The sequence below is a fragment of the Saccoglossus kowalevskii genome, chromosome 14 (genome assembly GCF_978046115.1).
Source record: "Saccoglossus kowalevskii chromosome 14, keSacKowa6.1, whole genome shotgun sequence".
NCBI classification, from domain to species: domain Eukaryota; kingdom Metazoa; phylum Hemichordata; class Enteropneusta; family Harrimaniidae; genus Saccoglossus; species Saccoglossus kowalevskii.
In genome coordinates this window covers 10882047-10997776 of record NC_140654.1, presented here as the reverse complement: position 1 = coordinate 10997776, position 115730 = coordinate 10882047, and the positions used below count along the sequence as shown (strand labels likewise).

At 35.0% G+C, this 115730-nt stretch overlaps 2 protein-coding genes across 2 annotated transcripts; both read left to right on the top strand.

The window, feature by feature from the left end:
• The first annotated feature begins 49964 nt into the window (after positions 1-49964).
• On the top strand, positions 49965-65549 carry LOC100376729 (UDP-N-acetylglucosamine transporter SLC35D4 homolog). Its single transcript, XM_002736190.4, has 10 exons — positions 49965-50122; positions 52507-52631; positions 55480-55561; positions 56051-56154; positions 56818-56869; positions 58415-58512; positions 60045-60115; positions 62318-62387; positions 62786-62944; positions 64921-65549. Exons 1-10 carry the CDS (start codon positions 50057-50059, stop codon positions 65048-65050), a joined length of 957 nt encoding a protein of 318 aa, XP_002736236.1. The 5' UTR covers positions 49965-50056; the 3' UTR covers positions 65051-65549.
• Positions 65550-68797: 3248 nt separating this feature from the next.
• Positions 68798-113104, top strand: LOC100313639 (iodide transporter-like protein). The gene is given in 15 exon segments (NM_001168100.1): positions 68798-69301; positions 74632-74700; positions 74978-75029; positions 102011-102078; positions 102939-103093; positions 103938-104078; positions 104404-104533; positions 106120-106208; positions 106780-106892; positions 107052-107119; positions 107465-107551; positions 109807-110015; positions 110130-110230; positions 110877-111004; positions 112279-113104. Coding segments are annotated over 15 exon segments (1893 nt in total). The 5' UTR covers positions 68798-68950; the 3' UTR covers positions 112411-113104.
• The last annotated feature ends 2626 nt before the right edge of the window (positions 113105-115730 follow it).

The following is a 115730-nucleotide window of genomic DNA, read 5'->3' as shown; positions in this document are numbered from 1 at the left end:
ATCTTACCATATACCCTTATCCAATATGGCGCTGTGGGGATTATAATATATATCACCATGTGTGTTTACTCGTATCTTCTCAGTACTACATGTGGATTGGAAAATATTATAAAATTGACGAAAAACGCAGCTCATAATAGGTTTCATTCCCGAACGATTAATATTTTTTGAGAAGGAATTATGTTTTATACCAGGGTAAGTTCATTTGAAAAATGTTTTTGTAGTCTAAACACAGATTTTAATAATGGATAAATCAGTAAAATTCTATAAATTATGTAAAAAGTATTACCACACCATTGACTGATTCGTTTTTAATATTCATACTTTTTGCTTGGTTTTAGAACAACATCACTCAAAACAGTATTTTTTTTTTTTTTTTTTTTTGCTTTTGTATTCTCGGGAGCGAACATCCGGGCATTTTCACTGCTTGGCAATCACAGCCGGTGAAAACAACAGCGGAGAACTCTCAAAAATCTTTACTTTGGGATGGTGGTTGAGAGTCCCATGAACAGTGTAACAATATTATCCCTACATGTACAACATATATAAGTTTGGTTGTTCAGGGTTGTTTCATAGTTGAGATTGTGCCGTTTTCTCGATTTTAGCTATTTTCACCAGCTATTCGTCCGTCAGCTCGCACAGAGCCCATAGAAATACATAGTACAGTTGTGAGCGTCCTAGCAACGTAGAACGTTCTGTGACGTAGCTCCGCCGCGGCTCCCAGGAATAATTATTTACTTGACGAAAATTGATTCGACCCCTTGACGACATTGTGTATAAGACCCGTCACTAAATACATGCACGATGCAAGTGATGACGGAGACATCGACCATGACTAAATTATGACTATCTCCGCCCGTCACGCTATTCGTGCATGGGATGATCTGTCGAGCAAGTAAATAACACCGAATAAACGGCATGTCAAATCAAAGTAAACATGTCCTGTCGAGTCGGGTTTCGAGTAAGCACACGGGAAGGGAAACTTCTTAAAAATATAAAACTATTAGCAATACATTTGGAGTATTTAATTATTTATTATATATGGCCAGCACTTCATCGATAAGGTGAAACAGCGTGGATAGCAAGGTATTCTCGATCCTCCTCCAGATATGTTGCGGAATTTCAATGAAGCTTGGAAACTGTTTTTGTCGAACGGCGTGGTCAATAAATTGTTGTAATATAACCATAAAAGATATACCGATGCTGAGTGGCGTTTGATGATGAAGTCTTATCCCACCTCAGCGTACAGTGAAGCATGTGTTTGTTTTCTTTTAGCGATAAGGTAAAATTTATTATAAACTATTAGGTTTAGGTTAAGATAAGACCGCCGCTAACATATGTTATATGTGCCACGCACTTTTGATTCGGTCGTGTTCTGAATTGGGGGATCTTAAAATGCTTAGCAAATTCATGATATATGGAACGCGCATGTTCACGATATATCTGTACCTGCTAGTGTGATTTTTTAACTCGAAGTCAGCGAATGAGGAGCGATATTTGCCCAGCGTCTCGTCTGAGTCACAACATATGAACCGTCCTGGCGTTTGTATAGCGTCCCTCATAACAGATCTGGCCCAATTTAACCCCGATTGTATAAACATCTACAGCTTAGCGATTCGTCTTTAATATCTGTAAAACCATGGAACTGAAAAAACCTTAGAACCATGACAAAACTAAAATGAGTAGCTGTATTTTACGAGAAGGGGGTTCATGTAACACGTTGGCCGTTTCTCTGATAGGCAACCTTGCACAGGAGGGTTGAAGGTTGTGTAACGTTTGGTTGTCACACAAACGAACATTTTCCACCATGAGTAAGAGCGGAGATGGTAGACATGGTACTATATTTGCCACCCGCATACATTTCATGTCTCTGTTCCGACACCGGACTATGTGTCATTTGTGCATAATGGCTGAAACAAGTAAACACAATCGAGTACGCGTGGGGTGGGGGATTACCTGTGTTACTTGGTACGACTACAAAGTGCTGAACAGACAGTTTTAAGGAGCGACCTTTTAATCTTCAATCGAGTCGGGGATTTATAATGTTAGTTTACGTCAGTATGTGCCAGTACGGCAGGGTGTGACACAACTGTACAGTAATTTATATTTATTTGGACAATCATAATCATAACTATCAATACCCAACTATCTATGCACTCGAGAGAAAAAAATAACATGTTTATATCTTGTAAAAATTGCATGTTTTTGATAAAAAACCGACTTTCTTTGATAACCCTGTTTGCTGGGAAAAACAAACTTTTTTGACATAATGATCACGTGACTGATGTTTTTGACAACGAACTGTTGGTGGACAGCATGTCAAGAATTACTGACGTAAAACAGTTTAAGACTCAATAAAATGGGCCATAATTTACTCAATTTGATATTACGAAGACAGGTAATTATTGGAAAGTGACAGGGCGCGGCACGGGTGATTGACAGGTGACAGAATCGTTTGTAACCGGCGTTGTTATGCTCGTATTAGTGTTGACACAGTTCACCACACCTGGCGCGAGCCACATCAATCTTAAGATGGACAACTTACTTTTGCCTGGTGTTTAGTTTTGTTTCGTTTCCGCCACTCGTGGATACAAACACGAATATGTTCTACTAGTGTTTTCCCCGGCGTAGAAATTGTTGATTCGAGTCGGACTGAATCTAAACCCTCTCATGTCGAACGGAATCCGACGTTACGCCTTGACCTTTGACCTCCTTCAAACTGTTGCACTGAATTGTCATTTATTTTGAAACACCTTTTAATTTAAATTGATTTTTGAGCGCTCAATTTCAGATAAAAGACAAAAAAAAATCCATGGAACAACAACAACAACAACGATAGATTAAAGCCGCAAGCGGCGTCACCGGGGCCCAAGCTGATAAGATTCTGTTTCATAATTAATGAGGTCACATGTTAGACAATCAGGTAGCTCTTATTATCAGTAACATGAGGTCGAAATGAAGTTGGTACCATGTATTTACCTGCTTTGGTTATCGAAATATGGTTTTCAGGATATATAATGAGCCATGTTCTTATGCACAATAATGAGATTACATAATCATATATAGCCATTTCTAATGTCAGTTACAACTTTCATTCAATGTCTTCATAATGACACTAGTTACATGTCCTGCTCTGCGATAGTGTTTCAGATATGACTGCTATGCATATTAATGAGTTCACATGACCATATATGGTCATCTGTTATTTTAATCAAATCTCTTGTTCACTGTTGTCATAATAACACAGAATTCATCTTCCTAACTGCAACAGTGTTTAAGATATAATGGTTATGCATATTAATGAGTTCACATGACCATATATGGTAATCTGTTATTTTAATCAAATCTCTTGTTCACTGTTGTCATGATAACACAGGAATCATCTTCCTAACTACAACAGTGTTTGAGATATAATGGTTATGCATATTAATGAGTTCACATGACCATATATGGTAATCTGTTATTTTAATGAAATCAATTGTTTAATGTTGTCATAATAACACAGGTTTCATCTTCCTAACTCCAACAGTGCTTGAGATATATCAGTTATGCATATTAATGAGGTTAGAAGCCCCCACCCCTTAGGCGCCCAGCGACAAAACCCAGCCACGTGCCATTCGGTTGAAAAAATGCATCTGAAAAGTAGAATGCACATATACAATTTTAGCCAAATCGGACCAATACAACACATGTAATTGCACAAGATCTGTTTTCATAAAATCCAAGATGGCGGCCAAACCATGTGACTGATCAAAATAATATTATTTTTCTCATATGGAGCTAAGGCCAGGCATGGTAAATATAAAAACATCTACTAGATTGGTTGAATCACCTCTGAGAAACAAATGCCCAAACTTTTGGTTAATTTTGCTTAAAATCCAAGATGGCGGCCAAACCATGTGACTGATCTGAAATCTTTTTTAGGTTTCTGAAAGAGATTGATATAGAGATGCCATACAGCAATATTGAAAATAATCCCTCAAGTGTGGCATGAGTAAAAAAACTACTTCCTGTTTAGAAGAAATCCAAAATGGTGGCCAAACCATGTGACCAATCGTAATAATTTTTTTCAAACATAAACGGGCTTCATATATAGAAGCCAAATACTATATATGAGAGCATTCTGCTTGATGGTTCTGAAGAAGAAGATTTTTAAGTGTTTTTTGCCGTTATTAGGAAAAACAAAATGGCGGGAAAAGTCACATGACCGCTAAAGTTTTTATTGCTGATATTCATTACATATGAGTAGTACTATATACCATAAAAAAATCTAGAAGCCTAGACCCTCAGAAAGTGGTCAAACAGCCACTTCCGGTTTTATTTCAATCCAATATGGCTGCCAAACTAATTGGCCAATCAAAATTCTGAAAGCATGTTGCACTAGGTCACATTAGGGACTATAAGTATAGAGCTTTTTCAGACTATTCAGTTTAGCAGTTTTCTCAAACGGCTTGACGAAAGAAGTTGTGGAAGAAAGAAGAAGAAGAAGAAGAAGATTAAAGCCGCAAGCGGCGTCACCGGGGCCCAAGCTGACAAGATTCTGTTTCATAATTAATGTGGTCACATGTTAGACAATCAGGTAGCTTGAATTATCAGTAACATGAGGTCAAAATGAAGTTGGTACCATGTATTTACCTGGTTTGGTTATCGAAATATGGTTTTCAGGATATATAATGAGCCATGTTCTTAATAATGAGATTACATAATCATATATAGCCATTTCTAATGTCAGTTACATCTTTCATTCAATGTCTTCATAATGACACTTGTTACACGTCCTGCTCTGCGACAGTGTTTTAGATATGATTGCTTTGCATATTAATGAGTTCACATGACCATATATGGTCATCTGTTATTTTTAATCAAATCTCTTGTTCACTGTTGTCATAATAACACAGGATTCATCTTCCTAACTGCAACAGTGTTTAAGATATAATGGTTATGCATATTAATGAGTTCACATGACCATATATGGTCATCTGTTATTTTAATCAAATCTCTTGTTCACTGTTGTCATAATAACACAGGATTCATCTTCCTAACTGCGACAGTGTTTTAGATATGACTGCTATGCATATTAATGAGTTCACATGACCATATATGGTTATCTGTTATTTTAATCAAATCTCTTGTTCACTGTTGTTATAATGACACAGGATTTATCTTCCTAACTGCGACAGTGTTTAAGATATAATGGTTATGCATATTAATGAGTTCACATGACCATATATGGTTATCTGTTATTTTAATCAAATCTCTTGTTAACTGTTGTCATAATGACACAGGATTCATCTTCCTAACTGCAAAAGTGTTTGAGATATAACGATTACGCATATTAATGAGCTCACGTGACTATATATGGTCATCTGTTATTTTAATCAAATCTTTTGTTCAATGTTGTCATAATAACACAGGATTCCACTTCCTAACTGCAACAGTGTTTGAGATATGACAGTTATGCATATTAAAGAGCTCACATGACCATATATGGTCATTTGTTATTTTAATCGAATCTCTTGTTCAAGGTTGTCATAATAACACAGGATTCATCATCCTAACTACAACAGTGCTTGAGTTATAACAGTTATGCATATTAATTAGGTTAGAAGCCCCCACCCCATGGGTGCCCAGCCACGTGGCCTAACAGTGTGCTATTGGGGCAAAATGATGCATCTGATGACACAAATGCACATACAAAATTTGAAAGAAATCAGACTAATACAAAACATGTAGTTGCATAATTTCTATTTTCACAAAATCCAAGATGGCGGCCAAACCACGTGACTGATCAAAATAATATTATTTTTCTCGTATGCAGCTAAGGCCAGGCATGGTAAATATAAAAACATCTAGTAGATTGGTTGAATCGTCTCTGAGAAACAAATACCCAAACTTTTGGTCAATTTTGCTTAAAATCCAAAATGGCGGCCAAACCATGTGACTGATCTGAAACTTTTTTTAGGTTTCTGAAAGGGCTTGATACACAGATGCCATGAAGCAAAATTGAAAATATTCCCTCAAGTGTTGCCAGAGTAAAAAACTACTTCCTGTTTAGAAGAAATCCAAAATGGTGGCCAAACCACGTGACCAATCGTAAACATTTTTTCAAACATAAATGGGATTCATATATAGAAGCTAAATACTACATATGAGAGCATTCTCCTTGGTGGTTCTGAAGAAGAAGATTTTCAAGTGTTTTTTGCCGTTTTTAGGAAAAACAAAATGGCGGGAAAAGTCACATGACCGCTAAAGTTTTTATTGCTGATATTTATTACACATGAGTTGTACTATATACCATAAAAAAATCTAGACGCCTAGACCCTCAGAAAGTGGTCAAACAGCCACTTCCGGTTTTATTTCAATCCAATATGGCTGCCAAACTAATTGTCCAATCGAAATTCTGAAAGCATGTTGCACCAGTTCACATTATGGACTATCAGTATAGAGTATTATCAGACCATTCTGTTCAGCGGTTTTCTCAAACGGCTTGACGAAAAAAGTTACGGAAGAAAGAAGAAGATGATGAAGAAGAAAAAACCGGACAATAAGAATAGGGGCCTCGCCCTTCAGGCTTGGGCCCCTAAAGAAGAAGAAGAAAGAAGAAGAAAAAACCGGACAATAAGAATAGGGGCCTCGCCCTTTGGGCTTGGGCCCCTAAAAAAACTGAACGATAATAATAGGGGCCTCGCCCTTTGGGCTTGGGCCCCTAATTAAAGCCGCAAGCGGCGTCACCGGGGCCCAACCTGACAAGATTCTGTTTCATAATCAATGAGGTCACATGTTAGACAATCAGGGAGCTTGAATTATCAGTAACATGAGGTCAAATGAAGTTGGTACCATGTATTTACTTGGTTTGGTTATCGAAATATGGTTTTCAGGATATATAACGAGCCATGTTCTTATGCACAATAATAAGATTACATAATCATATATAGCCATTTCTAATGTCAGTTACATCTTTCATTCAATGTCTTCATAATGACACTAGTTACTTATCCTGCTCTGCGACAGTGTTTTAGATATGAGTGCTTTGCATATTAATGAGTTCACATGACCATATATGGTCATCTGTTATTTTAATCAAATCTCTTGTTCACTGTTGTCATAATAACACAGGATTCATCTTCCTAACTGCAACAGTGTTTAAGATATAATTGTTATGCATATTAATGAGTTCACATGACCATATATGGTCATCTGTTATTTTAATCAAATCTCTTGTTCACTGCTGTCATAATAACACAGGATTCATCTTCCTAACTGCAACAATGTTTAAGATATAATGGTTATGCATATTAATGAGTTCACATGACCATATATGGTCATCTGTTATTTTAATCAAATCTCAGGTTCACTGCTGTCATAATAACACAGGATTCATCTTCCTAATTACAACAGTGTTTGAGATATAATGGTTATGCATATTAACGAGTTCAAATGACCATATATGGTAATTTGTTATTTTAATGAAATCAATTGTTAAATGTTGTCATAATAACACAGGTTTCATCTTCCTAACTCCAACAGTGCTTGAGATATATCAGTTATGCATATTAATGAGGTTAGAAGCCCCCACCCCCATGGGTGCTCAGCCACGTGGCCTAGCAGTGTGCTATTGGGGCAAAATGATGCATCTGATGACACAAATGCACATACAAAATTTGAAAGAAATCAGACTAATACAAAACATGTAGTTGCATAATTTATATTTTCACAAAATCCAAGATGGCGGCCAAACCACGTGACTGATCAAAATAATATTATTTTTCTCGTATGCAGCTAAGGCCAGGCATGGTAAATATAAAAACATCTAGTAGATTGGTTGAATCACCTCAGAGAAACAAATGCCCAAACTTTTGGTCAATTTTGCCTAAAATCCAAGATGGCGGCCAAACCATGTGACTCATCTGAAATCTTTTTTAGGTTTCTGAAAGAGATTGATGTAGATATGCCATGCAGCAATATGGACGTAATCCCTCAAGTGTGGCATGAGTAAAAAACTACTTCCTGTTTAGAAGAAACCCAAAATGGCGGCCAAACCATGTGACCAATCATAACAATTTTTTCAAACCTAAATGAGCTTCATACATAGAAGCTAAATACTACATCTGAGAGCATTCTGCTTGGTGGTTCTGAAGAAGAAGATTTTAAAGTGTTTTTTGCCATTTTTAGGGAAAACAAAATGGCGGGAAAAGTCACGTGACCGCTAAAGTTTTTATTGCTGATATCTATTACACATGAGTTGTACTATATACCATAAAAAAATCTAGACGCCTAGACCCTTAGAAAGTGGTCAAACAGCCACTTCCGGTTTTATTTCAATCCAATATGGCTGCCAAACTAATTGACCAATCCAAATTCTGAAAGCATGTTGCACCAGTTCACATTAGGGACTATCAGTATAGAGCATTAACAGATCATTCTGTTCAGCGGTTTTCTCAAACGGCTTGACGAAAAAAGTTACGGAAGAAAGAAAGAAGAAAGAATTAAAGCCGCAAGCGGCGTCACCGGGGCCCAAGCTGACAAGATTCTGTTTCATAATTAATGTGGTCACATGTTAGACAATCAAGTAGCTTGAATTATCAGTAACATGAGGTCAAAATGAAGTTGGTACCATGTATTTACCTGATTTGGTTATCGAAATATGGTTTTCAGGATATATAATGAGCCATGTTCTTATGCACAATAATGAGATTACATAATCATATATAGCCATTTCTAATGTCAGTTACATCTTTCATTCAATGTCTTCATAATGACTCTTGTTACATGTCCTGCTCTGTGACAGTGTTTTAGATATGACTGCTTTGCATATTAATGAGTTCACATGACCATATATGGTCATCTGTTATTTTTAATCAAATCTCTTGTTCACTGTTGTCATAATAACACAGGATTCATCTTCCTAACTGCAACAGTGTTTAAGATATAATGGTTATGCATATTAATGAGTTCACATGACCATATATGGTCATCTGTTATTTTAATCAAATCTCTTGTTCACTGTTGTCATAATAACACAGGATTCATCTTCCTAACTGCAACAGTGTTTAAGATATAATGGTTATGCATATTAATGAGTTCACATGACCATATATGGTCATCTGTTATTTTAATCAAATCAATTGTTAAATGTTGTCATAATAACACAGGTTTCATCTTCCTAACTCCAACAGTGCTTGAGATATATCAGTTATGCATATTAATGAGGTTAGAAGCCCCACCCCTTAGGTGCCTAGCGACAAAACCCAGCCACGTGCCATTCGGTTGAAAGAATGCATCTCAAGAGTAGAATGCACATATACAATTTTAGCCAAATCGGACCAATACAACACATGTAAATGCACAAGATTTGTTTTCATAAAATCCAAGATGGCGGCCAAACCATGCGACTGATCAAAATAATATTATTTTTCTCATATGGAGCTAAGGCCCGGCATGGTAAATATAAAAACATCTAGTAGATTGGTTGAATCACCTCTGAGAAACAAATGCCAAAACGTTTGGTCAATTTTGCTTAAAATCCAAGATGGCGGCCAAACCATGTGACTGATCTGAAATCTTTTTTATGTTTCTGAAAGAGTTTGATATACGGATGCCATGTAGCAAAATTGAAAATATACCCTCAAGTGTTGCCAGAGTAAAAAACTACTTCCTGTTTAGAAGAAATCCAAAATGGTGGCCAAACCACGTGACCAATCGTAATAATTTTTTCAAACATAAATGGGCTTCATATATAGAAGCCAAATACTATATATGAGAGCATTCTGCTTGGTTGTTCTGAAGAAGAAGATTTTAAAGTGTTTTTTGCCGTTTTTCGGAAAAACAAAATGGCGGGAAAAGTCACATGACCGCTAAAGTTTTTAATGCTGATATCTATTACACATGAGTTGTACTATATACCATAAAAAAATCTAGTCGCCTAGACCCTCAGAAAGTGGTCAAACAGCCACTTCCGGTTTTATTTCAATCCAATATGGCTGCCAAACTAATTGACTAATCAAAATTCTGAAAGCATGTTGCACCAGTTCACATTAGGGACTATCAGTATAGAACATTATCAGACCATTCCGTTCAGCGGTTTTCTCAAACGGCTTGACGAAAAAAGTTACGGAAGAAAGAAAGAAAGAAGAAAGAAAAAACCGGACAATAAGAATAGGGGCCTCGCCCTTCAGGCTTGGGCCCCTAATTAAAGCCGCAAGCGGCGTCACCGGGGCCCAAGCTGATCTATCATGACAAGATTCTGTTTCATAATAAATGAGGTCACATGTTAGACAATCAGGTAGCTTGTATTATCAGTAACATGAGGTCGAAATGAAGTTGGTACCATGTATTTACCTGGTTTGGTTATCGAAATATGGTTTTCAGGATATATAATGAGCCATGTTCTTATGCACAATAATGAGATTACATAATCATATATAGCCATTTCTAATGTCAGTTACATCTTTCATTCAATGTCTTCATAATGACACTAGTTACATGTCCTGCTCTGCGACAGTGTTTTAGATATGACTGCTTTGCATATTAATGAGTTCAAATGACCATATATGGTCATCTGTTATTTTAATCAAATCTCATGTTCACTGTTGTCATAATAACACAGGATTCATCTTCCTAACTGCAACAGTGTTTAAGATATAATGGTTATCCATATTAATGAGTTCACATGACCATATATGGTCATCTGTTATTTTAATCAAATCTTTTGTTCACTGTTGTCATAATAACACAGGATTCATCTTCCTAACTGCAACAGTGTTTAAGATAAAATGGTTATGCATATTAATGAGTTCACATGACCATATATGGTCATCTGTTATTTTAATCAAATCTCTTGTTCAACGTTGTCATAATAACACAGGATTCATCACCCAAACTGCGACAGTGTTTGAGTTATAACAGTTATGCATATTAATCAGGTTAGAAGCCCCCACCCCATGGGTGCCCAGCCACGTGGCCTAGCAGTGTGCTGTTGGGGCAAAATGATGCATCTGATAACACAAATGCACATACAAAATTTGAAAGAAATCAGACTAATACAAAACATGTAGTTGCATAATGTCTATTTTCACAAAATCCAAGATGGCGGCCAAACCATGTGACTGACCAAAATAATATTATTTTTCTCATATGAAGCTAAGGGCAGGCATGGTAAATATAAAAACATCTAGTAGATTGGTTGAATCGCCTCTGAGAAACAAATACCCAAACTTTTGGTCAATTTTGCTTAAAATCCAAAATGGCGGCCAAACCATGTGACTGATCTGAATTATTTTTTAGATTTTTAAAAGGGTTTGATACACTGATGCCATGAAGCAAAATTGAAAATAATCCCTCAAGTGTTGCCAGAGTAAAAAACTACTTCCTGTTTAGAAGAAATCCAAAATGGTGGCCAAACCACGTGACCAATCGTAAAAAAATGTTCAAACATAAATGGGATTCATATATAGAAGCTAAATACTACATATGAGAGCATTCTACTTGGTGGTTCTGAAGAAGAAGATTTTTAAGTGTTTTTTGCCGTTTTTAGGAAAAACAAAATGGCGGGAAAAGTCACATGACCGCTAAAGTTTTTATTGCTGATATTTATTACACATGAGTTGTACTATATACCATAAAAAAATCTAGACGCCTAGACCCTCAGAAAGTGGTCAAACAGCCACTTCCGGTTTTATTTCAATCCACTATGGCTGCCAAACTAATTGACCAATCGAAATTCTGAAAGCATGTTGCACCAGTTCACATTAGGGACTATCAGTATAGAGCATTATCAGACCATTCCGTTCAGCGGTTTTCTCAAACGGCTTGACGAAAAAAGTTACGGAAGAAAGAAAGAAAGAAGAAAGAAGAAATTAAAGCCGCAAGCGGCGTCACCGGGGCCCAAGCTGACAAGATTCTGTTTCGTAATTAATGTGGTCACATGTTAGACAATCAGGTAGCTTGAATTATCAGTAACATGAGGTCAAAATGAAGTTGGTACCATGTATTTACTTGGTTTGGTTATCAAAATATGGTTTTCAGGATATATAATGAGCCATGTTCTTATGCACAATAATGAGATTACATAATCATATATTACATAATCATATATAGCCATTTCTAATGTCAGTTACATCTTTCATTCAATGTCTTCATAATGACACTAGTTACATGTCCTGCTCTGCGACAGTGTTTCAGATATGACTGCTATGCATATTAATGAGTTCACATGACCATATATGGTCATCTGTTATTTTAATCAAATCTCTTGTTCACTGTTGTCATAAGAACACAGGATTCATCTTCCTAACTGCAACAGTGTTTAAGATATAATGGTTATGCATATTAATGAGTTCACATGACCATATATGGTCATCTGTTAATCAAATCTCTTGTTCACTGTTGTCATAATAACACAGGATTCATCTTCCTAACTGCGACAGTGTTTTAGATATGACTGCTATGCATATTAATGAGTTCACATGACCATATATGGTTATCTATTATTTAATCAAATCTCTTGTTCACTGTTGTCATAATGACACAGGACACATCTTTCATTCAATGTCTTCATAATGACACTAGTTACATGTCCTACTCTGCGACAGTGTTTCAGATATGACTGCTATGCATATTAATGAGTTCACATGACCATATATGGTCATCTGTTATTTTAATCAAATCTCTTGTTCACTGTTGTCATAAGAACACAGGATTCATCTTCCTAACTGCAACAGTGTTTAAGATATAATGGTTATGCATATTAATGAGTTCACATGACCATATATGGTCATCTGTTATTTTAATCAAATCTCTTGTTCACTGTTGTCATAATAACACAGGATTCATCTTCCTAACTGCGACAGTGTTTTAGATATGACTGCTATGCATATTAATGAGTTCACATGACCATATATGGTTATCTGTTATTTTAATCAAATCTCTTGTTCACTGTTGTCATAATAACACAGGATTCCACTTCCTAACTGCAACAGTGTTTGAGATATGACAGTTATGCATATTAATGAGCTCACATGACCATATATGGTCATTTGTTATTTTAATCGAATCTCTTGTTCAAGGTTGTCATAATAACACAGGATTCATCATCCTAACTACAACAGTGCTTGAGTTATAACAGTTATGCATATTAATGAGGTTAGAAGCCCCCACCCCATGGGTGCCCAGCCACGTGGCCTAACATTGTGCTATTGGGGCAAAATGATGCATCTGATGACACAAATGCACATACAAAATTTGAAAGAAATCAGACTAATACAAAACATGTAGTTGCATAATTTCTATTTTCACATAATCCAAGATGGCGGCCAAACCACGTGACTGATCAAAATAATATTATTTTTCTCGTATGCAGCTAAGGCCAGGCATGGTAAATATAAAAACATATAGTAGATTGGTTGAATCGTCTCTGAGAAACAATTACCCAAACTTTTGGTCAATTTTGCTTAAAATCCAAAATGGCGGCCAAACCATGTGACTGATCTGAAATTTTGTTTAGGTTTCTGAAATAGTTTGATATACAGATGCCATGAAGCAAAATTGAAAATAATCCCTCAAGTGTTGCCAGAGTAAAAAACTACTTCCTGTTTAGAAGAAATCCAAAATGGTGGCCAAACCACGTGACCAATCGTAAACATTTTTTCAAACCTAAATCGGATTCATATATAGAAGCTAAATACAACACATGAGAGCATTCTACTTGGTGGTTCTGAAGAAGAAGATTTTTAAGTGTTTTTTGCCGTTTTTAGGAAAAACAAAATGGCGGGAAAAGTCACATGACCGCTAAAGTTTTTATTGCTGATATTTATTACACATGAGTTGTACTATATACCATAAAAAAAATCTAGACACCTAGACCCTCAGAAAGTGGTCAAACAGCCACTTCCGGTTTTATTTCAATCCAATATGGCTGCCAAACTAATTGGCCAATCAAAATTCTGAAAGCATGTTGCACCAGTTCATAGTAGAGCCTATCATTACAGAGCATTTTCAAACTATTTGGTTCAGCAGTTTTCTCAAACGGCTCGACGAAAAAAGTTACGGAAGAAAGAAAGAAAGAAAGAAAGAAAAAACTGAACGATAATAATAGGGGCCTCGCCCTTTGGGCTTGGGCCCCTAATTAAAGCCGCAAGCGGCGTCACCGGGGCCCAAGCTGACAAGATTCTGTTTCATAATTAATGTGGTCACATGTTAGACAATCAGGTAGCTTGTATTATCAGTAACAAGAGGTCGAAATGAAATTGGTACCATGTATTTACGTGGTTTGGTTATCGAAATAGGGTTTTCAGGATATATAATGAGCCATGTTCTTATGCACAATAATGAGATTACATAATCATATATAGCCATTTCTAATGTCAGTTACATCTTTCATTCAATGTCTTCATAATGACACTAGTTACATGTCCAGCTCTGCGACAGTGTTTCAGATATGACTGCTATTCATATTAATGAGTTCACATGACCATATATGGTCATCTGTTATTTTAATCAAATCTCTTGTTCACTGTTGTCATAATAACACAGGATTCATCTTCCCAACTCCAACAGTGTTTAAGATATAATGGTTATGCATATTAATGAGTTCACATGACCATATATGGTCATCTGTTATTTTAATCAAATCTCTTGTTCACTGTTGTCATAATAACACAGGATTCATCTTCCTAACTGCAACAGTGTTTAAGATATAATGGTTATGCATATTAATGAGGTTAGAAGCCCCCACCCCATGGGCGCGTAGCCACACGACCTAGCCATGTGATATTCAGGGAAAAGAATGCGACTTTTGAGTAGAATTGACATACACAATTTTAGCCAAATCTGACCAATACAACACATGTAATTGCACAAGTTTCATTTTCACAAAATCCAAGATGGCGGCCAAACCACGTGACTTATCGAAAATATATTATTTTTCTCACATGTAGCAATGTTCAGGCATGTTATATTCAAAACCAGCAGTTAATTGGTTGAATCACCTCTGAGAAACAAATGCCCAAACTTTTGGTCAATTTTGCCAAAAATCCAAGATGGCGGGCAAACCATGTGACTGATCTGAAATCTTTTTTAGATTTCTGAAAGAGTTTGATATACTGATGCCATGCAGCAATATTGAACGTAATCCCTCAAGTGTGGCATGAGTAAAAAACTACTTCCTGTTTAGAAGAAACCCAAAATGGCGGCCAAACCATGTGACCAATCATAACATTTTTTTCAAACGTAAATGGGCTTCATATATAGAAGCTTAATACTACATATGATAGCATTCTGCTTGGTGGTTCTGAAGAAGAAGATTTTTTAGTGTTTTTTGCCGTTTTTAGGAAAAACAGAATGGCGGGAAAAGTCACATGACCGCTAAAGTTTTTATTGCTGATATCTATTACACATGAGTTGTACTATATACCATAAAAAAATCTAGACGCCTAGACCCTCAGAAAGTGGTCAAACAGCCACTTCCGGTTTTATTTCATTTCAACATGGCTGCCAAACTAATTGACCAATCGAAATTCTGAAAGCATGTTGCACCAGTTCACATTAGGGACTATCAGTAGAGAGCATTTTCAGACTATTCAGTTCAGCAGTTTTCTCAAACGGCTTGACGAAAGAAGTTGTGGAAGAAAGAAGAAGAAAGAAGAAAAAACCGAACAATAAGAATAGGGGCCTCGCCCTTTGGGCTTGGGCCCCTAAGAAGAAGAATTAAAGCCGCAAGCGGCGTCACCGGGGCCCAAGCTGACAAGATTCTGTTTCATAATTAATGAGGTCACATGTTAGACAATCAGGTAGCTTGAATTATCAGTAACATGAGGTCAAAATGAAGTTGGTACCATGTATTTACCTGGTTTCGTTATCAAAATATGGTTTTCAGGATATATAATGAGCGATGTTCTTATGCACAATAATGAGATTACATAATCATATATAGCCATTTCTAATGTCAGTTACATCTTTCATTCAATGTCTTCATAATGACACTAGTTACATGTTCGGCTCTGCGACAGTGTTTTAGATATGACTGCTATGCATATTAATCAGTTCACATGACCATATATGGTCATCTGTTATTTTAATCAAATCTCTTGTTAACTGTTGGCATAATAACACAGGATTCATCTTCCTAACTGCAAAAAAGTTTAAGATATAATGGTTATGCATATTAATGAGTTCATATGACCATATATGGTCATCTGTTATTTTAATCAAATCTCTTGTTCAACGTTGTCATAATAACACAGGATTCATCACTCTAACTGCAACAGTGTTTGAGATATAACGATTACGCATATTAATGAGCTCACATGACTATATATGGCCATCCGTTATTTTAATCAAATCTCTTGTTCAATGTTGTCATAATAACACAGGATTCATCTTCCTAAATGCAACAGTGTTTAAGATATAATGGTTATGCATATTAATGAGCTCACATGACCATATATGGTCATTTGTTATTTTAATCGAATCTCTTGTTCAACGTTGTCATAATAACACAGGATTCATCATCCTAACTACAACAGTGCTTGAGTTATAACAGTTATGCATATTAATGAGGTTAGAAGCCCCCACCCCATGGGTGCCCAGCCACGTGGCCTAGCAGTGTGCTATTGGGGCAAAATGATGCATCTGATGACACAAATGCACATACAAAATTTGAAAGAAATCAGACTAATACAAAACATGTAGTTGCATAATTTCTATTTTCACAAAATCCAAGATGGTGGCCAAACCACGTGACCGATCAAAATAATATTATTTTTCTCAAATGGAGCTAAGGCCAGGCATGGTAAGTATAAAAACATCTAGTAGATTGGTTGAATCACCTCTGAGAAACAAATGCCCAAACTTTTGGTCAATTTTGCTTAAAATCCAAGATGGCGGCCAAACCATGTGACTGATCTGAAATCTTTCTTAGGTTTCTGAAAGCGTTTGATATACAGATGCCATGAAGCAAAATTGAAAATAATCCCTCAAGTGTTGCCAGAGTAAAATACTACTTCCTGTTTAGAAGAAATCCAAAATGGTGGCCAAACCACTTGACCAATCGTAATAATTTTTTCAAACATAAATGGGATTCATATATAGAAGCTTAATACTACATATGATAGCATTCTGCTTGGTGGTTCTGAAGAAGAAGATTTTTTAGTGTTTTTTGCCGTTTTTAGGAAAAACAAAATGGCGGGAAAAGTCACATGACCGCTAAAGTTTTTATTGCTGATATCTATTACACATGAGTTGTACTATATACCATAAAAAAATCTAGACGCCTAGACCCTCAGAAAGTGGTCAAACAGCCACTTCCGGTTTTATTTCATTTCAACATGGCTGCCAAACTAATTGACCAATCGAAATTCTGAAAGAATGTTGCACCAGTTCACATTAGGGACTATCAGTAGAGAGCATTTTCAGACTATTCAGTTCAGCAGTTTTCTCAAACGGCTTGACGAAAGAAGTTGTGGAAGAAAGAAGAAGAAAGAAGAAAAAACCGGACAATAAGAATAGGGGCCTCGCCCTTTGGGCTTGGGCCCCTAATTAAAGCCGCAAGCGGCATCACCGGGGCCCAAGCTGATCTATCATGACAAGATTCTGTTTCATAATAAATGAGGTCACATGTTAGACAATCAGGTAGCTTGTATTATCAGTAACATGAGGTCAAAATGAAGTTGGTACCATGTATTTACCTGGTTTGGTTATCGAAATATGGTTTTCAGGATATATAATGAGCCATGTTCTTATGCACAATAATGAGATTACATAATCATATATAGCCATTTCTAATGTCAGTTACATCTTTCATTCAATGTCTTCATAATGACACTAGTTACATGTCCTGCTCTGCGACAGTGTTTCAGATATGACTGCTATGCATATTAATGAGTTTACATGACCATATATGGTCATCTGTTATTTTAATCAAATCTCTTGTTCATTGTTGTCATAATAACACAGGATTCATCTTCCTAACTGCAACAGTGTTTAAGATATAATGGTTATGCATATTAATGAGTTCACATGACCATATATGGTCATCTGTTATTTTAATCAAATCTCTTGTTCACTGTTGTCATAATAACACAGGATTCATCTTCCTAACTGCAACAGTGTTTAAGATATAATGGTTATGCATATTAATGAGTTCACGTGACCATATATGGTCATCTGTTATTTTAATCAAATCTCTTGTTCAACGTTGTCATGATAACACAGGAATCATCTTCCTAACTCCAACAGTGCTTGAGATATATCAGTTATGCATATTAATGAGGTTAGAAGCCCCCACCCCATGGGTGCCCAGCCACGTGGCCTAACAGTGTGCTATTGAGGCAAAATGATGCATCTGATGACACAAATGCACATACAAAATTTGAAAGAAATCAGACAAAACATGTAGTTGCATAATTTCTATTTTCACAAAATCCAAGATGGCGGCCAAACCACGTGACTGATAAAAATAATATTATTTTTCTCGTATGCAGCTAAGGCCAGGCATGGTAAATATGAAAACATCTAGTAGATTGGTTGAATCATCTCTGAGAAACAAATACCCAAACTTTTGGTAAATTTTGCTTAAAATCCAAAATGGCGGCCAAATCATGTGACTGATCTGAAATTTTTTTTAGGTTTCTGAAAGGGCTTGAAACACAGATGCCATGAAGCAAAATTGAAAATATTCCCTCAAGTGTTGCCAGAGTAAAAAACTACTTCCTGTTTAGAAGAAATCCAAAATGGTGGCCAAACCACGTGACCAATCGTAATATTTTTTTCAAACGTAAATGGGATTCATATATAGAAGCTAAATACAACATATGAGAGCATTCTGCTAGGTGGTTCTGAAGAAGAAGATTTTCAAGTGTTTTTTGCCGTTTTTAGGAAAAACAAAATGGCGGGAAAAGTCACGTGACCGCTAAAGTTTTTATTGCTGATATCTATTACACATGAGTTGTACTATATACCATAAAAAAATCTAGACGCCTAGACCCTCAGAAAGTGGTCAAACAGCCACTTCCGGTTTTATTTCAATCCAATATGGCTGCCAAACTAATTGACCAATCGAAATTCTGAAAGCATGTTGCACCAGTTCACATTAGGGACTATCAGTATAGAGCATTATCAGACCATTCCGTTCAGTGGTTTTCTCAAACGGCTTGACGAAAAAAGTTACGGAAGAAAGAAAGAAAGAAAGAAAGAAAAAACTGAACGATAATAATAGGGGCCTCGCCCTTTGGGCTTGGGCCCCTAATTAAAGCCGCAAGCGGCGTCACCGGGGCCCAAGCTGACAAGATTCTGTTTCATAATTAATGTGGTCACATGTTAGACAATCAGGTAGCTTGAATTATCAGTAACATGAGGTCAAAATGAAGTTGGTACCATGTATTTACCTGGTTTTGGTTATCGAAATATGGTTTTCAGGATATACAATGAGCCATGTTCTTATGCACAATAATGAGATTACATAATCATATATAGCCATTTCTAATGTCAGTTACATCTTTCATTCAATGTCTTCATAATGACACTAGTTACATGTCCTGCTCCACGGCAGTGTTTCAGATATGACTGCTATGCATATTAATGAGTTCACATGACCATATATAGTCATCTGTTATTTTAATCAAATCTCTTGTTCACTGTTGTCATAATAACACAGGATTCATCTTCCTAACTGCAACAGTGTTTAAGATATAATGGTTATGCATATTAATAAGTTCGCATGACCATATATGGTCATCTGTTATTTTAATCAAATCTCTTGTTCACTGTTGTCATAATAACACAGAATTCATCTTCCTAATTACAACAGTGTTTGAGATATAACAGTTATGCATATTAATGAGGTTAGAAGCCCCCACCCCATGGGTGCCCAGCCACATGGCCTAGCAGTGTGCTATTGGGGCAAAATGATGCATCTGATGACACAAATGCACATACAGAATTTGAAAGAAATCAGACTAATACAAAACATGTAGTTGCATAATTTCTATTTTCACAAAATCCAAGATGGCGGCCAAACCATGTGACTGATCAAAATAATATTATTTTTCTCATATGGAGCTAAGGGCAGTCATAGTAAATATAAAAACATCTAGTAGATTGGTTGAATCGTCTCTGAGAAACAAATACCCAAACTTTTTGTCAATTTTGCTTAAAATCCAAAATGGCGGCCAAACCATGTGACTGATCTGAATTTTTTTTTAGATTTTTGAAAGGGTTTGATACGCTGATGCCATGAAGCAAAATTGAAAATAATCCCTCAAGTGTTGCCGGAGTAAAAAACTACTTCCTGTTTAGAAGAAATCCAAAATGGTGGCCAAACCACGTGACCAATCGTAATAATTTTATCAAACCTAAATGGGATTCGTATATAGAAGGTAAATACAACACATGAGAGGATTCTGCTTGGTTGTTCTGAAGAAGAAGATTTTTAAGTGTTTTTTGCCGTTTTTAGGAAAAACAAAATGGCGGGAAAAGTCACATGACCGCTAAAGTTTTTATTGCTGATATTTATTACACATGAGTTGTACTATATACCATAAAAAAATCTAGACGCCTAGACCCTCAGAAAGTGGTCAAACAGCCACTTCCGGTTTTATTTCAATCCAACATGGCTGCCAAACTAATTGACCAATCGAAATTCTGAAAGCAGGTTGCACCAGCTCACTATAGGGACTATCAGTATAGAACATTATCAGACCATTCCGTTCAGCGGTTTTCTCAAACGGCTTGACGAAAAAAGTTACGGAAGAAAGAAAGAAAGAAGAAAGAAGAAATTAAAGCCGCAAGCGGCGTCACCGGGGCCCAAGCTGACAAGATTCTGTTTCATAATTAATGAGGTCACATGTTAGACAATCAGGTAGCTTGAATTATCAGTAACATGAGGTCAAAATAAAGTTGGTACCATGTATTTACCTGGTTTGGTTATCAAAATATGGTTTTCAAGATATATAATGAGCCATGTTCTTATGCACAATAATTAGATTACATAATCATATATAGCCATTTCTAATGTCAGTTACATCTTTCATTCAATGTCTTCATAATGACACTAGTTGCATGTCCTGCTCTGCGACAGTGTTTCAGATATGACTGCTATGCATATTAATAAGTTCACATGACCATATATGGTCATCTGTTATTTTAATCAAATCTCTTGTTCACTGTTGTCATAATAACACAGGATTCATCTTCCTAACTGCAACAGTGTTTGAGATATAATGGTTATGCATATTAATGAGTTCACATGGCCATATATGGTCATGTGTTATTTTAATCAAATCTCTTGTTCACTGTTGTCATAATAACACAGCTTCATTTTCCTAACTGCAACAGAGTTTAAGATATAATGGTTATGCATATTAATGAGTTCACATGACCATATATGGTCATCTGTTATTTTAATCAAATCTCTTGTTCACTGTTGTCATAATAACACAGGATTCATCTTCCTAACTGCAACAGTGTTTGAGATATAATGGTTATGCATATTAATGAGTTCACATGACCATATATGGTCATGTGTTATTTTAATCAAATCTCTTGTTCACTGTTGTCATAATAACACAGGATTCATTTTCCTAACTGCAACAGTTTTTAAGATATAATGGTTATGCATATTAATGAGTTCACATGACCATATATGGTCATGTGTTATTTTAATCAAATCTCTTGTTCACTGTTGTCATAATAACACAGGATTCATTTTTCTAATTGCAACAGTGTTTAAGATATAATGGTTATGCATATTAATGAGTTCACATGACCATATATGGTCTTCTGTTATTTTAATCAAATCTCTTGTTCACTGTTGTCATAATAACACAGGATTCATCTTCCTAACTGCAACAGTGTTTGAGATATAATGGTTATGCATATTAATGAGTTCACATGACCATATATGGTCATCTGTTATTTTAATCAAATCTCTTGTTCACTGTTGTCATAATAACACAGGATTCATCTTCCTAACTGCAACAGTGTTTGAGATATAATGGTTATGCATATTAATGAGTTCACATGACCATATATGGTCATCTGTTATTTTAATCAAATCTCTTGTTCACTGTTGTCATAAGAACACAGGATTCATCTTCCTAACTGCAACAGTGTTTAAGATATAATGGTTATGCATATTAATGAGGTTAGAAGCCCCCACCCCTTAGGCGCCCAGCGACAAAACCCAGCCACGTGCTATTCAGTTGAAAGAATGCATCTCATGAGTAGAATGCACATATACAATTTTAGCAAAATCGGACCAATACAACACATGTAAATGCACAAGATTTGTTTTCATAAAATCCAAGATGGCGGCCAAACCATGTGACTGATCAAAATAATATTATTTTTCTCATATGAAGCTAAGGCTAGGCATGGTAAATATAAAAACATCTAGTACATTGGTTGAATCACCTCTGAGAAACAAATGTCCAAACTTTTAGTCAATTTTGCTTAAAATCCAAGATGGCGGCCAAACCATGTGACTGATCTGAAATCTTTTTTAGGTTTCTGAAAGAGATTGATATAGAGATGCCATACAGCAATATGGAAAATAATCTCTCAAGTGTGGCATGAGTAAAAAAACTACTTCCTGTTTAGAAGAAACCCGATATGGCGGCCAAACCACGTGACCAATCACAATAATTTTTGCAAACATAAATGGGATTCATATATAGAAGATGAATACTACATATGAGAGCATTCTGCTTGGTGGTTCTGAAGAAGAAGATTTTTAAGTGTTTTTTGCCGTTTTTAGGGAAAACAAAATGGCGGGAAAAGTCACATGACCGCTAAAGTTTTTATTGCTGATATCTATTACACATGAGTTGTACTATATGCCATAAAAAAATCGAGACGCCTAGACCCTCAGAAAGTGGTCAAACAGCCACTTCCGGTTTTATTTCAATCCAATATGGCTGCCAAACTAATTGACCAATCGAAATTCTGAAAGCATGTTGCACCAGTTCACATTAGGGACTATCAGTATAGAGCAATATCAGACCACTCCGTTCAGCGGTTTTCTCAAACGGCTTGACGAAAAAAGTTACGGAAGAAAGAAAGAAAGAAAGAAAGAAAAAACTGAACGATAATAATAGGGGCCTCGCCCTTTGGGCTTGGGCCCCTAAAAACCGGACAATAAGAATAGGGGCCTCGCCCTTCAGGCTTGGGCCCCTAAAAAACCGGACAATAAGAATAGGGGCCACGCCTTACAGGCTTGGGCCCCTAAAAAGAACCGCTATGAGCCGACCATGAGACTCAGTGGCGGTGGCACGGGTGGCACAGGGTCGCCCAATCAAAAACAATGTTGGTGTCACCAAATGTTGCCCCTCAAAATGCAGGAAATAGCGTTTCAAAGAGTCTATATTTCAAAATTGTTAAGATGGAGCATGACCCCCTTAGTAAGGTCGCGTCTTCGGCGCAAGGTTGGTGAGCAGACCCCCCCCCCCATGCAAAACTTCGTGCCGCCGTCTCTGAAATTAAAAAACCGGGTGTTCGTCGGACCATCGGTCTATTGACAGGAGCACAGACCAATGGAATTAACTTCTATCGCTCCTGTGCCAGGCGAATATATTCTGTGCAGTCAAAATACACCGGTTTAAGACGAGTGTCTTGTCGGCAACTTGGAGATACATTTTGGGTGTGAATTAACTTTTTTTTATTATTATTATTACATATATTTTTAACAATCGACACAACGAGCCCATTCCCTTAATCTTCGTCAAGAATATTTATCAATTTCACAATTCAACCTTAAAACGAGATGGAATAATTTCGGAACATTCTTAAATGACGTCACTGTTAGTTCACGCTGCGCTCGTCGATTGGCTGGTTTGATTCAACTACCATTCTTCCTAACTTGGCTCGATAGTCGATAATTTTATCAGATACTGTCCAGTTTCTGTCAAAATCATCGACATGCACACGTTTCGGATTAGTATACGTTGTTTGAAGTGTGTGTATTCGTGTCCGCCGCACTACATAAGCTTGATTTCACCGTCACGGTCAAATCTTGCACGCGCAACCCAATTCAGCAAATACCAAAAAACTAAATCAATTCCGCTATGACTTTCAGCCGATGCTGTATCAATATATTAGTATCTGAGTGTGACAAATAGAATGCTAATAACATTCAAGGAGTGACACGTACACGTATTTTTACATACACATATTGATTTAAAACAAACCAATTAATTAATTAATTGATTTAATATTGAACGGCCAACTCGGAATAATGTGCGTCACCTGTGTAGTGGTGTTAATTATTCGATGTATAAAGTTGAATAGCGTTTGGTCGTTCATCTGTGCTGCCCAGTTTAGTACCCCCGACCTTTGATATGCCTCAATTTGAGACAATGTAACCATTAATCACCGTATTATGCGCATCGCCCAGATTTTGACCGGATGTTACACCTGAGTTGAGCTAACGCGGGTTCAACTATTGTTTACTATCGAACAACTTGATTTGTTATTGCGTCATAAAACACAATCATAACGAGAATTTAAATGACAGCTTGGATTATTTTGTCGGGGTTTATTATCTCAAGCAAGAAACCAAATCATACATATGCATATAAACCAATGGATGGCACTTATTTCACTTTGGGCTAAAAATACACGCCTTCCAACAAAAAAATTAATTCACATTTATTATGATAAATAATATTTAATCAATATCGGCTGAGCAAAAAACTTTAAGTTGTCACTTGGTGAACCATGGCATCATCCATGAACTCGTCTTCAAGCTGATGACGTCATCAAAATGATTGTGACGCAAGCGGTATACCTGAGTCGCACGTCTAATACTATTTATCGCTAAACTTTATAATATTGTTCTTACTATGAAAACTAAAGATATATCTATTCCAATATCATTTAGGGATAATCATGTAGCATGGTTTAAGAATCCGGGGTGGCCGATCGCAACCCTTGATTGTCAACAGATCCAATTTCTCAGTATTTGTCTTCTATGTTGGATTTTCTTGAGTATCCTACCCCATATTGCTTGAACGACCATCGATATAGTGGTACCCCACTGATTAAAAAGCGCGCGTTCGAATTGTACGTAATTGCAATGTATTTTACACGCGTTGTATCGAGCACGACGCGGCGCTACGAATGTAGCACTGTGATCGCCAAGCAACGAATGTTACCACAGGTAATACACCAATAGACGGTTCGCTGGTTTAAAGTACATTTGTCGGCTTTTTATTCTTAATTTAGAAAAAAAAAATATGTTGTTGTTGTTTTTTCGAAGTGTGGCAACATTTAGTAATAAAAATGTTGATTATTTAACCTGATGTTATCAATATTGTTCTCGTTAGACTTCAAGTTGAAATTTGTGTATCATTTATAACAAGAATGAGAGCTCGTTGCGAACTTAAAACATCAGTCATTTTGTAGTCAACTTGTGTTTCAATATCACACACAAACCGCGTGGCTGAACACTATCCGAGAATATAAAACATCATTCTCAGTATATAAGCGTCAATTTTCACATCAAAACGAAGTCGAATTTATTCAGAGGTCGGGATTCCCTCGGGATATATTTCAATTTTGCTTAATAGATTCTGATTCTTAACTGACGGGGGGTAGTTGGCAGGGGTTGGATTGACTCCGACGTACAGCGAAGTTTACCCCGGGGCAGCTTATAATTTTCTGGCGTTTCGTATATCGCAGGCTCTGGTGCTGGCGACAGATTCCCGCTGCGGTTACAGAGCTTAGTGATTTTAATTGCAATTTAGCCTGATTAGATCATTTTCGTCCTTAAGTTTTAACAACATCTTTCTAACTGTAAGTACAGGAGGCGCCCGTCATCACCGCTGGCCAAAATAACTTGCTAACAACACTTGTATATTTCGCCACACTGTCTCTAATTTCCCCTGTGCGATTTAAATTCTGCAATTAAGCTCCGATTCTTCAACGTTTGCAGGACAGAAAATTAGCGAAAACATACATATTTTGACGGTTAACATAAACGCCTTGAGCCATTGTAATGCGTAAATGGCCATGCGCCACTTAACATGCCTCCATCGCGTTCTGTTTTGTCAAAATCTCCTTCCGAGTAAATTCTGGGGGTTATTAACTTCGTATAGATCAATTTTGACAATGCCACCCTGCTACTATATCGTTTGGCTTTCTAGGTAACAGTATGGCGTCTCTACTGACTCTATAAATCGCTCCAGGAATCGCCATAGCGCATACATGATACGGTAATATTACACTGTTTATGTCTTTTGATATTCGAAATATGAACAAACAAGAGGCGAACAATTAATTTTAAATTCAAAATCTGCGAAACATCCAACATAACGTCAAAGTGGGCATAAACATAAATGAGCGATTTTGCAATTATGTTAATTTTTTTTAATGATTTTCACAATTATTGTATTTTAGTTTGTGGGGATTCTGTCATGTGTATACACAAAAAACGACGTGGAATGCACATCGCACAAGCCAGACTATACTTATGCAGCGATGTACGTAAACCTCTAATACTTAAAAAAATAAAGGTTGTCTACTTGAGCCGATTGCTTAGTACAGAGGAGGTATGTTGCCTTCAACTTGGGGCGTTTTTATTCACACTTCGAGCACTTCACGGTATGCATGTCGATACCTGCCGGTCTACGTTTAAAATAAAAAATACTTTCTAGTATTTCAGGCTACTCCAAAATAATTCGACTTAATTTTGTGCCTGTGTATTTAGATGGTCGATGTGTTCAACGCTTCGAGATTCAAGGACTGATAGTTTATAAGTTCCGCCAGGGCTAGCTCTCGGAGACATACTCGTTAGCTAGGATGAGTACCCAGAGCCCCCGCTAGTTTTTGCCCGGGGTATTCGTTATCATGACAGTTTAAATGCGCAATAATTCCGGAATCGAAGTCCACGAATCTCAAGAAAATATAGTAGGTTTGAAATTGGAAAACAAAAACACACAGCATATAAAGTCTTCAATGAAATTCTTGTGGAATATACATAACACGTCGTATGCGATAATAACGATCGAGTAACTTGATTAGATTACGCAAATATCTGTGAAGTTTGCGTCGTTCTAGTTGTAATTGTGGATTGGGTGTCCGGGGAAATAGTCACACAACGGCTATTGCACTACTTATTGATTTAAGTACACACACGTCTCTTCGACCATCTCATTTTGTCGTAAACTGCTTTCTTTTCGATGCAGTAGTGTTGATCTAGTGAAGCTAATTGTTCTTCACTCTCATTCAGCCCACTGACAAGGAACAGACGAAGCCCTACTTATTGTGAAATTAATCGCCGGGAAATGGACTAAACTTGTTTCTGTTTGTTTGAGCGGGAAGTGAGGGTCGCTACTCCACGCCTTACTTGCCATGTAGAATCCCCCGACTTGTTCTACAACTACAATTAATATTACGCGAACACGTCCTAAGTAACATAACGGTTATCTAAACTGTCAAAGTAGCTTTAGTCTCTCTCGAGACGTTGCGACGGAGTCATCGTGATTGTGCCTTATCAGGGAAATCCATTCTCATGGCGTTTTAGGAGGGCCGATTGACGTAATAAACGAATGATACGCACCTTTTGGACAGCCATACAGAGCACGAGACTTCGTACGCCAACCTATAACTGTATGTATTGGGCAACATAAATAACGATACATCAGCGGAGTTAAGATCGAGGCTACCAATCACGGATCTCGTAGCAACCGGAGTGTTTCAGGACCACGTGGTCAGGGTCTATGAGTGTTGGTCTAATTTACTGGACACTGTTAGCGTGGTAGACAACGTCCCCTTAACACGCTAGGTTAGCAACCGTCCACATGGCGCCTCGTAAGTTAAATTCTAACTAAAAATTCCTCAACAGTTATTGTTGCGATCGAGAACAACTTTTTTCATAATTTAAGTTGGAACTGTATTTCAGAAAAACAAACCCACGTCGAAGTTCGATTAAAATAATCCTTACGAATAAAGGGTTAAACTATCTAGATTTGTTTCCGTGAAAATTTAATGATACTGACTCCTGCTATTAGAGCGATTCGGAGGCGGTCCATTTTACCAGAGCGCCTATATGATGGGAAGAGATACTAGCAGAGCACAGTTAGTTTTAAGGGTGATGCTGTTGTAAAATATATAATTTCATTATAAATATAAATATAAATATTATAAATGGTTTTTCCTATAGAAATTGTTTGTCAAAATTTAACATCCCCGATAACACTCCAAGCGACGATGAATGCTTTCTTTTCATGCATTATTTTAAAACGTTATTTTCAGCCACTTTGAAATATACAATTTACTGGAGTAGATCACGTTAACATTGGGACATGTCAGATGATTTATAAAAAAAATTAAATATTTGTATTGTTTTATGATATAGATTTTTATGGTCTGAAATAAACATATAACAATAATAAATAAGCTGTAATGTTTGTCAGATGTTTTACTACTGATTGAAATGTATCTTTGCGGTAGGGTGAAATGTTCATCATATATAATTTACAAAAAACACCTGGATAATTTCTAGCTAGTTGCATGCAAATATCCTAACTACATGTCATGCTGTATGGCATACCAGCATGTGCTTACTCATTTGGTGTCACAAAAACAATTTGGACCCAGTATTACAGGGGTATATTTAAAACAATGGTGAAAAATATAACCGAGTCTACCTTTTCGCTACATCATCATTTTGCCCTCATTTAGAAGTGAGTGTTTTTTTTCTCTTTCAAATCCTCATATTCAGTTATTCTTCAACTGTTTTCAGCAACGTGTTTTGTCACTGGAGAAGGGTGCAATATTGTTATAGTCATCATGATATCACTAAAGTTTATAATTCTGTTCATTTAAAATGCGACACGGACACCAATTGATTGGAGGAAAACAAGCATTCAGTGCGGATTTGACTGTACTGGTGCTGTTCTATTTTTATCGAGATGTAATATCGAATAAAAAGTATATTCACCTTGCTTCTTTAATTAAGTGTGGGGTCATTTAGAATTACGGAGAAGACTAGAATAGAAGTTTTCAAACTTTCCTGAGAGAAGAATCAAATCATTATTGATTACTATGGTTGGAAATGTAGAACAAAATAATCTAATATATATTTATCCCATCAATAAATTCCAATGGTGCAGCCCTAACTACCAGGCAGCCATGCATTCTCCTCATGCTTCTACGCTCTTATCGTGTACTCATTGTTTAAACAATAAAGGATGAACTTTGGAAGTAGACAATGGTTGGAAAACATCACAAAATCGATATTAATTAATTAACCTCTCTGTGCACACATATGTGTGTCTGCATGTTGTACTTTGACATCTATTCTATTGACACAACAACCTGTATTTTTTTCAGCTTTAAAATTGGTAAATTTTACATTCCAACACAACGAATCCAGTTTTCCTCCAAGCAACTATCAAAGGGATATAAAGTAACGAGTGCTCCGAGTCGCGCAACCATGGTTGAATATTAAATGACGTCCCATACTTCTCGGACATCACGAGATCTCGGTGTGCGCGTTACGTCATACAATTTTTAATTTACACCGAGTCAATGAAAATAGAGATAAGAAGCTGTCAATAGCTCGATAAGTTAGTAAAAGGTGAAGCCCTCGAAGTACTCGTAAAGCCAGACAAGTCTCACTTATCAAGCTGGCCAGATATCGACTGTCAATAACTACCCAGCTACCGATATCTTAGAATTTATAAATAAAACAAAAAATAATGTTTATATTTGTCATATTTATTACCAGTGCCTGTTAATTATGAACATAAGTCTTAGTATCGTGCCTGCGCATTGAATAATTAATTGAATTGAGAATTGAATTGGCAACTTAACCGCTATTTGGGTATTTATGGTGATTTATCTGACGTTAACGGGCTACTTAAAAGTGTTCTCCGTATCTAAATTGATAACACCAGGTATGTTTATCTATATACCCTAGGATGTATCAATAGTGTTGTTGTAAGATAAGACGACAAGCAGTCCGACCCTTTAACTCTATGGTACATCCACTGAAGCCCCTTAACTTGACGTCCAACCAATGTCCTGGTATATAACACAGCCTTGATGAGTTCAGCACCTTTATATGTGCTATCTCGATAATTCTTAATTTGCATTTTATGGTGTTATTTGGGGGTAAATTTAGATTGTCCAACCCATTATCTTTATAATTACAGCCAGTCAGCGTGATATAGATCACAATGGCTGAAACATCTTTTGAAGTCTTTGCACGATATCCAAATTATCAGAACGTTAATAATACATTACTCGGCAGCCAATTCAAAGAGGCGTAGGCTTAGGTTTTTGTGACTTTTTTCATGTGACAGTGAGCCAAAATTACCTTAATGATAGTATACACACACACGTGCGGTAACATGTTAGTATGTTCAAACACCTAGACAGCAGACATTCGTCACGCATTGCCATAAAAGCATGTCGTACAGAGCGCCACAGTCATCGCGCCAGAGTCGCCACGCTGCCCTCTACATTCGGCACACAGCGCTTCACATGCGTCACGACGCGCGCCACAGTCGTCACAAAGCGCGCCACGGTCGCCACGAAGCGCGCCAAATTCGCCAGTCGTCAAGCTGTGCCATAGTCACACTGGAAGCGATAGTCGTCACGTCGCGCGCATTCGAATTTCGTGAAAACAAGTTGATTACGTCGAATGGGACCAATATTAGAAGATGCAGCTTTAAAGAGCGGTGGTCGTTGCGCAGCGCGTGTTCGAATTTCATGTAAAATAAACAATGTATTTTACACGCGTTGTATACGTCGCCATGAGTTTCATATCGAACAGGACGCGGCACGACGACTGCCGCCCTTTAAGTTTCTGAAATAAACTTTGAGAATGTGTTAGATAGATTATTGTTTGGTCGATTAGAGGGAAAACATTGGTTCATAGACCATTCACGTAGAATCTACCATTTGTTTTATTAATTATCTATTACAACGGGCGATATCACTGTCATTTTATCTCTAACCGGGCCTCACATCGCTCTGCGACAATCGTACTTTATACAAAGGTACTAGTGCATTGATATCCCAAATGTAAAATGTGAACGTGATTTATTTTATTATAAGAAAGATAAAACAAGACTATAACTGGAAACTTGTCTAGTCCCTACTTTAATACGTCCATCACTTCGGCGATAAGTGTGATATAGATTTCTAGATATAATCCCGTTATAACATTTTCGCTCCCATTTATTGTGTGTTTTGGTTAAATTAAAACAATGCTATGATTGCCGCTACAAGATTGAACAAAAATCACAAAATTTACAACATAATCGGCATTGAGTAGTTAGGAATGGATTATCACCGTCCTACTGGACTCTTATTGCCCCAAGTTTGTATAAACTGTGTGTAAAGTTTATTCAGTTGTTTTGAGAGAAAAATTGTATGGTTTTTTTTTCGATAAATCACACTGGGACGTTTGCTATACCAGTCGGTACCATGCATGAGCTGTCATCATTAGCCGAATCCAATTGATATTATATGATGTATTATTACTAGGTCAGTTGTAGAAGTAGCGGCAATAAGTACTGTCACAGCGACTCATTAGGGGTTAAAGGGTAACAGGAGCCTTCGCTCCCACCGTTAGTTTACTTGGTCAGCTGAGTACCGCGGTATATCGACAGTCCAATACCCGGGGTCCGTGGCAGTCGGCATTCCATCGAAAATGCACGCCTCGTATTGTCGACAAAAAACACACAATTTACCATATACTTGTTAGTATACATGTATGTACCTTGATATACAAGATCATCCGGTTGGTAAATCCGTAGAACACAGGGCTTAGTCGGGCTACAATGGCCAGTTTATTCGACCTGGGGCCTCTATACTACAAGGCTCATAAATATATATGAAATAAATACATCAAATAGTTTATATGGTCTTTTTAATATGAATGGCATCACCAAAAGTCGCCGTAATTTTTTTTACAGGTATCAAAGCGAGTCGTTAACTATACCAGTAAGCACTCGACGGTTTACGGTCGATAAAAGTCACCGAGTTCAAATGTACAGCAAGTTTCAAACAAAGATTTCGTGTCGCAATAACAGGTTCCCCAGTTTAGTGAATGTGTGTGATATTGTACACTCTAGATAAATTATATTTAATTTTTAAAAAGTGGACGAATATTTGTGTTTATATTGTTTATGATATATATACACTGTGTATTGTTTCGCTGTTCATTACACATGTCAATGGGATAAAACTTGGTAGCGTGTCAGCACCGCGGAAATCGCTGCGGCGGGCTTTGTCTCTTGTATAAGCAGGAATATTCTGTTCAATTTCCAGTCACGCGGCATTTCTAGCAGGAAATATAGGAACTAATACAAGTCCGCGTGCTGTCCATCTAGCTGCCGCTTTCTGACCGACTACGCAATTAGCAGGTGGTTTTAGGTGTTCTCACAAGTTTTCGGATAAAACGCTTTACATGTGTGTAAAAACAGACACCCCTGGTGTATCTGACCTGAAATTATTATAGTGTCTAACGATTACTGCCCTGGGCATGACATCATCTAGGTACCCTTTGGTAATTGTCCTTCCCCGCTGAGCGACTGCGCTTTTTTTGCAAGCATCTGAATTCGGAGGCATATTCGTCATACAGTGTTCAAAAAGTGATCTTGGCGAGTAGGCCAGGTGATTTTAATTCAATTCATGAGTATCAATCAGCTAATTTGCATATCAATCTACTATTTGGTATATTTTACTTGTTTATTTAAAACAAATGACTCAAATGACCACAAATGTTAAAATTCGATGTTTTTGGATGGAATCTTGTAATGTAGATCGTGCTCATTCACTCAATATCCACCTCCCGATTAAAACACTAACTAAAAATATTGTGAATTAATTATAAATATATGGGGTAAAAAATCTTTTCAAAAAATAGAAATACTGTAAAAGGGTTAATTATACACTGGGTCTTACTTTTGCTTATTTCACTGACTGGAAAATATGGTAAATTAAAACCCAGTGAATATATAAAATTTAGCATAGAACACATTATCTAAATGATATAACCGTGAATTTAAAACCAACCGAACATGTCTGAAATACGAAATCAGTGAAATTTAAACCCAGTGAAAATTAATCATTTTATACAGTAAATCTTATATTAAAGTTGGCCACATTATCCTGGAATGAATTCCGACAACATGACAATATAGTAGCTGGCATTAATTTTCGCTGAAAAGACGTTTTGGATGTTTTGTATGGAATTTATTTTCACTGATTTTTGACAAGTTGAATGTAAAATATAGGGAAAGAGGTATATTCGCTGGAATTTATTTTCACTGATTTTTGACGAGTTGAATGTAAAATATAGGAAAAGGGGTATATTAGCTAGATTTTATTTTCACTGAATCATTTCTTCAGCGAAAAGTATTTTACAGTATATATATATATATTCATTTACATGTATTTATTTAGTATTTATCGGATTAAAGATGCATATTCCATACTCATATCATTTCTGTCAATAGACTCGGGCACATACAAACACGTACTGTGAGAGGAATACGTCACTTGTCACCTGTTGACTTCAGCCGACCATGAGAGTTGAACCCAATACTTTCCTGGCGCGGGTATAACGATAGTTTATATTTATATCGATTTTACAACCAATCGTCTGTGAGCGTGTTAACTTAGGTTTTTCACAAGTTGTATTTGCCCACAAGGAACATCTTACTGTAACTATATCTACAGATGCCAAAATGATATAAAATATATTTTGTTCGACTTCATTGCGTTTTTAAGAACATTTCGTAACCCTTTGAAGAGTACAGAATCAACATGTTCGGCTCAAAACTGAAGCTAGTATAGTAAAATATCTGCCTAATACTGCATATTTTTGCTGACTAGAAATGAATCAACACCGACCACCCCTACTTTTGTCGTGCGAAATTCTGCTATTGCTCCGTTAAAGCGCGGTGGTCGTCGCGCAGCGCAGAGCGTGTTCGAATTTCATGTAAATAAACAATGTATTTTACACGCGTTGTATACGTCGCTATGAGTCCCATATCGAACAGGACGCGACACGACGACTGCCGCCCCTTAAATTAATAGTACGCACAGAAAATGCTTACGCATGCGCGTTTGCCTGGATCCGAATTCCGCCGACCGAACGCTGTTTTGTGTATAACAATAAAGCTTTTAATAAATGGTAAACCATAATCATGTATTCACATGAATTAATTAATAATAATATATTATTAATATGCAAAATTAATTTTAAAAAACGTTAAAAATCGCACCACTTGAGATAAAGCTGTATATATTATGGGTCACTAACATTGAACGTGAATTACTACTACTTAGCCAGTTTATGTTCTCCTTAATTCCCCTCGTATATGGTGGTGCCATGTTTCGCTGAAGTAGATATGGCTAATACACAATGTGATTTTAACCAAGTCCAAGGGTGGTCACCATGGCAATCTCAGTGGGAGTCCAATGACCGAACTTCTTTCTTGGTTACCAATAATCCCCAATAAATTATTGTAACCAACTTTAGATTTAGGTAAGTAAACACTGTGTGGTTGTAAACAGGATATTTCAACTTGACATCTGAACCAAGTGGACAGGTTAGACACTTCGAAGTATGTGCGGTTTGTCCGTTTTTATTGCGAAAAGGAAAGAATATTATTATTCGACTGTTTTCGTTTCAGGCGCTATCGACTGAATATACATTCTACTTATTGGACACTCACAGAAGCAAGCTATACAACGATGGAACGAAATTTAACACGTGACGTAATATGAATGACAAACCAATTCCATACATTTAAGTAATCAACATTCAACACTAGGTTTGCAAAAGTGAACGCGAAGTCAGCTTGTAAAAGTCAAAGATATTTTCTGTATATTACGTATGAACTCACACTGAGCAAAACTAATACTTTCATAAAGCCACCACAAAAATGCTATTGTCAGTAACTACATCGTTTGGTACACTCTAGTCAGTAACTAGTACACCGTTTGGTACACTTTGGTCAGTAACTACACCGTTTGGTACACTTTGGTCAGTAACTACACTGTCTGGTACACTTTGGTCAGTTTGGTACACTCTGATCGATAACTACACCGTTTGGTACACTCTGATCAGTAATTATACCACCTGGTACACTCTGGTCAGTAACTACACCGTTTGGTACACTTTGGTCAGTAACTACACTGTCTGGTACACTTTGGTCAGTAACTACACCGTTTGGTACACTTTGGTCAGTAACTACACCGTTTGGTACACTCTGGTCAGTAACTACACCGTTTGGTACACTCTGGTCAGTAACTACACCGTTTGGTACACTCTGGTCAGTAACTACACCGTTTGGTACACACTGGTCAGTAACTACACAGCATGGTACACTCTGGTTAGTAACTGCATCGCGTGGTACACTATATCCAGTAACTACACTGTTTGGTACACTCTGGTCGTAACTACACCGTTTGGTACACTCTGGTCAGTAACTACACCGTTTGGTACACTCTGGTTAGTAACTACATCGTTTGGTACACTCTGGTCAGTAACTACACCATTTGGTACACTCTGATCGATAACTACACCGTCTGGTACACTCTGGTCAGTAAGTGCACCGGTTGGAACACTCTGGTCAGTAACTACACCGTTTGGTACACTCTGGTCAGTAACTACACTGTTTGGTACACTCTGGTTAGTAACTACATCGTTTGGTACACTCTGGTCAGTAACTACACCGTTTGGTACACTCTGATCGATAACTACACCGTCTGGTACACTCTGGTCAGTAACTACACCGTTTGGTACACTCTGGTCAGTAACTACACAGTTTGGTACACTCTGGTTAGTAACTACATCGTTTGGTACACTCTGGTCAGTAACTACACCGTTTGGTACACTCTGATCGATAACTACACCGTCTGGTACACTCTGGTTAGTGACTATATCATTTGGTACACTCTGGTTAGTAACTACATCGTTTGGTACACTCTGGTCAGTAACTACACCATTTGGTACACTCTGATCGATAACTACACCGTCTGGTACACTCTGGTCAGTAAGTGCACCGGTTGGAACACTCTGATCAGTAACTACACCGTTTGGTACACTCTGGTCAGTAACTACACTGTTTGGTACACTCTGGTTAGTAACTACATCGTTTGGTACACTCTGGCCAGTAACTACACCGTTTGGTACACTCTGATCGATAACTACACCGTCTGGTACACTCTGGTCAGTAACTATATCGTTTGGTACACTCTGGTCAGTAACTACACCGTTTGGTACACTCTGATCGATAACTACACCGTCTGGTACACTCTGGTCAGTAAGTACACCGTTTGGTACACTCTGGTCAATAACTACACCGTTTGGTACACTCTGGTCAGTAACTACACCGTTTGGTACACTCTGGTTAATAACTATACCGTCTGGTACACTCTGGTCAGTAACTACGCCGTCTGGTACACTCTGGTCAGTAACTATACCGTCTGGTACACTCTGGTCAGTAACTACGCCGTCTGGTACACTCTGGTCAGTAACTACACCGTCTGGTACACTCTGGTCAATAACTACGCCGTCTGGTACACTCTGGTCAATAACTACGCCGTCTGGTACACTCTGGTCAATAACTACGCCGTCTGGTACACTCTGGTCAATAACTACGCCGTCTGGTACACTCTGGTACAAATTCCACATGCAATCTGTGCCATCCCTAATGACGCGTTGTACGTCGTCACGGCTAAAGCCTAATTCTGTTCAATGGCTCCTTGTTAGTTCTGATAGGCTGTAATAAATCGAACTTTTATTTCGAGAAAACGAAATGCATCTTTGAGGACGCTATGATGTTTTATTTATTCTTATTTTGTTGAATGTGCCTTTATCGTAAAACACTATAAGATGGCCACGTTATCTACCCAGCAAAACATGTAAACATATTGTTACATTGCCAACTTGGATGGCCCTACCGGAATCGCCGTGCGGTGGAATTTTCGCAGCTCACCGTCTTGTGTAGGTTATTTACCCAGTCACTCGGTACTATAGGTATTTTATTTGGTCCGTTGCCATGTTTAGTAGCTGTTTAAAAACAGGTGAAAAGCTAACGACTACGGCAAACAAATGAGTGACAGGCAGTGAACAAAAGCAACGTTATGATTTATGTGAGATAGGTCAAGTTCGGGAGCAAATACCACGGTAGGCAATTGCATATATGAAATGGCGGTGTAATCTATAAACTGATCATGTATTCAAGTCACGATCACCTGGCAATGAGACATCCCCCTAAAATTGCAATTTTGACGATAATTTTACCGGTAATATGGCGAGAAAGAAACGGGGGATTCGGGAATTTGATATTTTGTTTTTCAACCGTGTTAAGTCCGCTCAATAATATATACATACTCAATTGTGTGTCTATGTATTTGTCCGTTGTCGTTGTCCAGAAGATTCGGTACATATTAAAAGTATATAGCGACTACGCCCGCAAAGATCTGTGTTGTCCATTTCACTAAAGTGGTCTGTAACTGCATCTGGGACAAGATTTTTGTAAGTTACATTGTACATTGTATGACGTGAAAATGATTACATATGCGACCACGCAGACCCATAACTCATGCGATAAATGCATTAATTTAACAGTTTGCATCTGTAGAGAATTCGAAAAGGACAAGAAGAACACAAGAAACGGATGCTTTTCAATTATTATGGGAGAACATATAAATGTGGGAGGGGGTCGACCGTTTGAAATCATGGGGTGGCTGGAAGTTTAGACACAGAGAGAAATGTTGTTTTACAAAGTGTTGCAGAGAAAAAATATTGGCAGTTTCAAGAAAAAATACTGTTTAGGCAAGACACCGAGAAAAATTGACACTCTCCCAGCCACCTCCATGATTTCAAATGTTTGACCTCCAATATAAGGTGAATTTGTTAGTATAAGAGTGCTCTGGTGCATGTGAGTCAATCAAAGCATCGACACAACAAGTATCCCGAGCGGCCCTTTATCTGTAGTATTTTCATGACACTAAAGAAGCTCCATGACTTCAACTCAGTGTATATACACATACTTCCGATTGTCCAGTAACATCAGAATTAACAACATTTTGTCACATACATCACAGATTATTATGTGCATTGATGTCCGTCAATCAGTTGTGGATATCTTACCATCCACGTCGTTATAAACAACGCCCTCTATTGCTGAAATGGAGAAGGATTTGTTGTGTTATGGTACCATAGTCTCTTGAAACGTAAAAATAAGACTGCCATAAAACGGAAATGCTAATTAGATACTTGGTCCGTGTACAGACCCAATGTACATGGTGTCGGAATAGAGTTTTATAAAAGTCTTATTTTGCGCTACAAACGATCTTTGACTGGGTGGGGTGATTGTGCTCAAAACCTCAGACTAGTAAGTGTATTACTAGTCTGAGTCAAAACGGAATCACTTGAATCATTCTCAACACACCCTTCTCGCTATTTGTTTGAGGTTTTCACCCCAAAACAAATAAAACATTCGACAACCGTGCTAGTAACAGCGGGAACACATAAAAGGAGCCATGATAGTAAACAGACAGTTAAAGAGCAAATGATAGCATGAAATCTAACCAACGTTAACAAACATCAATGACAATTACTAGTAACAGTAACAGGGAATACAAATTTCTGTATCAAAATATTTATAAAAATTAAAAACGGATACATCCAAAGAAATCAACATTGACGGAACTGATTTAAAGAATAAAGATTTCCACATTGAAAAATACTTAATTGATTTAAAAATGATTCCTCTAGAGAATCGCTTATCAGATTAAGTATTACCACCTACGGATATACACAAATTGCATGTGATCGCTATGATATTGTACCGGTCAATGAATGGACCTGTGAACACTGTAAAGCGTAATTACATTGAAGATGAGCAATATTTTGTAATGGTTTCTACACTGTACCAAACTCAAAGAAACGAATGGTTTTAGATGCTGAAAAAATCAATGATTAATGGAGCCAGGTAACGTCATCTGAAACACCGCCATGTCGGGGTTTTTCGGAAACTGCGAATACAGTGTATTCGTTAATGTCGCCGATGTGCCCCATGCGTTGTTTTGTACGCTGCCTCACGAATTGCCTCGTGTAAACACCCGGAGCCGCGGTTTATGACACGCCAATACGACAGTTTAATGTATTCAAGTATGCAACGTGAACACAAACATACACCTTACTTTGTTTTGTCCTAATCAGTGTTATCTTTCGTTGAGCTTTATTTGTTTTTAAATTGTACTAGTATCTTTTTTCATCCTTCTCGTGGGATGTTATCATGTATAGAAGGGCAGTGGTCGTCGCGCCGCCGGGTCGTGTTCAATATATGACTTCTAGCGACGTGCACAGCGCCTTTAAAATACCATGGTCGTTTACGCGAAATTCGAACACGCGCTGCGCAACGACCTTTAATAACATTCCTATTAGTGCCACATGTATGAGTGAAAATTATTGACTTGTTATGTGAAGCTCGTATTAGAACAAAACATATGCAATGAAATGAACACAGTGTCACGATTTACCGAGGTAATATCATATTCGAGGGAGGGGGTAAGGGAAATTGCCTTGAACAATTATGAACAGCGTGCCCCGAGATTAGGTGTACATACACTAGGACAGCCCATTTTGATAATGATTACAAGCATATCTGTTATACCTCTGTGATATGGATTTAATACGCAATAAAGATATGACATGGCTCGAATCGAATCGAATCGTACGGGCATGACGCTCTCGATGGGCGTATATGCCCTTTGCAATTAGCGTGTTGATTGGTTGGAATTAGATTAAAATCGCGTAATGGACCAATCCGGCACACTTTCACTTGGTGATAGGTGACTCAGTCAGTTACATCGAAATGATTGTCAAACAAGTCGCAGTACAAATAACAAGAATTGCAGAATTGGGGTCTCGGGATTGGTATGTGAAATATATAGTACCCTCACCTTGGTTCAGAATTACCACAGATAGCAATTATTCTGCACGGGGGCAAAGATTTAAGAATCCACTCGCGTCGAAACACATGTATGAAATAAACAAAGTACCAGACTCAAATACTTCACGAAAGTCCTTAGTACCACTCGATTAAGTGGATGGAACATTTCGTCTGCATTTGATATTCATATTTCTACGACTTTTTTAAAATATTAATTCCCATGAAATCAATGCTGTCAAATACAATATTTCATTAGATGATGTAACCTCATTTTTTTTATTTATTCGTCGCATTGACCGTGTGGTCATGTGTAAGTCAGGCACGTATTAATATAGAAAAAGTCTTTGAAAAACATAGGTTACGGTTTAATAAGTAATTTATTTGATTTCACCGATACTCTCTTCGATTTTAAAAACGAAGTATTCAACTCTAATATTTTGCTAGTTTTTTTTTTTTAGATTATGTTATGACTTAGTGTTATTTTGTTTGTGTAGTAATTTTATTCGTCATGCATTATTCAGCTGTCTCAGTTAGTCCTTTGATAGTTTTGAATTAAATAAAAGTAATAACAAATTTAAGTTAATCCTTCTTTTAAAAGTGTACAAATGTTTATTATAATTATTAATGTGTGTGGATCTTATTTTTAGCCAATTGCAAATTGAAAAGTTTGATTTTCGACACTTCTTAAAATCATGTCAAACTTTATAAACAAAAATACAATTATGATCTGACATTTCAATACAAGAAATTACATTCTTTCTACTATGCTATGTGGTATCGATATTGATTATATCGTGAATTCGTGGATCGACGGCACTGGATTCGTGGATTTTCGGCACTGTATTCTTGGAATTTCTGCACTAGATTCGTGGATCATCCGTATTGTATTCGTGGGTTGTTATCATTGAAATCATGTGTTCGTGAAATGTCGGATTTGTGGATTGTCGGCTCTGGATTCGTGGATTGTCGACGCGGGATTCAGGGGCCGTCAGTACTGTATGCAACGGATAATACATGAGTTTCGGGTTCTCCCGGACAAGGACTCGCGACCGACAACTCGAAACTCGTCTAATTCTACTGTGTTCGAAACCAACAGCCAATAATCATGATTATTTCAGTGTTTATCTTTGTTGATAAACCAAGAACCTTTATTGACCTTCACGTACTTAAAACTACATTTAATATATTAGACGTGTCATGACTTGGGCGATTGTCAAGTGTTGTGACAGTTTGTGTCAGCGGAATTTCTCTATAAATATCTAACTAAATCCTGGTTCTGCAAACACTTGTAGTCAACCTTTAGTGTCTTATCTCACCTGATCTAACATTGCAAACTATTCTTCTCACCTCTATATACCAAGAAAGCACAACCAAGAGAGAGGACCAATATGTCGGGAGAGAGGGGACTGTCAACACTTATATCCAGGAGTGGTGGTTCATAAGCTCATCAGCCTCCACCCATGCAGGAAAGGGACCCACAAGCTTATATCATAAGACGGTCCATATATTTGGGGATGGGTCCACCAACTTATATCTTAGGCAGGGTTCCATCATCTTATATGACTGGGAAGGAGTCCACCAGCTCATATCCTATATGGGTGAGGGATTCTATCAGTTTATATGACTGGGAAGGAGTCCACCAGCTCATGTCATGTATGGATGAGGGATTCCATCACCATTATATGACTGGGAAGGAGTCCACCAGCTCATATCATGTATGGGCGAGGGATTCCATCAGCTTTTATGACTGGGAAGGAGTCCACCAGCTCATATCATGTATGGGTGAGGGATTCCATCAGCTTATATGATTGGGAAGGAGTCCACCAGCTCATATCATGTATGGGTTGAGGATTCCATCAACTTATATGACTGGGAAGAGTCCGCTAGTTCATATCATGTATGGGTGAGGGATTCCATCAACTTATATGGCTGGGAAGGACTCCACAAGCTCATATCATGTATGGGTGAGGGATTCCATCAGCTTATATGACTGGGAAGGAGTCCACCAGCTCATATCATGTATGGGTGAGGGATTCCATCAGCTTATATGACTGGGAAGGAGTTCACCAGCTCATATCATGTATGGGTGAGGGATTCCATCAGCTTATATGACTGGGAAGGAGTTCACCAGCTCATATCATGTATGGGTGAGGGATTCCATCAGCTTATATGACTGGGAAGGAGTCCACCAGCTCATATCATGTATGGGTGAGGAATAACATCAGCTTACATGACTGGGAAGGAGTCCACCAGCTCATGTCATGTATGGGTGAAGGATTCCATCACCTTATATGACTGGGAAAGCGTCCACCAGGTCATATCATGTATGGGTGAGGGATTCTATCAGTTTATATGATTGGGAAGGAGTTCACCAGCTCATATCATGTATGGGTGAGGGATTCCATCAGCTTATATGACTGGGAAGGAGTCCACCAGCTCATATCATGTATGGGTAAGGGATAACATCAGCTTACATGACTGGGAAGGAGTCCACCAGCTCATATCATGTATGGGTGAGGGATTCCATCACCTTATATGACTGGGAAGGAGTCCACCAGCTCATATCATGTACGGGTGAGGGATTCCATAACCTTATATGACTGGGAAGGAGTCCACCAGCTCATATCATGTATGGGTGAGGGATTCCATCAGCTTATATGACTGGGAAGGAGTCCACCAGCTCATGTCATGTATGGATGAGGGATTCCATAACCTTATATGACTGGGAAGAAGTCCACCAGCTCATAGCATGTATGGGTGGGGAATTCCATCAGCTTGTATGACTGGGAAGGAGTCCACCAGCTCATATCATGTATGGGCGAGGGATTCCATCAGCTTATATGACTGGGAAGGAGTCCACCAGCTCATATCATGTATGGGTGAGGGATTCCATCAGCTTATATGACTGGGAAGGAGTTCACCAGCTCATATCATGTATGGGTGAGGGATTCCATCAGCTTATATGACTGGGAAGGAGTTCACCAGCTCATATCGTGTATGGGTGAGGGATTCCATCAGCTTATATGACTGGGAAGGAGTCCACCAGCTCATATCATGTATGGGTGAGGAATAACATCAGCTTACATGACTGGGAAGGAGTCGACCAGCTCATATCATGTATGGGTGAGGGATTCCATCACCTTATATGACTGGGAAAGCGTCCACCAGGTCATATCATGTATGGGTGAGGGATTCTATCAGTTTATATGACTGGGAAGGAGTCCACCAGCTCATATCATGTATGGGTAAGGGATAACATCAGCTTACATGACTGGGAAGGAGTCCACCAGCTCATATCATGTATGGGTGAGGGATTCCATCACCTTATATGACTGGGAAGGAGTCCACCAGCTCATATCATGTACGGGTGAGGGATTTCATAACCTTATATGACTGGGAAGGAGTCCACCAGCTCATATCATGTATGGGTGAGGGATTCCATCAGCTTATATGACTGGGAAGGAGTCCACCAGCTCATGTCATGTATGGATGAGGGATTCCATAACCTTATATGACTGGGAAGAAGTCCACCAGCTCATAACATGTATGGGTGGGGAATTCCATCAGCTTGTATGACTGGGAAGGAGTCCACCACCTCATATCATGTATGGGCGAGGGATTCCATCAGCTTATATGACTGGGAAGGAGTCCACCAGCTCATATCATGTATGGGTGAGGGATTCCATCAGCTTATATGACTGGGAAGGAGTCTACAAGCTCATATCATGTATGGGTGAGGGATTCTATCAGCTTATATGACTGAGAAGGAGTCCACCAGCTCATATCATGTACGGGTGAGGGATTTCATAACCGTATATGACTGGGAAGGAGTCCACCAGCTCATATCATGTATGGGTGAGGGATTCCATCAGCTTATATGACTGGGAAGGAGTCCACCAGCTCATGTCATGTATGGATGAGGGATTCCATAACCTTATATGACTGGGAAGAAGTCCACCAGCTCATAACATGTATGGGTGGGGAATTCCATCAGCTTGTATGACTGGGAAGGAGTCCACCAGCTCATATCATGTATGGGCGAGGGATTCCATCAGCTTATATGACTGGGAAGGAGTCCACCAGCTCATATCATGTATGGGTGAGGGATTCCATCAGCTTATATGACTGGGAAGGAGTCTACAAGCTCATATCATGTATGGGTGAGGGATTCTATCAGCTTATATGACTGAGAAGGAGTCCACCAGCTCATATCATGTATGGGTGAGGGATTCCATCAGCTTATATGACTGGGAAGGAGTCCACCAGCTTATATCATGTATGGGTGGGGAATTCTATCAGCTTGAATGACGAGGAAGGAGTCTACCAGCTCATATCATGTATGGGTGGGGGATTCTATCAGCTTATATGACTGGGAAGGAGTCCACCAGCTCATATCATGTATGGGTGAGCGATTCCATCAGCTTATATGACTGGGAAGGAGTCTACAAGCTCATATGTATGGGTGGGGAATTCTATCAGCTTGAATGACGGGGAAGGAGTCTACCAGCTCATATCATGTATGGGTGGGGATTATATCAGCTTATTTGACTGGGAAGGAGTCTACAAGCTCATATGTATGGGTGGGGAATTCTATCAGCTTGAAGGAAGGAGCCCAGCAGCTAATATCAAGAGAGGGTTCCATCAGTTGATAATTCCGGATATCGTCCATAAACTTATACCCAGAATTGGGGATACTAGTACATGAAATAAGGGGTATATTGTATGCATTTTCGTTACGTCACATGGGTTGATTTAAGTTAGCCAAACACAAAAGGTCACAAAATGTCACGTGACAACCACGCTGTCGCACACTCCACGGAAGTTGGTCCATCCAGTAAGCGCATCATTTATCCCACTGTAAGAGTAAATATAAAACAGTCGTAAATCTGAAGTACTCACATAAAGTCAAGTATTATCCTGAAAATACTCCATTTACAACCTCCAAAGCCCTTAAATTGTTACAATAATAAAAAACTTCTAGATACAAACGCTGCACGTCACATTTTATTATTTTACAATGCCGTACGAAGTACGAACTACCCGAAATAAATACATAAACGAAAGTGAGAAATAACTACGCTCCAGTATGTGCTGAATGTCTGCGTCTAAAAAAATAATCCCGCGAATGAGCCTCTGATGTAACGCTTTCTAACGGACTTACACTGACCAGCCAATCATTGCATTGATTATCTAAATTACTAATTATATTTTACATTTATTAAAATGTAGGAGGTTGACAACAGTGATTAATAAAATTTGTCGAGAACCAATTACATTAAGGTACATTTGCTAAGATTTATCCATATATAGAACACTCTTGAAGTTATTCATCGACCACCCATATGATAATATAACAAGCAATGGTATGACTAATGGTAAGTACTCTGGGCGCAATAGAAGCATTCCCTTCATTGTCTTGAATCAAACCAGCCAATCAACGAGCATAGAGCTCATCGACGTCATCTGGAACCAATGTTATTAAATCGGTTGATAGAATCCTCTCGTTTCAGTTTGAGTTGTGAAATTTATAAATATTTATAAAGATAAAGGGAATGTTTTTTTTTACAGGGTTTAGTATGAAGATTGTGTGTTGACATCTGTGATTTCTTGTACCAATGGTTGAAGCCGCGGGCGGTGCTATGTCTTGTTTTTTTTCTAGAAGCTGTTGAACGCGTTTTATTCATAAGTATTTGGCGTGTGGTGTAGGAATGGTTGGCTTTGGCGCTGGCAACGTCGTAACTCATTATTCGAACTTCGGCACAGCCAATTGTTAGGGACACTTCATCAACATAGCTCTGTTTTATTTTGTTCTTGTACTCTGCCCCTGTTTTAAAATTAGTATTATTCTCGATGGAAGATTTATTGTTGATGGCAGTACCATGGTGTGTTCGGTACTGTACATTCACAATACGGAGCTGTTGCACATCCCAGGGAAACACACATATGGGTCGGACGGACGGACGTGTCGGGTTAACTCAATAAGATAAATCAGATAACCAAGTCAGAGTTCACCGAGAGACCGGAGAAGATCCTCCAAACGCACAGAAACCATGAGGACAAAATGAGACAGGTCAAATTAATTATCTGATTGTATTCATAGTATATCGATAAGTCCGAGTGCGTAATGCGAGTTCGATAGAGCTGTTCGGTAGCTGTTTACCTGAAATCGATAATTGATCCTGACTAGCGCATTTTAAAATTCTGAAGCGTAGATTTAAAGGTTTGCAAACACTCAAGTAATTATTATACCAATTACTTTCAAACTTATGTTGGTAAGCAGAGGGTTGGAGTATATATTCAACCAAATCTTATTGATCATAAATGGAATTCAATAACAAATCATCATGGTCGATATAAACGCATTCTATCGATAGATGGCGCACTGTTAATTATTAGTCATTAATGCTTCTTTATTCGTGAAAAAGAGTACTAGTTCGGATAGGCAACTGAATTAAAAGATATCATTATAATTGTTGTGGGAGAGTGTATCATGTCACGTTAATTAATTTCTTTGTATTATTTGAGGGGGGATAGATACCCACTGTCAATACTAGTACGATATGCAGTACGTAAGCTTCCCTGTCGTCATGGCGCCAATCTGTCGCCCTATACCCAACCATGGTTTAATTTGCGTACATTATAAGATTTGGACCAAAGTGGACGTCCCGTGGCCGACTGCTCGCCATGTCACGCTGGATGTCGGTCGTCATATGTGTGCTGCTTATCGTGTCGCCAGAGACCGAACAGCTTTAAAAAAAGAGGACGCTCTTTTGTTTGCAAAGATACTAGGACTGTAGATATAGTGTGAAATTTTCTGATCAAACCGTCAAAGCATATGTGAGAGCTAATTAAGTTTCAAACTTGCTGAACAACCCGCATGAACGGAGATAGTGATATAAGAAGAGACACTTATCGTCCATGAAGATGGTTCTCAGATGACGACGAAATGCAAAATTCACTATACTCCGACGGTTGCTGATTTCCAATCTTCACGTAAACAAACACAAAGAAAAATGTATCAAATTTGCACGAGACGGGCGACAAGTCGCTCGCAAAGTCATAGCCTTGCATGGAAATTGTTGTTTGTTTATCAATTTTTAAGCTGCTCTTTTACTATTTATGTACAACCTTATGAACCATACAAAACATTCTAAAGAGAGCATTCCATCCCTATGTTATTATATATATGGGGATTGTGCACTGAAAATATATAGTTGAATCGCCAATGATAATTGAATTTCAAATACAATTTCGACCACTAAAATTGTTATCGGCTTAAACATGAACGGTGAACATGAACGAAAAAATTTCCTTCCTTCCTTTATTTCTTCATTCCTTCATTCGATCGTTAATTCATTCATTCATTCATTTACTCGCGGACAAATAAAGGAAGTTTGATTATATTTTGTTGAAAAGAGCAACTGAATTTCAACAGAAAATATTCTGTTCAACGCCAAGGACAGGTCACTTCCGGTTTGCGTCTTTTACAGCATTCGACCTAGAAGTTGGTCGTCAAATTCTGTCATGTTACACGGATTTGTTAAAACTGCCATATTGTGGTTATTTGTCGTGCACACACCCACATGGAAACATTGAATATTTGATGTTGGAATCCTTGGCGCTACAGTAGTTTATTTAAACAATCCATGTAAGCTCGGCCTTTGTTTGAGAAGATATCACCAACTAACCTCGACATTTTGTCAAAACAGATCGATCATAGTTGTACGTTATGTGTGAGTTTTTTTGGCGTACTTCTTTCATGTTAAGGACACGTGTCAGAAATCTAATGTAATATTTTAAACTTCAAAGGTAGATTTCCGATCACAGCTAGCATGTCAAGAGGGATGTGGTCCGCCTTTGGTAAAACGTGCCGTGGGTTTCTTTTGCGCAAACATAACTGACTCGGCCTCAATCACCTTTTTGTAACAAGAAGGCCAACGTCACGGTATCTACATTTATTTGAAAACAAACATGTAACTTTGTTGAAATGCCGTTAAATAACAGTTATTTTAAGAATCAAAAGGTGCACAAATTCAAAACAAGGGAGTGAAGAGTGGAAAATATGCTCGAAAAGTTTCAAAATAGTAAAAAATGTGGATATTTACAGTACATTAACACTGATGACGCGTTCTCCGCAGTTTTCCCAAACCTAAGATTGAACGTGATGTCGGTAAGGCTTGCCCGGCCCAAAACGGTAAATACGTATCTTGTTGACCAGGAGTCTCGTATCGGCATTTGTCTAATTCTCTAAAGTTATTTCGGATTACCGCTATATCCTTCCTCTGGTCACCCATCATGCGTTATTATTACGCTGTATTGCCGTGGATGGGCGTTCATAGAGACGACCGTCTTTTGATATGTGTTTTAAAATCTAGAAAATGAATCAAAATGTACAGTTCTCATGAAAACAAGTGTATTTCTACAGCTGACAAATTTCATTGCACTTATCAAAAACAAACAAACAATTAATTTGAATAAATTCAACTTAACTATTCTTTTTGTGGAATTATTATTATTACTATCGCAACCAAAAGCCCGTCCTCTTGATATTTTTTAAGTATTAGTATTCCTAAATGTCAATGACAGTTGAATCTAACCGGCCAAACAACAAGCACAGATGACGTCATTTGAAAAAATTCCAAGGTTATTCGTTTGAGTTATGGAATTTATAAATATTTATAAGAAATCGAAAGAAATAGTTTGTGGTCACGATTAATTTATTGAAAACAAAACGTTTATTGTACAAAAATCAAATTAGAAAAGTATTGTTTAAGCGGGTGCACATTCTATTCTATTCTATTCTATTCTATTCTATTCTATTCTATTCTATTCTATTCTATTCTATTCTATTCTATTCTATTCTATTCTATTCTATTTAATATTCCATAAACCCATTGCGTCACAGAAGCTCTTGTTCGAAATATTGAAAAGTCCGGCCGCGTATGATTATGCGCCCTCTGGCGATGGTTACACAACTAAACTGGCCGGTGTTAGTTTTTCGTCGTCACTAGAGGTCGCAATGATCCATTTCCCCCGGCAAGAAACTATTCTCAGCACAACAAAGATGTTCTCTTAATCTTTATAAATATTTATAAATTTCAATGGCAGTTTAATACAACCAGCCAATGAACGAGCACATTGCGCAACGACGTCACTTGAAAACGTTTTAATGTTATTCAATCTTACAATAGACCCCTCTCATTTCAGTTTGAATTGTGAAATCTATAAATAGTTATAAAGATATAGGAAATGCTTTTGTTACGCTGAGAGTAGCGATTTAAAAACAATTGTAAAATCTCTTGTTACTACAGTGTTAATAATGCATACTTAAATTGTAAAACCCTTTTCAGAAACTTCACTTGGCTCCAAAAAAGCAACTGCCCAGAGCAATCATCGAAGACCAGGATACTTACTATATGATAGAGTTTATAAGAAAACCGCCCCATATAAAATTAACGTATTACCAAGAACTTGGCTCTAGAGGGCGATGTATCTTCAAGACAAGAAAATACAGACAGTCTGTCGAAACAATACATGTTTGAACGAATAATTATTTATAATGATGGATTCGTTGTTACAAGTAATATTTTGTGGAAATAGTGTTGATGTTTTAGTTTGTGGTTGTTTTATTGTTAATTATTTGCCATAAATACAACCCCCCTTTATCTGATTTCCACACGTCTTGGAAATCCCTTACTGGAGGAAATACATAGTAAATTTTCGATCACACCGGGGAAACACCACCACGATTTGACGAGCGTGAAGTTGGGGGAAGATTCAGATTTGTGTCAGATTCAGAAAACGCTTTATTTATGCATTAGTAGCGGCCCAGGGTAGCGGTGACCCAGGAGTCGTTTAATTCATAATAACTTTTATTATACCGAGTCTAAATACTAATCTAAAATATTGATACTGTGCAGCTACATTTCTGTTAAACAACTGTTAACGAATTTGAATGATGTGTGTAAACTGATCTGACGCGAATCTGACAAGAATCTGACGTGAATTCCCGGCGTGAATCCTTCTTAACTTTACGTTCGTACACTGACGTTCATTCAAAACTGGTGTCGTGTCTCGGAGGCACATTATCTGTGAAATATTTAGATTTTTAGAGGTAAAATGATAAAGGCACACAAATGAAATCATGGTGGATCATCTCTGCTTTTGTCGTTCTTTACATCGCGACACATTTTACAAACAAGGTAGGTAGTTTTTGTATTTGCAACCGACCGATTTGTAGTTTCCGACTGACAGCAAATCTTATAGACGAACTGCTTGTGCGTGTTAAACATCCGTGCAACTACTTTGGAACGTATTCAGGCGTGGATGTAGTCGCCAGAGACCAAACTATAATTTCAAAATAATTCAAATCATTTGACGACTAGTGTTTTACGTGGCATACTTGTGTTGTTGGTGCGTGATTCCGCCACTATAATTACACTACATGTAAAGCACAGCTGTGGCTCTGTTATGTTTATGGTTAGCGTGGCAGATAACTCGTCACAACTTCACTGTGTCGACCTACTATTAGGAGAGTTTAACTTAACGTTCGGGTGATGTGTACTAGAAACAACGGTGACAAGTTTTCTGACAAAATCTGAATCACAGAGCAATTTTTAACTTTCTCCTGTTGTTACCTTAAAGCATATGTAGATTTACTGATATAAATAGTTGCATTCACACTTAGTATTATATTCAAAATACCTCTCCCTGGTTATTGGGATCACCATGAGAAATAAGAAAATCATTTTTATAATCATTGTTAAGAGATACAGATAAAGAAAAAGATATCCCAATTTCATCTGATAAATGGATGGAATACTACAAACAATTAAATGTCCAAGTTGATTTGAATGATTTTCAGAAAAACATTATTTCTACTACCAATGAGCTAGAAAATAAAACACAGATATATAACACATTAAACAACCACATAACTGAAAAGGAAATTAAATTAGCTACTAGTAAACTTGAAACTAAAAAGTCAGCAGGTTATGATGGTTATTGTTCAGAACTAATAAAATACAGTTCAGATTATCTAATTAAACCACGGGGAGCCCAGGAACTATAAACAAATGTAGTAGCAGTCTCTATGAGCAGGGGGGGGGTATTGGCTGGTATCTAGTGTAAAAAATAGACAAGGGATGAAGGCTCCAGCCAGCTCATATTTTTAAACTTGAAAAAACAGACGAACAAAATGAAAAATACAATGTATAAAAAATACGAGGTTGAAGAATATTAGTTACTCCTTCCAATTTCGCCAAAGCCTACATTACCTACATTTTACCAATATCTGCAGAATAAATCAAGAAAACTACACAAATTTACTCCATTTAGGGATTCCTAATGGTTTGCCCAAACGCACGGCACAGTTGGAGGCGTGGCCTGTTCAGCATTTGTCAACAACCAATCACAAGACTGGTTACGAACCAGTTGAGCAAGGCTAACCGAGTCGTGACCTCAATGTATAGTTCAGCAGTGTGAAAAGTTTTTGAATAGGTGATAAATAGACTGCAGAGTAGCAGAAAAGACAATGTGTTGATGGCGAAAAGACTATAATGTTGAAAAATGAATCCATGAAAGTATTATTTACAATAAGAAACACTGTACTAACTATATGTATTAAAATGTTTAACCAACTTATATCACCAATTTTACTGTACAGTTCAGAAATATGGGCCTGTGAATTACTAATTAAAATCAATGTCTTAGAATAGGTCTGTAGCTCTTTTTATCGTTTTATTCATGGCGTTAATAAATGACACCTATAATAGGTATAAGTGGTGAACTTGGCAGGTTCCCTATCAAATATTGCCATCACTAAATACTGGCACAGATTAAAATCTCTACCAGAAAGATTCATTAAAAGAATCAGAAAAAAATAACACAGACTGGATTAAATATGTAAAAAATATTCTCAATGATGATGAAATGATGAAGAAACCTACAATGGTAACAATAGAAAACAACTAACAAAGGAATTACAATCACAGCTGACAGATACATATAAACAGACATGGAAAGAACAAATTAAAAATACCAAAGGCAAAACTGGACAAGGTACCGGTAACAAATTTAAAACATAGTATTTTTAAAAAAGAACTTGAAATGGAAAATTACTTGACAGTAATTACTAATTTTACTCAGAGGCAATGTCTGTCTAAATTTCGTTTGAGCGATCACAATTTAGGAATTGAATTAGGCAGAAGAACAACACCAAAAATACAACAGGAGAAGAGAATATGTACAAGGTGTAATGAAACACTGAAACAAGTCTTTATAAAATTTAGATGGCATTTTTTGTTAGAAGCTTGCATAATGGGAATTGTATCACAGAAAGGTACTTTGGTACCATAGTTAGGGTAGATATCTTCCGTCATTTCACATTTCAAGCTCATAATTTGGGTTTTAAAATGACAAAATTATTTTAAAATTCACAAAATGTAACTGCATATAAAATTTGGGCATGCACTGCACAGACAGACTGGCAGACATACGGACAGACAGACAAATATTCAGTGGCAAAAACATAACCTCATTGACAGTGGTAATAAAATGATAACATATTGTGTTTTATTGTCTACAGTATGTTCTGTCAGTATTACAGTTCACTTATCCAACAATATTTCAAGGTTGGCAAACTCTGATTGGATTTCTGATATTAACAACAGCTGGACAATGCCTATCCATGGATACAGGTAACGTTACAAGGTATGTATCCTCAATAGCAACAATTGTTTTCTCTATTTGAAGATGAAAATATTAGTTATGCCTATAATTTAAGTCAGAAAGTTGTTAATGTTAATTATATAGCACAAATATATTGGTATTAAGACCATATTCAACCACAGAAATATGCCATTACCGTACTATCCCTGTCATAAGCCCAGTTGTAAAATCAGGGTAAATAAGGGTTGGGCATATAACCGAAGCCCACCTCGCCAAAAAAGATGAAGAAGAATAAAAAAATTATCTATCATTTACCATGTGCCGGATTAGGGGAAATATGTTTTTTTGGGGAAAATAAAATTGCAAAATTAGTTGTTATTGTTATTGATTTCCACATCATTTTACAATGAACATTTTAACAAAAAATATGCACATTTTATTACAATATAATTTACATATGATCTGAATTTATTGTGTAAAAATCATTTGGGGTCTGTGGGAAAACATTCAAAGTCAAAATCTTCATTATTATCTTCGTTGTTGAATTTTTTCGATTGTATGCAACCTTGTCGATGCAGAGCAGATTCTGCCATGATATTTTTCTACACAACTTGACCTGAAACAGCTTACTCTGACCTGACAGGTCAATTCTGTTATTAATAACCAATCAGAATGCTCTGTCATACTGATGCAATTTTCTGAAGATTTCAGAAATCGACAATGACATTTTTAAAACTGAATACGGAAGTGAATTATCACATTGTTAAAAAAATTGCAGGTTTAAAAGAAATATTTAACACTTTTCAGAGTCGTCAACAGATCAAGCATATAGTTTACTGATTCACACCCCATTTAGGATATTGTAGTCGTAATGGACACTGTGATTATTCTGAAAAGTGAAACGATGTCCTATGACCAGGTTTCATGACAGTCAAATTTTTAGCATTTTGAATAGCCGGTACGACCTGCTTCCGATTATTTCAGAAAGAGTGTGAACCAGGTTGTGTTGTTTTTTACTGTAAAAGCATAAACCGAATGACCCTTTTACGGGCCAACACACACTACCTGAACTACCTGGGCCAATGTTTTCCATGGTATTTTTCAGTACACATTGAGTTGGGTTGTGAACTACCTGGGCCAATGTTTTCCATGGTATTTTTCAGTACACATTGAGTTGAGTTGTGAACTATCTAGGCCAATGTTTTCCATGGTATTTTTCAGTACACATTGTGTTGGGTTGTGAACTACCTGGGCCAATGTTTTTCATGGTATTTTTCAGTACACATTGTGTTGGGTTGTGAACTACCTGGGCCAATGTTTTCCATGGTATTTTTCAGTACACGTTGAGTTGAGTTGTGAACTACCTGGGCCAATGTTTTCCATGGTATTTTTCAGTACACATTGTGATGGGTTCTGAACTACCTGGGCCATTAATGATCACAGCCTATCAGATTATAGATTGATTACATCTGCAATATTGCATACCAGTAGCTCTCTTTTAATCTCTATTTTATTTTAAGTTTTAAAAATCTTGTCCTGACTGGCCATGTCATACGATCTCCATTTTTTCAAACTGGTAATAGTACAATGACCAGTTTCTTTTATGGTGCCAAACCTTATCAACATCACTCCACCCTACGTTTCCAACTCACAGTTAACATTTACAGGAGAGTTCTTTCGATCGCAAGGTGGCTTGTTTCATGCATATTATAATAAACAACATTTTTATTTTTAAGATTAACCAATTGTTAAAGCCAGGTAATATACCGTATACCTGGGGATGCCTTCAACTCATTGATTGTCTAAAAATAAGGAGTGGGCCTATCCTAAGACCATAATCCTGCTTCTAAACAATTAACTTTGTAACTAGCTAATATTACATCTGTGTCACTTAATAGTTGTGTTCACGTTACACGAAGTACGGGCTAAGATTTAAGCTGATTTAGGCTTATCTAGCATATTTGCATTTCGGCTAGACCCAATTGCGTCCACGCACAGGGAGGGCAGTCGTTAGCACGGGCTAAGGGGTGCCATTAGTCGGTGACCTTTGGTAAGCCGCTATTTACGAACGAAAAATGGATGACACGCGCGAGGTTCTATTTCTGCTGCTGGCATGTTTCGTTCTAATTTTGAAGCGACGTGCACAGGAACGCGAGAGAAGACGGACCCAACTTATTTGGATGCACAGAAACAGTATACAACGGCATAACAGAATACAGAGTTTTATTAATGCATGTCGTAGACAGCGAACCAAATTTATTTTGTCTACAATTGGAGCTGCTGTACGCTCTACTACACATCGACCCTATCAGTGTGGAAGCGAGCGCGGAGTAATGACTGGTGGAATATTGTCGTTATACGAACATGGGACAATTTTCACACCCAAAGGTCGTCGCAGAGGGCGCTTAGCCCTGAGCTAAGCGTTCGCGCATACTTCGTTAGCCCGTGCTAAGGTCTAGATCGCCTCTTAAATTCGGATCTAATTTAACCCGTACTTAGCATTCCTTATCCCGTGCTAAGCGTTCACGCACGTTTTCTTAGCACGGGCTACAGAATTTGACCTCTTAGCCCGTGCTAAGGAGCTGTGCGTGAACGCAACTAATGTTTTGCCTGACCACAAGATGTTGTTTCGTAACCTCGGTTTTATCTTCTCTTGACCACTACACACCCACACAATGAAATGTTAGTATGGTAATAACATTCTCACCGAAAATCATGTTCACTGTAAACAAATGTCTGTGTTCCTATACTAAAATTTTAATGTTCAATGTCAGTTTGTGAATTAAAACAAGTCAACTGCCCATAGACTTCCATGATGTCAGTCCAGGTTTGAAAATTTGTTGTTCTGTACCAAATGCTGGTTATGTTCATTATTAATTCCTGTCAACAGATCAACAGTGATAGATTGGTGGATTGGGGGAATGTTATTTATTGGTACTATTTATGCTGGTTCCAGGGCCTTATCAAGATTAGTAAGTTCACTATTTTTTTCACCAGTACTGCAGAGGGTACTGCTATATTCTGGTTCCTGGGCCTTGTCAAGAATAGTATGTTTACTAATTCCTACAGTACTGCAGAAGATGTTGCTTTTTGCTGGTTCTTGGGCCATGATTTAAAATGGCAGACTGATTGCCATTTTGTTTTTTTCAGACATACTTTCACATAGTTTATATTTGGTACAAGTACAAGACATAATGGTTAATTACCATCTTATGTTATTTTGGATTTCGATGAAATTTACTGGCTGGGTTCTATTTTGTCAATAAGCACTAAAATATCAAAGTGTCATAAACTTTTGTTCAGGCTTGCCTGGGTTGATTTTATTCATACTTAGTATGAACATTACACAACTCTTATCACTTTAAAGAAGTACCAATGGGAATGATGTTATTTTTGATGACTTGATTGGATAAAAGATTTCAATATTCAATATTTTTCTTTCTTTCTGTTTTTTTTCCTAGTCAATTCCTATTTTTATAATACTTCAAAATAGTGGTCATATCATAGTTGCAATATTGGAATGGGCTGTTCAAGGAAAAATACCATCTTTTGATATTCAAATCAGGTGAGGCTGTTATTGCTGTACAACAATTTATTTTATCGTCCATGTTTATTCACAAATTTATCTACCACACATTCATTCATACTGGCTATAACGATGTAAGCGATGAGTCGTCCTATCAAGTTAGATCGTGTCATTCACTTATTGTTTCAATGTGAGAGGTGAGTCGGTCAATCCCATTACATGAGCAGACTTTGACTGGTGAAGATGAGGTAATTTCCAAATAAGCAGACCTTGGCTGATTAAGATGAGGCAATTGCCGATTGAGCAGACCTTGGCTTGCAAAGATGAGGCAATGGCCGATTGAGCAGACCTTGGCTTGCAAAGATGAGGCAATGGCCGATTGAGCAGACCTTGGCTTGCAAAGATGAGGCAATGGCCGATTGAGCAGACCATGGCTTGCAAAGATGAGGCAATGGCCGATTGAGCAGACCATGGCTTGCAAAGATGAGGCAATGGCCGATTGAGCAGACCTTGGCTTGCAAAGATGAGGCAATGGCCGATTGAGCAGATCTTGGCTCTATAGTCTTTGCATGTACTAAATGAATGAAAATTAACAACTCTAAGGTCAAGCTAAAATAAAGTAATTCATATTAAATGAATTTTTGAATAGAATATGGAAGATCCATACAGGGTTATAACTTGTATTCTTTATTTCACGACTAGTTTATTATGGTTGTTGGTTTCTGGTTTATTGGTCTGGCAGAATGATCCCATGGTAAGTATGTATACACATTATTTTGGGTAAGGGCAGTATAATTTCATATTCATGCATCTTGAGAATGATATGTTAAGTGTAGTAGTAAATATTCTTAACATGGCATGTAAGATGTATAGCTTCTATTAAGAACTCAAAACTTTATTACCAAGACTGGCAAGCAGACATTCCCGTTTCCTCTAATGTGACCCCACTATATTAATAGTTGTAGCCTCTCTGTAACATAAGAGGTATCCTCATGGAAAATATACAATAATAAATAATATATGAATACATGTAAATGTATATAGTTTCTGTGGTAGGTCTGTGTAGATTTGTTTAATTGAATTATTGTTGATTATAAATTTGTGTTACTACAATGTATCATAAAAAAAGAAAAGTTTGGTATAAAATATATGTTAAAATATATAAACTTGACTTAAAATACTGAAAATTGACTAATGAGTAGATTGACTCATTTCTTATTTTTGAAATATTATTTAACAGTATTTAATTATATGTACAGGTCTTTCATCTGTTTCTCAGATGTGTGTAAATAGCTTTTGTACTCCAATATTATAATAATAGATGAATGTTGTTTCTACTAATTACAGTGATGAGTAGATTGACTCAATTATGAATGTTGTTGCTACTAATTACAGTGATGAGTAGATTGACTCAATTATGAATGTTGTTGCTACTAATTACAGTGATGAGTAGATTGACTCAATTATGAATGTTGTTGCTACTAATTACAGTGAATAGTAGATTGACTCAATTATGAATGTTGTTGCTACTAATTACAGTGAATAGTAGATTGACTCAATTATGAATGTTGTTTCTACTAATTACAGTGATGAGTAGATTGACTCAATTATGAATGTTGTTGCTACTAATTACAGTGATGAGTAGATTGACTCAATTATGAATGTTGTTGCTACTAATTACAGTGAATAGTAGATTGACTCAATTATGAATGTTGTTGCTACTAATTACAGTGATGAGTAGATTGACTCAATTATGAATGTTGTTGCTACTAATTACAGTGATGAGTAGATTGACTCAATTATGAATGTTGTTGCTACTAATTACAGCGAATAGTAGATTGACTCAATTATGAATGTTGTTTCTACTAAATATTCAGAAATTTTATCAGAAAAATGCATTTGTTTCATGATCTGATTCAAAATGGCCGATTGTACATACCTTGAACCTTGATACATTCCATTTTCCACTTGTTTCAAAGAATGCACTTTCCGATCCATATATTCAACATGCCTGGTTCAAACTTCTCGCATACAGACAACATATCAGACAAACACGCATGCATTTTTTTTTGTCACATGGCTGACAGGCATTCATCTTGCAAATACAGAGAACTCGTACATGTCTGGACCAATCAAGTTTAAATTTCACACATACATCACACATTAGGTCATATATATATATATATATCTTGCGTCTCTAAAACAGGAACTATGTCATTAACAATGACTTGTTTTTAAAGATGGTTTTTTTGTATATAGAAAATACATCTTGTATAAAATCTCTGGTTGTCTATTTCAGTTTGACTCTGATGGTTATTTCTGGATGGCAGCACATGTGATATTTAATTCTTTCTACTCTTCATTCTCCGCCAACTTTGGAAAATCTGCCAAATTTAGGTAAGTTTTACTACAGTTAAACTTTAATCATTCAAACTTTTTGTAGTACCAGTACCTGTCTAGTAAAGATCACACTCATTAACCATAATCTATATAATATATAATCTCTTAAAAATATCAAACTGAATGTATAGGTAATATAAAAGTTTTTATTGTATTGATTGCCGAAGTGAAAGGTTGGTAGATTTTTATCTGTAAAAGCAGTAGGGGTACTGAACTCACATAGTTAAACCTTACTCAGTTTACCCAGTATTGTGGATTAAAACCTTTAGTTAATAGATGCAACAGTTAGCTAGCTAGAAATTTATTCACAATTTTTGTCAGAAAATTGAATTTTCTGGTGATTTTCAGGCTTAATTTCTCAGCAGTTTTCTTTGTAAATGCAATTACACACCAGAGCACTATAATTCGGAAATAATCAAAAAGTTGATTTATGGATCCAATAAACTAGGGAAATCATTTATTCCCTATCAAATTTGTTACTTGAAAAAAATTTTCTTGACACCTGTAGAAAATTATTTGGTTCAAAACAATGAAATTAAGAAAAATCAAATTTGCACAATGTTTGTGTGACATGTTGACTCAGGAACACACAAAACATCAAAGAAACTAGAGAGCTTTCATGATTAGCTTGTTTCTTCTGCCATTTTCAGTTACACCAACAGCATTACTTTTTACATATTAATACACTTGAGTGATCTGGTGACATAACACCGTTACCAAAGTATGTATTCTGACACATGCACTAAAGTAGTCCCAAATCGTCACAGTTTGACTAACATTTTGAAGGGAAAATGATGGCATTCAAGGGTGCACCCACTGAGCCAAGACACACACACAATAATAATAATAATAATAGTAACTTTATTGACTCTTACTCATTCTCTAGGGGGAAAGGAAATAGTCACTAAAATACACATACCGGTAATAAGGTATTAAAAGTAATAAACTAAAATGAAATCACTAAAATGCTGACAAAATTTGAAAAACAAAATTGTTCTAGAGAAAAGTTCAGGTAAAAAAAAAAAATGTTTTTGTCAGATAAGCGACTATTTTCTGACTAAAAAGCATGCTTATAAAAACAAACGCGCATGCTCACACACAAAAGTAATAAGAAAATGTTAGGTTGTCTGGGGGGGTGTTTCTGTCTTACATTTAGGCTAATTTTGAGGAATTTCGCAAGTACAACTATTTTGCATATCGCATTATATGTAATTTTTTTTTATTGGGGTCATAGAAACTGATTCAAATACATGTACATGTACCTGTAATACTTTTCTTTGTTGAGCATATAGTTTACCAATTTAAAGTTCTTATAGGTTCTAAGTTTATTTATTTCATTTGTTATTTTATTATCATTAAATATTTCTTTTTTCCAGTGGGTACTGAATGTTTTTTTCAATTTTTTTTTTTCAATCAGTAATTTTATTTTATTCCAACAATTCATTTTATTTATTATGTTATTAATGGAATATTACATTATCTCCACAAGGTGAAAAATAACTACGTTGTTTTTTTGTGTTTGTTTCCAGTGAAATCAATAAACTTTATCACAACTACTTACTGAGTGTGGTAGTATTAATACCTTCAATTGTTATACTTGGTAAGAAACCACTCATGTTATTTGTACTATCAATAGTGCTTGTTACAATTTATAGAGTCAGATTAGTGAAAAACATTCGTGTTTCTGGTCAAAATGTACACCACTTCAAAATGTGTGTGCTAACACTTTTTTGTTCTTTATTTTCGTCAAAATTAATAAAAAAAACCCATTGAACACTAAAATAAAAATAAAAACACAATATATTATGATTATGTTCACATTAATAATAATAAAAATGTGCACCAATGTTAATTTTGGAGAACAAAAGGACCAGAATGTTTTTTTACAACCCCCCCCCCCCCCCCCTTCAAAGCGCCACAGTGTACCATACTGGTAGTTCTGGTCCTGAGGCATTCAACAGAACAGAATCTTTTTTTCTTTGGTTCTTTTTTCTTTCTTTCATATTTTGGTAAAACTTTGCCCAAATGTGATGCACATCTTTCTACTCATGCACACAATGACTGGTTACTTAAATTGGAACACCCTAGGCATGTATTCCTCTGTAGCTCTGGAATCTACTTAAAATTGTTGCTTTTGGTTTGGTCTTCACATCACAGTAAATCACTCAAATAAAAAAATAAGGCTTTCCAGCAATTTGTGCCCATATTTCATTGGAGTACCTCAAATCATGGAAGGTAGTTGGGGGAGGATCCAAGATCGCTTTGATTTATTTACTTGGTAAACATTCCTCTATTATGTGATTATTGATAACAGAATCCAACAACATGTGCAAATCACAGACCCCAGTAATATATTCAGTGATTCAATATTAATAATTAATATTGTGATCCAATAATGAGTTTACATAACCCTACTGGGGTCATAGTATCATATTTCACACCTCCAAATATTTAAAAGTCAGTTTGTCATGAAAAGACAGGAAACAAAATATTTCAGGAGGCAACAAGATGTATGTTTTTCCACCAGTTTACAAACTGAATCAATTTTATTACTGGAATGAAGCAGTCATTCTTAAAAATATCTAACAAGTATTTTGTTTCCAGTGGCAGGCATTGTCAATGACTTATAACGCCATGTGAATCGTTCTGCGCATGTATATTGCTGTCTCTTTTCTCATACACATAGCAGGTTGCAGTCATGATTTTTTTCAAACCTGTTGAATAGATAAGCAGAAGCACTGATGGGTTGGAACAAAAATTTACATTGATAATCAGACTTGAAACAAAATCTATAAATCTGGATTAATTCTCGTCCTCTCTTCTCTCCTATTACCTTCCATGCTTAAATCCATTAATCTGATTGTGAGATTATATAATTGTGTTCTGAATACTGTAGAATACTTTATTTTTGCTTGGAATTAATTTTAGCTATTTTCGCTGAAGGAGAATAATTCACTGAAAATATAATCCAGCGAATATACCTTTAATCTTATATTTTACATACAAAACACCCAAAATGTCTATTCAGCGAAAATTAATTCCAGCTAAAATAATGTGTTTTACAGTATATGTGATCATATAGGAATGCCCTTAATCTTTGGGAGATTACATATTTTACAGAAGTTTCATAATTCTTTGTATGTTGTCTAATTACTTGGAGTGTCTGTTTGTATTATTCGTAAAATTTATTACCTAGGGTAACAGTAAATTTATACTTAAGTTTCACATGACCCTCTGATGCACTATTACCCGGTAGATAGATTAACCTAATTCTATGGGAATGTCTTAAAGTGTAATTCTCCCATGCAGAGTTCTATTTCTATATACATATTTCTATTTCTATGAATATATATTTCTGCCACCATGCGATCTTATGCTTGTTGTTGATTGGTCGATACATCACAGTGGTACTATTTTTAAAGATGTCCATCAAAACATTGCCATACTGGTGTTGGCTGTTTTCATAAATTATAACTATTTCACTATTTTCTTTGCATTTGCATCAGCTATCCATAACAAATTTTAAAATTTGTTTACCAGTAAGAAGAAATCAACAGGAGAGCCCTCTAATAACAAAAAAATACGCCAAGAGTAAGTCTTGTAGCTTTTCACCACAAAATTGCTATGTGTGGTGGCAGATTTATTTTTGGTGTTCTAGCGAGGAACTCTGGGAAGGAGAATGCTAAAGTACATCTCAGTTCTTGCTTATTGTATCTGTACAACAGTTTAATGGCAACACATTCGTCACCTCCAATATTGTGTTATAAAGTTATTTCAATTCATTTCATTATTTTACTCTCAGGAGATGCATTTTATGCGAAGAATTTTCCATTTTGGTTTTATTACAAATTCCATGTTGGTTGTATACTAAGGTAAGATAATTTATGTTATTCTACTATATTGTAGTGTAGGATATTGGCCCTGCAATCTGCATACAATCTGATCATCATATATATATATGGTACTCCATGGCCCTGCAATCTGATCATCTATATATGGTATTCCATGACCCTGCAATCTGCATACAATCTGACCATCTATATATGTGGTACCCCATGGCCCTGCAATCTGCATACAATCTGATCATCTAAAGATGGGTTCATGTACTACATTTAATATCACTGTTGCTGCTATTCCTTCCTTTCCTTATAATAATAATAATAATAATAATAATATAATAAATAAATTATATAATATACTCAATGTGACATAATTGATAAATAATGCTACTGAAAATAATTATAAGACTGAATCTGTCTATTTTTTCCAGTGGGTTATTCGGAACGTTTCTGAATCTTTCGTCTATACGGTTAACTGAGCGGCTTTCATGTGGTCAGTTTGCCTGGATATCATTTGCAGCAAGAGTAATGCTTGTCGCTGCTTCATTCTTTTTCTTTCAACAACATTTCACTCCAAGTTTTGTTACCTGGTAAGTGAACACCTCTAATTTTTATATATATTATGATGTATTTTGTGTAATCTTGGCATTGATAAGGCACGTACTTAAACAAGTCCCTTAATTACCAACTGTCAACAAATTATGTGACTAAGGGACGACGTCAAAAACTTAATTGATCAATATTGATCATGGCGTCAGAGTACATTCACCATTAAATACAAATTGATAATCGGACAGTAATATGGCATAGCAGTTGGTTGTAATAATGAAGCGGAATATACGCATGCACAAACTACTTTTCTGGGTTTTGCGCATGCTGTAGGTCCATGCCATGAAATTGACCTCATTTGATGCACATATTTACACTCGGACCAAACCATTTTCTCGTCTTTGATGTGTTTTTTTTCATTTTCTGTTATTTTTGTCTATGATTGGATAGAAACAAAACGAACTACAAATACTCCAAGATTTTTTTAACTTCATTAATAAATACAATCGTTTTTGTAGGATGGAAACTTTTTGAGGTCAAAAACCCCCCACCCCCAAACTAAAGCAAATAAGTTTTTTATCCAACATCGATCTTTTGACGTCGTCCCTAAGAACGTATGCTGCTAAAACTAGTACTACACTAGTACTAAAATGCACTACCAATTCTTGACATTTTGCTAAGTGAAAGGTTCCATCAAATAAAAATGTTTTTTATCTGAAATATCTGTCATGGGGAATTTAGCAATATTACAGATTATTATACATCTGTCACTGTAATGCACAAGTTACAGCGTGTCGTAGTTTTGCGGTATTTTACAGGGTATTTGCATCCTATCATATAAGGAAATGCGAATTCCAAATATGGAATGCTTATGCGCGTAAACATGGCTGCCACCAGGGTTTGACCAGGTTCCACACAAAGAAGTTTGCTTATTCTGTTCTAAACATTTTGAATTTTGGCATTCCCATGTTGTATCCTTGGAAGGAGAAGATGTATAATAATAAGGTTATTACGAGGATACCTCAAAGTATGCACTCAGACAGTAGGCCATCGCATCGCATTGTTACGAACGGGAATACGAGATAGTCTCCCGCGAACCTGGCCGCCAATATCTCGCACTCCAGAACGCAACACTAAAGGTCAAACAAAGGCACACAGTCAGGATATGTCCAATAATACTAATTTAATAATACAATAAGCATAAACCAATAACAGGAGTGATATAAATCACAAACCGGTCAACAATATACATCACAATAAATATAACATTAATGATAATAGCCCAGCTCGGAATTGTCTACCCTACCTACTTGCAGAACTCGTATTGCGTAGTTTCAGCGATAGTACAGTTAATCACAGCAACGTCAACGGCGATATCAGTTCTACAGCTCCAAACTAAGAGGTCTCGGGGAATGCAAATTACACGACACTGACCGTAATGTTACGCGACTTCCATACCGTCCGTGTAGAGAGAAGACCAAGATCAGTAAACCATGCTTTCTGGCGAAACACAGGTCTTTGAATAAAGTTGGTTTTACAGCGTAGAACCACAGCAGGCTGTTTTGCATCTATCAGTCCCACATGCCGAATTGGTCAGGCATTATCATGAGACATACGTTGGCTGCCACGTTGACACTGCACCGGAGCTGAGCTGAGCTGCACTGCACTGGTCGGGAGCTGGGTGACAACTTGATTAACTCGTGTTCACGTTCGTCTTGCACAAGCACGAACAAAAGAATATTAATTAGCAATGACAATACATGCTGTCTATTCTAATTCCGCAGCTGGGCAAGCCTCACTAGCTAACTGGGCATTATCAAAATACATTCATTTTACAGCAAAAATAGAATATCATAACAGCATACTTTGAAGTATCCTCGTAATAACCTTATAGTATTCCTGCTGTGTCCATCAGTTATTTTAATTATACAGAACATATCAGCATTCCAAATATTGATATAGTTGGTATCTATGAACAAGGGCAAGGTTATAATTGTTACACTATGTTTCTTTACAGTCTTCTATCTGGTACGGGAAGTGACTTGTCATTTGTCTACGCTAAATATGTGCTACGTGATGAGAAATCAACAACACAGCTCTTACCGGTTGCTACGACTACTAAAACCACAGAAGCAGAGCCGATATGATTATGAAATGAAATGAAATTATTTTAATATTTTTATTACAATTTATATATTATAATTATATTAATTATAAGTAAAATAATATATAACAAAATTGACGCATTGTATTTCAGATACTGCAATAATTTTCTTAATAATTTTTGTCGTTATCAAATTTCACGATTTGATTGTTTGAAGCTTCATATTTGAAGCAGGTCCCATAGGGTGTATGCAACAAATATTTTGTTTGTTTGCCCAAGATTAAAAAAAAAACACACAATTTCTTGGAAAATCTTGTGCAATCCTAGCTGTTTACTATTTAGCAATGAGTGATTCAGCATTGTATGGCATGCATTGAAGATATGGTGATGGAATCAGCAGACTAAAATTGACTGAAGCAATATGCTTAAAGGCCCAGGTATACTGTAAATATGCTTCAAAACACTAGGGATTATTTCCTTGAAAGTCACGTTGTAGTAAACAGCTCCAGCCAAGCTCCGGTAAAAAGATGCATTTTCTCGAACTTACATGTTGTTTATGTCATTTATGGATAATTTGCATATGAAAAATGTATTACTGTAAAATCTGTACTAGAAGCCATGGCTTTTATTGAAATGGTACAATGCAACAGAGGGGATGCGGCTTCTATTATAGCATCTGCACATATGAGAAATGGTGAATTTTTGGTTCTCAATTGTTCAAAAGGAATGGGTGTGGCTTGTATTAGGGATACGGCTTCTAATACAGATTTTACGGTAATTAACTTGTTTGTTCCCAACATATCTAAGCAATAGTAGTCACAAAGTATGCTTTTAAAAATTAACTCCAAAACAATTATATATAATTCATATTGTAAACTGTTCAAATTGTAAAATATTCACAATTTCAGAAGTTTATGACATTTTTGAAGACAAAATTGCAAAAGTCACCGACACTCTAAAATGTCTCTATTACAAAATTACACAATTTTTGCTGATTTACAAAAATTAATCCTTTGCGAGATTAAAGGAGCATACAATATATAGCACAGTGATCATCATGCCATGTGGTATTTGATAGGGATCCTATGCAATATATACAACACATGTAAAATACTGTTTACATGAAATCAAACATTCACTGCACAACAATCACTTACTTTTATAAGAATACTACATGTATAAGGTTATTACGAAACTACCTCAAAGTATGCACGAAGACAGTACAGTGGCAGTATCGACTGACGCGCAGCGGAGGTCGATGGACAGCGTACTGTCTGAGTGCATACTTTGAGGTATTCTCGTAATAACCTTATTATACATCTTTTCCTTCTAAGGATACATTACGGGAATGTCGAAATCTAAAAAATTTAGAACAGAATCAGCGAACTTCTTTGTGTGGAGTCCGGTCAAACCCTGGTGGCAGCCATGTTTTTTATTATTAGAGGACACTTACATGCGTAATCATTCCATATTTGAAATTCGCATTTCCTAATATGGTAGGATGAAAATACCCCTTCAAATACCTCAAAATTACGGCACGCTGTAACTAATGGCGTTACGGTGGCAGATGTATAATAATGGTACTTATACTACTTCTTGATATGAGGTTGATTGAAATTGTTAAATGAAACTTCAGGTATAAAAATATATTTTAATTTTATTTATGATAGAGTGTAGATTTCATGGGGATTGTTGCTACAGAACCTGACAGGTTAACACAGTTGATAATTTATTAATGGCGGGATAGTTTTTATATCTACACTGACTGACTGTCACTTTGAGGTTAGGCCCTAAGGAAAATATTATAATATAACTGCACATCACAGCCTTTTTATAGGTTTTTGTCAGAATTTAAAGAAATTTGAAAAAAATTAAATAAAAAAATGTTTTTGTGCAACTTTTTCTTTATTATCACATTCTTGATGCAAAGTGCTTCATTTTAGTTTGTTCGTATCATTTAATTGTTAATGATATTTTGTATCATTTATAAAAAAAAATATAAATGTTTATTCCTTGTTAGCGTAACATTTACAAATTACTATTGGAACCAGAGTAAAAAAAAAATAAGGTTTCTGGTCATTGCACACACGAGTTAAAGCAGTGTGTGTCACAGCCTTCTTTTTCTCCCTTTCTCCCAAATTAACCAGAAACTTGTTTTAATTTCTACCAAACCAAACCAAACCAAAACCTAAACCAAACCAAACCAAACCAAACCACTACTGTAGAATACTTTATTTTTGCTTGAAATTTATTTTTGCTATTTTCGCTGAAAGGATGATCCTGTGAAAATAAAATCCAGCGAATATACATTTTTTCCTATATTTCACATTCAACTTGTCAAAAATCAGTGAAGATAAATTCCATACAAAACACCCAAAATGTCTTTTCAGCGAAAATCAATTCCAGCTAAAATAAAGTATTTCACAGTATACTATGCTTATTTCATATAAAGTAATTTACAGCAAGAATATGTGCTTCTATTATAGTAAAATGTATATTATCTCTACCTTTCAAATATTTTAGGGAGTACAAAACTGTTTCACCACAAGACATTATTTTCTCTTCGTCGGGATTGAAATACTTGTTATCCATTTTACTTTCATTTACTAGTATATGTATGGACTGGCTATAGTCGGGGAGATTATATTTGTCCTGTCTCAAGTAAATTAAAGAAATATTTCCTCGAAATACCCCACTCACCGCAAAATCCCCACTCACCGCGGCGGCGAGAGGGGAACATATATTTTTTTTAATTAAAAATTACACCTATGTTTGAAAAAATCGCCCGACTGTGGCCAGTCTAGTATATGTACTGCTGCATGTGAACACTTGTACTTTGTTGTTTGTGTTTATTTTTTCAAAGGGACATAGACATATCAATCAGTTTGAAAACTGGCACAGCTTATAACGCCTACACAACACATTAGTGTCATGTGTTGCTAAGATATGTGTGTGTGTGTGTGTGTGTAACCATGCCTAAGGGATTGACCATTTAAAATTTACGAGTGATGGTGAAACAAATTCTAAAAGACACGAATCTCGTGCATTTTTGAGTGCGAGGAAAAGCCCCATAAAAATACCAACACCATCTTGCAAATTAAAAAAAAAAACAACAAAAAAACACTAAGAGAAGTAATGATTTGCTTCTGTTTTCTCTTGATCGACTTCTAATAAATAGCCTTGTCTAGGCACCCATGTCCCTATTTTGCTGCAGGGTACTCGTTACACCTAGGGTATAAATAGTGTTATTTATTAAAAACTATTAACCCGCGGTTTTGTGCGTCCAAGTCGCGGTGAAACCAGAGTTTCCTTTCGCCGTAGTTACCCAAGACCGGGTAATAAACATTGCCCACGCCCACATTCTGTGAGGTTTATACGGCGATGGTAGGTGCTGGGAAAGGGTGCGTTGTCTGACAAAGTTAGTGTGGTGGGTTGAATGGAAAGTCGCAGAAAGTCAAAAATATGAAATTAGCTATCACATAAACTCTGTGTACATTACTGCAACTATGAGTACAAATGTTATTTGAATATCACAGAAGTTCTGTACATGTTACAACAACAACAACAACTACCTGTTAACCAGTGCGGTGTTGCAAAATACAACAGAGAACATCTTTTGACAATCCAGTTCGAGGCGAATCAGCGTCAACAGCATTTTGAACGAGACTGCAATTGTTTTGTCTCGTCTTCGGTTGGTGTATTATGTTTAAAGTACGCATCGCTCATTTATCTCAAAACTGATTAATTCTATTATCACATTGGTCACGTGATGGCCGTATAAAAGAAGCACGCTCACACTGCACTGTTTACAACTGGGACTTTCTTTCTGCTGGGTGTTTCAACTGTCTTCACGCTACTGGAGTGTTACGACCCGATCCTGGCCTTCGCTATTCACCCCTCAAATCGCCGTCCTACCCACTGTGGCATTGCTTTTTAAATCGTCATGGGTGGCGAAGGCGGGATTCATCGTTTTTCGATCGCCGATTATGTTGTGTTTGCCTTGATGTTATGCATTTCAACCTGTATTGGTATTTACCATGCGTGTACTGGAGGTAAACAGAAGACCGCCGGCGAGTTTCTCCTCGCTGATCGTAACATGGGACCCATACCCGTAGCTATGTCCCTCTGCGCCTCGTTTATGTCCGCGATTACCGTCCTTGGAACACCAGCCGAACATTACATCAGCGGAACGATGTTTTCGATGTTTGCGGTGGCCTACTTTTTTAGCATGGCGATCTCTGCTGAATTATTCATGCCTGTTTTCTACAACTTGCGTATTACAAGTATTTACGAGGTGAGTTAAAGTCTTCACACCATCTATGTGACAGCCACAACAATATATTGGTATTAATGGTCATGATAGTCATCTTTATTTCTTTCTGATACTATTCCTCTGTGGAATGTTGAAGTGTTTTTAAATAAATAAAGATAATTTAGATAGATAAGTTCTTGAAATCCACTTTGTTCAACTCAGAACACGTTTTCCATGCATGTTTTTTTATCTTTTGTAACTATTTCCGTTTACTGTGGGAAATTTGTGTTAATCACATTAGTTTTGAAGCAAAGATGGATATATTTGGGGATTTTTTAATCTTCTAGAGAGGATGATTTATGTAGTTGTTTATGATTGTTTACATGTAATTGAATTATTTCTTTATTGTACAATCAATCAGTCACTCACTCAATTTCGGGGGAGAAGTAAAAAAGTTAACAACAATGTCTTACTTATTACTATAAATTCATGTATGATAATGAAATTCTGTAATGTGATTTTACAGATTTTTAAATGAATCTGTTTATTAATATTATTTGTAATAGCTGATAGCTTAAACTTTAGAAATCATAAAATACATTTACATGGAAAAGTGTAGCAAAAAAAAAAATGATAAAATCTCTTTAACAATTTCAGTTTACTGCTTGCTTTTGCATACAGTATATATTGCCTAGAATTTTTATAATGTGTAACCAAATATCATTAATAAAAATTGGCTTTATCAGATACAGTGAAAGGCAGAAAACTGTGCCTTAGTTTATATTTTTTATTTACATATGTACTCTCACACAATCCCGGGGGGGGGATCACCAGGTACAAGCAAAAAATAGAAAACAATATGCTAAATAACAAAATAAAATCGCTATACTAAATAATACACAATCGCTAAAATACTAAATAATAATAAAAAAAAAAAAATGTAAATCAACTTTCAGTAAAATATTTACTGTGAACAAAAAAGCAACCCAACCAGCAGTATTGCAATATAGCTAAATTTTTTGCAAACCAAATAGAAATATCAATATCAGCTTACCATAACAGTTATGATCAATGTGGCTATTTTGATATAATGTGCATATATGTATTCACGTAACATAACTGTGTCTGCCCACTTATTCAAGATGAAGTGCTTGCCAATTGAATGATATATGGTAAACTAACGTTTCATGCTGGAAGCCTTCACTGACATACCAAAATCAGCCTAAAAAAAAAGAGTCAACTGGAAATGTCATTAACTAACACACACAATGATGTTGCAATAACACTTTAAAATTGGTCAATTTTTAAAATTTATATTACGTCTCCAGGTTTCTGCCGTTCACTGTATTGGTGGATTTATTATCGTCTTGACCCCAATTTGTATATGTGGAACACTGAAGTAAACAATATCCAGAACTGGGCAGTTTTGTTGATGTGTTTACCATTATAACCATGTCACTATGTGCATAATCAATGTGGAAACAAGGTTTTGTTAATTTAACTTTAGGAGAGGGGTCATAGTTCATACACTTGGCCTTCACCATATGTTTAAATTACATTTATTAAAAATCAATAAACTTTTGAATTATTTGAAATTGAATTCTCCCAGGACTTGCGAACATCTGAGGAGAGGGGTCATAGTTTATACACTTGGCCTTCACCATATGTTTAAATTACATTTGTTAAAAATCGATAAACTATTGAATTATTTGAAATGGAATTCTCCCAGGACTCGCAAACATCTGGGGTTAATGACATTCTGACCTGAGCAGGGAGAACCGGTCAGCCACTGGTCAATTTTGTTGTTGGTCAGACCTTGAGAATAGTCAGGTCACCTTGTGCCCAAGGATCTATCAGTTAACCACAGGTGTTTAACAAAGACACGCCTCCAATTATTTAGATAGTTTAGTAATATTAATGGCTTTCTGGTGCAAATTATTCAACCTTTTTTTAACTTGGTATCAACTGTTCAAATTGCCAATTAAAACATAAAAATTGGGTCAACGAAGGTCATTCTTTGTGGTCTGTACATCAGCTTTGTATTTTTGTATTGACTGGTTTTAAATAGCTTGCTGTCTTTTGTTGACAACCACTCGACTACTTAATGAAATTTTGAATATCCTGGCTACATGCTGCTTAGAGCTACAGAAATCAAATCAAAGTTTATGAATTGTATTTTTATGTCATCATCATAAAAAACATAGTTTTTTAGTAGGTGCACTCACTCCATGACATTCTGTCTCAACCCATTTCTGTCTTCAGCCCTTTGTAAATCATAAAACTATAATCCTGGCCGTTCTTTTGAATCATAGTCCAGTTTCAACTTGGCCTTCCCCTTTGTCTCTATCCTTGTCCCCTTTGTTAATCCCTCAACTCTGATCTGGTGTGCAAAAACCTGACTTTCCTTTTCTTAGTCTTTCTGATTCCCTTCCCATACTTATAAACTCTACTATCTTCTTCCAAACATATTCCTTTGACTTCTCTTTTTTCCATGTTATTCCTGAAATTCTTCTGTAAATGTTAAATTCAAAGGCTACCATTTTTTTGAAGCGCCATTGTTACGTAGTATTTGGTAAACATTGTTGTAACTATTAAATAGCTATGGCAGTAATGATTTTTTTATCTCACTCGTACTATTAACACATTGATGCTGACGCTGTTATGGTATATATCATATATATGGGCTATCTGTGGAGTCATTAAATTGTTATCAGATAGTCTTTAAACTTGGAAATTGCATCAAACACTATAAATATCAAACAGTTCAATTCTGATATCACTAGTGCTAAGTTATTTACGAAAATTTGGCTAAAATAAAACATTTGTGAGACATTTATATAAATGCAGAGAATGGAGACATTTACACTGCTGATCATGAGAACCAGATGTCAGTAATAGACTCCAAGATATGTTACATTGGTAGTAGAGTAACTGAATATATTGTTTTTTCAATTTGAATTTTTTTGAAAATAAATTAGTCTTTGGGTTATACAGTCTCAGTATTATAGTCTTTGAAATGTATATGTATCTCATTGTATATTTTTGTATGTTATTTATTGTATTTTGATGTATGTGTGAGTGAGGAGCCTGTAAATGGCGCTTTTGCCCGTAGGTCTTTTCAAATAAACAAATATACCCCTATATATATGGTAGTTAGACACGTGAATGATAACCTGGACAACCTGTAAGCCATTTTTCTAATCTATGGTTGTCATGCAATGCTTAGGATAAATTATGTTGTTGTAATAAACAGTTTATAAATCATTGGAAATGACCATTTAACCCGAAAGATTGTCATCATCAAACCAAATTGTAGTCACATGCAATGACAACTGTGATGGTTTGAATTTTGTGGATCATTTTGACTCATTTATTTGAACAATCATCATGACAAATCAAGAACTTGAGATAGAGATGTCGTAGAGATAAACGACCAAAGGTCCCTGTAACTTAGACTTGCATACAGACTTTTTAGCTCCGCTGTCGACTTTGTCGAGCGGAGCTTATCATATGAGTGATTGTCCGTCGTCGCCCGTGTCAATGTTTTACTTTTGCGACTTCTTCTTGAAAACTACAAGCCTGAATGTTTTGATACTTGGTGTATATGCACTTGGGTAGACCTCTCTCAGATTTGTTCATTTCATGATGATATCTTCAATTCAATTTGTCATTTTTGGTAAAAAGTGATATTTTCGACTTCTTGTTAAAAACTGCAAGTCCAATTGCTTTGATATTACATATATAGGTACTACATGTGGATCTCTCTCAGATTTGTTCATTTTGTAATGATATCTTCAATTCTCTAATTTTGGTGAATATTTTTGTAATTTTTGGTAAAAAGTGATATTTTCAACTTCTTGTTAAAAAGTGCAAGTCCAATTGCTTTGATATTACATATATAGGTACTACATGTGGACCTCTCTCAGATTTGTTCATTTTGTAATGATATCTTTAATTCTCTAATTTTGGTAAATATTTTTGTCATTTTTGGTAAAAAGTGATATTTTCAACTTCTTGTTAAAAACCGCAGGTCCAATTGCTTTGATATTACATATATAGGTACTACATGTGGACCTCTCTCAGATTTGTTCATTTTGTGATGATATCTTCAATTCTCTAATTTTAGTGAATATTTTTGTAATTTTTGGTAAAAAATGATATTTTCGACTTCATGTTAAAAACCGCAAGTCCAATTGCTTTGATATATCACATATATAGGTACTACATGTGGACCTCTCTCAGATTTGTTCATTTTGTAATGATATCTTTAATTCTCTAATTTTGGTGAATATTTTTGTCATTTTTGGTAAAAAGTGATATTTTCGACTTCTTGTTAAAAACAACAAGTCCAATTGTTTTGATATTTCATATATAGGTACTACATGTGGACCACTCTCAAATTTGTTCATTTCATGATATTTTAAATTCTCTAATTTTGATGAATATTTTTATCATTTTTGGTAAAAAGTGATATTTTCGACTTGTTAAAAACCACAATCATTTATGGTGAAAAATGATATTTTTGAATTCTTGTTGAAAACAGCAAGTCCCATTGCTTTGATACTATACATATTGTTCATTTTCTAATGATATCTTCTGTTCTTTAATTGAAATGTGCATTGCTAACAGTGGAGCTATCTCAGCCGAGAAGCTGCTTGTTTTTAATAAAATTAATATATCATTTGACTATTTAAAAAGTGAAAACCAGGTTACTGCGAAAGCTAGGTAGACCGTGAAACAAGAGTGACACTTGTAACACTGGTGATGATTTTCACCGGCCTGGGGTTCATTGCATGATGCAATGATTGACAAGCTCAATAATATTACACCAATCAAGATGAAAATTGGAGTGAGATATTCATAAACAGACATTTGTCTCAATAGTTTATTAGAAAAGTACATCAAAATGAAAGTGCATTAAAGATTTTTTTTAAATAAAGCACTGCCAAGTCATAACATGAGCCATGTTTTGACATATTTAGGAGATTATGATACTGAATGTGTTTGGAAATGTCACCAGTGGGCAAAAAAATCAGCCAAAAGAAAAAAAAACATCGCACCTAATCAGTATTCAAATGTATCTATAAAGCATAATCAAAGCATTCTCTTATGTTATAGATGTGGATTATGTGCATTTGTGCTTTTAGTCTTAAATACAAATACCACAGATTTGCTTACCCCGGTAACTTCCACTTCCATTTTGCACATGTCAGGTGATACAGTGTTGGCAACTACCACATTGCTGGTACAAAAATAATTTAGAAAAAAGAAAGATAATCTGATTCAATTACAAAGTAACTCGATCTGCATATTAATTATATATTTTGTATTTGTGCCTTGATTCGTATAATATATATGTTTTTTAATTACAGTACCTGGAATTACGTTTCAAGAATAAAATTATTCGAATATTGGGCTGCATGACGTATCTCTCTCAAATGGTATGTTAATTTAATATGAAAGGTGCTGTAAACATATATGAGATGATGAGGGCAAAATCAAAAAAAGTTTGCAAAAATGCAGAATGTCAATCATATTGACTAATATGTTTGTGCCTACATTCATACTATACAGAATTCTTATAACTTTATTATTATTATACATCTTTTTCTGTTTTTCACATCTTAACACAAAACATTTTTTCATTATTAGTAAATTTAATGCAGAATGCTGAATTGAAACAATGTATGCTAAATTTTCTACTATCATTTATTACAGTTTATTTATATGGGTATAGCTATATATGCTCCTTCTCTTGCTCTGAATGTGGGTAAGTTTTATATCAATAACAGCTATGAAGTTAATATGCACTAGTATTGGTACATTATTGGTCACCAATACAAATCTTATATTGGTACATTAATGGTCACCAATACAATTTTAATATTGTAACATTATTGGTCAATACATTACAAATCTAATATTAATGCAGTATTGGCAACAAATACAAATCTAATATTGGCGCTTTATTGGTCCACAGTGCAAATCGAATATTAGCGCTATATTGGTCACCAATACAAATCTAATATTGGTACATCATTGGTCACCAATACAAATCTAATATTGGTACATCATTGGTCACCAATACAAATCGAATATTAGCGCTATATTGGTCACCAATACAAATCTAATATTGGTACAACATTGGTCACCAATACAAATCTAATATTGGTACATCATTGGTCACCAATACAAATCTAATATTAGTGCAGTATTGGTCACCAATACAAATCTAATATTGGTACATCATTGGTCACCAATGCAATTCTAATATTGGTACATCATTGGTCACCAATACAAATCTAATATTGGTTCAGTATTGGTCACCAATACAAATCTTATATTGTTCAGTATTGGTCACCAATACAATTCTAATATTGGTACATTATTGGTCACCAATGCAAATCTAATATTGGTGCAGTATTGGTCACCAATACAAATCTAATATTGGTGCAGTATTGGTCACCAATACAATTCTAATATTGGTGCAGTATTGGTCACCAATACAATTCTAATATTGGTGCAGTATTGGTCACCAATACAATTCTAATATTGGTACATCATTGGTCACCAATGCAAATCTAATATTGGTGCAGTATTGGTCACCAATACAATTCTAATATTGGTACATCATTGGTCACCAATACAAATCTAATATTGGTTCAGTATTGGTCACCAATGCAAATCTAATATTGGTGCAGTATTGGTCACCAATTCAAATCTAATATTGGTTCAGTATTGGTCACCAATACAAATTTAATATTGGTGCAGTATTGGTCACCAATACAAATCTTATATTGGTACATCATTGGTCACCAATACAAATCTAATATTGGTACATCATTGGTCACCAATGCAATTCTAATATTGGTACATCATTGGTCACCAATACAAATCTAATATTGGTTCAGTATTGGTCACCAATACAAATCTTATATTGGTACATCATTGGTCACCAATACAAATCTAATATTGGTACATCATTGGTCACCAATGCAATTCTAATATTGGTACATCATTGGTCACCAATACAAATCTAATATTGGTTCAGTATTGGTCACCAATGCAAATCTAATATTGGTGCAGTATTGGTCACCAATACAAATCTTATATTGGTACATCATTGGTCACCAATACAAATCTAATATTGGTACATCATTGGTCACCAATACAAATTTAATATTGGTGCAGTATTGGTCACCAATACAAATCTAATATTGGTGCAGTATTGGTCACCAATACAAATCTAATATTGGTACATCATTGGTCACCAATACAAATTTAATATTGGTGCAGTATTGGTCACCAATACAAATCTTATATTGGTACATCATTGGTCACCAATACAAATCTAATATTGGTACATCATTGGTCACCAATGCAATTCTAATATTGGTACATCATTGGTCACCAATACAAATCTAATATTGGTTCAGTATTGGTCACCAATACAAATCTTATATTGGTACATCATTGGTCACCAATACAAATCTAATATTGGTACATCATTGGTCACCAATGCAATTCTAATATTGGTACATCATTGGTCACCAATACAAATCTAATATTGGTTCAGTATTGGTCACCAATGCAAATCTAATATTGGTGCAGTATTGGTCACCAATTCAAATCTAATATTGGTTCAGTATTGGTCACCAATACAAATTTAATATTGGTGCAGTATTGGTCACCAATACAAATCTTATATTGGTACATCATTGGTCACCAATACAAATTTAATATTGGTGCAGTATTGGTCACCAATACAAATCTTATATTGGTACATCATTGGTCACCAATACAAATCTAATATTGGTACATCATTGGTCACCAATGCAATTCTAATATTGGTACATCATTGGTCACCAATACAAATCTAATATTGGTTCAGTATTGGTCACCAATACAAATCTTATATTGGTACATCATTGGTCACCAATACAAATCTAATATTGGTACATCATTGGTCACCAATGCAATTCTAATATTGGTACATCATTGGTCACCAATACAAATTTAATATTGGTGCAGTATTGGTCACCAATACAAATCTTATATTGGTACATCATTGGTCACCAATACAAATTTAATATTGGTGCAGTATTGGTCACCAATACAAATCTTATATTGGTACATCATTGGTCACCAATACAAATCTAATATTGGTACATCATTGGTCACCAATGCAATTCTAATATTGGTACATCATTGGTCACCAATTCAAATCTAATATTGGTGCAGTATTGGTCACCAATACAAATCTTATATTGGTACATCATTGGTCACCAATACAAATTTAATATTGGTGCAGTATTGGTCACCAATACAAATCTTATATTGGTACATCATTGGTCACCAATACAAATCTAATATTGGTACATCATTGGTCACCAATGCAATTCTAATATTGGTACATCATTGGTCACCAATACAAATCTAATATTGGTTCAGTATTGGTCACCAATACAAATCTTATATTGTTCAGTATTGGTCACCAATACAATTCTAATATTGGTACATTATTGGTCACCAATGCAAATCTAATATTGGTGCAGTATTGGTCACCAATACAATTCTAATATTGGTGCAGTATTGGTCACCAATACAATTCTAATATTGGTACATCATTGGTCACCAATGCAAATCTAATATTAGTGCAGTATTGGTCACCAATACAATTCTAATATTGGTACATTATTGGTCACCAATACAATTCTAATATTGGTACATCATTGGTCACCAATGCAAATCTAATATTAGTGCAGTATTGGTCACCAATACAATTCTAATATTGGTACATTATTGGTCACCAATGCAAATCTAATATTGGTGCAGTATTGGTCACCAATACAAATCTAATATTGGTACATTATTGGTCACCAATGCAAATCTAATATTGGTGCAGTATTGGTCACCAATACAATTCTAATATTGGTGCAGTATTGGTCACCAATACAAATCTAATATTGGTACATCATTGGTCACCAATGCAAATCTAATATTGGTGCAGTATTGGTCACCAATACAAATCTAATATTGGTACATCATTGGTCACCAATACAATTCTAATATTAGTGCAGTATTGGTCACCAATACAATTCTAATATTGGTACATCATTGGTCACCAATGCAAATCTAATATTGGTGCAGTATTGGTCACCAATACAATTCTAATATTGGTACATTATTGGTCACCAATGCAAATCTAATATTGGTGCAGTATTGGTCACCAATACAATTCTAATATTGGTACATTATTGGTCACCAATGCAAATCTAATATTAGTACATTATTGGTCACCAATGCAAATCTAATATTAGTGCAGTATTGGTCACCAATACAATTCTAATATTGGTACATTATTGGTCACCAATACAATTCTAATATTGGTGCATCATTGGTCACCAATGCAAATCTAATATTGGTGCAGTATTGGTCACCAATACAAATCTAATATTGGTACATCATTGGTCACCAATACAATTCTAATATTGGTGCAGTATTGGTCACCAATACAATTCTAATATTGGTACATTATTGGTCACCAATGCAAATCTAATATTGGTGCAGTATTGGTCACCAATACAATTCTAATATTGGTACATTATTGGTCACCAATGCAAATCTAATATTAGTACATTATTGGTCACCAATGCAAATCTAATATTAGTGCAGTATTGGTCACCAATACAATTCTAATATTGGTACATCATTGGTCACCAATACAATTCTAATATTGGTACATTATTGGTCACCAATGCAAATCTAATATTAGTGCAGTATTGGTCACCAATACAATTCTAATATTGGTACATTATTGGTCACCAATACAATTCTAATATTGGTACATCATTGGTCACCAATGCAAATCTAATATTAGTGCAGTATTGGTCACCAATACAATTCTAATATTGGTACATTATTGGTCACCAATGCAAATCTAATATTGGTGCATCATTGGTCACCAATACAATTCTAATATTGGTGCAGTATTGGTCACCAATACAAATCTAATATTGGTACATCATTGGTCACCAATACAATTCTAATATTGGTACATTATTGGTCACCAATACAATTCTAATATTGGTACATCATTGGTCACCAATACAATTCTAATATTAGTGCAGTATTGGTCACCAATACAATTCTAATATTGGTACATCATTGGTCACCAATGCAAATCTAATATTGGTGCAGTATTGGTCACCAATACAATTCTAATATTGGTGCAGTATTGGTCACCAATACAATTCTAATATTGGTACATCATTGGTCACCAATGCAAATCTAATATTGGTGCAGTATTGGTCACCAATACAATTCTAATATTGGTGCAGTATTGGTCACCAATACAAATCTAATATTGGTACATCATTGGTCACCAATACAATTCTAATATTGGTACATTATTGGTCACCAATGCAAATCTAATATTGGTGCAGTATTGGTCACCAATACAATTCTAATATTGGTACATCATTGGTCACCAATACAAATCTTATATTGGTACATCATTGGTCACCAATACAATTCTAATATTGGTACATTATTGGTCACCAATGCAAATCTAATATTAGTGCAGTATTGGTCACCAATACAATTCTAATATTGGTACATCATTGGTCACCAATACAAATCTTATATTGGTACATCATTGGTCACCAATACAATTCTAATATTGGTACATTATTGGTCACCAATGCAAATCTAATATTGGTGCAGTATTGGTCACCAATACAATTCTAATATTGGTGCAGTATTGGTCACCAATACAATTCTAATATTGGTACATCATTGGTCACCAATACAAATCTAATATTGGTTCAGTATTGGTCACCAATACAATTCTAATATTGGTACATCATTGGTCACCAATACAAATCTAATATTGGTTCAGTATTGGTCACCAATACAAATCTAATATTGGTAATCATTGGTCACCAATACAAATCTTATATTGGTGCAGTATTGGTCACCAATTCAAATATAATATTGGTACATCATTGGTCACCAATACAAATTTAATATTGGTGCAGTATTGGTCACCAATACAATTCTAATATTGGTACATCATTGGTCACCAATACAAATCTAATATTGGTTCAGTATTGGTCACCAATACAAATCTAATATTGGTACATCATTGGTCACCAATGCAAATCTAATATTGGTGCAGTATTGGTCACCAATACAAATCTAATATTGGTGCAGTATTGGTCACCAATTCAAATCTAATATTGGTACATCATTGGTCACCAATGCAAATCTAATATTAGTGCAGTATTGGTCACCAATACAAATCTTATATTGGTTCAGTATTGGTCACCAATACAAATCTAATATTGTTCAGTGTTGGTCACCAATACAAATCTAATATTGGTTCAGTATTGGTCACCAATACAAATCTAATATTGGTTCAGTATTGGTCACCAATACAAATCTAATATTGTTCAGTGTTGGTCACCAATACAATTCTAATATTGGTTCAGTATTGGTCACCAATACAAATCTAATATTGTTCAGTGTTGGTCACCAATACAATTCTAATATTGGTTCAGTATTGGTCACCAATACAAATCTAATATTAGTGCAGTATTGGTCACCAATACAAATCTAATATTGGTTCAGTATTGGTCACCAATACAAATCTAATATTGGTGCAGTATTGGTAACCAATATAAATCTGATATTGGTTCAGTATTGGTCACCAATACAAATCTAATATTGGTTCAGTATTGGTCACCAATTCAAATATAATATTGGTACATCATTGGTCACCAATACAAATTTAATATTGGTGCAGTATTGGTCACCAATTCAAATATAATATTGGTACATTATTGGTCACCAATACAAATCTAATATTGGTACATCATTGGTCACCAATACAAATCTAATATTAGTGCAGTATTGGTCACCAATTCAAATATAATATTGGTACATCATTGGTCACCAATACAAATTTAATATTGGTGCAGTATTGGTCACCAATACAAATTTAATATTGGTGCAGTATTGGTCACCAATTCAAATCTAATATTGGTACATCATTGGTCACCAATACAAATTTAATATTGGTTCAGTATTGGTCACCAATACAAATCTAATATTGGTGCAGTATTGGTAACCAATATAAATCTGATATTGGTTCAGTATTGGTCACCAATACAAATCTAATATTGGTTCAGTATTGGTCACCAATTCAAATATAATATTGGTACATCATTGGTCACCAATACAAATTTAATATTGGTGCAGTATTGGTCACCAATACAAATTTAATATTGGTGCAGTATTGGTCACCAATACAAATCTAATATTGGTACATCATTGGTCACCAATACAAATCTAATATTAGTGCAGTATTGGTCACCAATTCAAATATAATATTGGTACATCATTGGTCACCAATACAAATTTAATATTGGTGCAGTATTGGTCACCAATACAAATTTAATATTGGTGCAGTATTGGTCACCAATACAAATCGAATATTGGTACATCATTGGTCACCAATACAAATCTAATATTAGTGCAGTATTGGTCACCAATTCAAATATAATATTGGTACATCATTGGTCACCAATACAAATTTAATATTGGTGCATCATTGGTCACCAATACAAATCTAATATTAGTGCAGTATTGGTCACCAATTCAAATCTAATATTAGTGCAGTATTGGTCACCAATTCAAATATAATATTGGTACATCATTGGTCACCAAAACAATTCTAATATTGGTACATCATTGGTCACCAATACAAATCTAATATTAGTGCAGTATTGGTCACCAATTCAAATATAATATTGGTACATCATTGGTCACCAATACAAATTTAATATTGGTGCATCATTGGTCACCAATACAAATCTAATATTAGTGCAGTATTGGTCACCAATTCAAATCTAATATTAGTGCAGTATTGGTCACCAATTCAAATATAATATTGGTACATCATTGGTCACCAATACAAATCTAATATTAGTGCAGTATTGGTCACCAATTCAAATATAATATTGGTACATCATTGGTCACCAATACAAATTTAATATTGGTGCATCATTGGTCACCAATACAAATCTAATATTAGTGCAGTATTGGTCACCAATTCAAATTTAATATTGGTACATCATTGGTCACCAATACAAATTTAATATTGGTGCAGTATTGGTCACCAATGCAAATCTAATATTGGTTCAGTATTGGTCACCAAAACAATTCTAATATTGGTACATCATTGGTCACCAATACAAATCTAATATTGGTTCAGTATTGGTCACCAAAACAATTCTAATATTGGTACATCATTGGTCACCAATGCAAATCTAATCTTGGTGCAGTATTGGTCACCAATTCAAATATAATATTGGTACATCATTGGTCACCAATACAAATCTTATATTGGTTCAGTATTGGTCACCAATACAAATCTAATATTGGTGCAGTATTGGTCACCAATACAAATCTAATATTGGTACATCATTGGTCACCAATACAAATCTAATATTGGTACATCATTGGTCACCAATACAAATCTAATATTGGTTCAGTATTGGTCACCAAAACAATTCTAATATTGGTACATCATTGGTCACCAATACAAATTTAATATTAGTGCAGTATTGGTCACCAATTCAAATTTAATATTGGTACATCATTGGTCACCAATACAAATCTTATATTGGTTCAGTATTGGTCACCAATACAAATCTAATATTGGTGCAGTATTGGTCACCAATACAAATCTAATATTGGTACATCATTGGTCACCAATACAAATCTAATATTGGTACATCATTGGTCACCAATACAATTCTAATATTGGTACATCATTGGTCACCAATACAAATCTAATATTGGTTCAGTATTGGTCACCAAAACAATTCTAATATTGGTACATCATTGGTCACCAATGCAAATCTAATCTTGGTGCAGTATTGGTCACCAATTCAAATATAATATTGGTACATCATTGGTCACCAATTCAGATATAATATTGGTACATCATTGGTCACCAATACAAATTTAATATTGGTGCAGTATTGGTCAGCAATACAAATCTAATATTAGTGCAGTATTGGTCACCAATTCAAATATAATATTGGTACATCATTGGTCACCAATACAAATTTAATATTGGTGCAGTATTGGTCACCAATACAAATCTAATATTGGTGCAGTATTGGTCACCAATACAAATATAATATTGGTACATCACTGGTCACCAATACAAATTTAATATTGGTGCAGTATTGGTCAGCAATACAAATCTAATATTAGTGCAGTATTGGTCACCAATTCAAATATAATATTGGTTCAGTATTGGTCACCAATACAAATCTAATATTAGTGCAGTATTGGTCACCAATTCAAATCTAATATTGGTTCAGTATTGGTCACCAATACAAATCTAATATTAGTGCAGTATTGGTCACCAATTCAAATATAATATTGGTACATCATTGGTCACCAATACAAATCTAATATTAGTGCAGTATTGGTCACCAATTCAAATATAATATTGGTACATCATTGGTCACCAATACAAATTTAATATTGGTGCATCATTGGTCACCAATACAAATCTAATATTAGTACATCATTGGTCACCAATACAAATCTAATATTGGTGCAGTATTGGTCACCAATACAATTCTAATATTGGTACATCATTGGTCACCAATACAAATCTAATATTGGTACATCATTGGTCACCAATACAAATTTAATATTGGTGCAGTATTGGTCACCAATACAATTCTAATATTGGTACATCATTGGTCACCAATACAAATCTAATATTGGTTCAGTATTGGTCACCAAAACAATTCTAATATTGGTACATCATTGGTCACCAATGCAAATCTAATCTTGGTGCAGTATTGGTCACCAATTCAAATATAATATTGGTGCAGTATTGGTCACCAATACAAATTTAATATTGGTGCAGTATTGGTCACCAATACAAATTTAATATTGGTGCAGTATTGGTCAGCAATACAAATCTAATATTAGTGCAGTATTGGTCACCAATTCAAATATAATATTGGTACATCATTGGTCACCAATACAAATTTAATATTGGTGCAGTATTGGTCACCAATACAAATCTAATATTGGTGCAGTATTGGTCACCAATACAAATATAATATTGGTACATCACTGGTCACCAATACAAATTTAATATTGGTGCAGTATTGGTCAGCAATACAAATCTAATATTAGTGCAGTATTGGTCACCAATTCAAATATAATATTGGTACATCACTGGTCACCAATACAAATTTAATATTGGTGCAGTATTGGTCACCAATTCAAATTTAATATTGGTACATCATTGGTCACCAATACAAATATAATATTGGTACATCATTGGTCACCAATACAAATTTAATATTGGTGCAGTATTGGTCACCAATTCAAATTTAATATTGGTACATCATTGGTCACCAATACAAATTTAATATTGGTGCAGTATTGGTCACCAATTCAAATATAATATTGGTACATCATTGGTCACCAATACAAATTTAATATTGGTGCAGTATTGGTCACCAATTCAAATTTAATATTGGTACATCATTGGTCACCAATACAAATTTAATATTGGTGCAGTATTGGTCACCAATACAAATCTAATATTGGTACATCATTGGTCACCAATACAAATCTAATATTGGTACATCATTGGTCACCAATACAAATCTTATATTGGTGCAGTATTGGTCACCAATTCAAATCTAATATTGGTGCAGTATTGGTCACCAATACAAATCTAATATTAGTGCAGTATTGGTCACCAATTCAAATATAATATTGGTACATCATTGGTCACCAATACACATTTAATATTGGTGCAGTATTGGTCACCAATTCAAATATAATATTGGTACATCATTGGTCACCAATACAAATTTAATATTGGTGCAGTATTGGTCACCAATTCAAATCTTATATTAGTGCAGTATTGGTCACCAATTCAAATATAATATTGGTGCAGTATTGGTCACCAATACAAATTTAATATTGGTGCAGTATTGGTCACCAATACGAATCTAATATTAGTGCAGTATTGGTCACCAATTCAAATATAATATTGGTACATCATTGGTCACCAATACAAATTTAATATTGGTGCAGTATTGGTCACCAATACAAATTTAATATTGGTGCAGTATTGGTCACCAATACAAATCTAATATTAGTGCAGTATTGGTCACCAATTCAAATATAATATTGGTACATCATTGGTCACCAATACAAATTTAATATTGGTGCAGTATTGGTCACCAATTCAAATTTAATATTGGTACATCATTGGTCACCAATACAAATTTAATATTGGTGCAGTATTGGTCACCAATTCAAATATAATATTGGTACATCATTGGTCACCAATACAAATTTAATATTGGTGCAGTATTGGTCACCAATACAAATTTAATATTGGTGCAGTATTGGTCACCAATACAAATCTAATATTAGTGCAGTATTGGTCACCAATTCAAATATAATATTGGTACATCATTGGTCACCAATACAAATTTAATATTGGTGCAGTATTGGTCACCAATTCAAATATAATATTGGTACATCATTGGTCACCAATACAAATTTAATATTGGTGCAGTATTGGTCACCAATACAAATCTAATATTGGTGCAGTATTGGTCACCAATACAAATCTAATATTGGTTCAGTATTGGTCACCAATACAATTCTAATATTGGTACATCATTGGTCACCAATACAAATCTAATATTGGTTCAGTATTGGTCACCAAAACAATTCTAATATTGGTACATCATTGGTCACCAATGCAAATCTAATATTGGTGCAGTATTGGTCACCAATTCAAATATAATATTGGTACATCATTGGTCACCAATTCAGATATAATATTGGTACATCATTGGTCACCAATACAAATTTAATATTGGTGCAGTATTGGTCAGCAATACAAATCTAATATTAGTGCAGTATTGGTCACCAATTCAAATATAATATTGGTACATCATTGGTCACCAATACAAATCTTATATTGGTGCAGTATTGGTCACCAATGCAAATCTAATATTGGTGCAGTATTGGTCACCAATTCAAATATAATATTGGTACATCATTGGTCACCAATACAAATTTAATATTGGTGCAGTATTGGTCACCAATTCAAATATAATATTGGTACATCATTGGTCACCAATACAAATTTAATATTGGTGCAGTATTGGTCACCAATACAAATCTAATATTAGTGCAGTATTGGTCACCAATTCAAATATAATATTGGTACATCATTGGTCACCAATACAAATTTAATATTGGTGCAGTATTGGTCACCAATTCAAATATAATATTGGTACATCATTGGTCACCAATACAAATTTAATATTGGTGCAGTATTGGTCACCAATACAAATCTAATATTTGTACATCATTGGTCACCAATACAAATCTAATATTGGTACATCATTGGTCACCAATACGAATCTTATATTGGTGCAGTATTGGTCACCAATTCAAATCTAATATTGGTGCAGTATTGGTCACCAATACAAATCTAATATTGGTGCAGTATTGGTCACCAATACAAATCTAATATTAGTGCAGTATTGGTCACCAATTCAAATATAATATTGGTACATCATTGGTCACCAATACAAATCTTATATTGGTGCAGTATTGGTCACCAATTCAAATATAATATTGGTACATCATTGGTCACCAATACAAATTTAATATTGGTACATCATTGGTCACCAATACAAATCTAATATTGGTAATCATTGGTCACCAATACAAATCTTATATTAGTGCAGTATTGGTCACCAATTCAAATATAATATTGGTACATCATTGGTCACCAATTCAAATATAATATTGGTGCAGTATTGGTCACCAATACAAATTTAATATTGGTGCAGTATTGGTCACCAATTCAAATTTAATATTGGTACATCATTGGTCACCAATACAAATTTAATATTGGTGCAGTATTGGTCACCAATACAAATCTAATATTGATACATCATTGGTCACCAATACAAATCTAATATTGGTTCAGTATTGGTCACCAATACAATTCTAATAATCTAATATTGGTGCAGTATTGGTCACCAATTCAAATATAATATTGGTACATCATTGGTCACCAATACAAATCTTATATTGGTGCAGTATTGGTCAGCAATACAAATCTAATATTAGTGCAGTATTGGTCACCAATTCAAATTTAATATTGGTGCAGTATTGGTCACCAATACAAATCTAATATTAGTGCAGTATTGGTCACCAATTCAAATATAATATTGGTACATCATTGGTCACCAATACAAATTTAATATTGGTGCAGTATTGGTCACCAATTCAAATTTAATATTGGTGCAGTATTGGTCACCAATTCAAATCTAATATTGGTACATCATTGGTCACCAATACAAATCGAATATTGGTGCAGTATTGGTCACCAATGCAAATCTAATATTTGTACATCATTGGTCACCAATACAAATCTAATATTGGTACATCATTGGTTACCAATACGAATCTTATATTGGTGCAGTATTGGTCACCAATTCAAATCTAATATTGGTGCAGTATTGGTCACCAATACAAATCTAATATTGGTGCAGTATTGGTCACCAATACAAATCTAATATTAGTGCAGTATTGGTCACCAATTCAAATATAATATTGGTACATCATTGGTCACCAATACAAATCTTATATTGGTGCAGTATTGGTCACCAATTCAAATATAATATTGGTACATCATTGGTCACCAATACAAATCTTATATTGGTGCAGTATTGGTCACCAATTCAAATATAATATTGGTACATCATTGGTCACCAATACAAATTTAATATTGGTGCATCATTGGTCACCAATACAAATCTAATATTGGTGCATCATTGGTCACCAATTCAAATATAATATTGGTACATCATTGGTCACCAATACAAATTTAATATTGGTGCAGTATTGGTCACCAATGCAAATATAATATTGGTGCATCATTGGTCACCAATACAAATCTTATATTGGTGCAGTATTTGTCACCAATACAAATCTAATATTGGTACATCATTGGTCACCAATACAAATCTTATATTGGTGCAGTATTGGTCACCAATACAAATCTAATATTGGTACATTATTGGTCACCAATGCAAATCTAATATTGGTGCATCATTGGTCACCAATGCAAATCTAATATTGGTGCATCATTGGTCACCAATACAAATCTAATATTGGTAATCATTGGTCACCAATACAAATCTTATATTGGTGCAGTATTTGTCACCAATGTAAATCTAATATTGGTGCAGTATTGGTCACCAATACAAATCTAATATTGGTGCAGTATTGGTCACCAATACAAATTTAATATTGGTGCAGTATTGGTCACCAATACAAATCTAATATTAGTGCAGTATTGGTCACCAATTCAAATATAATATTGGTACATCATTGGTCACCAATACAAATTTAATATTGGTGCAGTATTGGTCACCAATTCAAATTTAATATTGGTACATCATTGGTCACCAATACAAATTTAATATTGGTGTAGTATTTGTCACCAATACAAATTTAATATTGGTACATCATTGGTCACCAATACAAATTTAATATTGGTGCAGTATTGGTCACCAATACAAATCTAATATTGGTACATCATTGGTCACCAATACAAATTTAATATTGGTGCAGTATTGGTCACCAATACAAATCTAATATTGGTGCAGTATTGGTCACCAATACAAATCTAATATTGGTACATCATTGGTCACCAATAAAAATCTAATATTGGTACATCATTGGTCACCAATAAAAATCTAATATTGGTACATCATTGGTCACCAATACAAATCTAATATTGGTGCAGTATTGGTCACCAATTCAAATCTAATATTGGTACAGTATTGTTCACCAATTCAAATCTAATATTGGTACAGCATTGGTCACCAATACAAATCTAATATTGGTGCACCATTGGTCACCAATACAAATCTAATATTGGTAATCATTGGTCACCAATGTAAATCTAATATTGGTGCAGTATTGGTCACCAATGTAAATCTAATATTGGTGCAGTATTGGTCACCAATACAAATCTAATATTGGTGCAGTATTGGTCACCAATACAAATCTAATATTGGTACATCATTGGTCACCAATACAAATCGAATATTGGTGCATCATTGGTCACCAATGCAAATCTAATATTGGTGCAGTATTGGTCACCAATGTAAATCTTATATTGGTGCAGTATTGGTCACCAATGTAAATCTAATATTGGTGCGGTATTGGTCACCAATAAAAATCAAATATTGGTGCGGTATTGGTCACCAATAAAAATCTAATATTGGTACATCATTGGTCACCAATACAAATCGAATATTGGTGCATCATTGGTCACCAATGCAAATCTAATATTGGTGCATCATTGGTCACCAATACAAATCTAATATTGGTACAACATTGGTCACCAATACAAATCTAATATTGGTGCAGTATTGGTCACCAATACAAATCTAATATTGGTACATCATTGGTCACCAATACAAATTTAATATTGGTGCAGTATTGGTCACCAATACAAATCTAATATTGGTGCAGTATTGGTCACCAATACAAATATAATATTGGTACATCATTGGTCACCAATACAAATCTAATATTAGTGCAGTATTGTTCACCAATACAAATCTAATATTGGTTCAGTATTTGTCACCAATACAAATTTAATATTGGTGCAGTATTGGTCACCAATACAAATCTAGTATTGGTACATCATTGGTCACCAATACAAATCTAGTATTGGTACATCATTGGTCACCGATACAAATCCAATATTGGTGCAGTATTGGTCACCAAATCAAATCTAGTATTGGTACATCATTGGTCACCAATACAAATCTAGTATTGGTACATCATTGGTCACCAATACAATTCTTATATTGGTGCAGTATTGGTCACCAATGTAAATCTTATATTGGTGCAGTATTGGTCACCAATGTAAATCTAATATTGGTGCGGTATTGGTCACCAATAAAAATCAAATATTGGTGCGGTATTGGTCACCAATAAAAATCTAATATTGGTACATCATTGGTCACCAATACAAATCGAATATTGGTGCATCATTGGTCACCAATGCAAATCTAATATTGGTGCATCATTGGTCACCAATACAAATCTAATATTGGTACAACATTGGTCACCAATACAAATCTAATATTGGTACATCATTGGTCACCAATACAAATTTAATATTGGTGCAGTATTGGTCACCAATACAAATCTAATATTGGTGCAGTATTGGTCACCAATACAAATATAATATTGGTACATCATTGGTCACCAATACAAATCTAATATTAGTGCAGTATTGTTCACCAATACAAATCTAATATTGGTTCAGTATTTGTCACCAATACAAATTTAATATTGGTGCAGTATTGGTCACCAATACAAATCTAGTATTGGTACATCATTGGTCACCAATACAAATCTAGTATTGGTACATCATTGGTCACCGATACAAATCCAATATTGGTGCAGTATTGGTCACCAAATCAAATCTAGTATTGGTACATCATTGGTCACCAATACAAATCTAGTATTGGTACATCATTGGTCACCAATACAATTCTAATATTGGTTCAGTATTGGTCACCAATACAAATCTAATATTGTTCAGTGTTGGTCACCAATACAATTCTAATATTGGTTCAGTATTGGTCACCAATACAAATCTAATATTGGTGCAGTATTGGTCACCAATATAAATCTAATATTGGTTCAGTATTGGTCACCAATACAAATCTAATATTGGTGCAGTATTGGTCACCAATACAAATATAATATTGGTACATCATTGGTCACCAATACAAATCTAATATTAGTGCAGTATTGTTCACTAATACAAATCCAATATTGGTACATCATTGGTCACCAACACAAATCTAATATTAGTGCAGTATTGCTCACCAATACAAATCCAATATTGGTACATCATTGGTTACCAATACAAATCTAATATTAGTGCAGTAATGTTCACCGATACAAATCCAATATTGGTGCAGTATTGTTCACCAATTCAAATCTAATATTGGTACATCATTGGTCACCAATACAAATCTAATATTGTTCAGTATTGGTCAACAATACAAATCTAATATTGGTACATCATTGGTCACCAATACAAATTTAATATTGGTGCAGTATTGGTCACCAATACAAATCTAATATTGGTACATCATTGGTCACCAATACAAATTTAATATTGGTGCAGTATTGGTCACCAATTCAAATTTAATATTGGTACATCATTGGTCACCAATACAAATTTAATATTGGTACATCATTGGTCACCAATACAAATCTAATATTGGTACATCATTGGTCACCAATACGAATCTTATATTGGTGCAGTATTGGTCACCAATACAAATCTAATATTTGTACATCATTGGTCACCAATACAAATCTAATATTGGTACATCATTGGTCACCAATACGAATCTTATATTGGTGCAGTATTGGTCACCAATTCAAATCTAATATTGGTGCAGTATTGGTCACCAATACAAATCTAATATTGGTGCAGTATTGGTCACCAATACAAATCTAATATTAGTGCAGTATTGGTCACCAATTCAAATATAATATTGGTACATCATTGGTCACCAATACAAATCTTATATTGGTGCAGTATTGGTCACCAATTCAAATATAATATTGGTACATCATTGGTCACCAATACAAATTTAATATTGGTGCAGTATTGGTCACCAATACAAATCTAATATTAGTGCAGTATTGGTCACCAATTCAAATATAATATTGGTTCATCATTGGTCACCAATACAAATTTAATATTGGTGCAGTATTGGTCACCAATGCAAATTTAATATTGGTGCAGTATTGGTCACCAATACAAATCTAATATTAGTGCAGTATTGGTCACCAATTCAAATATAATATTGGTACATCATTGGTCACCAATACAAATTTAATATTGGTGCAGTATTGGTCACCAATGCAAATTTAATATTGGTGCAGTATTGGTCACCAATATAAATCTAATATTGTTCAGTATTGGTCACCAATTCAAATCTAATATTGGTTCAGTATTGGTCACCAATACAAATCTAATATTGGTGCATCATTGGTCACCAATGCAAATCTAATATTGGTGCATCATTGGTCACCAATGCAAATCTAATATTGGTGCAGTATTGGTCACCAATATAAATCTAATATTGGTTCAGTATTGGTCACCAATACAAATCTAATATTGGTACATCATTGGTCACCAATACAAATCTAATATTGGTACATCATTGGTCACCAATACAAATCTAATATTGGTGCATCATTGGTCACCAATGCAAATTTAATATTGGTGCATCATTGGTCACCAATACAAATCTAATATTGGTGCAGTATTGGTCACCAATATAAATCTAATATTGGTGCATCATTGGTCACCAATGCAAATCTAATATTGGTGCAGTATTGGTCACCAATATAAATCTAATATTGGTTCAGTATTGGTCACCAATACAATTCTAATATTGGTACATCATTGGTCACCAATACAAATCTAATATTGGTACATCATTGGTCACCAATACAAATCTAATATTGGTGCATCATTGGTCACCAATGCAAATTTAATATTGGTGCATCATTGGTCACCAATACAAATCTAATATTAGTGCAGTATTGGTCACCAATACAAATCTAATATTGGTGCATCATTGGTCACCAATGCAAATCTAATATTGGTGCAGTATTGGTCACCAATATAAATCTAATATTGGTTCAGTATTGGTCACCAATACAATTCTAATATTGGTACATCATTGGTCACCAATGCAAATCTAATATTGGTGCATCATTGGTCACCAATACAAATCTAATATTGTTCAGTATTGGTCACCAATTCAAATATAATATTGGTACATCATTGGTCACCAATTCAAATATAATATTGGTGCAGTATTGGTCACCAATACAAATTTAATATTGGTGCAGTATTGGTCACCAATTCAAATTTAATATTGGTACATCATTGGTCACCAATACAAATTTAATATTGGTGCAGTATTGGTCACCAATACAAATCTAATATTGATACATCATTGGTCACCAATACAAATCTAATATTGGTTCAGTATTGGTCACCAATACAATTCTAATAATCTAATATTGGTGCAGTATTGGTCACCAATTCAAATATAATATTGGTACATCATTGGTCACCAATTCAGATATAATATTGGTACATCATTGGTCACCAATAAAAATCTAATATTGGTACATCATTGGTCACCAATAAAAATCTAATATTGGTACATCATTGGTCACCAATACAAATCTAATATTGGTGCAGTATTGGTCACCAATTCAAATCTAATATTGGTACAGTATTGTTCACCAATTCAAATCTAATATTGGTACAGCATTGGTCACCAATACAAATCTAATATTGGTGCACCATTGGTCACCAATACAAATCTAATATTGGTAATCATTGGTCACCAATGTAAATCTAATATTGGTGCAGTATTGGTCACCAATGTAAATCTAATATTGGTGCAGTATTGGTCACCAATACAAATCTAATATTGGTGCAGTATTGGTCACCAATACAAATCTAATATTGGTACATCATTGGTCACCAATACAAATCGAATATTGGTGCATCATTGGTCACCAATGCAAATCTAATATTGGTGCATCATTGGTCACCAATACAAATCTAATATTGGTAATCATTGGTCACCAATACAAATCTTATATTGGTGCAGTATTGGTCACCAATGTAAATCTAATATTGGTGCGGTATTGGTCACCAATAAAAATCAAATATTGGTGCAGTATTGGTCACCAATACAAATCTAATATTAGTGCAGTATTGGTCACCAATACAAATCTAATATTGGTGCAGTATTGTTCACCAATACAAATCTAATATTGGTACATCATTGGTCACCAATACAAATTTAATATTGGTGTAGTATTTGTCACCAATGCAAATCTAATATTGGTACATCATTGGTCACCAATACAAATTTAATATTGGTGCAATATTGGTCACCAATACAAATCTAATATTGGTGCAGTATTGGTCACCAATACAAATATAATATTGGTACATCATTGGTCACCAATACAAATCTAATATTAGTGCAGTATTGTTCACCAATACAAATCTAATATTGGTACATCATTGGTCACCAATACAAATTTAATATTGGTGTAGTATTTGTCACCAATACAAATTTAATATTGGTGCAGTATTGGTCACCAATACAAATCTAGTATTGGTACATCATTGGTCACCAATACAAATCTAGTATTGGTACATCATTGGTCACCGATACAAATCCAATATTGGTGCAGTATTGGTCACCAAATCAAATCTAGTATTGGTACATCATTGGTCACCAATACAAATCTAGTATTGGTACATCATTGGTCACCAATACAATTCTAATATTGGTTCAGTATTGGTCACCAATACAAATCTAATATTGTTCAGTGTTGGTCACCAATACAATTCTAATATTGGTTCAGTATTGGTCACCAATACAAATCTAATATTAGTGCAGTATTGGTCATCAATACAAATCTAATATTGGTTCAGTATTGGTCACCAATACAAATCTAATATTGGTGCAGTATTGTTCACTAATACAAATCCAATATTGGTACATCATTGGTCACCAACACAAATCTAATATTAGTGCAGTATTGGTCACCAATATAAATCTAATATTGGTTCAGTATTGGTCACCAATACAAATCTAATATTGGTGCAGTATTGGTCACCAATACAAATATAATATTGGTACATCATTGGTCACCAATACAAATCTAATATTAGTGCAGTATTGTTCACTAATACAAATCCAATATTGGTACATCATTGGTCACCAAGACAAATCTAATATTAGTGCAGTATTGCTCACCAATACAAATCCAATATTGGTACATCATTGGTTACCAATACAAATCTAATATTAGTGCAGTAATGTTCACCGATACAAATCCAATATTGGTGCAGTATTGTTCACCAATTCAAATCTAATATTGGTACATCATTGGTCACCAATACAAATCTAATATTGTTCAGTATTGGTCAACAATACAAATCTAATATTGGTACATCATTGGTCACCAATACAAATCTAATATTGTTCAGTATTGGTCACCAATACAAATCTAATATTGGTTCAGTGTTGGTCACCAATACAATTCTAATATTGGTTCAGTATTGGTCACCAATACAAATCTAATATTGGTTCATTATTGGTCACCAATACAAATCTAATATTGTTCAGTGTTGGTCACCAATACAATTCTAATATTGGTTCAGTATTGGTCACCAATACAAATCTAATATTGTTCAGTGTTGGTCACCAATACAATTCTAATATTGGTTCAGTATTGGTCACCAATACAAATCTAATATTAGTGCAGTATTGGTCACCAATACAAATCTAATATTGGTTCAGTATTGGTCACCAATACAAATCTAATATTGGTGCAGTATTGGTAACCAATATAAATCTAATATTGGTACATCATTGGTCACCAATAAAAATCTAATATTGTTCAGTATTGGTCACCAATACAATTCTAATATTGGTTCAGTATTGGTCACCAATACAAATCTAATATTGTTCAGTGTTGGTCACCAATACAATTCTAATATTGGTTCAGTATTGGTCACCAATACAAATCTAATATTAGTGCAGTATTGGTCACCAATACAAATCTAATATTGGTTCAGTATTGGTCACCAATACAATTCTAATATTGGTTCAGTATTGGTCACCAATACAATTCTAATATTGGTACATCATTGGTCACCAATAAAAATCTAATATTGGTACATCATTGGTCACCAATAAAAATCTAATATTGGTGCTGTATTGTTCACCAATTCAAATCTAATATTGGTTCAGTGTTGGTCACCAATAAAAATCTAATATTGGTTCAGTATTGGTCACCAATACAAATCTACTATTGGTTCAGTATTGGTCACCAATACAAATCTAATATTGGTTCAGTATTGGCCACCAATACAAATCTAATATTGTTCGGTATTGGTCACCAATAGGAATCTAATATTGTGTTCAGTATTGGTCACCAATACAAATCTAATATTGGTTCAGTATTGGTCACCAATACAAATCTAATATTGTTCAGTATTGGTCACCAATACAATTCTAATATTGTTCAGTATTGGTCACCAATACAAATCTAATATTGTTCAGTATTGGTCACAATACAATTCTAATATTGGTTCAGTATTGGTCACCAATACAAATCTAATAATGTTCAGTATTGGTCACCAATACAAATCTAATATTGTTCAGTATTGGTCAACAATACAAATCTAATATTGGTACATCATTGGTCACCAATACAAATCTAATATTGTTCAGTATTGGTCACCAATACAAATCTAATATTGGTTCAGTGTTGGTCACCAATACAAATCTAATATTGGTTCAGTATTGGTCACCAATACAATTCTAATATTGGTTCAGTATTGGTCACCAATACAAATCTAATATTGTTCAGTGTTGGTCACCAATACAATTCTAATATTGGTTCAGTATTGGTCACCAATACAAATTCAATATTAGTGCAGTATTGGTCACCAATACAAATCTAATATTAGTGCAGTATTGGTCACCAATACAAATCTAATATTGGTTCAGTATTGGTCACCAATACAAATCTAATATTGGTGCAGTATTGGTAACCAATATAAATCTAATATTGGTACATCATTGGTCACCAATAAAAATCTAATATTGTTCAGTATTGGTCACCAATACAAATCTAATATTGGTTCAAGTATTGGTCACCAATACAAATCTAATATTGTTCAGTATTGGTCACCAATACAATTCTAATATTGGTACATCATTGGTCACCAATAAAAATCTAATATTGGTACATCATTGGTCACCAATAAAAATCTAATATTGGTGCTGTATTGTTCACCAATTCAAATCTAATATTGGTTCAGTGTTGGTCACCAATAAAAATCTAATATTGGTTCAGTATTGGTCACCAATACAAATCTACTATTGGTTCAGTATTGGTCACCAATACAAATCTAATATTGGTTCAGTATTGGCCACCAATACAAATCTAATATTGTTCGGTATTGGTCACCAATAGGAATCTAATATTGTGTTCAGTATTGGTCACCAATACAAATCTAATATTGGTTCAGTATTGGTCACCAATACAAATCTAATATTGTTCAGTATTGGTCACCAATACAATTCTAATATTGTTCAGTATTGGTCACCAATACAAATCTAATATTGTTCAGTATTGGTCACAATACAATTCTAATATTGGTTCAGTATTGGTCACCAATACAAATCTAATAATGTTCAGTATTGGTCACCAATACAAATCTAATATTGTTCAGTATTGGTCACCAATACAAATCTAATATTGGTTCAGTATTGGTCACCAATACAAATCTAATTTTGGTTCAGTATTGGTCACCAATACAAATCTAATATTGGTTCAGTATTGGTCACCAATACAAATCTAATATTGTTCAGTATTGGTCACAATACAATTCTAATATTGGTTCAGTATTGGTCACCAATACAAATCTAATAATGTTCAGTATTGGTCACCAATACAAATCTAATATTGTTCAGTATTGGTCACCAATACAAATCTAATATTGGTTCAGTATTGGTCACCAATACAAATCTAATTTTGGTTCAGTATTGGTCACCAATACAAATCTAATTTTGGTTCAGTATTGGTCACCAATACAAATCTAATATTAGTGCAGTATTGGTCACCAATACAAATCTAATATTGTTCTGTATTGGTCACCAATACATATCTAATATTGTTCAGTATTGGTCACCAATACAAATCTTATATTGGTTCAGTATTGTCACCAATACAAATCTTATATTGGTTCAGTATTGGTCACCAATACAAATCTAATATTGTTCAGTATTGGTCACCAATACAAATCTAATATTGGTTCAGTATTGGTCACCAATACAAATCTAATATTGTTCAGTATTGGTCACAATACAATTCTAATATTGGTTCAGTATTGGTCACCAATACAAATCTAATAATGTTCAGTATTGGTCACCAATACAAATCTAATATTGTTCAGTATTGGTCACCAATACAAATCTAATATTGGTTCAGTATTGGTCACCAATACAAATCTAATATTGTTCAGTATTGGTCACCAATACAATTCTAATATTGTTCAGTATTGGTCACCAATACAATTCTAATATTGTTCAGTATTGGTCACCAATACAAATCTTATATTGGTTCAGTATTGGTCACCAATACAAATCTAATATTGGTTCAGTATTGGTCACCAATACAAATCTGATATTGGTTCAGTATTGGTTACCAATACAAATCTAATATTGGTTCAGTATTGGTCACCAATACAAATCTAATATTGGTTCAGTATTGGTCACCAATATAAATCTAATATTGTTCACTATTGGTCACAATACAATTCTAATATTGGTTCAGTATTGGTCACCAATACAAATCTAATAATGTTCAGTATTGGTCACCAATACAAATCTAATATTGTTCAGTATTGGTCAACAATACAAATCTAATATTGGTACATCATTGGTCACCAATACAAATCTAATATTGGTTCAGTATTGGTCACCAATACAATTCTAATATTGGTTCAGTGTTGGTCACCAATACAAATCTAATATTGGTTCAGTATTGGTCACCAATACAATTCTAATATTGGTTCAGTATTGGTCACCAATACAAATCTAATATTGTTCAGTGTTGGTCACCAATACAATTCTAATATTGGTTCAGTATTGGTCACCAATACAAATCTAATATTAGTGCAGTATTGGTCACCAATACAAATCTAATATTAGTGCAGTATTGGTCACCAATACAAATCTAATATTGGTTCAGTATTGGTCACCAATACAAATCTAATATTGGTGCAGTATTGGTAACCAATATAAATCTAATATTGGTACATCATTGGTCACCAATAAAAATCTAATATTGTTCAGTATTGGTCACCAATACAAATCTAATATTGGTTCAAGTATTGGTCACCAATACAAATCTAATATTGTTCAGTATTGGTCACCAATACAATTCTAATATTGGTACATCATTGGTCACCAATAAAAATCTAATATTGGTACATCATTGGTCACCAATAAAAATCTAATATTGGTGCTGTATTGTTCACCAATTCAAATCTAATATTGGTTCAGTGTTGGTCACCAATAAAAATCTAATATTGGTTCAGTATTGGTCACCAATACAAATCTACTATTGGTTCAGTATTGGTCACCAATACAAATCTAATATTGGTTCAGTATTGGCCACCAATACAAATCTAATATTGTTCGGTATTGGTCACCAATAGGAATCTAATATTGTGTTCAGTATTGGTCACCAATACAAATCTAATATTGTTCAGTATTGGTCACCAATACAAATCTAATATTGGTTCAGTATTGGTCACCAATACAAATCTAATATTGTTCAGTATTGGTCACAATACAATTCTAATATTGGTTCAGTATTGGTCACCAATACAAATCTAATAATGTTCAGTATTGGTCACCAATACAAATCTAATATTGTTCAGTATTGGTCACCAATACAAATCTAATATTGGTTCAGTATTGGTCACCAATACAATTCTAATATTGGTACATCATTGGTCACAATACAATTCTAATATTGTTCAGTATTGGTCACAATACAATTCTAATATTGGTTCAGTATTGGTCACCAATACAAATCTAATAATGTTCAGTATTGGTCACCAATACAAATCTAATATTGTTCAGTATTGGTCACCAATACAAATCTAATATTGGTGCAGTATTGGTCACCAATACAAATCTAATATTGTTCAGTATTGGTCACCAATACAAATCTAATATTGGTTCAGTATTGGTCACCAATACAAATCTAATATTGTTCAGTATTGGTCACAATACAATTCTAATATTGGTTCAGTATTGGTCACCAATACAAATCTAATAATGTTCAGTATTGGTCACCAATACAAATCTAATATTGTTCAGTATTGGTCACCAATACAAATCTAATATTGGTTCAGTATTGGTCATCAATACAAATCTAATATTGGTTCAGTATTGGTCACCAATACAATTCTAATATTGGTACATCATTGGTCACAATACAAATCTAATATTGTTCAGTATTGGTCACAATACAATTCTAATATTGGTTCAGTATTGGTCACCAATACAAATCTAATAATGTTCAGTATTGGTCACCAATACAAATCTAATATTGTTCAGTATTGGTCACCAATACAAATCTAATATTGTTCAGTATTGGTCACCAATACAATTCTAATATTGTTCAGTATTGGTCACCAATACAAATCTAATATTGTTCAGTATTGGTCACCAATACAAATCTAATATTGTTCAGTATTGGTCACCAATACAATTCTAATATTGTTCAGTATTGGTCACCAATACAAATCTTATATTGGTTCAGTATTGGTCACCAATACAAATCTAATATTGGTTCAGTATTGGTCACCAATACAAATCTGATATTGGTTCAGTATTGGTTACCAATACAAATCTAATATTGGTTCAGTATTGGTCACCAATACAAATCTAATATTGGTTCAGTATTGGTCACCAATATAAATCTAATATTGGTTCAGTATTGGTCACCAATATAAATCTAATATTGTTCAGTATTGGTCACCAATACAATTCTAATATTGGTTCAGTGTTGGTCACCAATACAAATCTAATATTGTTCAGTATTGGTCACCAATACAAATCTAATATTGGTGCAGTATTGGTCACCAATTCAAATCTAATATTGGTACATCATTGGTCACCAATACAAATCTAATATTGGTACATCATTGGTCACCAATACAAATCTAATATTGGTACATCATTGGTCACCAATACAAATCTAATATTGTTCAGTATTGGTCACCAATGCAAATCTAATATTGTTCAGTATTGGTCACCAATACAAATATAATATTGGTTCAGTATTGGTCACCAATACAAATCTTATATTGTTCAGTATTGGTCACCAATACAAATATAATATTGGTTCAGTATTGGTCACCAATACAAATCTAATATTGTTCAGTATTGGTCACCAATTCAATTCTAATATTGTTCAGTATTGGTCACCAATACAATTCTAATATTGTTCAGTATTGGTAACCAATTCAAATCTAATATTGGTACATCATTGGTCACCAATACAAATTTAATATTGTTCAGTATTGGTCACCAATACAATTCTAATATTGTTCAGTATTGGTCACCAATACAATTCTAATATTGGTTCAGTATTGGTAACCAATTCAAATCTAATATTGGTACATCATAGGTCACCAATACAAATTTAATATTGTTACATCTTTGTTCACCAGTACACATCCAATAATGGTGTAGTATTGGTCACCAGTACAAATCTAATGTTATTAGTCCCTGTTCAGACACAGTCTGATGGACTTATGTTTTGACCCTTGTGTGTCTTTGTGTCCGTGCGTGTGTGCGTGCATGCATCCATCCATCCATCTGGACCTGTAGATATGCCTGGTCACCAGTACAAATCTAATATTATCGCAAATCTATTATATTGTTTATCAGAATTCTTCTAATGTCGATTTAATTTCAGTGACTGGTTTCAGTTTATGGGGGTCAATCCTTGCGTGCGGCATTGTTTGTACTTTTTATACAACAATAGTAAGTGTTATTTGTGTCACAATTTTGATTCTAGTCGTTGCTTGGTCTCATTATTAGATTGTATTTTTTTTCGAAGTTGAGCACTGTGACATTGATGTCTAAAGTATTTACTGTAAAGAACAGTCTATAAATATATATAGGGGGAAATTATTATATTCTGCATATATTTAATTATGGGAAATGGTGACCGTCCACTAATTTTCAAATGAAATCTGCTATAAAATTCCTAGGACAGTTATTACACAATGCATAAACTTTTTGAGAATCACTTATTCAAATTATGGCAGGCGAGCTCTATACTCAGAACTGAACTGCTAGTATACATCATCTGACTCAAAAGATTATGTATCCCAAAAGTCAATGACAATTTTTTCCTCAAGTTCCTGTTATAAAAATTGACTTTTGAGTATATATATGTCTTTGTGTTCTTTTCTCAGCACAGCAAAATTTAGTAAGGGTTTTTTTGTCACATGATCCATATAAGGGGTTGGGGGCATTTATGATATAAAAAACTGATGACAATTCATGAGATTTGACTTCATCATTGTTGTTTGACTTTATCATGGTATTTAATGAATATAAATTTCAGTACTGGAACATTCTGACTAGTTGAATAGCATACTGTATAAATACTGTAAAATACCTTATTTGAGGGGAAATTAATTTGGCTGTATATTTTCACTGATTTTTGATGAGTTGAATATAAAATATAAGAAAAAGATATTTCCACTGATGCATTACTATGTGAAAATAAGAAAAAAAAAATTCCAAATTAAAATAAAGTAATTTATTATGTATATTATGCAAACACATAATTTTGTTTGATATTTTAAGATATGACGTATGATTTTTCCAAACAGGGTGGTATGAAAGCCGTTCTTTGGACAGACACATTCCAATTACTGGTTATGTTCTCAGGTTTTTTAGCTGTCATCATCCAGGCTTCTATTCTTCTTGGTGGATGGTCTAACATCATGGATATTTGCGAGGAGGGCAAGAGAATTGAGTTCTTTAAGTAAGAGAATAATAATGAGTATTGCCACTATGAATTTTGAAACATTCAGAAAATTTTGACAAACACATTTATTTTTGATCTCATATCTAGCATGTAGCTGTGGAGAACACAGTTGTTTAATGTTGAAAAGGTATTTTTACTTAATACTGTAAAATGACTAATTTTCACTGGGTTTAAATTTCACTGATTTACTATTTCAGGCATATTCAGTGGGTTTTAAATTCACGGTTTCGTCCTTTAGATAATGTGTTCTATGCTAAATTTTACATATTCACTGGGTTTTAATTTAGCGCATTTTCCAGTCAGCGAAATAAGCTAAATTAAAACCCAGTGAATAATTACCCCCTTACAGTATCTAAATTTTAAAATCTTATGTTTTCTGGTATGTTGAAATTTCACTGGTTTGTGAAGACAATTTGCATAATCACTGGGTTTAAATTTAATGCATTTAACTTTAATGTTATCAGCAATAGTCAGTTCCATAACAAATATAAAGCCATACTGTATTTGCTCTATTAGTGTGCACTTTAATACTTAAATAACTCGAGGTGTTTCTATTATTATTTCAATTATTAAAGTGTGGTGGTCGTCACGCAGCACATGTTCGATTTTCATGTAAATGAACAATGTATTTTACATGTTTTGTATACGCCGCTATGAGTGTTCCATACGCCGCTATGAGTGTTCCATATCGAACAGGACGCGGCACGATGACTGTCGCCCTTTACAACAATAGCAAATGGGGTTTATATGCATTTCTATTTAAGATGCATCTCTAATAGAGTAAATACTTGAACGATGTGATTCTAATAGAGTGAATACGCTACATATGATTGATTTATAGTTTTGATCCAGACCCGACTGTACGGCATACTGTGTGGTCTGTATGCTTTGGTGGAATCTTTACATGGGTTGGAATATATGGATGTAATCAAGCTCAGGTCCAACGTTACTTCACATGTAGGACCATAAAAGATGCTAAAATGTAAGTATCCTATATTAAAGTGGGGGAGTTGTCACCTGCACATGCGTCAGATGGCCATAGCGTGTTATTGTTTACAAACAAGTGTCTACCCATGAGCCTTTGCGTTTTTAGCCTATGTAGTAATCGTCGCTTGGGACTGAATTCTCGCGCATGCGCAGGTGACGACCCCCCCACTTTAATATCTGCCTACTCTTTCTTTATATAATTTGTTCAAAATCTGTGCGCAGTGCCATTTTGTGTAATTTTCTCCTCAGTTTGTCATTATGTTTTAAAGAAATTAATTAGAAGGCTCTGAACCGAAAACAAATTTTGAATTTTTTCCCAGTGCCATTTATTTAAACATACCTGGGCTTTGGTTGGTGTTATCATTATCTGCATGCAGTGGTCTTGCTATGTATGCTTACTATGTAGACTGTGATCCACTGTCAGCGGGATATGTCAGTGCACCAGACCAGGTGAGTATATCATGTGATCAGTTATACAAATCATGTGACTAGTAAAGTATATCAAGTGATCAGATAAATACATCATGTGACCAGAAAAATATATCAGGTGATCAGATAAATACATCATGTGACCAGGAAAATATATCAGCTGATCAGATAAATACATCATGTGACCAGGAAAATACATCAGGTGATCAGATAAATACATCAGGTGATCAGATAAATACATCATGTGACCAGGAAAATATATCAGGTGATCAGATACATTTATCTGGTGAATATAAAATGAATATGTGAGAAGATGAATATAATTTGCTTGGTAAATAAATCCTATGAGCAGGGAAATACAAGTGATTAGGTGAATATATGTGATCGGGGTTATATGTATGACTTGATAAAAACAATTTGAACAGGTGAATATATCCTGTGACTATAAAAACATAATGTGGACAGGTGAAAATGCTGTGATTAAGTGACTATACTGTATGTGAGTAGTCAATATGGATTTGGTTTTTTTATTATATCTGGATGTTATCTCATTTAATGGATGGTGGTTGTCTCGCAGAGTATGTTTGAATTCCAAATTAACAAACAAAAGTATTTTACACATAGTTTGATGCAAGTTTTCTGAAGTTATTTTAATCTGACCCCAGAATAGAGGTATGCATAAGTGAATATTCATGTTTTTACATCATACGGTGCCAATTTAGGCTTGATTCTGAATTCAGTTGACTTCATATTTCCATTTATTCTGAACCAGTTGACTTCATATTTCCATTTATTCTGAACCAGTTGACTTCATATTTCCATTTATTATGAACCAGTTGACTTCATATTTCCATTTATTCTGAACCAGTTCACTTCATATTTCCATTTATTCTGAACCAGTTCACTTCATATTTCCATATATTCTGAACCAGTTCACTTCATATTTCCATTTATTCTGAACTAGTTCACTTCATATTTCCATTTATTCTGAACCAGTTCATGAACTTTGAAGTAGCGGCCGTAGTAGTATATATTAGAACACGAGATGTCGTTTACTAGTATATTGTTGAACATCAAATACTTTTAAATATTTTTTAAACTCCGATGTAACACAATTTGTTTAGAACTATGTGATATATATTTAGCATCACATTTGCCTAATGTAGTGAGTTTTGAAACTGAGTTTTACAAGCGAGATCTGACTTTTGACTTGTATGTTATACTGAGGCGCCGTTATGTGATGATATAACGGAAATGCTTGTACTGCATGAACTGGAATTTAAGTATTTGTATTTTAGCAACATTTTATTGAATTTTTAGTGAGTTTATTTTGTGTTGTAATTCTGATTTATTACAGTCTTATGTGAATTAGAATGAATAAAACTATTATTGGCAATCTACCTGTGAAAGATATTTCTAATATATACAATTCACCACATGTGTTGTCTGTTTCTATGTCAGTCCCATATAAAACAGGGCATGGCGCGATGACCACCATCATTGAAATTATAACATTCTCTGTTTAATGAAAAATGTATATTATTTGCTTTTATATATATATCCTTATGAATATGTTATGAATCAAATATTGGTCATTTTATTTTCAGTTGATGCCATATTTTGTGATTGATATCCTGGGTTTTTTGCCAGGCTTAGCAGGTGTGTTTGTAGCCTGTTTGTTCAGTGCTGCACTCAGGTAAGTGACTGTTTATTGACTCAACACAAATAATAAACCCCTATAGGATGTTGCACTTTTATACTTTCTAAGCATGAGTGACTGGTAGGCAAGAATCTTACAAGTTGTTTGCATCCAAAGATGGTGGTGTTTGGTGTCTGATGCTAACTAAGTCAGACGTCAATGTAAATTTCATTCTTCGTTTTTTTAGTTATGACCAAATAACTACCAGCAGCTTGTTGTCAATAGTATGTGTGTAGTTAATTGGGTCGTAACTAGAAACAAAGCCAGATGAAAAATAATCAAGACATGACTATCTAGCCTTCAGCGTTACGAACATCCTGTGCAAGTCACAAAAAATGGTGTTTTCAATAGTCAGAATAGTCCAAAAAGCATAATAACAAAATCAGCCTCGAAATTCATAAAAATAATCATTGATACGTCACATGTATTATAGTATTTACCTATATCTAAGTTTTCAGATGATATGTAGGTTGGTATAGTAGCATTCTTAGTAACTTTTATATACATCTTTAACTTTTTTTTCAACCCTACATTTGTAATTGAAATTTAATCTTTTTTTTGTTGACAGCACAGTATCATCTGGATTGAATTCATTGGCCGCTGTTACAGGTGAAGACATCATACTCCAAATATGGCCGAATATAGATGGAAAAACATACACTAATGTGACCAAGATACTTGGTAAATGTCAAGTTTTGTTTCAGAAAATCTGCTTTTCTATTTACAATATGTCATGTGTTTTAATTAAAAATGAATAATTACTTGTTTTTTTATTTTTGATGTTATGACTGACAAAAATAATGAATATCTATTTTCTGGTCTTTTAATTTTTCTATCCAGCTTTATCCTATGGTATATTAAGTATAATAATGGCGTTTGTCTCGTCAGTCATGGGCAGTGTATTACAGGTTAGACAATTTTGAAATGTATTATATGTCTTAAGGAGTGGGCCATGGCAAAAAAAAAAAAAAAAAATGCAAAGATCAATAAAAGAAACAACAAATTGTGCATGCCATTCATTCTTCAGGGAAAAAAATATTACACAGGAATTAAAAAAAATTACAGTGAATTCATCACTGAAAAAATTTAAGTGCAATCACCTTGTTACATCCTGAGTTTCTAATGGCCCGCCTCTGACTGCAAAATTAAATAGCAAATACAGTGTCTGAGACTTCTTCCAATGAGAGTCCAGTTAACATAATATATGTTCACTTTGTAACGCTCAGTTTAATTGGTTATTATCATATGACTAGGCTGCACTTAGTATATTTGGTATGATTGGTGGACCATTACTGGGACTGTTCTCACTTGCAATATTCTTTCCTTGGGCCAACTACATGGTAAGTAACTTCTTCAAAATAGTTCTGTAACATTTTGTCAAAGTTATCACCTTTCACAAAAGAAACCCACATATAATTTTGTTATATTCTTTCAATCTGAAGACATTTCGATTTAAAAGTAACAAAGAAAATCAAAAAAAAAAAATCATAAAAATGCTATTGACTCAAATTATTTCTCAATATTCATATACTGTAAAAGGCTTAATTATTCACTGATTTTTAATTTTGTTATTTCGCTGACTGGGAAATGCACTAAATTAAAACCCAGTGAATATGTAAAATTGAGCATAGAACACATTATCTAAATGATAAAACCGTGAATTTAAAACCCACTGAATATGCCTGAAATGGTAAATCAGCGAAATTTAAACCCAGTGAAAATTAGTCATTTTACAGTATAATCATTGTATGGTTATTACTGAGATTATGACAGGTCAATCTTAGTATATCGAGTTTGCTTGGATAAATCAACCCCAGATTGATCTTACTTGGATAAATCAACCCCAGATTAATCTTACTTGAATAAATCAACCCCAGATTGATCTTACTTGGATAAATCAACCCCAGGTTAATCTTACTTGGATAAATCAACCCCAGGTTAATCTTACTTGGATAAATCAACCCCAGGTTAATCTTACTTGGATAAATCAACCCCAGGTTAATCTTACTTGGATAAATCAACCCCAGGTTAATCTTACTTGGATAAATCAACCCCAGGTTAATCTTATTTGGATAAATCAACCCCTGGTTAATCTTACTTGGATAAATCAACCCCAGGTTAATCTTACTTGGATAAATCAACCCCAGGTTAATCTTACTTGGATAAATCAACCCCAGGTTAATCTTACTTGGATAAATCAACCCCAGGTTAATCTTACTTGGATAAATCAACCCCAGATTAATCTTACTTGGATAAATCAACCCCAGGTTAATCTTACTTGGATAAATCAACCCCAGGTTAATCTTACTTGGATAAATCAACCCCAGGTTAATCTTACTTGGATAAATCAACCCCGGGTTAATCTTACTTGGATAAATCAACCCCGGGTTAATCTTACTTGGATAAATCAACCCCAGGTTAATCTTACTTGGATAAATCAACCCCAGGTTAATCTTACTTGGATAAATCAACCCCAGGTTAATCTTACTTGGATAAATCAACCCCGGGTTAATCTTACTTGGATAAATCAACCCCGGGTTAATCTTACTTGGATAAATCAACCCCGGGTTAATCTTACTTGGATTAATCAACCCCAGGTTATTCTTACTTGGATAAATCAACCCCAGATTATTCTTACTTGGATAAATCAACCTCAGGTTAATCTTACTTGGATAAATCAACCTCAGGTTAATCTTACTTGGATAAATCAACCCCAGGTTAATCTTACTTGAATAAATCAACCCCAGGTTAATCTTACTTGGATAAATCAACCCCGGGTTAATCTTACTTGGATAAATCAACCCCAGGTTAATCTTACTTGGATAAATCAACCCCAGGTTAATCTTACTTGGATAAATCAACCCCAGGTTAATCTTACTTGGATAAATCAACCCCGGGTTAATCTTACTTGGATAAATCAACCCCGGGTTAATCTTACTTGGATAAATCAACCCCAGGTTAATCTTACTTGTTCATCAACTGGTTCAGGTCATCCAGTTGGACGGCCACCATAACAATGGCATCAGTCAGAATTCTAGAAGCACCCGTAGTGGATGGAACGACTTGATCGAACACAATTTGACATATGACGACAATGACTTGTTGTTTGATTTCAATATTGAAGTCTGTTGTTATTGGCAGTGAACAATTTTATTTGATGCTATTTTATTAGTAACTACTACTTTTTTAAAAACACTCTCCATTTTTTCGTTGGATGCTGGAGTCTGATATAGCAACCATTATGCTACCAGTGAACATTTACAGTAATATGAGGTTATTACAAAGTATTCACAAAGACAGTACAGCGAGAGTATTGTTTGATGCACAGCGGAGGTCGATGCGATCAGAGTAGTCTTCCAAGGATACATCATGGGAATGTTAAAATCCAAAAAGTTTAGAACAGAATCAGTGAACTTCTTTGTGTGGAGTACGGTCAAACCCTGGTGGCAGCCATGTTTGTTTTTATTATTAGAGGACGCTTGCATGCATAATCATTTCCTAATATGGTAGGATGAAAATACCCTGTAAAATACAGCAAAATTATGGCGTTACGGTGACAGATGTATAATAATTGTTATTATTATCTTCAATCCAGGGTGCTATTGTTGGGCTATTAACAGGTTTAATTATCTCATTCTGGGTTGGGATTGGTGCATTCATGTATCCACCTGGAAGACCTAGACTACCATTCTCTACAGCCGGATGTTTGAACCTCACTACAGTTACCACGGATACCAACACAACCGATTGGGTGTCTAGTTATTTTAACGAATCCGTGACAACAACAACAACTCAAGACTCGTAGTAAGAATTTGTTTGCATTCTTTATATTTAAAACATTTCCTGCAGAAACTTAATTTTGACAATCATATTTCTCTTTTATTCAAATTATATTAATAAAATGTTTTTTATTGTCAGTCCCCCTATTGCAGATTTATATTCCTTGTCCTATATATACTACGGTGTACTATCCTGGCTCATTGTCGTCATCGTTGGACTTGTTGTCAGCTTTATTACTGGTAAGTAAAAAATAGTTCACTTTTATAGAATTGGACAGACAATGTTAAGATATCGAATGATTGATGTGTGATATGAGATGTATTTTTAGCTCTGCTGTCCAGCGTTGTCACCCGGTGTCTGTTGTCGTTACTTGGTGTATATACAATCAGACTTGCGGTTTTTAACAAGGATTTGAAAATATCACTTTTTATCAAAAAAGACAAAAATATTCATAAAAATTAGAGAATTGAAGATATCATCATGAAATGAACAAATCTAAGAGAGGTCTACCCATATACACCAAGTATCAAAGCATTCAAGCTTGTAATTTTCAAGAAGAAGTCGAAAAAGTAAAACATTGACACGGACGACAACGACAGACAGACAATCACTCATATGATAAGCTCCGCTCGGCAAAGTCAACAGCGGAGCTAAAAAGTTGACATGGACACTGACGGACAAACACTCATATGATAAGCTTCGCTCAACAAAGTCGACAATGGAGCTTAAAAGTAATTTTTGTATAGACGTCAGTGCAAAATGTCATTTTCCATTGAAAAAAACACACATTTTATAATAATGAGAACGAGACCAAAATGATATATATTTTTTATTCCAGTTCAAACCTTCTTAAAATAGTCAATGCATAATGTTTTTGTTCCTTAGGTGCACAAAATCCAGCGGAATTGGATGCAAATCTAATCAGTCCTTGTGTTGAAAAGTGTTGTTGTTGTCTTCCTGCAAGCTGGAAAAATATACTTAATTGCGGTTTAAAAAAAGAACAGTACCAAGAGGTGAGTTATAGGTATTACACCACTAATTGACAATTGTACAAACCCATTTATCATACACTTAGACGTTCTCACCGAGGTGTGACTTCACTCTGTGATATGCTTTTCATAAATTTCATATCAGTACATGTGCCTGACATGGTTTGGTTTGGACTACTTTCAGAGTTTAGGTTTGCCTGTACAGTCAACAAGTTGGAAATGTTTTGAAAGATGCACAAAATGTGGGGTACACATCAAAAAAGAAATGTGTATATAAATATTTACAATTTATCATTTTGTACATATTTTTAAGCTGCAAATTTACAATGTCCAGCCCCTCCCCAGTGTGTGCCTTGGTATGATTCATACAATCCTCATGTGATTTTACCCAAAAAATAATCACAATTTTAAGTCAGACACAAACAAGACAACATGATGTGTTACTGGAAATACTAATTTATGAAACCTTAGTTAGTTAAGTTGTTTACATACAAAGCATTAAAGCGAGAGGGTCATCACCTGTCTACGTGCAGAAATTGAGTCCTAAATGATGATAACAACACACGCTAAATATGCAAAGGCTTATGGGTAGACGCTTGTTTGTAAACAATGATACGCTATGGCCATCTGACGCATGCGGAGGTGAAGACTCCCCCGCTTTAATTTTGGAGAACAAACAGACATGCACTACACAGTCGACAGCAATGTGATAAATTTGAAATATTTGCTTGAGCCATTACAATATCTTGTAAATAGAATTATCTATTTAAAATGTGTAACTGTATGGCAGCACATTTTCGTTTTTATTTAGTTAAATAATATGAAGTTATTATGAGGATACCTCAAAGTATGCCTGATAGGATACATCATGGGAATTCAGAAATCCAAAAAGTTTAGAACAGAATCAGCGAACTTCTTTGTGTGGAGTCAGGTCAAAACCCTGGTGGCAGCCATGTTTGTTTTTATTATTAGAGGACACTTACGCGCGTAATCATTCCATAGTTGGAATTTGCATTTTCCAATATGGTAGGATGAAAATCCCCTGCAAAATACCGCAAAATTATGGCACGCTGTAACTTTACGTTACGATAACAGATGTATAATAATAATAAATACAATAAATCTAGAGCTACTAACGAGGGTGTTCGACTACATGTGTGTGACACCTGTCCACATTTGAACCTCATAATATTGTGACTCATAGTTAGCCAATAGTATCATCATTTATTCAATGAAAATCAAACAATTCCTATGAGAAACTTTTACAGATATAGAATTTGTATGTTTTCTTTCTTCAGCAAGAGAAATCACCTCATGAACATGAAGAATTAATGCCAAATGGATGTAAAACGATGGTAACTCGAAATGGAAATGGTAAAACAGATGTCCATGTGGTAAATCTATCGTCGGAATATGAAACATGTCTGTAAGACTGCATGAATACAGTCACTATATTTGGATCTGTATACCATATTTGGATCAGCATGGTTTGCCATATTTGGTGTAAATCATTTGCATAATCTTGCCCATCATGAATAATTATGGGCTCAGTTTTCATCCAAAATACACAAGCTGTGTTCCAGTGCTTGACTTACATCGTGAAGATATTAACTCTAGTAACCGACAAACTGTTTCCAATAGCATTATCACTCAAGGATGTTTTTATTGTGATATTTTTTCCGTTCAGTGATAAGGAGGTTTGGATCTAATTTAAATCCATTTTCCTATATATTTAATAATATGGATCAATTCCATATAAACACAAATTGAGAAAGTGACTAAACATAAGAATATTAACATAGCATTGCATTGGTTTCCATGGTGAATGTATCAGTATTTCTAAATTTAGAATTTTTGTTGGCATAAAAATGCTGTCGACAATTTTTCAAAAAGTTGCATATATTTTCCAAAAAGATATTTTTGCATTACATTCAATGGGAATTTATTTCCCATAATATACAAATTTGTCATTCTTACAAAATACCATTGTACATTTTATATCCTATTTAGAATAAGTAGGGTTTATTTGCAAGACATAAATCTTGCTTGAATCTGAGAATTTTAGTCTGCTGGTATCCAATAAATATTGAGATAAATAAATATTCACTTTTTTTATCGCTTGAAGTCAAGTTATTATGTATAAATGCGCTATTTTCACATAACTTGTTTTATCTTGTGCCACGAAGTCCGAAAACTGGGACTTGTAATTCGGTCTCCGTCCGTGGTCATATTTCAGAATCCTTTGGACTAATTCCGTTCATTCTTTGCATGTGTCTAGAACTTTATGTGGGACATATGCACATGCAGTGGTTTAGCGATTCGATTCAAAATGGCCGACTGGCAGCCATCTTGTTTTTTGAAAATGTTGTATTTTGGACATGCTTTGTCAGTTTTCATTCAAACTTGGTACATAGATTATACATGTTAGGATACATGTCCATGACAATTTCTTTCGCAATTGGATCAAAGATGGCCGACTGGAAGGGATCTTGTTTTTTTGTTTTTAAATGTGGTATCTTGGACATGCTTTGTCAGTTTTCATTCAAATTTGGCACATACTTTATACATGGTAGGATACATGACAATTTGTTTCAAAATCGGATCAAGGATGGCAGATTGACAGCCATCTGACATTTTGGCCTTACTACTATATTTCCAAGATTTATGTACCATTTTCATTCGTATTTGGCACATACATGTCACTTTGTTTCAAAATCAGATCATAGATAGCCGAATAACGGCCGTTTTTATTTGTGGCCATATTACTATATCTGTCACCCATGTATCATTTTCATTGAACTATGATTTCTGAATTTTATTTTCATGTTGGTTCTCTAGAATTGAATTATATATATTTGAGTATAATACTCAATTCTATTAAATATTTCTTATATTTCTAGTCAGAGGAATATATTTTACTAGCCTATAATCTAGGCGACATTTTACAAACAATACAACAAGCTACGCTTCGATTCAAATTTATACAAACATAAGCAGTATTAAATATATGCATAAGTGTTTACGTTATTTAGGGTTTCGAGCCCTATGGGGCGAAACCCTATTGTAGTTGCTTTGATTATTATTTTTCCGCAGTTTTTTGTAAGTTCTGTAACTTGAAAAATAATGCTGCGATTGATTTGCCATTTTGCATGCTGATAAAGGGCCATGAGTTGTGGTGCATACCCCAAAACCAGCCATATAGATCACATGACCTGGCCGCCATCTTAGGTAGAACACAAACCGGAAGTGCTCAATTGCACCACTTTCTGAGGGTCTAGGAACTTTGGGTAGCATCATTGGCTCATGTCTAGCAAATATCAGCAATAAAATCTTTAGCGGTCATATTGGATTTTCTGAAAATTTACAAAAAACTTTAAAAATCTTAAAAATGGCTCATCCATGTGATTAGATTTTTGAAAAATGGCTTCCTTTGGCAGCCATTTTGGATTTAGTAAAAAGTGAAAGTATGCTATAACTCATGAACAATTTGCTAGATTTAAACAAAACTTGGCATGCAACATCCCTTCGATAAGATGATTGTGTTCATAAAAATATTTCCCATGATTCAAGTGGTTTTGGCGGCCATCTTGAATTTATCAAAAAAATGCCAAAAACATCAAAAAATTATCTTCTTAAAAACTGCTTGCTTGTTTGACAGTCAATTTAGCATATAGTGTCTCTGTTGATAGCTCTACAAGGTTACTGAAGCAGATTTTTGAAAAATGGCTTCCTTTGGCAGCCATCTTTGATTTAGTAAAAAGTGAAATTGCACTATAACTTATGAACAATTTACCAGATTTAAACCACACTTGGCATACAACATCCGCTCAATAAGATGATTATGTGTTCATGAAAATATTTCCTATGATTCAAGTGGTTTTGGCGGCCATGTTGAATTTATCACAAAAATGCAAAAAACCTCAAAAAATTATTTTCTTAAAAACTGCTTGCTTGTTTGAAAAGCAATTTAGCATATAGTATCCCTGTTGATAGCTCTACAAAGTAACTGAAGCAGATTTTTGAAAAATGGCTTCATTTGGCAGCCATCTTGGATTTAGTAAAAAGTGATATTACGCTATAACTTATGAACAATTTACCAGATTTAAACCAAACTTGGCATACAACATCCCTTCAATAAGATGATTATGAGTTCATGAAAATATTTCCCATGATTCAAGTGGTTTTGGCGGCCATATTGAATTTATCAAAAAAACCTCAAAAAATTATCTTCTTAAAAACCGTCCCGCTTGTTTGACTAGCAATTTAGAATATGGCACCTATGTTGATAGCTCTACAAAGTTACTAAAGCAGATTATTGAAAAATGGCTTCCATTGGCAGCCATCTTGGATTTAGTAAAAGAGAAAAAGTTCTATAACTCATGAACTATTTGCCAGACTGATACAAAATTCGGTATGTGGAATCCTTGCATTAAGTTTATCATATTCCTGTGAAATCAAATCCATATATTTTGTAGTTTGTCTGCCATCTTGCATTCTAGACATGAAACGTTCGTCAAATAATCACATCAAGCAAGTGCAATTTGCCATGAGCCATGCAGGCTCGAAACCCGTCATCGCTGCTATGCAGCTATATTTTTATTTGATTTATTTTTGCGTTTTTGGCTATCATGGACACGAACACCTGCTAAGTACTGGGTTTATATTTATTAAGATTACAGGTCATGTTTCCTGTTCCAGTTTTGTGTCATGGTGTATGCGCATGGTCTTCTCTTGCTGCATATTGTTACTA

Coding starts and splice junctions, on each gene's coding strand:
- LOC100376729 (XM_002736190.4), top strand. CDS start 50,057: ATGAAATCATGGTGGATCATCTCTGCTTTTGTCGTTCTTTACATCGCG. Junction 56,870..58,414: donor TCTGGCAGAATGATCCCATG/GTAAGTATGTAT, acceptor TGTCTATTTCAG/TTTGACTCTGATGGTTATTT. Junction 60,116..62,317: donor ACCTTCAATTGTTATACTTG/GTAAGAAACCAC, acceptor TTTTACTCTCAG/GAGATGCATTTTATGCGAAG.